This window comes from Perissodus microlepis, chromosome 16 (assembly GCF_051167445.1).
Source record: "Perissodus microlepis isolate ML-2025 ecotype Zambia chromosome 16, ASM5116744v1, whole genome shotgun sequence".
In the NCBI taxonomy this organism is placed as follows: domain Eukaryota; kingdom Metazoa; phylum Chordata; class Actinopteri; order Cichliformes; family Cichlidae; genus Perissodus; species Perissodus microlepis.
Genome location: NC_140476.1, coordinates 5053835 through 5198013, shown reverse-complemented (window position 1 = coordinate 5198013; position 144179 = coordinate 5053835). Strand labels below are relative to the sequence as shown.

At 40.0% G+C, this 144179-nt stretch overlaps 2 protein-coding genes and 1 long non-coding RNA gene across 12 annotated transcripts; 1 reads left to right on the top strand and 2 right to left on the bottom strand.

Moving 5' to 3' along the window:
* Positions 1-10435: 10435 nt before the first annotated feature.
* On the bottom strand, positions 10436-18586 carry lrrc3 (leucine rich repeat containing 3). 2 transcript variants are annotated; one of them, XM_084908623.1, is made up of 2 exons: positions 18015-18586; positions 10436-16735 (listed from the first exon to the last, which is right to left on the bottom strand). In XM_084908623.1, the coding sequence occupies exon 2, from the start codon at positions 16376-16378 to the stop codon at positions 15578-15580; it is 801 nt and encodes a 266-aa protein (XP_084764749.1). In that variant the 5' UTR covers positions 16379-16735; positions 18015-18586; the 3' UTR covers positions 10436-15577. The 2 variants fall into 2 exon arrangements, with proteins under 2 accessions (XP_084764749.1, XP_084764750.1); XM_084908624.1 differs by lacking the exon at positions 18015-18586 and adding an exon at positions 17206-17362.
* A 1692-nt stretch (positions 18587-20278) lies between these two features.
* LOC146370260 (uncharacterized) lies at positions 20279-22434 on the top strand. The gene is made up of 3 exons (XR_014797197.1): positions 20279-21585; positions 21661-21752; positions 21832-22434. It is a non-coding gene; the product is annotated as an uncharacterized LOC146370260 (long non-coding RNA).
* A 36109-nt stretch (positions 22435-58543) lies between these two features.
* Positions 58544-139661, bottom strand: pcbp3 (poly(rC) binding protein 3). 9 transcript variants are annotated; one of them, XM_084908841.1, is made up of 17 exons: positions 139336-139660; positions 108088-108149; positions 107865-107931; positions 106465-106570; positions 105980-106101; positions 82825-82984; positions 79004-79027; positions 78887-78919; positions 78562-78693; positions 77795-77926; positions 75626-75754; positions 74129-74203; positions 70200-70241; positions 69220-69298; positions 67249-67301; positions 65931-66100; positions 58544-62313 (listed from the first exon to the last, which is right to left on the bottom strand). In XM_084908841.1, the coding sequence occupies exons 6-17, from the start codon at positions 82897-82899 to the stop codon at positions 62277-62279; spliced, it is 981 nt and encodes a 326-aa protein (XP_084764967.1). In that variant the 5' UTR covers positions 82900-82984; positions 105980-106101; positions 106465-106570; positions 107865-107931; positions 108088-108149; positions 139336-139660; the 3' UTR covers positions 58544-62276. The 9 variants fall into 9 exon arrangements, with proteins under 9 accessions (XP_084764967.1, XP_084764970.1, XP_084764971.1 ...); XM_084908844.1 differs by having other exon boundaries at positions 78562-78678; XM_084908845.1 differs by having other exon boundaries at positions 69220-69295; positions 78562-78678.
* Positions 139662-144179: the final 4518 nt, after the last annotated feature.

Below are 144179 nucleotides of genomic sequence, written 5' to 3'. Positions count from 1 at the left end.
CAGGAGCAGTAAATGTTTTTAAATGAACTATAAATTGGAAATTAGTTCTTTTCGCTGCCTTAAGACCTGGATTAGATAAAGATGACAGCTAAACCCAAGGGCTTCCCAACAAGGAGGACTGACATCCGTTAACAGTAGTATTGCTCATAAGAAGAGTCTGGGTCTTTAATTAAAATGTTAATGATATTTCAATGAACAGATGGCGTAAAGGGCAAACAGCCAGAGTGAACAAACACAAGGAGGCAAACGATTGGGTCACATTCCAACCAAGTGTGTTGTTCTACATGTTAATCATCAGAAGATTATAAATCATTATGCTGTTCATGGAGGAAACAAAAACTGATTTAGCCAGGAAAACTGTCAGTGAGAGGATTTAAGACCCAGACTGCACGGGAAAAGCTGAATGTCAGTAATAAAATGCAGCCAAGAACTTGATATTTTTGTCCCAGGAATTGAGTGGTTTGGGATGAGGATCAAAACTTCCAAATCTGAGGCCAATGTGCTAATTCAGGTAATGGAGTGTGGGATCAGTAGGTGGATATGCACTGCATCCAAAACAACTAATCCACAAAAACAGGAGCTTTTGCTTAACTCAGACTAAACATGTTTGAGTTCCTTAACTTTAAAGTTGTAAGACCGCAGTACTGGAACTTTATTGGCAGACACTGAGACAGTAAGCAGCTTTGTTTTTTAGAAACAGCCAATGAGCCCCTAGTGTGTTTCAGTTTCCAGGCACCTAAACAACTTGTATTGTTTTCATGAAGATATCAATCATTATGTTCACACTGTAATCTTTTTTTTTCATGAGCTAATGAACATGATGCAGGTGGTTCTGTACATATCAGCAGAGCATCCCAGGCATGCAAGCTGTTGTCTTGATCTCATTATTTACTTGCTCCCTGTAATGTCTTTTTTCATTACTCAATATTAAATATAAACAATAAATAATATTAAATCTTGATCTGTTGTCAGAAGTGACAGCGACCATTGTCTTCACCTTTTCGATGAATGATGAATAAATAACCACACTGAGAAATGCCCTGGCTGCTTCACAGTTCTCCACTTGAACACTGATACCTCATTCCCACCGAGGATAGCTGTGTAATGTTCTGGCTGTGATGTGGCCTCCGAAATTTATCACGCCAACCCAAGTTAATGCTTGTAATTCCAACAGATGCAACACAGCATGTTTCACAAATGTCCCTCAAGCAGCTGTCTGTGTTGCTAAAATATGTGCCATTGATATTTTTGACAAATTTAAAATTAAAAGACTCCAGTATTATTGTAGGGTTCTATCTGTAATATTATAGGGACTTTACCTTTCAATAGGAAACTGTTGTTGTGATTTGGCGCTAGATAAATAAAACTGAATTGAATTGAAACTGTATGAAACTGCATGTAGCAGATGAGATGGCCACACAGGAAAGACACAGTTTTCAAATTAAAAGGCCCTATGTGGATTAATTGCCCTCCTTGTTAAAAGCTTTAAAGCCATTTAAAACCACGTGAAAGGTTAAACAATACCATGTTGGAGGTGCAACATCACAGGCAGGTGTGGTATATTCGCTGGGTTATTGTTTGCTGTTTCTCACCACTTTGAATTTTTCTCTTTGTTTTCTCCTCTCTCCTCCTTCAAGGCCACATGTCATCCTCTCTGAGCATCGTTCTGCTAGAGGTTTTTTCCTGTTAGGGGGACTTTTTTTTTGTCCCACTGTTGCTAAGTGCTTTGTCAAAAGGACAATGCACCCCGAGAGCTGTTGCAGGTACATAAATAAAACTGAACTGAAACTGAATTGAATTATAATGTGAATCAGCGGTGACTTATTATAGCTTTCACACAGAACGAAAAGTAAACTTTGAGGCTATTATACTGACAACAAGGTGGCCTTGCAATCGCTTACATGCTTATATTGACTGCTGTGAATTCCCACCACCTCAGAATTAAAACGAAGGCTAAGTTCCAGGTAATATATTCATTGAACAGTGGTAGATGTGCAGTCATGCTAAAAAGAAAGCTTACGTCTTTCAATTCTGAAGTTGTACATAGCAAGACATAGTCGAAAAATATTTAAACACAACATTAGCCTAACAACAACATTTGACATATTACACCACATAATCATTTAACACAAGCTAAGCCAAAACACAGAAGCAGTGTGTGAAAAACTAAGTACAGCTTATGTTTCAGTAGCTTGTAGAAACACCTTCAGTAGCAATGACTTGAATCAACCATTTGTTTTCTGTGTGACTATTTCAGTCTCTCACATCAATATGAAGGAATTTTGGCCCATGTTTCTTTACAACATTGCCTAATTTTATTAAGGTTTGTGGGAATTTGCACTACTCTGTTAAAGTCCCCCCACATCATTTCGGTCAGATTGAGGTCTGGACTTTGACTGGGCCATGGTGCATTTAAAGAACATAAAAAAATATATCTCCAAGAGATATAAAACTAGAAATTACAAATAAATAATAACTAGCTAAATTTGGTTAAACTTAAGAGATAAAAGGTACTATTACTAACTATATCTATGTACAATAAACAAAGACAGGACAGAGACAATACAAAGTGGATTGTGCAGTAGGTATTGAATACCAGATATACAAATTATACATGTACAATGACAATAGCAGGCTATTCTATTCTGTTCTATTCTATTCTATTCTATTCTATTCTATTCTATTCTAACATTGGTGGATGAAGGATGTTTTCTGCCAGCTGTTTTTGTTCAAAGCTAACCGACCTCATGTTGTATTAATATAATGGCAAAAATAATATTATTAGCCACTCCGCCATTCCCACCGCATTTTTTTATATAATATCGAATATATCGACTATCGACAATAGGCTGAGTTTTAACAAGAACAATTTATTTATTTGCCGATGAGTAAGTTTGCTAATAATGTTGGTTGAAACTAAGAGAAGCAGTCAACGGAAAAAATAATAGGGCTGTTTTGCAGCACCCTCTTGCAGCTGCGAACAAATGTATGGGCTCAAATTGTGGTCATAAAAATTTTGCACTTGTAAATCAGGATTTGTATGTGTAAAAAGAATTTGCGTGTGTGTGAAAAAGATTTGTGTGTGGACTTAGCCAAAAAAATACTGTGAAACTCTGCACTCAAGTTTCAAGTTACAAGTACGAATTTTGACCCTGTTTTTCTTCCTTTCATATGATTGGCCAATGTCATGTCAATCACAAATTTAACTATCCAATCAGAGAACAGATGGGTTTGGCTATTGGAGGGGTGCTTTATTAAACTGCAGGTCCTTGAAGGGTATTCGTTTACTCAAACTCATAACAAAAAGAAAGGCAGTAGGCTATGTTCAGAAAAAACAAAAACATTTTATTTAAGTAAAAAACCCGCAAGGGTGGGGAGGGAAACAAGGAGAAACTGGCTTCTTTTCTCCACTATAACCATGTTTGCAGGCCGTTCCAGTGTTTATTTACACACTCGAAAAGTAAGTTAAAAACAAAATGTCTCTTCCAGCGAACATAAAAAAAATAAATAAATCGCGCAAATCAGTCCGTGCATGACTACATTGTTCCGCCCATCAAAAAGTCACCTGCACAAATATATTGCCTATTGTCAGTTATTGCCTGACGAATGTTGGTTGGAAAAATTTTACATATCGCCCAACCTTATGCCATGACATCACACTTTGGTTTCTAAAGTCCTGTTCTCAAGTCTTGCGATTAGCTTTTCTGCTTTTGCCACCTCAGTCGCAAAAAAACGTAAGGAAGTTAAGATCTGTCTGTGAAACCACACAGTCACTGGCTAACAACTGATGATTGATAGCTCGTTGGTCAGCAAACATAAGGCTTCATCACACAGATAATTCTCTGTTTGAAAGATAGTATACAAAATACCCTTATTTTTTGTTCAGTATGACCCAGTATGAATTCAGCAAGGTCTTTTTGCAACACCTATCGCCATCTAGTGGCCTTCAGATAAAATGCAGGTTTTTAGACACTTGTGCGCTGGCTTAATTTTTCCGACCAAGAAGCTACATCCATGGTTTATACAATGCAGCATATGATACATTAATTTTTTTGCCTCTTCAAAGGCAGAGTAACTAAATATGCGCCTCATATGCATTAAACCTAAAGTAACAAGTCTATCATGAAACAGTAGCGATATCAAGTACTGATACTTGAAAATTGTATCAAAGTATAGTAACAAAGTATTTGTACTTTGTTAATTCCTACCTCTGCATTTGGCTCTAAAATACTAATATACAGTGGGGAGAGAAGACTCATATGTTGCACTGGGTTTTCACCAAATGCCGTGCTCTGCATTATGGCCAAACACGGTCTCGTCTGTCCAAAGCACATTGGCCCAGGAGTCTTGTGGTTAGTTTAAATAACACTGGAAGATTGCACTGGTCACTTTTGGCTCCGTAACTTCCGCACGGACATCTAATTAACTAATTAAGTTTTGACATAAAGATCGCTGCCGCTTTCTCAATGCTCATCCAAAAAAAGCACAACAGTTTAAAAAAAGTCACTCGCTGAAGGTTCAGCAAGCACTAATTAAAATAAATGCTACAGTAAAGTATGTCGCAGAGCTTTAGAGACTGGCCTTTAACAGTGGTACTGCAGGCTCTGTAATGCGTCTTTTATCGATCTCCACTCTTAAACTGCCAGCGGGACAAGTCAAAAGCTTGCCCTACTCACAGCACAAGAGGCCACTCCATGAGAAGCAGCTGTGGAGAAGATTAACAATCAGTTGTTTTTCTTTTTTTCTTTTTGCATTGAACAATCACTACACTGTGCTCTAAACCACAATTCTTGCAAAACAAACTTGTAAGTCAAAATCCTTGACAGCTGATGACTCACTAAAGCAAATTAAATTCCATATTTTATTTTTCTGTTTTTTGTTCCATTTGTGTTCTTCTCTTTGTCCAAACAAGAATAATTCTTGTGAGTCCTTACATAAGCAAGGACTAAAATTAAAGATACTTGACAAAAATGTCATATTTTTTTTATACAGCTCGTTTATATATGGAACTCACTGAGGAAAAAGGGTACAACTATTTACAAAGCTATCTATAAACTACAGAGAAAGCTGCCAGAACAAGAGCAAACTTTTAATAACCCACCTTGGCACGACAAGTACCAAGTACAAATACCACTAATTTTTCCCAAACAACCAGTGTTGCACACAAGATTTCCTTTGGCACCGATGCCTCGGAGGGGGGGGGGGTGCTGAACTGGGAGTGGCCAGGATGGGCAGGATTAAAAGCAGTTTGCTTCCAAAGTTACAGTTGCTAGGCTGAAATGGTTTGGTGCAGAGGAGGGGCAGTGGCTATTGAATATCCTTTCAGTATCCGGGATACTGGATATCCAGGATGCTGGTTACTGAAGCAAGAAGAAAACCACAGAGAAGATTGATAGATGTTTGGTTTAATTATTTATATAGCACATTTAATTACAACAGGAGCATTGACCAAAGTGCTGTACAAGAATACAACATACATAATAAAATAACTGTACAAGAATACAACATACCTAATAAAATAACTTAGAGTATTGATATATATATTGATATATATATTGATATGAATTAACAAATAACTCTCATGCTGTATTAAAAGCCAGTAAATAAAAATGCGTTTTAAGATAAGATTTAAAAAGATTGACAGTGGGAGCCTGTCTGATGTATAGGGGTAAATTATTCCACAGCTTAGGCGCTACGACTGCAAATGCTCGACCGCCTCTATGAACCAGCCTCGACCTTGGTACAGCTAAAAGCAAAAGATCACTTGATCTAAGAGATCTAAAGGGGGTATAAGTCTGCAAGAGGTCAGACAAATACCCGGGAGCCTGTCCATTCAGGGCTTTGTAAGTTAACAATAAAATTTTAAAGTTAATTCTGAAGCGGACAGGGAGCCAATGAAGAGAGGCGAGCACTGGGGAAATGTGTTCACGTCCTTTAGTATGTGTCAGAAGATGAGCTGCAGCATTCTGGACCAACTGCAGCCTTGCCAGGCAGGTCTGGCTAACTCCAGCATATAAGGAGTTACAATAGTCCAGCTGGGATATGATAAAAGCATGAATCGCCCGTTCAAAGTTTTTAAAAGATAAAAATGATCTCACCTTAGATAAAAGCCTCAGTTTGAAGAAGGACCGCTGTACGACTGAATTTGTTTTTCAAAGGTGAAATTGCTGTCAAATATAACCCCCAAATTTTTGGCATGCGATTTGACAAAAGGCTCAAGACTGTGCAGGTTAAAATTAGAGGTGCTGGGATAGCCGCTTGGTCCAAAAATTATCACTTCGGTTTTGTTCTCATTGAAGTTAAGGAAGTTAGAGGCCATCCAAGATTTAACTTCACCGAGACACTGAAGTAAGGGTTCTAGTGAGGCAGGACTGTTTCCCTTCAGTTGAAGATAGATCTGAATATCATTGGCATATGAATGAAAACAAATGTTATATTTTCTAAAAATTAGACCTAGAGGAAGCATATAAATGGCGAACAATATTGGCCCCAGTATAGATCCCTGGGGAACACCACAAGTAAGGGGAGCTGAGGAAGAGATAAAATCGCCAACGCTCACAGAGAAGGTCCTGTCAGACAGGTATGACCTGAACCACTCTAATGGGGTGCCCTTTACGCCACAATGCTCCAACCGTGAGATTAAAATGCTGTGGTCAACAGTATCAAAGGCAGCGGTCAGATCTAAAAGCAGAAGCACAGCTGAGTCACCTGAGTCAGTGGCTAATAAAAGATCATTAAGAACTTTTAAAAGTGCAGTTTCTGTGCTATGAAGAGTTTTAAAACCAGACTGCAACCTCTCAAGAACATTGTGTCTGCTTACAAAAGATTGCAGCTGAACAAACACAATCTTTTCCAAAATTTTTGACAAGAAGGGGAGCTTTGAAATAGGCCTGAAGTTAGTGAGGACAGAGGAGTCAAGATTAGGTTTTTTAAGTACAGGCTGTACAACAGCATGTTTAAAGCAGGCTGGCACAACACCTGAGCTAAGGCTGCTATTAAAAATAGCTAAAATGTCAGAACTGACAACCTTAAAATTCTTTTTTAGAAGATGTGTTGGAATAATGTCATTTGGACACGATGATGTCTTTGCACCACTACATACTTCCTCCACCTGATCAAGATACACAGGCTCAAACTGATCAAAAACAGCAGAGCAGGTGACTATTTTAGAAACGTCATGTGAAGGCAGGGCGATCATAGATCGAAGCTGTTTTATCTTATTGATAAAAAACTGCAAGAACCTTTCACAGGTGTCTGAGGAACTATTAATACAAGAAGCTGGGGAAGTATTCAGGGCAGAGTCAATAATTGAAAAAAGAACCCGAGAATTATTGGAGCTATTCTCAATAACATTAGAAAAAAACCTAGACTTTTCTGCTTTTGCAATGTCCTGATACCTGTACAGACTGTCTCTCAACATGAGAAAGGAAACCTGCAGCCCATCTTTTTTCCACTTACGTTCAGCCTTCCTGCACTCTCGTCTGGCTGAACGAGTGGCCTTATTTATCTATGGGTCTGGTCGTGGTTTCGAGCTTATAGTTTTAAAAGGAGCGACCTCATCAAGGACAGTTTTGCATTTATCATAAAAATTAACTGTCATTTCCTCGGTACCAAAGCCAAGGGGAGATCTTAAAGCTTTTTTAAAAGCAATAGAAAATTGTTCTGTTGTAGATTGGTTAAAGGCACGACAACGACGTGTAGAAATAAGAGGTGTAAAATGGCGGAGAGATAAAAGTATATCAAACACAACAGGACAGTGATCAGAAAAAACAGCATCACATATTTCCATGTTTAGGACCGGTAACCCTAGAGATAGCACAAGATCCAATGTATGACCCTGTTTCTGGGTTGGCCCAGACACAAGTTGAGCAAGACTGAAGGAGTCTATCAAACTTAAAACGTCTCTGGCCAGTGAATTGGAGGGACAACACACATGAATATTAAAATCTCCAACGATTAAGATTCGATCGTAGTTTGGCACAGTTCCAGCTAAGAAGTTTGAAAAGTCTTGGATAAAATCCTTGTGATATTTTGGAGGCCTGTATACAGCTGCAACGAGTGTCGGGCGGGGATGCCCCAATTCAAACGTCAGAAGTTCAAAACTAGAATACGAGTGAGTTAAGAGTTGTTTGCAAGAGAGCTTCTTCCTAAAAACAGCTGCCACTCCACCACCACGCCCAGTCATCCTCGGCACATTAAGATATTCACAGTTCAGTAAAACAGCTGGACTCACCGACTCTCTGCCAAGTTTCCGTTATAAGCATTAGATCCAGTTCCCGATCAGTAAAGAAGTCCTTAAGAATAAACGTTTTGTTTGCTAGCGATCGAGCATTAACAAGACTTAATCTTAGTGGTACCGGTGGCTCAACGGCCGAAGCGGGTGCCCGACCTACCGGCCGTAGGTTCTGAGGGTTTACTCTACCTGAGCGAAGACGGGGGGGACGCTGGCGCGGGGTTATTGTCGTAAGCCCAACAACAGGTGTCAGGCAAGTGTAAGCCACGTCCAGAGAGTGCCAGTAGTTGATGCGGTCGAATCGAGTCGGGATAGGGTGAGGTATTTTTCGAAATCGTGTCCAGGTAGCCTTGATTCTCACCAATAAGCCACTGCGTTTCCCACGGCGTCTACGGCGCCCTCTCAGTTGAGGTAGCGCCGGAACACAACGGAGACAAGCCGGAACTCCTGACAGGAGCGGTGGGGAGAAGGTTCCCTGATATCCACGATTGCAATAAAGAGTTTTTAACTGAGAGGATCTTAAAGCTAGCAGCATTTGGCGATCATATACAAGCAGAGAGTTAGCATGTTTTAAAACAAAGTAAAAATAACACACTAGTACAAGCAGAGTCAGACGGCAGGCCGTACACACTGGCGCCATCTTGAACCTCACTACATCTGGTAGTGAGGGAGTAACATGTCCTCCCTCACTACCAGATGTAGTGAGGGAGGACATGTTACTCCTAAAGGAAGCAGCTGAAAGGAGAGTACGACATCACAAACCATGGGGTGACGTCAGCACCAGAGGTCAGCAGACAACTTCTGCACTTACCTCTGGTGCCAGCACCTGAATGAGACAAAACTCTCATTCCTTATAGTTACAATACCAGCTCAGCACTGATTGGCAAGCTTCCTGAACTAGCCAAGAGGCTGAGGGCGTAGGGCAGGGGTCGGCAACCTGCGGCTCCGGAGCCGCATGCGGCTCTTTAGTCCTTATACTGCGGCTCCGCGTGGTTTGGGAAAATAAATTAGAAGTATTTAGCTGAAGTGTATTTTATTTATGTTAGTTCTTTTTAAAGTTGTAGTTCTAAATTGGAAGATTGTGATATTGAAATATAAAAATACAATTATATTTTATCATTTTTTCATCGCTCAAAATAAGCGTCACACTCGCGGAAGCCGGTGTACCCGCCGAAACGCCGTGCATTTATCGAGACTTTCAACCCCAGGTAGGTCAATTATGGATCTTCGGATCCACATTATGTCAGCAGCTGTTCTCCACCGTGAACTATGTTAAAAACAAACACGGCTCACGCCTCACAGATGACAGCTTACAGTCCTGCGTAAAGATGAAAGTGACTTCGTACAGCCCCGATTTGAAGATGCTGTGCGCAGAGGTTCAGGAGCAGAAGTCCCATTGTAAACATATCACGGCAGACTCGACGATGTTTGTATGAACACGCTTTTCAGCATCTCTTTATTGACCACTTTTCACACACGGTTGCTGTACGCATACAGCCGGCTGTAGCTTTTCAGCTCAAAGCCCGACACATACCAACACAACAGCATAGATAGCACAGACGTGAAGGCGGCGAGGCGTGATTGCGGGTGCCGCTCAGGTGCGTCCGCCTCCCCTGCAGCGGTGCTGCAGACCACGCCTTGCCACACACATTAACCAGGTAAAATACATATTTAGGCAGAATATTGCAAATATCTTTTTTTTTTTTTTTTTTTTTTTTTTTTTAGCAGCATAGTGCTTTTTTCCAATTATTTTTTAAAAGTCAGGTCAAGGCTCCAAAAGCACAAAGGCGATATAAGGGTGGCGGCTCACAACAGTTTTTGTTTGCTACATGGATCATTTTCGTTCAGCTGGGTGTCTTTCCTTTTGTTATATTTCTTTAAGACTTCAAAATGTGTTAATTACATAAATAAAATGTAATTATCTCTGTAGCACTTCATGGATTTCATAAGCAACACACTTTAGTTGTTCACACAAAGCATAAAGGTAAAAAACAATATATACAGTGTTATCTTCATTTTAGATATCAAAAAGTATTTGCGGCTCCCAGTGTTTTTGTTTGCGTGGAAACCGGGTCCAAATGGCTCTTTGGGTGTGAAAGGTTGCTGACCCCTGGCGTAGGGAGAAACTACCTACAGAGCTTATAAAACACCACTGCTGGGGGAGCAGCATGAGGAGCAGCAAAAATCAGCCACTGAAGCGTGTTTGAAAAGAAATGTTTACTTTTGAAATGCTGGTAAGGTGTCCATTAATTTAGAGAAACAAAACAAACACACAGTAATTACTGAAACAAATCTCTATGATTATTGGAGCCCTTTCATTTCCATCACAGAAATACACAGCTCATAGACTTATTCTTCTACTGACGAAGAAAAGAAAACTGACAGGTACAATTTCCTAAAGATACCTCAACACTTTGATTTAACTAGAGACGTATTTTACAAAATAACAACACAGATGGCATGTGCATTCCTTCAGAAAATTGTTCAGAAAAGTTTTATACACATTGGCCAGCACAAACATTGTTATATGACAGGTCAAAACTACACATACAGACACGTTTGTAACAAAGATACTTACAATAGTTTAAAAACTGAATGACAATATGCAAAATTAAACACAAATCTTCACCTGGAGTAGGTTGAGTACTTGTGTTTTTGTGTTTATTTTAACCTGTTTGAACTACTACATGAGTGGGGAGTCACTACATGAGGAAAGTACAGAAGATGTTTTTGTTTCTGCAGTGGTGAGGATGGACAGCGAGAGGGCTTAACGCACAGTGCTATGGTGTAGAAATCCCAGAGAGTAGGTACTTGGACACAATCAACTCCTGACCAACAAAGTAAACCGCCAGAAAAAAAAATTCTGTTGAGTTTGTGTCCAAACACAGGTATGCTACAATCAAAAAAAGATCATGAGCCTAAGGCATGCTAATTAAACCTTTAGCCACACTGGCTTCAAGACTGGTTACCAATCCTCTGGCAACTAGTGGTAGAGTGTTCCCCAACTGGTTGGCAAGTGGTTGCTGGAGTTTGCTGGCTTTCACTAGGTGAAACAGTTTCCTAAGAGGGTGCTGCACCAAAAACTTCCTCCAATCACCTCCTTGTGATTGCTTTGGTCACTCAGATTGCAGAAGTTGTCCGTAGTTTGCGTGAAAGGGACCAACTTGTCTGCAAACACTCTCCAACTACTCACTAAGCTAGAGTTAAACTCAAAGAAGTCTAACACAAAACAGAAAACGTTTGCCTTCAGCCTAAAAGTGTTGTTTTAAGCTGCATCCACACTGGAAGAATTGGAGGCACTGGTTACCTAGGTAATACTATACTGTATTTACTCTCAAATCATATCTTGAACAGCAGCATCCTTAATCTCAGCACCACCGACTTCACATTTCCAGCACTTCTTTTCAGGCATAGCATTTTGAAAAGACTTTCTATGATCTCTAATCGCTATGTTGCTTTGTGTGAGCATGTCTCCTGGGTGCATGATTTACTCCGAGGACAGTCTCCAATACTGGGTTGCAACAGACTTTTCACATTTTCACTAACGCTCAGCGAGTAGTTGGCAAGTGTTTGGAGGCATGTCAACGTCTTCCATGGCAACTGTGTGTGATGATGGCCATCTCCTGCGATTACAGGTTTTTGATGCAGTACTGCATTCCTCTTTACAATCATTCTAACCTAGTAACTGTCAGCAACCTCTCACCAGATTGATTTTTTCCTAGTAGCCAGTGGTGGTCACCACCCAGTTTCAAGGCCTGTATGACTGAGGCGTAAGGTAACTGATAATATGTGATGCTTGACAGTAACAAACAGCAACACCCAACACACATATTCATACAAACCTTGAAGTTAGACAGTAAAATTGCGATTCAAAGCTGTATTCATTTATTTGTATATTAAAGTTACTTTGTGATGGCTTTTTTCTTTTACCTGCACTGATTAACTGCCTGACCTAAGACGTAATTAAGTACTTAGCTCAACTTAGTTTCTGTATGTTGCGCACATATATTATAGCACGCCTGTGTAACATTTGAATACTGAACTGGAAGTGATGCATATTTTTTAGCAAGCAAAAGCCATTTTCAGCATCATTACCACATTTGTGTCAGAGTGTGTTGTCAATCCCCATGAAATATGCTTAACACCTTGTAGCTGTGAATTCCTGCCTTCTATACAGGCCACTGCTACTGTGTCAGGTTATCACAAAATAGTGTAACCTTGAATCGGAAGGTTGTGTAATGCAGGAATGCAGAAGGGCTCCCTCACAGTGACAAACATCTGAAGATTTCTGACTAGACTGGGTGTTTTAGCTCAGTAATTGGGTTTTTATAATCTGGACAGAGAGTCTGGAGATATGGCTGCAGGGTAACGCTACTTGCATTGTTCTCCATTTCAAACCTGACAGGACCAAATCAACCTGCCTGACACAATTCCAGCAGACACATTGTTGAGATTTGCGCACATTGGGCCACCAGTATTGTACAACACAATATGGTATAAACAGTTTTATTAATCCCAATAGAAGCAATTTGTTTGGAGATGTTTCTGGTACAGTAATAAACAGATTAAGTCAAATGTGGAATAAACTCTGCAAAAACCAAAAATAAACACCATGATTAGGCAAAATAAATGAATGAAGACAGTATTTTTAAATCACCAGTAAGGACTAAAGAAATAAAAATAATAATCTACAGACCATTTAATTTCTGAGTTGCAAAGTACGAATGAACAGTAAGTCTTTTTACAAACAGGTAAAACATGTCTAATCGCGTGTTCAGAACATGCCTAATGTTTTGCAGTTTGGGGGATTTATTGGCTGCAGACAGAATATACTCTGGTGATGCTGTTCAGGCTGTTTCTGCCTCTTTACCGTGAGGCTGTGAAGCCAGCAGATAAAAGCAAAACTCATGAGACTCTCAATAAAAGATTGATAAAAGCAACACAAGAGGATGACAAATTGACAGAAAAGGAATTTAGTTTTCAGTGAATTCTCTGATGTCCCCGATCCATGATAAACTTATCCTTCAGACTTAATTTAATAATGGAAATAAGGCATCACCTTATCATTCACACAACTGGGCATGTTGTACTCATTAGCTGTAGCCACTGTGTCTAAACCCAATCATCAGTTATTTAGTTTTAGATGCATTTAAGTGACAGAAGTTCCCATGGCATGATTATTAAGGGACAAGGCAGCAAAGCATTGCTAACAGAATATTTGACCAAATATCTGCCCCATGATCCATCACTGATCTTGATTGCACAAAAGGACAAATTCTTGTAAAGAATCACAAACTGAAGATATTAAATGGGTCTCTGTAAGTTACACCTTTATCTGCATAGTTTCCTGAAGACAATGACATAGTATTTTCAGATGAGAATAATTCCAGATTAAGTATTCAGTTCCACTTTACTGTTCTTATAAAACCCTTCGAAGCAAAACACTAAGTTAGGAAAGGTCGTTTTGCATCAGCATTGCAGTTCATGTCAGTTAATGAAAGAACTGAATTTATTAATCCACATTAATGTACACAAATCTTTAATTATTTTGTGTGTAAATGTGCAACAAAGCCTGGCAGCAGTTTGTAAAATGAATCCGCAGGTAAATTATGAAGACTATGTAAATGAACAGGAACTGAATTATGTCCATTTTGAATGGGTGAAGAACTAGAGTTCTGGGTATATTTGTTATAATTTTTGCACTTCAGAATTTAATTCACTGGCTGAAAAAGATCAACGTTTGGGATAAAATCATGGGTCATATATAGAAGATGGACGTGGCCGCTGTGACATCATCTGATCATCGGTGGACTACAATTTTGAAACCATGGGTTTGACACCTGGGGTGTTATAGCAATAGAGATTAGCTTATCAATAAGAAATTTTCTATGTGTTGCTTTAGTGATCAGTCTGATTACAGCATAGTCTGGGAAATTTAAGAGGTGCACAAATGAAACATACTTCCAATTAAGATCCACTGAAAATTTGTATCCATGTGCACTGCAAAATAAATTGCATTATGTCGCATCATGGACTGCTGAGACCAGGCAGCTAAAATACAAACAGATGCAACATAGAGTGTGCGTAAAGATATTTTTGCATTTTCTGTATGTTGCCTATAATATAAAAAGGTAAGTGTTATCAGCCTGTGAAAATCCAAAAGTCATTGGGATGGGAGAAACTAGGTTCATATTTTGAGATGTATGATGCGCTGTAGTGTGCTAATTTTGTTTTTATTTCACTTCCTTACATAATAAAGAACTTGGATCAGAGCCTTTCACCTTCTTTGACATTAAACCTAGACCAGAAAGGATTAAGCCTTCTACAGAAAAAACATATCAAAGCTGTAAGTGCATGGCAGGCTTTCCTAGTTTAAATACTCTTTAACATGACATGATGCTTCATGAAGTAAAAAAAAATATTATTTCCTGGGCCAACAGTTTGATGTGTAAAGGTTTTTTGTAAGGCAGGGCCGGTGTTCTGGGAATCCATCCTACCTGACAAACCATCCTACCTGTTGTTTCTGCGCATGCGCACAACACAAAATTAAGTGCCAAATCGTCCTACCTTTGTGAATGTGACCTACAAGCATACTTTAACGGGTAAAATGAAGTGGCAAACCGTCCTGGCTTTATGAATATGAGCTACAAGCATACTCTGATGGGCAAAGTTAAGTGGCAAACTGTCATACCTACTTAAATTTGTGCTGGAATTACTCTGTGAGAGTAGAAATGTACATAAACTACTTATGGACGTTTTGCCAAATTAGTATGGTTTGTCAGAACACCGTTATGCGTGTGCAATACATCCTGAATTTTAACATCTTGATCGTGTTCCTATATTAGCAGGAGTCTCAAAAAATAGCCTTCACCTTGACAGAGTGACACAAAGAACATAAATCAGTCGATACAAAGTAACTGGGAGACACTGTAGTCCTCCTTATTCGTCTCAGTCCAAATTCAATCACATGGAGGATCGACACCAGGGAAGGATCATTCATCTCTCCACTCTGGATCTATTACTCCTTGTGTATTTGTGACTTTCAGCAGCATTTTGCTCACTTTGTGCTCTCATTACTGCCTTGTTTGGTTGGGGGCTTTTACGTATATTACATAAAACCAAAGCAAATGTTTGGGAATAATGTAAAATACATAATTTATGGGCAGCTCAGTATTTTCTATTATAGACACCCAATGATTATGATGTGCTTGAAAACATAAGTGATGATGTGTTGCAACAGCTTTTTAGTCATTCTGAACATAACCATTTACTCATACACACACACACACACACACACACACACACACACACACACACACTACACCTCCTGAGTCACCAGGCCTGTTAGAGAACCGTGCTGATGGTGTCAAAGTCCTTGCTGATCTGTGAGCTGCTTGGCAGTGACTTGAGGTACTCCAGGTGCCTCCTGGCATCCTCCTGATTGTGCCTCACGTAATAGATGACGTACGCGATCACCATCGTGAACCACCCGAACATGGTCACAAACATGGCTACATCAGTTGTCTTGTGGTGAAAGTTGCAAAAGTTGATCCCTGAGTCCAGCACCTGGATTAGTGGTTTGCCTGCATATTCCTCCTTCACGGCCGTGTGGCACATCACCTCGTTCACCGTCTCTGGGTCCAGCTGCAGCTCCCTCAGCACCTCCTGCAGCGTGCACTCACAGTGCCACGGGTTGTTCGAGAGGCTGATTTTTGCTCGTAGGCGGGCAAATGCCTCTTTGGGGACACTTTTGATGTGATTGTTTGATAAATCCAGTACAAGGAGGCTGTCAAAAACACCCTGAAATGCTCCAGCGTCCACGGTCTTTATATCATTGTTAGACAGATCCAGCTCCTGAAGGTAGTGTAGTTCCTTGAAGGCATGATGGGGGATGTGGGTGATGTGGTTGGACGCCAAAAGCAGGATAACAGTATCTCTTGGAAGATCCGCAGGGATCTTCTCCAGGTTACGAGACATACACTGGACCACGGTTAAGCCATTCTTCTCCACGCAGTGACAGCTTGTGGGACAAGCTACCACTGGTACACTTGTGAAAAATATTCCAAACAGCAAGCCCCATACGAGGGCAAAGCCGCTGAAGATCAGGGATTTCCTGTGCATATCAGGCCCTGCTAAGTCCTGCATATTCAGCAGTGACCTCCTGCAAGTTCTGTCACGCAAAAGCAAACATAGTGTCACCTGTTTCTCAGCATTTAATGAGGATAATCACAGATTCATTAGCGCTTAAAAAATACCAAAATGATCAGTTTATTCACAGAAGCATCTGGGCTTATCTCCAGATAATCCTTTAAAATTGATTTGAAAGAGTTTTATATAACCTTTTGAAATATATTTCGAAGGTGCTCATCCAAAAATTGAGCTGTTTGCTGAACATATTCCAGCAGAGACCTGTATTTTCAGGTTTTATTGTGAGGATGTTAAAACCTTCAGAGAGCTAGGAGCCAACCAAGCAACGCTGAAATCCTCTCACCATGTTGTGCACTGAAAAAAGCAAAGAAATAACAAGTTATTCTTCATAATAATAAAAAAGAATTACTACTATGTAAAAGGAGCGGTTACGTGTGCACAGAGTTTATACACAAAGAACTAACAGAGCCAGTAATTCCTGCTAAATAAGTTCTTTTCTGAGTGCACAGCCAGCTGCCTTTGTCTTGCCAAAATGAGCGGAGAAAATGATATGCCCACAATGTTTGCTAAAGGTGTAATGCAATTATTAGCAGAAAAAAAAATCCATTTCACTTCAGCAAATCTCATAAAACAGCAGGTACACTCGTGGGTCATCGCCTGTATTTTCTCATTCAATTTATAAAAGTGCAATTTTTTCTTTCTCTGGCATTATCACTTATATTATCTCCTTACATGAAATCACTCGCTGCTCTGAGAGCACCGTGCAGATCGATCTTAATTACATTACATTTAATATCTAAGCAAAGAAAAGCAAACAATATTACCAAAAAAACCAGGAAAAGCATTTTTTCTGCAGAACTCTTGCATCTCAAGGACTGCTGCCACTCATGCACAGCCTCACGGTAGGAATAGCTGTGCGCTCTAAAATTGCTCCCATCTGTCCTGCAGGAGGATCATCACTTTAGGACTGCGCACCCTCTGGTGGGCTGAACTGAGCACACAATGAGCCCCCCCCCCTCGCTGTGTTCGAGGTCATCCGCCCCATGGAGCTGCGGTGTCTTCTTCTCATTTGTCATTTTTTGTGCACCCATCACTTTGGCAGGCGCCTCATAGCTTAAGGCCACACACACCATTTCTTAAAAAGACAAAAAAAAAGGGCCCCTCATATCCTCATCAGCCTGCCGTTAGCAGGAGGTGTGGACAAGATGAGGCGTCTTGTCCACCTAAAGCATTCTGCAGCTGTGTTATGACACCCCTGCATTTGTAAGTAAAATAGTACACCATAGGATTTACACACTGTGCTGTGGTTTTCAATGTATTTTTGCAGGAATGTAATAAAATTATGTAAAAGTATTTAGGTTTATAACAAGGCGTTTCAGCCTGGCACAAGAATAAAGGAATTTAACATTTATGTATCTTTAATAGTTGAGGATATTATTAAGTGCCTACAGCGGCAAGAAAACACAGAAGAGAGATTTAAATTTAATGAGGCTTATGGGAAGGCAGCACGAGAGCGTTTGGTAATATTGCGGATTTTAATCATGATGTGGTTCTGTGGGCAGCAGAAAAGCAAAGACATACAGGCTAATAAGTTCTTTTTTATAGCAGGTTTACTACTTATAAAGGTACTTACCTGGAAATTGGATTCTGGAAGGTTTTTACCCACTTTTTTTCCACCCAGCCTCGGCAGAAAGGCAACCCAACAAAACACTCGCGTGCGGGTCTTTAGAAAGAAAGAAGGTCTTTGAAAACAAACAGAAAAAGCCCATTATTTTTAAAAAGTACTACTTCAGTGTGTCCGTATATGAAGGGGCTGGAAACGCGAGAAAGTTCCTCAGCGGTGCGCGTGGAACTTCCCAAATCTCGAGCCGAATCCAGATGCGGCTGATGTTGGTTCTTCTAATTAAACGCAACGCGACGGCCGCACTTGTTGACTATCACTGCGAAGAAGGAGGAGGTGGTGTCCCAGCGAGGGTCTCGAGGAGCCACACCGCTCCGACTCGTCACGCGCCTCTCCCTCTCTCGCTCTGAATCTCAGTGATCAGCGCGCGCCTGGCGCCAGAAGGAGTCCCGGCTGCGCGTGGATTGGACTGCTGTTCTGTTGGCAGCTCTCCTCGCTCGCTCCCCAGCTCCCCCACCTCCTCCTTGTCTCCCTGCCTGCCTGCACCTCCCCTCAGCTATGCCTCCCCCGTCTCCCCTTTAAGCAAATTAGCCACAAAAAAAAACAGGAACCAGTCCGTCTGAAAATGGCACCATTAGTAACCGTTCTTTGGCGATGCACTATCTGCGTTAACTTAAGCCATCACAATCACTTTAATCACGCTTGTCTTGTTGAAGTCCGTGATTTTTTTTTTCTTAAAGTCATAATTAGTCAAAGACATAAAATTGATCCCGTAACCCCCCGCCCCGCCACCACCTCGAGGCCGATTGCTCATGTCTGACTGAGAGGTGCTGTATTGATTATTTCAAACACCCCAAGGGATTTTAGGCTGCACAGCAGTGGATCAAGATGTCAGCTTTGAGGTCTGCACACTCCGCTGGTAAGTGCTTTATTCAAGCGGCGGAGGCTTATTCCTCATTCACAAACTGCATAGAAAGTACAGTGTGCAGGTTTTATTCTTTTTTTTCATGCATTTAATGCAACCCCACTTTCTGTTTCACTCACGCACCATGCATCTCTGCATCAGCACACAGTAAATATGAACACTTGCCTTATATTAGCTCATAACTATGCGTTTAGTAATGTTTCTATGACCACACAAAGATGGAAAATAAATAATGAAATAAGAATTTTCCACCAGTGCATCTCTTACAGTATGTGGAATGTGTTTCTCTTTTTTCTTATGGTTCACATTTGTTTCATACAGTTATGCTGCATGAGAAAAATGCATAAAGGGGCAACTTCCTAACTATATTAAAGCATAATTTATACAAGACATTTAAACATTTGCTATCGGTTTTATCATGGCTGTTTTCCATATGTGTGACATTCAGCATTTGTTAGTAATTTTATGTGTATAACTAACAAGCATCAATATCAGTCATAAGATCAACTCTCATGTGACCTTAACAGATCGATGAACACAGTGCAGACATAAAAATGAAGGCTTGGGCGTTATGTGTGTGTGTGTGTGTGTGTGTTTTCTCCATAGCACAGCAGTTTTAAATTGTCTTTGACAGCTGCTCGTGAAATGTGCGAATGTTACAATTTAGTGCAGGTTATAAAAAAACAAAGTGCCATGTAAATCTTCCAGATAACCTTGGCAAGAAGGAGAAGAATCTGCAAATATGTGCAGAGAGGGAGCCAAACAAAGCGCTTCAATTCCAATTGTACTCCCCATCATGTAATTCAAATGTAGGTCAGCCTGTCCCAATGTTCCAGGTGTCATTTGAGCTACGAAGAAGTGCAAGTTTTTCATGGAGCCCAGTCCCGTCACAGTCTCAGACCTCATGCTGTGGCAGCTGGTATAATGAACTGTGCTATATGTGGTGCTTATGTACCAAACTAATCCAATCTCACGTGGGACCATATGGATGTTACGGAGAAGTCCAGGATTTCCTTGGAGAATTTCTAAGTTTTCAGTTTACAAGATAATTGCCTCTGTGGTTGTCTCATTAAGACCTCACAGTGAGTTACAAGAGATTCATGCCAATTAACAACACTAAATAGTAACATGTAGAAGCTGCACTAATCCATACTTCTGTATTAGCAATAGGTTATTATGTGCAATGTGAAAACGGTCAACTTAGTAAGAAGCTCACAGAGAATTATCAACAGTTTCTGAAGTTCCTCTCAGCATGTGTAGAGAGCTTTCTGTCTTTTCTCTTTGTGAAGCTTTAGTGGATTATTTTTGCTAAAAAATTTTCTTTTTTTTATTGTGTCTTTGACAGCAGTGACAGCGGGTTCTCTCCGGGTACTCCAACTTTCTCTCACAGTCCAAAAACAAGCTTGTTAGGTTACTTGGTGGTTCTACATTGGCCCTATGTGTGAATGTGAATTTGCTCCAGGCCCAACAAACCCTAAACTGGATAAGTTGATAAGTGGATGGATGATAAAAAGTGATATCATTACGACATTATGCATATGTGCTGAGATTTTGGAGAAATTAACTGGAAAAGTTGCATGTTAGAAGGAAAATCCCTGAATTAGTCAGACATTGGGTATAAAACATTGGGTATTGGGACATTGAGGCTGTGGACAGCTACAGGTACCTTGGTGTTCATCTGAACAACGAACTGGACTGGACTTATAATTCAGACGCCCTCTACAGGAAAGGGCAGAGCAGGCTGTACCTGCTGCGGAGACTCAGGTCGTTTGGAGTGGAGGGCCCACTCCTGAAGACCTTCTATGACTCTGTGGTGGCCTCAGCCATCTTCTATGGTGTGGTCTGCTGGGGCGGCAGCATCTCTGCTGGGGACAGGAAGAGACTGAACAGGCTGATCCGAAGGGCCAGCTCTGTTCTGGGATGCCCTCTGGACCCAGTGTAGGTGGTGAGTGACAGGAGAATGGTGGCTAAGCTGTCATCCCTCTTGGACAACATCTCCCACCCCATGCATGAGACTCTGACAGCACTGAGCAGCTCCTTCAGTGGGAGACTGCGGCACCCACGGTGTGGGATGGAGAGATTTCGCAGGTCTTTCCTCCCCACTGCTGTCAGACTCCACAATAAAGACTTTTGCAGCTGATCAAACACACAAACCCACACATGTGCAATAAGACTGCTATATGTGCAATTCTTGTGCAATTCTTCTTCTGACGAAGTTGTATTTTTGTATTTTCCTACTCAGTTGTATATACTATTTGTATATCTATTTTATTCTATTGTATATATTATTCTATTCTATTTTATTCTATTGTATATAGTATTTTATTTTATTCTATTGTATTTTATTGCATTCCAGTGTTTTCTAATTTCTGCTACATAACTTTGCACTTTTTGCTGTAACAAAACAAATTTCCCACCTGTGGGACTAATAAAGGTCATCTTATCTTATCTTATTGTGACAGGTGAGACCTGAGTCTGGGAACCGCCCCTGGTGGGCGGAGCTGGTCTTTGCTCCTTTCATAAGCTCAGGTGTGGGCAATTAGGTATTCCTCAGCAAACCTGAAGCTGCGAGTGCTTGGTCCAAGTTGGGCAAGTTGGTGTTTTTAATTTCTTTCCATGAAAGCTTGATGCGGGTCCCCCTAAACTTCTGTCAGAACGGTAGGTTACACAACAATGTACCACTTAAGCTCTGGTTGTTGTGGCCGAGGTTTACAGTTATTTGCACCCTTGTAGGTGGGAAACATTGCGTTCCCGTGAGAACAGTGTAGTGGACTTCACCGCCACTGACCCACATTTATTAGGGTGTGACGCGAACTTGTGGACAGGTAACGAAAACAATACAGTTGAGGAATATTCCTGTGTTTTACTGTCCAGCGTAAGTCATCTCCTGCCTTTTATTTACAGAGTACCGAGCTGCTGCTTTGCCAAGTGGATTTCTGGCTGTGGGCAAAGGACCCGACACATCAGTGTGTTTTTAATTTGTTTTATACCGGTGGAATTTGACAGACTGTGACTGCTGCAGCTGTCGATTTTGTTTTTCTTGTTTTATTTTTCTGTATCAGTAGGCACCACAGAGATTGATTCTTTTAGTATTTTAACCCGTCCGTCCGTCCCAGACGGTGAAGGGAAAACAAATCCTTTATGTTCTTTGGTCTCACCGCTTTTGCATGCACAGCGGTGGGCCTGAGTGAAGACGGCACTGAAGATTTGCCTTTTTCTATAGTGTTTTGCCCATTTGGGGTCATGTGTGAGTCGCCGTCCCTTTTTAACCTGTGTGCTATGTCGATTTGTTTTTATTACTGTGAAGCACTTTGGTGTGCCTTCGGGTTTTTAAATGTGCTATATAAATAAAATTGTATTGTAAACTGTTCCCCGCAGAGCTTGTCCTGTCTCACGGGCAATCATACAGTTTTATCGTTTTTAATAAGGTAAAGTTTTTGTTTTTAGGTGCCGCTGTTAAACTGTTACTTTTATTTTGTATTCAAAATTAAACTCTTTTTAACTGACTGTGCACCTACGGCTCTGTCCTATTTTAAATAGGTACCTACCACGGGTCACATTATCTTATCTAAAGTCAGTGTTAACATAGAATCAGTGTAATTGAGCCTGGGTCTGAGTACAGGTAGTGTCGGTTCTAGAGTGTGCTGGTGTCCTAAGCAAAATTTCACAGGGGGCTTCTCCAAAAAGTGCTTTTCATTGGTGTCATCGGTTTGTTTAAACAGATTTATACGGTGGCGTCAGGCGGTGGCCTTTTAGTGGGATTTTGGTTTCTTCTAGTGTCACTGCTGATTTTGATACCTTGGGGAACCCCCACTGGCCGGACGTCCCAAGCAGTTGCCCGGCTTGCCTAGTGGAAAGCAGTGCCTCTGAATACAGCACATAATCTACCACAGAATTCACAGCTAGCAAGTGTCCATGCAGATCCAGCCCTGTCCCCCGAAATGACATTCCTCTACACCTAAACTTTATTTGCAGTGTCTTGGGGGGGGGGAAATGTATTTTCTTGTGTGCGCTTAGCTCTGTTGCACAGAAAGAAGGTTCAGAGTTCAATTCCACCATCAGGCCGGGGTCATTCTGTGGTGGAGTTTGCATGTTGACCCGTGTTTTTGTGGTTTCTCTCCAGGTACTCCGGCTTCCTCCCACAGTCCAAAGACATGCGGTTAGTGGGGACAGGTTAACTGCCCATAGGTGTGAGTGTGAATGGTTGTCTGTCTATGCGTTAGAGCGACAGACGACCTGTCCAGGGTGTACCCTGCCTCTCGCACTAAGACAGCTGCCACTAATCCTGCCTCTCGCAGGGTTATTTTTTTCTGTGAAATATATTTCTAATCAGTAAATCTTTGCTCAAGTAACCACGAAAAAGCAGGACATGCTTTAAGCACATTGATTTTCCATGCAATGGTTTATTTTACGCAAAATATGATCCTTTGCTAAATCTTTTTTTTTTTTTTTTTTTTTAAATCAAAAATAGTTTTAGTGTCTCAACATCACCGATTGTTGACTGAAAACAAAGAGTCTAAAATGAAAGAAAACTCAAGTCTCAAAATAATGGTCCCACACAGGAATCAACCCACAAGACTCCTTTATGGAACTCCAGACTTTGACTTCAGTGTTTGTCTTGCCGGTTGGAAGGTTTGGGTTTTTATTTATTTTTTTTGGATGATGCAAATGTTGATGTGTTAGCTACAGAAAGAAGAAAAATAAAATAAACTGCTCTGCAGCCAACACAACCAATTTAGAAAGCTTTCCTTTAACTTTTGTACATACTTAAGTAAAAGAAGACTGAACACTTTTTCCTTGAAACCTCCAGAAGCTCTCCCCAAGTAGCCAAACTTTCGATTGCACGAGCAACACAAAAGAAAAAGCGCCTCTTAACAGATGCTCTCCAACTCATTGCTAACATTTTATGAGGCCAATTCTGTAAGGTAGGCCAGTATTCAATGTCTCTATTTCAAAATGTTGGACGAGGTAGGAAAAGCAAATAAATAATAATAATAATAATAGATTGAAAGTTGTGGGCTTATCATTACAAGTATCTGCCTGCCTTTACAATAGTTAATTTGTACTGGCCTTCAAATGTTCCTAGCAATCACTGTAAATTCATTCATCTGTGAGAAATCTCTTAATTAGAAAAATTTTACTTTTAATAACCAATTTGATTAATATCCTTGACCTCTGAGCAAGTAACAGAAAAACAGAACCACAAAAAAAAAATCAAGCACCATTAATCAGATACACACAAGACAAAGACTAGTTATGTGCAATACTCCCTAAATCTCTACCAACCTGGTACATGCAAATACTGAATATACATAAATATGCATATATATTTTTTTCTAAGCATATTTGGTTCATGGATCCCTGTAAAGATGCGAGATCTAATAAAAAAAAAAAAAAAAAAAAAAAAAAAAATCTCCTCTTGTAGCCAGATTTGAGATTTCTGTCTTTTTCCCCAATTATCAGACACGGATCATGTAAATGAACCAGCAAGCAATCGCGCAGATTGAGGCTATGGCTGTATCAGCTGACTGAGCTGGTGATAGTTGATAGAAGATGCTATCTCCTTCTTCTCATTCTTTGTATTTTGTAGTGGTGCTCGTGGTGTTAGAATGAGAATGCAAGAATTTAGATAAGGTGTGCATTTTTTAAATTTACCTATCTGCTCTACACAGCCGAGGTAAGTCCTGATTGTCATGCAGTGAGCAAAATGAATTTCCCTGCTTGTATAATGAAGTTTCTCCAGATTCATGTGATGTTCAAGCTATGTTAAATTGGCTCCCTTACAAACGGAAAATGCAGAGCAGGACTTTGAGCACACGTTATATTTTAACAAGTGATGCATCACAACCAAAGGTTCATGAGGTTAAAGGGGCTAAAACCCTTAAAAACTAAGCACTACTTTAACACCCACACACTGGTGGAGAGCTAAATTTGGAGTCCTCATGCTGGGAGGCATGGTGGCTCCACTTACATTCAAAGTTTACTTCCACTGACTGTCACGGAGCATCATCGTTACCTGCCCCCTACTTTATGCACCACATGCAACCGCTAACGATCATCACTGATTTAGTCCCAACAAAGGAACACTCCAGCAGCTTTAAATATGCTAAATTAGAAGAAAAAAGGCAGAACAATACTTAACGTGAATAGAAAAACATGGCTCGGAGACAACACAAGCAGCTGGAGGGGGCATTTTTATCTCTGCAGATCTGCTGAGCTTGACAGTTCTCACACAGACACTTCCACACACAGATTTATGCTTTGTCTGAGTATATAAAAGGTCATAACGGGATCACCGGTAGTTTCGTTCTGCCAAAACACACACTGACTGAGTCAGAAAATAGAGGGACTGTGGCAGGCAGATTAAAAAGAAGCCAAGGTCAGGAATTCGGAGCACAGCTGGAGCAGGAGAAACACCACACATTTGCTGGCAGAGAGGAGCGGGGTTTCAACGTCAGCGACTTGTGCTAACCTTCCTCAATCAATTTAAGAGGCTTGGATGGAGAAACTGAGGGTTTGGAGGGGATGCAAGGAGGCAGCTATTCATTTTGATGAACACCCCCACCATCCCCACCACCCACTCTGCATAGATATATCATCATTATTAAAGCAACAGAAGAAATCCCCCTAACGTCAGGATTGTTTTCCTGCCAAAACATGTTTTGTCCTAAATGCTCAAGTGTGTGAAACTCGTCGGTAGGAATGCTGTAAATAAGATGAGATAAATCCATATTTACCCTATGATTGCCAACCTGGTGTTGCTAATGATCATCATCCATTTAAATTATACCCTGCTTAGAACAAATTTGACTAGTCCTTGCCTGTAATTGCCCCTGGAACAACCAATAACAGGTCCAAACACAAAACACATTTATCCAACTCTGCTAGGAGCGATGGCCTGCTGATCTATGACCAGTTGGTTGTGACACTAAAGATAAAGGTCTGAGGTCTGTTTTGGTATCTGTGTGTGTTAGTACGGCAGCATTTACCTTGCAGGTGTAAACCATGGGTTCAGTTGTCACCAGCGGGCCTTTCCCCTCATCTTCCTGTTCAGCTTTCCCTTAATGAATGCTCCAGCCCTTCGGGATGAACAAATTACCCATGTCACCTTCTTCCAGTCAATTCAGCTTCCTGCCACCTACTTGCCTACCCAAGTGTGTCACCCTGGATTTCTTTTGACAAAGTAAATTCATCTCTTTTGAGGAGGGTCGAGATACTGATGAGTGAAACCTTTAGTTTGAAGCAATTCATCACAATTACATTTATTTGCCGTTGAAGTGTCCAAGGGAGCAGAGCATTAGCAGCTAATAGCATCCACAGAGGAAGAGGTGGGGTGTGACTGTCTGATTAGCTGCTGTAATACATTTACAGCTGTTTGTGTGTGACATGATGACTTGTAATAGCACAGATGGAAGGGAAGAAGTAAATGACCGGGATGATTTATCACCACCCATTTTACCACCTCATTTTTAAAAGATATATAGCATTACATAACCACATGTGATCATCATAGCATGCATGCTACCCTGTGCAACCTCACTTCAATAAATCAGATGGCATTTTATAATTTTATAAGAGTTTGCATGTTCTCCCTGTGTTTGCATGGGTTCCCTCCAGGTACTCCAGCTTCCACTGTCCAAAAAAGACATGCAGTTAGTGGGGATAGGTTAATTGGTTAATCCAAATTGCCCATATGTGTGAATGCGGGAGTGGATGTGAGCGCGAATGGTTGTCTGTCCCTGTGTGCCAGGGTAAACGTAAATTCAGTAAAATCATAATTCACGTCGGCAGTAATGACACCCGGTTACGCCAATCGGAGGTCACTAAAATCAATATTGAATCGATGTGCAACTTTGCTAAAACAATGTCGGACTCTGTAGTTTTCTCTGGTCCCCTCCCCAATCAGACCAGGAGTGACATGTTTAGCCGCATGTTCTCCTTAAATTGCTGGCTGTCTGAGTGGTGTCCCAGAAACGATGTGGGCTTCATAGATAATTGGCAAACCTTCTGGAGGAAACCTGGTCTTGTTAGGAGAGACGGCATCCATCCCACTTTGGATGGAGCAGCTCTCATTTCTAGAAATATGGACAAATTTATTAAACCCCCCAAAATATGACTATCCAGAGTTGGGACCAGGAAGCAGAGTTGCAGTCTTACACGCCTCTCTGCAGCTTCTCTCCTCCTGCTACCCCCCCAAAAACCCATCTCCATAGAGACTGTGTCAGCTTCCAAAAAGACAAAAAACAAACTAAAAACCAGCAACAAACAACTTAAACATAAACAATTACAAAGAAAGAACAGTACAGTATCCACATCTGAACCAAAGAGTAAAACAGTGAAATGTGGATTATTAAATATTAGGTCTCTCTCCTCCAAGTCTCTGTTAGTACATGACTTAATAATTGATCAACAAATTGATTTACTCTGCCTTACAGAAACCTGGTTGCAGCAGGATGATTATGTTAGTTTAAATGAATCAACACCCCCGAGTCATTCTAACTACCAGAAACCTCGAAGCACAGGCCGAGGGGGCGGTGTGGCAGCAATTTTTCACACCAGCCTATTAATTAATGAAAGACCAAGACAGACTTTTAATTCATTTGAAAGCCTGATGCTTAACATTGTCCACCCCAGCTGTGAAACTCAGAAACCAGTCTTACTTGTTATCATCTATCGTCCACCTGGGCCTTACACAGAGTTTCTGTCTGATTTCTCAGACTTTATATCTAATTTAGTTCTGAGCTCAAATAAAATAATTATTGTGGGTGATTTTAACATCCATGTAGATGCTAAAAATGACAGCCTCAACATGGCATTTAGTCTGTTATTAGACTCAATTGGCTTCTCTCAAAATGTAAAAGAACCCACCCACCACTTTAATCACACTCTAGATCTTGTTTTAACATATGGCATAGAAACTGAACATTTAACAGTGTTTCCTGAAAACCCTCTCCTGTCTGATCATTTCCTGATAACATTTACATTTACAATAATTGATTACACAGCGGTGGAGAGTAGATTTTATCACAGTAGATGTCTTTCTGAAAGCGCTGTAACTAAGTTTAAGAATATAATCCACCCACTGTTATCATCTTCAATGCCCTGTACCAACACAGAGCAGAGCAGCTATCTGAACGCTACCCCAACAGAGGTCGATTGTCTTGTTAATAATTTCACCTCCTCACTACGTACGACTCTGGATACTGTAGCTCCAGTGAAAACTAAGGTCTCTAATCAGAAGTACCTGACTCCGTGGTATAATTCTCAAACACGTACCCTAAAGCAGATGACTCGTAATCTGGAGAGGAAATGGCGTGTCACAAATTTAGAGGATCATCATTTAGCCTGGAGAAATAGTTTGCTGCTTTATAAGAAAGCCCTCCGCAAAGCCAGAACATCTTACTATTCATCACTGATTGAAGAAAATAAGAACAACCCCAGGTTTCTCTTCAGCACTGTAGCCAGGCTGACAAACAGTCAGAGCTCTGTTGAGCCAACCATCCCTTTAACGTTAACTAGTAATGACTTCATGAACTTCTTCACAAATAAAATTTTTATCATTAGAGAAAAAATTACCAGTAATCATCCCACAGATGTAATATTATCTACAGCTACTCTTAGTACCATTGATGTTAAGTTAGACTCTTTTTCTCCAATTGATCTTTCTGAGTTAACTTCAATAATTACTTCCTCCAAACCATCAACGTGTCTTTTAGACCCCATTCCTACAAAACTGCTTAAAGAAGTCCTGCCATTAATTAATTCTTCGATCTTAAATATGATCAACCTATCTCTAATAATCGGCTATGTACCACAGGCCTTCAAGCTGGCTGTAGTTAAACCTTTACTCAAAAAGCCATCTCTAGACCCAGCAGTCTTAGCTAATTATAGGCCAATCTCCAACCTTCCTTTCATATCAAAAATCCTTGAAAGAGTAGTTGTCAAACAGCTAACAGATCATCTGCAGAGGAATGGTTTATTTGAAGAGTTTCAGTCAGGTTTTAGAGCTCATCACAGCACAGAAACAGCTTTAGTGAAGGTTACAAATGATCTTCTTATGGCCTCTGACAGTGGACTCATCTCTGTGCTTGTCCTGCTAGACCTCAGTGCAGCGTTCGATACTGTTGACCATAATATCCTATTAGAGCGATTAGAACATGCTGTAGGTATTACAGGTACTGCACTGCAGTGGTTTGTATCATATCTATCTAATAGACTCCAATTTGTGCATGTAAATGGAGAGTCCTCTTCACACACTGAGGTTAATTATGGAGTTCCACAGGGTTCAGTGCTAGGACCAATTCTGTTTACATTATACATGCTTCCCTTAGGCAGCATCATTAGAAGACATAGCATACATTTTCACTGCTATGCAGATGACACCCAGCTCTATCTGTCCATGAAGCCAGATAACACACACCAATTAGTTAAACTGCAGGAATGTCTTAAAGACATAAAGACCTGGATGGCCGCTAACTTTCTGCTTCTTAATTCAGATAAAACTGAGGTTATTGTACTCGGCCCTGAAAATCTTAGAAATATGGTATCTAACCAGATTCTTACTCTGGATGGCATTACCTTGGCCTCCAGTAACGCTGTGAGGAACCTTGGAGTCATTTTTGACCAGGACATGTCCTTCAAAGCACATATTAAACAAATATGTAAGACTGCTTTCTTCCATTTGCGCAACATCTCTAAAATTAGAAATATCCTGTCTCAGAGTGACGCTGAAAAACTAGTTCATGCATTTATTACTTCCAGGCTGGACTACTGTAATTCATTATTATCAGGATGTCCAAAAAACTCACTGAAAAGCCTTCAGCTAATCCAAAATGCTGCAGCAAGAGTACTGACAGGGACTAGAAGGAGAGAGCATATTTCTCCTGTTTTGGCTTCCCTTCATTGGCTTCCTGTTAAGTCCAGAATTGAATTCAAAATCCTGCTCCTCACATACAAGGTCTTAAATAATCAGGCCCCATCTTATCTTAATGACCTTGTAGTACCATATCACCCTATTAGAGCACTTCGCTCTCGCTCTGCAGGCCTACTTGTTGTTCCTAGAGTATTTAAAAGTAGAATGGGAGGCAGAGCCTTCAGTTTTCAGGCCCCTCTTCTGTGGAACCAGCTTCCAGTTTGGATTCGGGAGACAGAAACTATCTCTACTTTTAAGATTAGGCTTAAAACTTTCCTTTTTGCTAAAGCATATAGTTAGGGCTGGACCAGGTGACCCTGAATCCTCCCTTAGTTATGCTGCAATAGACGTAGGCTGCCGGGGGATTCCCATGATGCATTGAGTTTTTCCTTTCCAGTCACCTTTCTCACTCACTATGTATTAATAGACCTCTCTGCATTGAATCATATCTGTTATTAAGCTCTGTCTCTCTTCCACAGCATGTCTTTTATCCTGTCTTCCTTCTCTCACCCCAACCGGTCGCAGCAGATGGCCGCCCCTCCCTGAGCCTGGTTCTGCCGGAGGTTTCTTCCTGTTAAAAGGGAGTTTTTCCTTCCCACTGTCGCCAAAGTGCTTGCTCATAGGGGGTCATATGATTGTTGGGTTTTTCTCTGTATCTATGAAGCGCCTTGAGGCGACTTTTGTTGTGATTTGGCGCTATATAAATAAAATTGAATTGAATTGAATTGAATTGAATTGAATTGAAGTGTGTTAGCCCTGCGACAGACTGGCGACCTGTCCAGGATGTACCCCGCCTCTCGCCCTATGACAGCTGGAATAGGCTCCAGCACCCCCCGCGACCCTGAAAAGGATAAGCAGAAGTGAATGAATGGATGGATGGCATTTTATTGACTTTTGTTGACTTATTTTCATAGTTTTGTCCGTGGTGCAACTTTTTTCAAGTCCAATGAAGGGCTGTTCTCAGATGTTATTGCTACCATGTATATGCCTATAACGTGTCCTCCCCCACATACTGGGAAGTTGTCATCACCTCTTTCAATGGAAGTCATCCAACCTGCTGAACAGACAGTCTTCAAGTTAAAAGAGCAACAAAAGTGAACAATTGAGGTTTAGAGGTGTGGCAGACTCTCAATGATAACATGAGTGTGAGACTTGTCTTTCTTCTGATTGGGTGCCCCTCGTAGACAGAACAGCGGGGGGGGGGATCTGTGCTCATGGTAAAAGTTGTGTGTCTTCGTTCACTCTCATAGATCTCGTAGAGAGTATGGAGAAAGCGCTCTCTGTGTGAGAGCTAGGCTTTTAAGTATAATATGCTCACGCTCACTTTCATTACTTAACTGTGTTTCTTTTATTTAGACAAGCTATTTGGTTCAGTTTACACATCTCAAGGAGGAAAGGCTCAAACATGGAATGGGTTTAAACTGACTCTTTCTGAATGTGAAATCACAATTTGCTCAGATTAAAATAACATTTGATTCAACAGATCAAAGACGTGTTCACATAAGTCTGTCATAAAGACCAACCTTACTGATTTTGATCTCTTTATAATCATTCTATTAAAGATTTCTTCCTTTACACATCTAAGTTTTAATAGTCTGAGTCAAAAGTAAAATCTTTTCACTAGAAAATTCACTGCTCCATTTCTGCAGTGGTTCCCTTTGAAACTGCAGTCAATAAATATTAATTTAATTTAAAAGGCTCATTTTGAATCATACCCTCGTACTTTGATTAACTCAAACAGTTGCAGTCATATATTGACTTCAGGAGAACACGAAAATAGATTTTCTTTCACATAATAAGGACTATGGATTCTGTCCTATGAAGATTTCATTTCAAGTTACATTTAAAAACGATTTTTCTTAATAGTCATACTGACCTCCAGCATGAGCAGGAGCTGTCACAGTGGCTGTGTATGTATAACCTTTTCACTCCTGGTCACTGTCCAGCCCATTTACATTCCCAGGGCACAAGTATGTACAAGGTGTCCGGATTTCACTATAGAGATACAAGTCTAGCCCTGCAGTGAATTAGAGACCTGTCCAGGATATATCCGACTCTCTCCCTGTGACAGCCTGTATTTTAACCAAAACTCAATTCTTGAATAGGTTTTGGTTTCTGAACTTTAACAGTAAGACATTGACTGTGATGTCCTTACTGAGAAAATGAGCAATCTGGCATTTAATCCACTCACCAGATTTTTTGCATATCTGTCACTTAAATATTTTAGATTTAAAAAAAAAAGGAAAAACAAAATTCAATATTGTAAATATCCATTAAGTGGGCAAAAAGCATCCAAATAGACCTGGCCCTGTGTGAAAAAGCAATTGCCCCTAAACCTAATAACCGGTTGTGCCACTGTTGGCAGCAAGAATTGCAATCAAGCATTTGTGATAACTGCGTTTTTCACATTGCTGTGGAGGTATTTTGGTGCATTCTTTGAAGAATTATTTTAATTCAGCCACAAAGGAGGGTTTTTGACAATGAAAGGTCTATTTAAGATCCTTGGGTTATCTTATAAAAGTTATAACATAATCTCAATAGAAAGCCTTTTTAAACAGAAAGGTTTTTGCCTGCTTTTGAACGGCGTCCACAGAGTCACCTAAACATAGCACGAGTTCTAGATTATTCCAAAGCCTCGGTGCCACTGACTGAAAAGCCTCTGTCCTTGTTAGTTTGGTTTTGTATTACTATTTAAAAGGTGATTGTTTGGCCAGAGGACTCTGTGTGTGTATATTTACAATGCTGACGGCGCCTGTCATATCAGCAGTATTTCCTTCGATGACACTCGCCTTCTGTTTAGAGACAGCTGACTCCCACTCTCACATCATCTGTTTCAAATTCCCCAACATCTCCAGTCTACACAAATGTCTTCAGCTACCCCTCATTTCTGCGTATTCTAAGAAAATAGGTGCAAAAGCAAGGTTTGTGCAATTCTAATGGACTTGAAGGTCAATATTTGGCATAACCACCTTTATTCTTCAACAAAGTGAACTCTTTCCCTGAAGTTTTTCTTGTAATTTCTTTAAGTAATAGTTCTCCAGGAATATTTCTCCAGGCTTCTTGAAGGACGTTCAAAGTTCTTCTTTGTAAGATGGCTATTTTTCCCCTTCCTTTCTCTGTCAAGGTGATCCCACACTGCCTTAATACTATTGAGACCCAGTTATGGACAGGCCAACCTATAACTGAATCCATAGGCAGCTGTGCTTTTACAGCAGTGGCAGTGTCTTTTTCATAAATTGCTGTAAAATGAAGCCACAACCAATCAGATGCTTCCCAGATGGTTTTGTACAGTGGATCACATCCTGAACCTACTTTTCTGATCTCATATTTCCATCAATTCTGACAAGGCCTCCAACACCACTGGCTGAAATGTAGCCCAAAACCATGACAGAGCCTCCAACATGTTTTACAGATGGCCATAGTCTCTTGTTGTTGTACTTCTCCCCTTTTATGTACAGTACTGTATACTGTATAGGTCCCATCCTTTCCTAGTATCATAGCCTTGGATTTCCTATCTATTATTTTAGTTTGTGTTTTTCTAGTCTTTGTCTTTTCTTGTCTTTCTCCCTGTGTCATCGATGTGTTAGTTTCTCAAGCTTCCCAGCCATGTCAACTTTGGCATGAGAGTGCCAAACTCAAAAAGAGTGCAAGAGGTGGTAAAAGCAGCCAGAGCCAGCTCAGGCTTAACTAACTGGAGTACCTTACAGTGTGTACAATCAGTGCTCATAATGCCAACTCCTCCTGAACTAATTACATACAATCTGGGGGATTGTTACCAATCAGTGGAGGAAATTTCAACAAGCACTGAGTAGTTTAGCACTATATCACTGCTCAATGTCAAAGGCAAGATTTTTTTTTACCATCTTGTCAAGTCAAGTGACAGACTTCTTGCTCAAGTGCAAGTAGAATGACATTGTAAAGTGGTGGGACTCCAGGGACACCAGGATGCCTTAAACGTTCAGGCGTAGAGATCCAGCCCATCGGACAAAATAAAAAAGCAAATCTGGTTGAGCCTTCCTGCCCTCTCTGTCCTGGGAGGGGCATGGTCAACAAGTTGCCCGAAGGCCCAAGGGGATAGTCACTATCAGTGTAGTGCCATGACCAGGTGCTGAAGGCGGTGGCTGAGAGCACCTCATTAATAACAAGCAGACATCAGCCCGACCACAAAGCATCTTTTGTTCACTGAGGCAGGAGAGCAGCTGAAACAACAGAATAGAGCAGAATAGAGGCCTGCTCTTCAGCTCACATGACTGGCAGCTAATGGTCGATCTCACCAAGCAACTCATCAATCAGATGTTGTCATTCTGTCAGAGGCCTTAAAACAATTTGCCCTGAATTGACTGTACCCTGGCAGGAGGAGGAGACCTTTAAACGGAAGGTGGCCAAGTACCAGGGACGCCTGGAGGATTGCCAGAAAACATTCAATTCAATTCAATTCAGTTTTATTTATGTAGCCAGATTGGCTACTCGCCTTTTTTTTTCTCTCTCTCTCTCTCCTGCACTCGTTCCCTTCGCTGCACAACTAGGTTAATTGGGAACCCACCTGCATATTGATTGCAGGATGGCGTTAGCCCTTATAAAGCTAAGCCGGTGTTTTTGTTGGATCATTCCTCCCGTGCATTCAGCGCAAAGCAGCAGTAAATGCTGGCACACTGCGACGGACTGATCAGCAGGAGCAGATCATATGACAGCTACAGGTATGCTCTCGCTTAACCTTAGATTCCCTCCGAGTACTGGAATTTGTGTTAATATAGTTTTTGCGGCCTGTTGAAGCGCGGCAGTTTGTTTTATTCCGACGTTGCGGAGAGAGGTGCTCGTGTTATCCCCACCAGCTGAGAGTATAGCGCCTCTGGTCCTGGGGTAAGCCATTAAAACTACCTTTATTAGCATTCATAGCTATAAGAGTCTAAGGTTACATTTATCTGTTTTAGGGTTTGACTGCTGTATTCACCTCTCCGTGGCAAATCGCCCAACCCAAATTGGAAGAGTGAAACGCCTTCCCAGCCGCTGTTGTGAGGACTCCTCCTCGGTGGAGCCTGCTGTCTTGTCTTATCTTGTTTTTATTAAGTAGGCTTACCTTTTTCTGGTTCGCCTGGTTTTATTTTATTTTATTCTGGACTGTTGCTCGTACCCACGCTTCTGTGATCGGGCTGAAGCGACCCTCTGCCCGAGTGTCGTGCTGGGACTTTAAATCGCCTTGGTTGCCGGTCTCAGCCGGTGGGGAGCCAGACCGGCTTGCGATTGAGAATAATTACTCCCAGCACGAGTGGTAGTTTGACCCGTGGGGTATAAGCCTTCCTGTGTGTGTGTGTGTGTGTGTGTGAGATTTCTGTTATTAAAGTGTGTTTTAGTTTTTTTATGATCTGTAGCGAGCCTGACGCTCAGTGTCCTTTTATTCTTTTAACATATTTTTTTGTGTTTTATTTCAGTGAACGGAGGACGTGCCAGTGGCCCTGGGACCTCAGGTGGTGGGTCGTTTTCACACTTTCTTTTGTACAGCACCGGGTGGGCTGCAGTGATTCTTTTTGTGTGATTTTCTTTTGGTTCCACGGCTGCTGGTAAGTCCAAGTTCCATGGTTGTTTTATTTTCACTTTAGGACACTGTCAACAATGACGCTACATCTTGGTTTTTAATATTTTATTTTTACTATAAATAAAACTGTTTTAATATTGGAGCCAACCTGCCTCAGTGTGCATCCTTGAATCTGTGCGGCCTCCTTTTATTCCTTTTATCCATTTTTCTTAAATATATTTCCTGGGGGTGAAATTCCCCTAGGTGGCGCTGTCATTTTATTATTTCCTTTTATCTAACCCCGCTGACCACTTGGTCACATACTTGGCGTTGGTCGACAGGATGCACATTTGAGGTAGACGTTTGGTCTTGTAAATTGTTTTATTTTTGCAAAGATCACAGTTCACCTGTTTGAAGGCTCTATTTGTTTTAGAGTGTGATTATAGACAAGACAGCAGTATCCAGGTTTAGGAGGAAGAGTAATAGGATTCTAGCACCTTGCTGATTTAATTTTCCTTTTTTTGGTCAAAATTTATTATGGAGGAAGAATTGCAGCAACTTAGAGACTTGGTAGCACAGTTAAAGGCAGATAATGAGCAATTGCGCCGGGATGGGGGCGCTGTGCTCGAGTCTGGTGGTGGTGCCGCGTCGTCCTCCTTCGCACCAGCTGGTTGCATACCAAATGTTGGTAGCCAGGCTGCCGTTACAGAGCGTTTGGTGGTGGTGCCTAGGGACCGTAAATGTCCCATGTTCAATGGCAGAACGGGCATCAATATAGCTGAATGGGTCGAAGAGGTTCAAGCATGCATGCGTGCCCGGCACCTGTCTGTTGCTGATCAAGCTTTCTTTATTTTTGACCATTTAGAGGGAGAAGCAAGGGAGGAGATCAAATTTCGCCCTAATTTAGAGCGAGGGGATCCTGCTCGGGTGTTGACCATTTTAAAGGAACTGTATGGCAATGCGCAGTCCTATGTCACTCTGCAGCAGGCTTTCTTTTCGAGGAGACAGCGGGAGGGAGAGACTTTGCAGGAGTTTTCCTTAGCGCTAATGGCTCTGATGGAGCAAGTAAAACAAAGTGCACCTGATGGTATGCGTAACGCAGAGGTGTTGCTCCGAGACCAGTTTATAGAACATGTTGTTGACAGTGTTCTCCGCAGAGAGCTTAAACAATACGTTCGCCGTATGCCTACTGCCACCTTGTTAGAGGTGCGCGGGGAAGCAATTAGATGGGAAAGAGAAGGGTTTTCAGGCGGTGTTCACGACCGTGGCTATTCTCACCCATCGGCATATGGTTTCCAGTGTGGAGTGCGCACTAGCCCTAGGTTCGCTCCTGTTGGTACACCCGAGTCCGAGTGGCGTGAGCTAAAGGAACTCCTAAAGCGCCAACAAGAGCAGTTAAATCAGCTCACTGAGACAGTGGTTTCTTTACAGAACCCCCGAAGAAGTGTTCGGCCTTCACGGGCTGGCTCGGTGATTTGTCGCCGGTGTCAGCAGCCAGGACACTTTGCTAGGGAGTGCACTGGGGAGCGGGCTTTACGCCGCACCAGAGCAGGTTCTGATTCAGGCCCTCCCTATACCGCAGTTGGCAATCATCTTCCCGCTACCCAGTCGGAAAACTAAAGCCCTCTGAGCTGCAGAGTCACAGTTCAGGTGGGGAGTTCACTGGCTCACAGAAGGATAGGATTGGCAGGCTAATTTCATCGTGTCCAAAGATGGATGTGCTGATTAGTGGGGTAACTGTCCCTTGTTTGGTGGATACTGGGTCCATGGTTTCCACCATCACAGAAAGTTTCTTTTTGGCACATTTTGCCCCTTGGGGACAAGAACGCCTTCAGTCATGCCATTGGTTACAGCTTCGGGCTGCCAATGGGCTTGCCATCCCTTACATTGGCTATTTGGAGCTCAGTGTACTCCTGTGTGGCAAGGAAATGCCCTCTTGTGGGATCCTTATAGTGAAGGACCCTCCTGGGGCTACGCCCTCTGTCCCTGGCATCTTAGGAATGAATGTAATCCGCCGCTGTTATCAAGAACTGTTTGGGGCTTTCGGTGGCTCCTTGTTTAATTCTCCTTCTGTGTCACAGGCACCGAGACCAGTTTTGGAGGCCTTACATCAGTGTCACCAGTCTGCAGCCCAAGCCCCAGAGGACCCAGTCGGTACCGTTAAGGTACAGGGCCCGCGGGCTGTGCGGATACCTGATGGCGTCATGCAGCTGGTGGCTACCACCTGTTTTCAGCAGTTGTCCGGTCAGGCTGTGCTTTTTGAGCCTTCTGAGTCCGGGTTGCCAGTTGGGTTGCTGGCCTCTCCATGTTTGGTCCAGGTGGATAAGGGCGTTGCCTACATCCCAGTCACCAATGTGGGGACAGCTGAAGCTGTTCTCCACCCGCGGACCCATTTGGGATTGATAAGCAAAGCTACTGTTGTTAGCCTCCCTGCTGGTGTTAGCGAGGAACACTCTTTTCCCGTTGCCGTTTCCTCCCATACAACCAGCAGCCCTGCTCAAGAGATGGTGGATACGATTGACCTGTCTGCTCTCGCTGAGTCAGAGCAACATGAGGTACGGTTACTTTTGCAGAAGTACCGCTCTGTTTTCTCCACTTATGAGGGAGACTTGGGCTGCACAAACCTCATTTCGCACGACATACCGCTGCTCAATGACGCACCTGTCCAGCAGAGGTACAGGCGAATTCCTCCTTCTGATTATGAGGCTGTCAGGGCCCATATCAACCAGCTACTGGAGGCCCAGGTAATTAGGGAGAGTAGCAGTCCTTATGCCTCTCCCATCGTGTTGGTCCGCAAGAAGGATGGAAGCCTCCGTCTGTGCGTTGACTATCGTTTGCTGAATAGCAAAACAAGGAAGGACGCCTTCCCCTTACCTCGCATCGAGGAAAGTCTGGATGCCCTTGCTGGCGCACGCTGGTTTTCTACCATCGACCTGGCCAGCGGGTACAACCAGGTGCCAGTTTCTGAGCAGGATAAGCCCAAGACCGCTTTTTTCACGCCGTTTGGCCTGTTTGAGTGGAATCGTATGCCGTTCGGGCTGTGCAATGCTCCTGGTACCTTCCAGCGCCTAATGCAGAGGATGTTCGGGGATCAGCAGTGCCAGTACTGCTGTACCTAGACGACATCATTGTGTTCTCCTCGTCTGTCTCTCAGCACCTGCAACGGCTAGAGATGGTGATGGCAAGGCTGCAGCAACAGGGGCTCAAGGCTAAGTTAGAAAACTGTGCCTTTTTCCAGCAGAAGGTTAACTACTTGGGCCATGTAATCTCCTGTGAGGGTGTCTCTACCGATCCAGCAAAGGTTGACGCAGTAGCCAAGTGGCAGTGTCCTCGTTCCGTGTCAGAGTTGCGATCCTTTTTGGGTTTCGCCAGCTATTACCGGCGCTTTGTGGAGGGGTTTGCCACGTTGGCGGCTCCCCTGCATCAAGTGGTGGCTAAATCGGCTGGCACCAAGACAAGGAAGGGCTCAGGACAGAGTTTGAGTGCTATTTGGACCCCTCAGTGTGAGGAGAGCTTTGAGGCCCTGAAAGCAAAGCTTGTGTCTGCACCTGTGCTAGCATATGCTGACTTTACGCGCCCATTTATCTTGGAGATTGATGCCAGCCACAGTGGTTTGGGTGCAGTTCTCTCCCAAGATGTAGAAGGTGCTGTTAGGCCAGTGGCTTATGCTAGTCGAGGTCTTCGGCCACATGAGCGCAATATGGACAATTACAGCTCCATGAAGCTGGAGTTTCTTGCGCTCAAGTGGGCCATGGCCGAGAAGTTCCGGGAGTACCTGCTGGGGCAGAAGTGTGTGGTTTACACCGATAACAATCCACTCAGTTACCTCTCTTCAGCTAAGCTGGGTGCCACCGAGCAGAGGTGGGCCTCCCAGCTGGGGCATTCAATTTTGAGATCAAGTATCGCTCAGGCCGCAGTAATAGGAATGCTGATGCTCTCTCTCGACAGTATGAGACGAGCTCCAGCTTGTCCGAGGGTGTGTTGCCTGGGACTCGTGTCCCAACTTCACTTCAGCAGGCTCAGTGTCCAGCCGTTTTGCCCTCCGTTACTCAGTTGGAGATTGGGGCCTTTCCATCTCACTCCCTGGGGGATATTCGTGCTTTGCAGGAGGCTGACCCCCTCCTCAAGGATTTCTTGGTATACTGGAGGAGGCACACCCCGCCCTCTTCGGAGGAAAGGAGTCAGGTCCCCAAACCAGCCATGGTTCTGCTGCGTCAGTGGGATCGTCTGGTGGAGAAGGATGGCATCCTTTATCGCCGTATTTTGCGTCCAGGTGGAGGTGAGGAAGCCCTCCAACTTGTTCTCCCAGAGGCTCTGAAGCCTGAGACCTTGAGGCAGCTGCACCAGGACCATGGGCACCAAGGTATTGAGCGTACCACTGAACTGGTCAGGCAGCGTTGCTATTGGCCCGGGATGTCCTCTGACATCAAGCAATGGGTTCAGCGTTGTTAACGCTGTCAGGTCGCAAAGGACTCAGAGTTGGGGTCTCATAGTTATATGGGTCACCTGTTGACGTCTAGGCCAAATGAAATCCTGGCCATAGACTTCACGGTGTTGGAACCTTCTCGTAGTGGCGTTGAAAACGTCTTGGTTATGACTGACATTTTTAGCAAATACACTGTTGCAGTCCCTAACCGGGACCAGCGGGCCTCTACTGTGGCCCAGGCCCTGTTAACAGAGTGGTTTTTTAAGTTTGGCGTTCCTAGCCGCCTCCACTCTGACCAGGGTAGAAACTTTGAGAGTTTGGTGATGCAACAGCTATGCGAGTTGTATCGGGTAGCCAAGTCCCGTACAACCCCTTACCACCCAGCGGGTAATGGGCAGTGCGAACGGTTTAACCGAACCCTCCATAACCTCCTCCGGACCCTGCCATTATCTCGGAAACGCGACTGGGCTGCATGCTTACCGCATGTGCTCTTTTGCTATAATAGCACGCCGCATCAGGGCACTGGAGAGTCACCGTTTTTCTTGATGTTTGGCAGGGATCCTAGGCTGCCTATTGATTTCCTTCTAGGCCACGTTCAGGACCCAGTGCCTGGAGAGGTACAGGACTGGGTGGCCGAGCACCAAGCCAGGTTAATGGTGGCTTTTGAGGGAACTTGGGCACGGTTGTCGCTGGCCGCTGACCGTCGCAAGGAGCAGCATGACCAGAGAGTCCACCCTGTTCCTTTAAAGGTCGGTCAGCTGGTGTATCTTTGAGATCACAGCGCCCGGGGCCGGCACAAGATCCAGGACCTTTGGAGCTCTGTGGTCTATCAGGTGTTGAGGGCACCCCAAGAGAACGGGGCTGTTTATACCATCGCCCCCGTGGGAGACTTGGAGAAGGTTCGACATGTCCATCGTGACATGTTGAAGGCACAGGTCAGCCTAGGGCCTCCTACACCTGGTCCACAGGTTCCACCCCCACCTGTGCCTGCTGACTCAGAGCAGACCTCTCTGAGTGACGACGAGTTGTGGCTCCTTGTCCCTGAGGTACCCTCACACCCTGTAGCACCTGTGGTGTCACTTCCCGATGCCTCTAGAGTTCCATCGGTGGAGCTCAGGTCTACTCCCAGTGTGATTGTAGCACCCTCGACCTCTGCTCCCCCAGGTTCTTCCTCAGGCTCTGTTGAACAGTCTGAGGTGAGTGGGCCACACTTGCGGAGAACAGCACGTTCAACAGCTGGTCAGCACTCAAATGTTCATCACTTGCCACGTCCTGTTGAATCTGCGCCAGTCGCTAATGCTCAGCTTGCCGTATTCAGGCCATGGTGTTAGGTTCCTTGAGTTATTGTCGGGGCGCCAATACAAAAAGGGGGGGTAGATGTAGCCAGATGGGCTACTCGCCTTTTTTTTTCTCTCTCTCTCTCTCCTGCGCTCGTTCCCTTCGCTGCACAACTAGGTTAATTGGGAACCCACCTGCATATTGATTGCAGGATGGCGTTAGCCCTTATAAAGCTAAGCCGGTGCTTTTGTTGGATCATTCCTCCCGTGCATTCAGCGCAAAGCAGCAGTAAATGCTGGCACACTGCGACGGACTGATCAGCAGGAGCAGATCATATGACAGCTACAGGTATGCTCTCGCTTAACCTTAGATTCCCTCCGAGTACTGGAATTTGTGTTAATATAGTTTTTGCGGCCTGTTGAAGCGCGGCAGTTTGTTTTATTCCGACGTTGCGGAGAGAGGTGCTCGTGTTATCCCCGCCAGCTGAGAGTATAGCGCCTCTGGTCCTGGGGTAAGCCATTAAAACTACCTTTATTAGCATTCATAGCTATAAGAGTCTAAGGTTACATTTATCTGTTTTAGGGTTTGACTGCTGTATTCACCTCTCCGTGGCAAATCGCCCAACCCAAATTGGAAGAGTGAAACGCCTTCCCAGCCGCTGTTGTGAGGACTCCTCCTCGGTGGAGCCTGCTGTCTTGTCTTATCTTGTTTTTATTAAGTAGGCTTACCTTTTTCTGGTTCGCCTGGTTTTATTTTATTTTATTCTGGACTGTTGCTCGTACCCACGCTTCTGTGATCGGGCTGAAGCGACCCTCTGCCCGAGTGTCGTGCTGGGACTTTAAATCGCCTTGGTTGCCGGTCTCAGCCGGTGGGGAGCCAGACCGGCTTGCGATTGAGAATAATTACTCCCAGCACGAGTGGTAGTTTGACCCGTGGGGTATAAGCCTTCCTGTGTGTGTGTGTGTGTGTGTGTGAGATTTCTGTTATTAAAGTGTGTTTTAGTTTTTTTATGATCTGTAGCGAGCCTGACGCTCAGTGTCCTTTTATTCTTTTAACATATTTTTTTGTGTTTTATTTCAGTGAACGGAGGACGTGCCAGTGGCCCTGGGACCTCAGGTGGTGGGTCGTTTTCACACTTTCTTTTGTACAGCACCGGGTGGGCTGCAGTGATTCTTTTTGTGTGATTTTCTTTTGGTTCCACGGCTGCTGGTAAGTCCAAGTTCCATGGTTGTTTTATTTTCACTTTAGGACACTGTCAACAATGACGCTACATCTTGGTTTTTAATATTTTATTTTTACTATAAATAAAACTGTTTTAATATTGGAGCCAACCTGCCTCAGTGTGCATCCTTGAATCTGTGCGGCCTCCTTTTATTCCTTTTATCCATTTTTCTTAAATATATTTCCTGGGGGTGAAATTCCCCTAGGTGGCGCTGTCATTTTATTATTTCCTTTTATCTAACCCCGCCGACCACTTGGTCACATTTATATAAAGCCAAATGTGCTTTATATTGTAAAGTAAGCCCCCTGCAATAATGCAAAGAAAATCCCAACAATCAGACGACCCCCTGTGAGCAAGCACTTGTTGATGGTGGGAAGGGAAAACTCCCTTTTAACAGGAAGAAACCTCCAAGAGAACAAGGCTCAGGGAGGGAGAGCCATCTGACATGAGGTGTTGGGACAAAGACAGGACAAAAGACATGCTGTGGAGTTTGATAATAACTAATGATTGAATGCAGAGTGGTGTACACACAGAGAGTAAAAAGAGGTAAGAAGAAATGCTCAATGCGTAGTTGAGTTGCTCCCAGCAGCCTATTGAGGCAAGAGAGGGTTCAGGGTCACCTGATCCAGCCCTAACTATGAGCTTAGCAGGGTTGGTGAGCAGAATCAATCCTGTTGAGGTAGACTGCAGAAGCTCTGCTGGATACTACAGAGTCCCTATCCTGCTGGGCATGAGGGGCTTCTCAGAAGTATAGCCATCAAGACTGCAACAAAAGCAGCAGCAGAGAGCTTCCCGGTGCTGCTTTGGATCAAGAGAGATGATCTATTGCTAAAAGCTGTTGGGACGCAGATTGACACTTGATCAACCCTCGCTAGGTTGCCTAGGCAAAGGTGTAAGATCCCACTGATTCCACTGAACCTAGGAAACATAGGTAATGATGTGTTTCCATGCATCTGTAGGATATATTTTTCACGTCTTTCCTAAATTCAGATGGGCTAAATAAATTTATATTTAATAAAGTTTAGCCAGCAATTCATCCTTTTCCATTTACGGGATTATGTATAGTCTGCCAAACTTTAGAGGTGATCCAATGGATCCAATCCAATGAACCTGCTAGTTTTCACACATCAGAAATGTTAGAATGGATCCCATTTAGCCTTGCTATGTTTTCTTTTTTTCTTGCGTAGACTATTGTGAAACATTGTCATGAGCCAGGCAGCCTGTTTTCCCCCCTTTGCTCTCTTTTGCTCAAGTAGAGTTGATGGCTGGCCGTTCCTTCCCAGCCCACCTGCTGGTGGATCCTCTGTTTTCCCAGGCTTCAGCAGCCACACCTGTCTCTCATCTCCTCATCTGTGAAGTAGTATTTAAAGACCAGCTTGTGCCTCCAGCCTCTAACAGATTGTTGTTGCTGCTGTGGTTGTAATTGACTCCATGCTGAGTACTAGTTCTTGTTTCATGTCCCGCGTAACCTTGCTCTCTTATCTGTCTCCAGTGAAAGGATGGCTGAAGTTATTCCCAAATCTCTCAATATCCTAACTTAGAAAGCAATTAATACCATTTCCTTAAAAAAATACAGTCAACTTTGGAATAAAAACCGCCATATTATCAGCTTTGCTTCTTGTTTTCACTCCTTGTGTTGTTAAATTCCCAGTTGCTGTATATAAATCTCTTAAAACTGCTGCAAGTCTCTGGCTCCAGCTCTTTGAGTATATTCATGTGGTAATTATGAAATTTATACAGCTTTTCATTGAAGCAAACCCACATAAGCAATGTGCTTTTAGAGATGATGGGCAATTTTAATGATGGTGAATTTCTTTTGTTTTTTGGGGGGGGGGTTGGTTTGTTTTTTCACTAAATGTTTCTGCAGTTTTAACCAAACCATTTTGACCAGAGAAAATGACCTCAGTTTCAACTCTTATTTTTCAGCAGTTTTCAGCTCGAGCGGAGATAAATGCTGTTGAAAATAAGCAGAGGGTCTAATGAAGGACAAACTGTTTACAGCTGTCTACAATTTAAGGAGAGGGTGAGCATTCGTGATGTCATTAAAATAAAAAAATAAGAAAGGGGCATAGTCTTGTTAGAATGCCAGTATGCTGAATTACAAATTTGCTGCTATATTGCAGCACTTTAGCTTCAGTGTGATGCAGACTTGAACTAAGAGAAGGGGTTGGGATGTGATCTGTACCAGGTACCAGTTGGTTGGCAGCAACTGGAACTGGTGTTTAAGTAATTAAAAGCACTGATTCCCTTTACCTGTGCGTGTTTATCATCATTATTATATGAAGGAATATGATGTAATTTGCAAAATGGAGAGTACGAGAAAATCACTGAAGAGTGTGTAATTTGATTGCAGTAATGGTAGCAGCACTGAAGGAAGCTGCAGGAGTTGAATCTGACAATGTTCCCCACAGCAGAGGGCAGTGGGTAAGTACAGAGTCAGGTAACAAGATTTTGCCTTGGCTATGTTCAGATTTGATCAATTGTCACTCAACCTAGTTAATAAAAATGTATTTCTAAAAACATGTTTCATATGAACTAAACATGTAGGCTTGCGTATTCACCACTGCTGTAAAGAAACTATTGTAATTGCACTGTATCCTTAGTGTGATGAGGGAGAAATGTCCAGAGCTTTAAAACACATATGTAAAAGAAAAACAGTGTTTATTCAGCATAAAAGAGAAAAATCAAATGTAACACACCATCAAATTGGCATCATTGGCAGAACTATCTGTGATACTATTGATATGTTTGTATTGGTTGTGTGAATTTCTTTGCATACATAAAAAGTTTCCAGTGATGTGGCTTATTCAAGTAGCAGTGGAAAAAGGGACAAAGTGGCAAAAAATGCTCCTTCTCAAATTGATACTTTTGGGTTTGTTACAAGTGAAGGCATCCTTATAAACTCTGCTGCCAAAATTTGCAATATTTAACCATTGCCCTTAAAAAAAAAAACTAAAAAAAAACCTATCCTATGAACTGTTTGCATTGCCGTGAGGCTAATATCTTGCTTCTGTATCACAAAGTATCTCAAAACTCCATGTCCAGACTCTTTACTGTACCTTTCAAATTAGACTTTTAAATTTTTGTAGTTCTCTGGGTTTGTCCTTCACTGGTGTTACAGCAGATTTTAACTTGAGTGTATTTTCTAAAGAAGCACCAGGATTATTTAGCTTTGCAAAACTTAGAAAACAAACTGGAAACAACTCACACGTTATATAAATGGCAGATGCTTTACATGAGAGCAAATAGCATATTGGTGCAAACTCTGCATGAATCAGTTCCTTACAAGGACTCAGCCTGTTATACACCTGTAACATAACCGCTGGTTACTAGGGAAAAGTATATTTCCAGACTGGTTGGTGGTGATTCCTGGAGGTTGCTGGCTCTTACTGGTGAAATCTGTTGTAAAGAAGAGGCTGTACAAAAGTAATTGTTTTGTTTGTGCAACGCTCACAGAGTCTACAGAGCCGGTACAACAGACACGCAGTTCAGATTTTGCTTTGTGCGCTTTTATTTACAGTGCAGCTTTCCAGTCAGTCTTGACCAGTCCTTGTCACACTTCCACATACATCAGTACTGCGTAGTGCAGCTCCAGTCTCTGTCCGTCCTCTCCCAGTCCCGGCGTCCTACTGAAATAGAAGTATGACTACCAGCAGTGCCAACTAACCCCCCCAACACCACACCCTGAACCCACTGCTCCATCCCTCCCCCTGCAGCTGAGCCTATCCACACACTGCCACAGTTTCCTGTAGTATATTGTTTTGCTAACTAATAGCCGAGCAGTAGCACAAACTGAAAGTGCGACACAAACCAGAAATGGAGAAGCATTGCCTCCAATGTAAGAGCCGTGCTCTTTGAAACACGTTGACTGCAGCACTGATTTACAACTTTTACTCTGAAAGCAAGCTATGACCTGCTGAAGCCATCTCCACTCTTACAGAGTTAGCAGCAGTTCTCTGCGTTAAAATGCTTTGATGTCAGAGGAGAATGGTCAGGGTACTCCAGTCTGGTAGGAAGACAACAGTAACTCTGTAAAAATTCATAACAACCAAGGCATCCAGAAGAGCATCTCTTAATGCACAACACATTGAGCCTTGACACAGACTGTCTACAGCTGCAGAACACCACACTGGCTGTCACTTGTGCAAGAACAGGAAACTGAAGATGCAGCTTACTAGAGAATTTTCACTTGTTTCATTGGCAGATTTTTTTCAAATAAGTGAAAAAATCTGCCAATGAAACACGAGAAAATTCTCTAGTTTTTCTCTAGTTTCAAGATTCACTGTCTCGAAACAAGTTCCTATATCTACTGGAATGTTGCTTTGTAGCTGATTTTGTCTTATTTTAAGTGTAACGAGATCATTTTGACTAGAAATAAGACAAATATACTTGGTAAGATTTTGAGTTTTTGCATACAACCAAGCATCATTTAATTGCCACGGTCTTCCTGTGTGTCGCTGAGTATTTTCACATCTTTGCGGCAGTCCTTTTAATTTCTGATGTTTCTTTCTTGCCCTACTTTGCCCTGTTTTGGACATGAAGTCGTAACAGGTGTGTTTTCAAATTCTGTTCAGAGGAATTTAAACAACTTTTTAAACACGGGAATGTAAGTACATTTTTAAGCATCTCCTGTTACTTTGTTGCAAGTGACAAAAATCTCTAGTTACCTTGGGGTTGTTGTTTTTTTGTTTTGTTTAAAAAATATATTTTTATGTATCTGTCCACAAACTACTGTGGCAGAAGCTGCAGGAATCCAAGCAAATTTTAAAAAAATCCGCAAATAACTGTACCCATCAGAGTCAAATCTTTTGCTTTTGAAGGTACAAAGACTGCTCGTGATTATAGACATTTCTGTTTATTTCTTAGGAAAGTTACAGTTCCATACAGAGATGAAATGATGTGGTCAGATAGCAGTCTCGCTAAAAATATATTAAAAAAAATACATATATAATAAATAATAACTGAGTAACAGACGCTCGGACTGACGCAGGCACCAAGATGCCCGGTCTGTCAGTCGCTCCACTTGCGTGGGATGACAGTGTCGCCATTCAAAGTGGCTCCCACATGGATGTCAAGGTTATTTCAGTGTCTTTGAACATAGAATAGAAGCTTCATGACTGCAAATCACTTGTGCCAAATAAACTATCTCACTGAGACTGAACACTGTGGGTGAGCGTCACTTGTTACCTTTCTGCCACACAGATACCACATGAAAGTCTGGCCTCATTTAACCTTTTACTTTACAAGCCATTATTTGAATTTGTTCAGAATCCTATATCTAATAAATATTTGACATTTTTACTAATTACTTCACAGGATTTTAACACTGCTGTGAGAATATGGTCGTTGTGGTTAAAATAAAGATAATTAGTTTGAGGGCTCAGTGTCGTCACCTTTGCACTGCAGAAAATCTCTTTAAACAGATGTTTGTGACCCTACAGCTAATTTTAAGACCATGAATGATTCATGAGGTAAATTACCTAATTGGTTTCTATTCTCACAGTTTTATGAAACACAAATCCCAAAACTTCTGCAAAGAACTAATCTAAACCCAAGGGTGGATTCATTTATTTCCCAGCATGCCTTGCAATTTGTTCTGAGACTGGGAGAGCCGAGTGTCTTTTAAGAGACAGAAGGAAAATGCCAGAGGAAAAAAAAGAGGATAAAAGAAATTCTCTGTAGAGTCATGTCACAGTTTGTCCCTGATATTTTCTTAATATTAGCTGCTAACTGCTTTCACTCTCTTAATGAACCATGATAGATTTACGGCACCAGAGCTTCCTTCCTTTGTAGTTTGCATTGCAAAAAATATAATAATAACTCACACGCTCAGCATCCTCTGTCAGAAGATGAGCTAATCTCTTCTTATCTCTGGCCTGTTGCTGCATCGGCACCTGGCACTAATAACTGTGCCAGCAGAGTTGCCAGTTTAAGACCCTTAAATATAGCAGGGAGGGACATTGATTCTAGTGTGGTTTTTAATTCTAAACAGATAAAAAAGAAGCCCACACTTGAATGAAAATCAGCACCATGTTCAAATAATCACAGGGAAGTCATATGACGAGTGCAGACGGTGTTTCTTGCTTTAAGAAACATTGAATGAGATGGAAAAAAAAAAATCTTAAAATTCTCCTGTTCTGGTTTTATGGCCCAAACTAAAATTCCTGAGTGCACACAAAAAAAGCCGAGCAATGATGCCACCAATAACAACCAGACTTTCTGATATTTACAGTGGTTATTTATAACTGTCTAGAATATCTCTCAAAAGTCTGTCTGGAAATGCAGTCTACACATTCTGATGCAAAAAACACAAATAAGAGAGAGGGAGAGGAGGTGGAGGTGGTCAACACATACAAGTACCTCGGGCTGTGGGTGGACAACAAACTGGACTGGTCATGCAACACGCAGCACCTGTATAAAAAAGGCCAAAGCCGACTGTACTTCCTCAGGAGGCTGAGGTCTTTCAACATCTGCAGGAAGCTCCTGAGGATGTTTTACCAGTCAGTGGTCGCAGGAGTCCTTTTCTATGGCGTGGTGTGCTGGGGGAGCAGCACAGCAAAGAAGGACTCATCCAGGCTGGAGAAACTAATCAGGAAGGCGGGTTCTGTGGTCGGCATGAAGCTGGACACTCTGGTGACAGTGGCAGAGAAGAGGACCTTAAAGAAACTGATGGACATTATGAACAATGCCGGGCATCCTCTGCACACGGTCGTAAACAATCAGAGGAGCCTATTCAGCGACAGGCTGCTTCTCCCCAAGTCAAAAACCAACAGACTTAAAAACTCCTTTGTCCCACACGCCATCAGACTGTTTAACTCCTCACTGGAGGGGAGAGGGAGGAGAAACAGGGGGACAAGGGAGGGCGGGAACAACTGAGCTGTAGGTGCTTCTCTACACTGTGCAATATTTGCAATATTTGTTTTTTGTTTTTGTTTTGTCTTTTTTCTTATATTTGACTGTGCAATAATCACTGTGCAATATACTCACTCAAATGAGCAATCCTATTTATCCATATTGTATATTCTGTATCTATATATGTGTATATGTGTATATATGGTGTATTTATGCTTATATCCTTACTCTCATTCCCCTTAATGTATCTGTAACATGCAACTTCTTTCGGTGCTTTGCTACTGGAAACTGAATTTCCCGGAGGAACCCACCCGAGGGATTAATAAAGTTTCATCTAATCTAATCTATCTAAAATAAATGGTGCACTGTTTGCCCAAATCCTTATCATGCAAACATGTCAGCAACAAATGGAAGCCATTTAGCAACCTGGCCAGTGCACTGGGACCACTGCTTCCTTCACCCTCCACATCTTCTCAAGCTCTTTGCTCAGTCCATCTGTACTCCTTGAGCTTTTCTTTTTCCTGTGTAGATCTAGTGAAATTTAATCACTTACAATGCTATAAGTGAGTATTTTATCAATTTGCATCAATAGTAAGCTACAATAATGTAAATGGTAAATGGACTGGTTCTTATATAGCGCTTTTTCTACTCTTCTGAGCACTCAAAGCGCTTACACAACTTGTGCATTCACCCATTCACACAAGCACATTTTTCTAGGTGCTTTCTAAGTAACATTCACACACACTCATACTCCGATGGATGCATCGGAGAGCAATTTGGGGTTAGCATCTTGCCCAAGGATACTTGACATGCAGACTAGGGGAAGCCAGGAATCGAACCACCAACCTTCCGATCAGTAGATGACCTGCTCTACCGCCCGAGCTACAGCATGTAAGGAATAGACTCATTCTGACATCTTCAACTTAAAAATTCAACAGTGACCTTGTGGTTAGTACTGTTGCCTCGCGGCAAGAAGCTCTTGTGTTCAGATCCTCCATCTGGAAGGGCCTTCCTGTGTGGAGTTTGCATGTTCTTCTCATGTATGTGTGGGTTCTCTCCGGGTGCTTCAACTTCCCCACACAGGCCAAAGACATGCAGTTAGTGGGATTAGATTTTTTAACCCCACAGTTGGATTTTAAATTGACCGTATGTGCGAACATGAGTATGAATTGTCTGTCTCTCTGTTAACCCTGTGATAGACTGACACCCTGTCCAGGGTGTACCATCCTCTCATCCTGTGGTAGCCACCCCTGCGACTCTGAATTGAATAAGTAGAAGAAAATTGATGGATGTTAAAAATCCATATAAAGCAAGCCAAGAAAAATATTTCAAATCTGTTTTTCACATGTTAATCTATCAGTTGTTTTTTTTATTTTATTCTAAGAAACATAAAAAGTAAAGAGTGAACATTTTGGCTTCAGACTAATTTTCCAGTGCTGTGTCGTCGAGTTGTTAGTCCACAGGATGAACCATCAATATCAACTTTTTTTTAAAAAGTCAGACCCTGGATTGTTGGAAATGCAGGGTCTGAAATGTTAATGAATCTGAAATGTTATTCATCTTGAGATTCATTAACATAACTGCAATAAGTCTGCACTGCGATTTAACTCGATTCCAAACAAACCTTTTCCTTGATGGACTCCTTACTGCTCACGGCTGAGACAGACATGACGCCAGACTTTGATGGTCTTGCAAAGAGAGGTGACCGTCTCTAATGTTCCCATTAGGCTAAATGACACACCATTTCACGACATGTCATTAAAGGATCTCACAGTTATAGTTCATTCTCATAAGCTACTTTCAGTCAACTGGCCACCCATCCAGGGTGTCCTTCATCTCAGCTGGTATACGACCGAGCCCCCAACAATTTAAATGGAAAAACGTGTTTGCTTAAAAATAGTACGTTTTAACCTAATATCCTGTCCGTGAGGCAGGTCTTTACAGCAGTCAAGTATGTATCTGCTCATAATTGGAATCATCTGTGAATGTGAATATTTCCTGCATTCACTGATGCAGGCGTGTTTTATGTCAGAATACACCAGAATGACCCAAGAAAGTCCAAGAGTTGTTGTGTTTTTGTTTTTGTTTTTAAATCAAGGGTCCAGGCTTTTTGTATTACAGTCTCGTCCACCAAACTTGAACATACTTTTTGCACTACATGTGGCGTTCTCTGGTTCAGTTGTTCAGTGTGTGGCTGTTGAGTTATGGATTGTGAGTCCTGGTGGTGGTGAACTTTTGCCCAGCATGTTCTTTGTCCATCCTGCGCACTGATCAGCTGAACATAGTTTCCTGTTATTTCAGTGCTGAGCTGTCACACGGACTCATAATAGGGGTAAGAATAATGAGGGTATGAGTTAGTCTTGCCTATGGTTACTGCTATAACACTAATAGTCTGCATTCATTATAAAACAGGAAACATTGAAGTATCTAAACCTTGTGTTTTCTTTGAAAATATTGCAAACAGCACTTGTGAAATGTTGCATCTAAAAAATGTTCTTTTTCTGAAATATGAGCTCATTTCAAATTTTAGGAATCAAAACTTTTTAGAAATGCGTTGCTGGCACTAAAGAGTTTTTTGTTGACTGGCATATAAAACATTCTCTATCAAAGCAACATAAAAAAGAATATTAAAAAAATGAAGTTAGAAGTATTTATCTGTAGCCACTCATCAGTGATTAAATGAGTTGGCCTTAAATAATATGCGGCACAGAGCCAAGGGTTTCCATTCCAGCTAAACAGTGCACCATCTGATATTACTAAGCTGCAAAACTTCAACCAGAGACTGTTTTATCACACACCGAGTGCCAGATGGATGGGCCTGACCAAAGCAAGGAAGGTTTTGGCGCAAGCTGTTAATTATAGAATACATTAAAGTTTCAAGTAATTTTCCCTAAATACTTTCTAATACCCCCGATGTTGTCCTTTATTTGCATTTTTAGAAGTGTCCAATAAATTTGGGGTTTTACTGCAGCACACTTCTTTTACCATCACAGTGCCAAAAGAAGAAAATCAAAACAGCCAGCCTTATTTATTTTTAGTTCCTTTAGACATATTTTCCAGTTTTCTGTTTTCTGTATGGGAATGAAATGCTGAATAGAACTGGGAAATGAGTCTGGTGCGTGTCTCTTTAACGTCAATGAAGCATCTGACAGTTCCCTAAGCCCATAACAGGCCAATGTCCAGTCAGACATTAGCAACCGTAACTAGGCGAGAGACCTGTTAGCACATGGGAGAAGTTTGCCTCCAGGATTTTCTGCCAGGCAGGCTTTATAAGACGGCTGACATTGTTAAAAGAGCACAGTTAAACCCAAACTATGATCTGATACAGTCATATTTGTATATGTATGATTGTACAATCACTACAGCCACCTGTGCCAGAATCCACCTGTCAGAAAAAGCAACAGTGTCCTGAATCATCAAGTTATTAAAAAAATACCACCCATGTAGCTGTCATGGAAGGGGTAATTAGCTCTATCTGAACCAGATTGCAAACATGTTTAGTTCTTCTAAGCATTTTAATATAGGAGTCTGAGAAGTAGTGTGTTAAACCTGTCTTCTAGCTTAAGACCACCAGATGGCGATATCTGTGGTTGCAGAAGGCATCTGAAGTGTTTTAGAAACGAGTTTTCTGACATGATGTCTGTAAACACTTTCCTCCTGATTTCTTTGGCTCAGCCTCTCATTTCAGGTGATACTAAATAAATATTTCGGCCAATTTTGTAAAGCTCGGTTTCAAAGTGGATTATTAGTCATATACAGACTGGCTATTTCTTTGATTCCATAGTTGAACCTTCCTGGTGATGCAGCTCTTTACTTCAATGGAGTCAAGTGAAAATATTAATCTTGATGCTTCACAACAGTTTGGAAACCAATGGTGATGTCACAGTAGCTACAGTCACATTTTATAGTCTATGGCATTAACAAGCCCCCAACCCAACACACACACACACACACACACACACACACACACACACACACACACACCAAAAAAAAAAGAATATTGCCTCAATCAAACCTTCAGGAAAATTCTCTGCATTACAGGACTGCATTTCTTTTAAGCTATATAAAATCACCTTGAAGTAGTAAAAAATGAATTTTTGTAAACTGCACTAAATAGATATGATGTCTCTCATGAAACCTGACCTCTACTGGCTGAGCATGTAGACAGTAAAAATAATGGATGATGCTACCAGAAACGAATGTTTACCTCTGAAACTGCATGTTCATAAAAGCTGACCAGGGCTATTTTCTGAACCTTAGAATAACCAAAATTTATCAAAAATGACTTAATGTATTTATTTTTAGATATCACCTAAGCTTCACTGCTCTGCAAACGTAGTGGAGTTTTAGATCACACGTTAATGTAAAAAGATTATCTTTATAAAACAAACCATAAGGAAAATTCATCATTTATTCATCATCAAACACAGTATTTGAGTACGTTGAAAACTTTATGGGGGGGGGTTAAGTAAAAGAAGTGTTTTGTGGTTATGATGTCAATCTGGAATTTAACAATTATATATACAACTTTTGAAAACCAAACTTCAACGTTGATTATTTTATCAATAATATTTCTTTAGGAACAAAATAAAAATTGTCCATTCATCTACTTGCCAACTGTGTGGAAAGACCATGCATGACTTTGTGTATTATAGACCTGCCATGTCATATCTTACCTGTCTTGAGAGACGTTTGCACAGAAGTTTGTGTCTTGGTTCTTTGAGTGGAAATGACAATGGTGTCATGATGAAGCTATTGAACCAGGCAAAATCACAATTTGTAGCTTGCTCTTTACTTGGCAAGGTTGTCAATTGTTTAGTGTGGGGATTATCTCTCCTTATTTAGACTTAGTGAATGTGCTACTAAATGCAATAAGGGACTTTGGGAGTGTAATCAAGAGCTGCTTGAAACCGGGCATATTTAACACCCATGAAAGATTGGGACGACTGATGGTGGAGCTGTATACAAGGTGACCTCTTGTCGCCCCAGAAGAGGGACACTGTTAATTTGCAACATGCCTGTGGACAAAGGCGTCCCCTTTGGCTCAGTGTCTTGCACTCACACTCCAGCTGAATGTCAGACCTACATCCAATTAACAGCAGTGACTCTTTTAGAAGGAGCTAACACAGTGAGAGACGATAAGAGGGCTTTTTTCTTGCTCACATTTTGCTCTCGGGCTAAATTCTTACCATCTACGACAGCCCGGCTGGTCTTGTCACCTTATGAATCTGCATGTCTGTGTCAACAAGGCAAAATGGGCCATGCCAAAAAGGGAGTTTGGCGCATGTTCATACACCTGCCTGTGGACACAGGTTGTCAATGCTGTAATCGTGTAAATTATAGTTGGGAAAAATTATATGTGTGTAGATGGGATTATAATGGAGGTCATGTTCACAGATGGGTGGGGGGCCAGTGGCCCCATGGCTCCTTGCAATTTATGCACTTGTACAAACATTATGTTTTTCCTTATGATCCGTCACATACACTCATGTGGAAAACTGAATATATATAATCCCTTCTAAGTAAACACTGCTTTCAATAGAATGAAGAGGGTAAGTAGAAGCTAGGTGCTGCTAATCAGATGCACTTTATTAATTGGTCATCAGCAGGTGAGACCAACTACATGCAAGTAGAAGTTTTATCAGTTTGATATCCCTCCACAATAGGAACTCGTACTTTAAGTAATGTGTACTTGTGTACTTTTCAAATGTTGGATGCTGATATTAAACACGATTAAAGTTTCTCAATTTACCCTCAGCATATATGCAATTAATGACTGTGAACCAATAGCTCCGTTTTCTCCCATCTGCCCATCTGTGTGATTTCTACGAGAGTGGATATCCCTAATATGGTCATCACAGGCACACAGATCTGGCTGGGAGAATTGAAGCCCCTCCCACCTGCTGTTCAAACCTTCTGTTTCTGATGGGCAAAGAAAGATGTTGGCTTAAAGGAAGGTTGGAAAGAGCTAAAACGGTTTGTTTCAGACAGATTCAACTGAGGGGCTGCACCATCCCCAGCATAATATTAACCTACTTAAAAAGAGTTCAACAACAAAAATATGGAGCTGGAAATGAATACAATAGGTGACCTATTTTTTTATCATTATTTTTTAAGCCTCAATCATGGATGTGACCATAGAACTGGCACTGAGACTGGTCCCATCACAACATATTTTCTTATGGGTGCAGTCTAGAACTATTAATACAGGGAGTGCAGAATTATTAGGCAAATGAGTATTTTGTCCACATCATCCTCTTCATGCATGTTGTCTTACTCCAAGCTGTATAGGCTCGAAAGCCTACTACCAATTAAGCATATTAGGTGATGTGCATCGCTGTAATGAGAAGGGGTGTGGTCTAATGACATCAACACCCTATATCAGGTGTGCATAATTATTAGGCAACGTCCTTTCCTTTGGCAAAATGGGTCAAAAGAAGGACTTGACAGGCTCAGAAAAGTCAAAAATAGTGAGATATCTTGCAGAGGGATGCAGCAGTCTCAAAATTGCAAAGCTTCTGAAGGGTGATCATCGAACAATCAAGCGTTTCATTCAAAATAGTCAACAGGGTCGCAAGAAGCGTGTGGAAAAACCAAGGCGCAAAATAACTGCCCATGAACTGAGAAAAGTCAAGCGTGCAGCTGCCAAGATGCCACTTGCCACCAGTTTGGCCATATTTCAGAGCTGCAACATCACTGGAGTGCCCAAAAGCACAAGGTGTGCAATACTCAGAGACACGGCCAAGGTAAGAAAGGCTGAAAGACGACCACCACTGAACAAGACACACAAGCTGAAACGTCAAGACTGGGCCAAGAAATATCTCAAGACTGATTTTTCTAAGGTTTTATGGACTGATGAAATGAGAGTGAGTCTTGATGGGCCAGATGGATGGGCCCGTGGCTGGATTGGTAAAGGGCAGAGAGCTCCAGTCCGACTCAGACACCAGCAAGGTGGAGGTGGAGTACTGGTTTGGGCTGGTATCATCAAAGATGAGCTTGTGGGGCCTTTTCGGGTTGAGGATGGAGTCAAGCTCAACTCCCAGTCCTACTGCCAGTTTCTGGAAGACACCTTCTTCAAGCAGTGGTACAGGAAGAAGTCTGCATCCTTCAAGAAAAACATGATTTTCATGCAGGACAATGCTCCATCACACGCGTCCAAGTACTCCACAGCGTGGCTGGCAAGAAAGGGTATAAAAGAAGAAAAACTAATGACATGGCCTCCTTGTTCACCTGATCTGAACCCCATTGAGAACCTGTGGTCCATCATCAAATGTGAGATTTACAAGGAGGGAAAACAGTACACCTCTCTGAACAGTGTCTGGGAGGCTGTGGTTGCTGCTGCACGCAATGTTGATGGTGAACAGATCAAAACACTGACAGAATCCATGGATGGCAGGCTTTTGAGTGTCCTTGCAAAGAAAGGTGGCTATATTGGTCGCTGATTTGTTTTTGTTTTGTTTTTGAATGTCAGAAATGTATATTTGTGAATGTGGAGATGTTATATTGGTTTCACTGGTGAAAATAAATAATTGAATATATGAATATATTTGTTTTTTGTTAAGTTGCCTAATAATTATGCACAGTAATAGTCACCTGCACACACAGATATCCCCCTAAAATAGCTAAAACTAAAAACAAACTAAAAACTACTTCCAAAAACATTCAGCTTTGATATTAATGAGTTTTTTGGGTTCATTGAGAACATGGTTGTTGTTCAATAATAAAATTATTCCTCAAAAATACAACTTGCCTAATAATTCTGCACTCCCTGTAATTGTTTCGTTGATGCTGTTTTTGGATGGGAAAATAATTAACACTGCTACCTGTTACGGTCTGAAAAGGTCTGCATGTAAAAAGAACATGTTTTTATTTATTTTTTTAATGCACAGAGTTGAAGCAGCACTTCACTGACAGCTTGAAGAGAACATCATTAACTGCACAGTTTTTTTTTCTTGGATATTTCTAATGATTGCATCACATTGCAAGGCATTCCTGGTATTTTGTCCACCCTCTTTACATCCCTATCTGTTGTTATACATTCAGACATTATAAAAACAGCAGATCTATATATGCTGTTAGCCAGAACACAGTGGCCGATTTACTTTGCACACAACAAAAATCTCGAAAGGCCTGACAGTACAGTGCCTTATGTGATAACAAGAAAATTATTTCTCCAGTTAGTTTGAAACCAGGATTCATTGTGAGAATGAATGGAAATTTTTGACACAGTGGGAGACCGCTGCCCTTAGGTACACGAGTCAGTCACACGGATGTCTGGAACCGTCTTAATCATCAAACAGCTTGGCTGCAGTTTGCAGATTTCCTATTGTGACTGGCTCCACTTTGAGGTCTTTAACTTGTACATTAGTATTAACTAACTGACCTCATGCAGGGTTATCTCCGCTTTATTAATTAAGTAGCTGTACAGAGTATTCAAATCTACTCAGTTTGGGATAATTACAGGTATACTGCCCATGTTATGTCCTAAAAAGAGAGGAGGCTGGATTCTGAATGGATCTCAAATCACTGTATTCCATAAGTGTAGCTTGAATGGAAAAACTTTAATGATAACCAAAATGCCCTTTTCATCCACGCCCGTGTTGCTCTCCTGTTTATTTCAGTTCTATTCATGTAGTGCCATTTACAACAAAATCATCAGCTCAAGGCAAACTTTCTGTTTCAAAAAACATAAAGTTTCCGTTATTGGTTTCTGTATTGAAAACAAGTAGCTCTTACATTATTTAATGGTTTCTTTGGTGTAGTATGAAAGTCCATAGCTAACGTATTTGTCAGTGAAAAAGCTGTCAAACTGACATTTATCTCAACCTTTGGCTCAGGTATAATTAACAGTTGGGATGTGATCCATTCTTTCATTGTCCAGTGCAAAATCTATGCCCTCCTTGTATGCAGATTTTCATTTTGCAAAACCACCCAGTGGGCTTAGTTTGCTGGGTATGTTAGATATCCATGCCCCGTGGTATTATACTTACTACAGATGCCAATATTTTTTTTTCAGGGCAGGAAAAAGGTTGCATCATATTTTACTTGCACTGATGCTTTTGCATTAGCTTCCCATACACAGTCATCTTCCTGTCTTAGATGCTTTGCCTCCATACACATGACTTCATTTAACAACCTTCACCTCAGTCTCTCGAGGCTGCTTATTTAATCGTTCTGAAATCGCTCCAGTTATTTTAAGAGCTTTGAGTTCAGAGGGCCAACCATTGAACTGTATGAGATCAGTCTATGTTTTTTTCTGACTAATTTTAGTGGCCGGGTTAATGATCACTCATGTTATTACTGATGTGTGAAAACATTTAACTGCAATGGAGTTCTGCCTGTGTGTATCCATATCTATGTGAGTGATGGATGTTTGACTGAAATGGACTTTCTGAAATACAAATTAGACGGACGTCAAGGGAAAAAAACACAAACTTTATTATCATCTTTTTACAAAACATTTCAGATTCAACCCCAACAAATAATAGATCCAATACTGACCTTCATGGTGCAAATGATCAACTTTAAACATGATCTGACACATTTCCTCAAACAGCACCAAACAACGTACATCATATATTACCTCAGTGCTAACCTTTAACTTTTTGCTGCTCTAGCACAGGAAAAAAAAAAGTGTTGACTCGGTTTATCAACGAAAGCAACAAAACAATAGGTGGACGACATACAGAGCATTTTAGGGTGAAGAGAACATGAATGATGCCATGAGCATAAATGAGAAAAGTATGGCAATCAAAAAGGCAACTGAGTTGTTTGCAAAGTTGGTCTCGCTGTAAGGGGCTGCATCTTGGTTGACCTCTGTGCACACAACCAGCAGATACCCTGAACCTACAAGCACAACCATTATTGTGCAATTAACATGAAAAAATAAACACATTAATGGCTAGAATATAGAGAAGTGAAATAGGTGGTTAGCCTCTGTGTGCCACATAAACTGTTCACATGAGCTTCTTTTGTTTTGTTGAACATTTGAGGCAGATGGTTGCCATGTAATATTTTAGACATTGTGTGGTCTGTAACATCTGCTGGATTGGTCTTTTTAGTGCTAGTGCAAAATATTTCTGCAAGTCTTTTTTGACAACAGGCAGCTATATACCTGATATCAAAATCTCATAGTAATGTGAACCATTTTTACCCACTCTGCTCAAGTAATTACAGTTAGATCAGTTTTACATGAACACAATGTTTAAAACGCATCAGCCTTCAATCAGTGAGTGCTCCATTTGTTCATCTGAATGCAGCCAGATGAGTGATAATGTTCAATGTAGAGAGATACATTCACAATGCAAGTGTATAAAGATGTGAAATGTAACAAAACAATATCACTGACTCTATACTCAAAAGTAATAACCCATATATAATCCATTCTATCCAAATACTCAGGACCTGGGCCAAATTTGTAATGGCCCGACCAATAGTTCATATAAGATTTATGCATACATGTATAAACACTTTGTAAGTAAATTGTGTAATAGTCAGAATTTTTGAAACAGTGGGATTGAGAAAAAAATGTAATAGTTGCACGTCCTATCTTTTTCAGCATTTCTTGCCTATATCTACCTCAGCTATAAAAAAAAGGTAAAAATATCCCCCCAAAACAATCTTCAGTCACATGACACATGAAGGTATCCCCTAGTTTTGATCTTATAGCCTACACAAGCTGAAACAAGCGCTGCACTTGCTAAATAAATTTGTTTCTTGCAGAAAATACAGGAACATTTAGGCTTACATTTTTTATTTACCATAATGAAAAATAATTTCAGCATGTAATATTGTATGTATCTGGTGTAATAATATGGTAATTATTTAATACATCATCTGAAACCGACTTCATTTGAGGGTGACCTTCTTAACCTGGTAACGTTCGAAAACGTTTGCTAAATAATTGTTTACATCATTTAGCTTTGATGCACCTGATTGAAAATATACCCGTGTAATTACTATATCCCAGTGTGACATGTAAATATTAGTTAAAAACACATATATGAAGTACATTCAGCTTCAGATTGAGCAACAGGGCCAAAAGTTGTGTGTCCATTTAGAGATAATGGTACATGTTCACAGGATCTTTCATTTCAGAAGAATCCAAGGTCTGGTAGCATCAACGGGAATATTGATGCTACCAGACCTTGAATTCTCAAACCTTTTGGGGCCAGGACCTCTTCATCATCCTAACAACAATTAAGCATATCTCTATTACCACCAGGGATCATGTATGCAGCTGAAAGTATTTCTATTCTGAAAAATATTTTAGCCTGATGTGCTGTGATGTCATACCAGTCAAAAGATATTGTAGGTGGGAGTAATGGAAACACTGTAGACATTTTGTTGGAGTAATTGGACCCAATGTGTAAGGATGTACTTATACATATAACGGCACAGTGGCGTGACTCATCAGCCCTGGAAACTCGTGCCAGAATTCATAATCATTGTCAAATAATGATTGCTGATGACTGCCCCTCCATAAGTTTGGATCTGAGGTTTCCTCCTTTCAAAAAGGGAGTTTTTCCTCCCCACCAGCGCTAAGTGCTTGCTTATAGCAATTTTTCAGATTGTTGTGGCTATTTTCTACTATCCTGTGTTTACCTTTCAACAGAAAGAACTGGTGTGAAACTAAATATATGATACCATTACTTGGCTTATTTCTTGGGTCCCACTGTTTCAATAATGTTGGTCAAATTAAGCAAGCTGGCATATGGGTCATAATTAAAATCCAGTAGGAGATTGTCAGATGTTCATATGAACACTGATACTACCTAGTGGCAAGTTCTGAGTGCAGCTGCTTACTTCCAGAAACGCCCCTGTGAACACATACCATAAAATCAGTACAGTCACCCACAGTACTCTCTGTAATAGATGGCAGCTGCAGAGAGTTATACATACGTGTATGTAAGCACGGCTATCAACTGAATCATGTGTAATTGCTTAAATTTAAAAATATGCTTTCAGTGTTTTCGATATCCCAACGTTTCATGCATGCTTACCAGTAATACTCTACACTTTCTGTTTCTAAAATGGCTTGCTTCCTACCACTTTGTAACAAGTGTCTTCAAGGACACTACCCATGAGCTTTTCAGCTCTTGTGATTTACAATGAAATCTTTACATGAGCTACATGTGAGCGCAAATATACACTAGACAATTCTGAAATCGCTCCATATGGCCCATGCTGCTTGTACACAGTAGCTATGACATGACGACATGAATAATGTAAATATGGTGGTGGAGTATAGGTGAATAAAAAGGGCTTTATTCATCGCATGCATTCGAATTTCACTCTTTGCTCCAGTCATTTCCTTGATATATTTTCATTTTTCTATCCCAGCTTTCTGTCAGGTCTAATGAGAAACTCAGAAAGGCTCATATTTATGCATTAGCACGGTTTCCTTTTCTTTTTTTTTCTTTTTTTGTTTTTGTTCTGGCTCACACCCTCGGTCATTTCAGACTGGAGTCAGAGTGATACACCCATCCCTTTCACTCTTCCATTTCCGTTTGGTTCCACCTGTTTGATTTTAAAATGAATGTGAAATGTAGTCTGGTTTGTGCGTCATGCAGATCATTCTATAGTGTACATACAATGCTAGGACGAACAGGCAAATGTCTACAGGCACAAAGTAGAGCACTAATTTCATCAATCATGAAATCAGTGTGAAATGATTTGGAATAAAGTAAATGATATAGCTGCTGACCTTTTGTGTTGATTAATGTATTGTCCCAGCTAGCAGTCTAAAAAATGGGTCAGTGTAAAAGGATGTGGGGCTGGAGGAGGGACAACCTCAGTGTAAATTGTTAAACCAATACTTAGGTTTACTTTGTGTTTACTTTCAGGTGCCTGCATTACAAAAGAACGAGTATGGTGATGTCTTATAAAACGCGAGGTACGACACAGTGATGTAGTGCATGAGATGGCATGGAAGATGCTAGAGTGGAGTAAAACCTTTCAAAAACGTCAAACGAGGTGTGAGGAGTCCTAGCAACAGTGCAGATACACATGTTTACACTATATACTATAAATAATCAAAGTTAAAGTCACTTAAAAAATACCAAACACAGAGAAACCAATAAATTAGGTACAATGCCATTCATTCGCTCAAGGGTCATGTGATGCACTGAGGAAAGATGGGTTGAAACTAGAGTGTGCCCATTCCAGTGACTTCAGACGTCAGCCTAAAACAGTACAGGGAAGAAGGGGAAGAAGGGGGAGGAGGGGGGAGGGGGGCGGGGGTAGACAGAAAATAAAACAACTGTGAAAGAAGAACTTTCGCTTGGCAGTGAAAGTTATGCTGCAATGGTTGCCTTTGTGCTTGAATTTTCTTGCTTGGTGCATTTTCTTCACAGAGACTTGACACCATATTCTCATTGCACCCATTCACATGAAACAGATGTGGATACATAACCATGCAGTACTAAAGCCTCTCATGAAGCCATGCAGTGGACTAAAAAAAAAAAAAAAACACACAAAAAAACATAAAAACATTAAAAGAAAAACGGTGTTATGAAATAGTGAGTTGCATTACAGAGGCATCACATCACTCTTCTTATTAACAGCATTGCTCAGTAGCAATCACATTTCCTGCCTTTTTTTTCTTTATTTTTTTATTTTCCCTTTTTTTTTTTTAATATTATTTTTACTCCTTGTAGACAATGACACAAGAGGACTTTATATGCAAATTCATATAACGATACCAAAAAGAAACACGATATTCTTGAAATGAGGCATGCTAAATAAATAGTTGAAGAAGCTGTTTGCTTGTTTTTTGGGGACAATATGCTTATTCGCTGCATTGCAGGAAGTAAAATGAGAAGATCAATGGTATTCTGATGTGGGTTCTTTAAATGTGAAGCTGGAGGAAGGGAGGACAGGTGAACACAAGTTACCTGGCTCTGCTGGAAGCTAACATAATCTACCTATTTAGACATGTAAAATAAAGCTTCTTTGTAATTATCAAACTGTGCATTACTCTCATCTTTGGTCTGAAGAGAAGAGGGGATTTGATTTCCCTGTAACCAATCACCAGAGACCAAAGTATCCATCTGAATCAAATGTTGCTTTAAGCTCGATACCAAGCTTCGACCTCCAGAGTTTCAATATGAAGTCAACTTTGAAGTGACAAAAAATGATGAAAAAAACAACCTCAGGCTCGCTCTAAAAGCTGGATTTCTAACTCCAAAACTCAGTTTCCATAGACTCAGATGTTGAAATGCTCAAATCTAGAGCATGTAAACATTTTTACAGCTTGGCACAAAATAATTTTCTCCCTCCTGAACCCCTGTATAGGAGGGTTATATACTCAATTTAAACTGCATTTGGCCATAATTCATGCACTGTAGTGGCACAACTGTTCTGACCAAGGTACAAAGTAACAGTGCTCAACTCCAAATGTTTGAAGACATATAAAGTATCCAGTCTCAGCCTTTAAATAACTGTCCACTGTAGTGACCACTATGCGTGAAAGTGTTTTCTTGTATTTGTGTCAGTGTTGATGGTATACTTGCACATAAACCACTACATTGGACACTGATGTGTGACTCCATACCCTGCCACCCACTCCAAAGGTGATGTTGTCCACCTAAGTGGACATGTAAAAAAAATCTTTGAAAAGTACATGTTATTGGTACCACTGGTATTACATATTATATATTCTGTATTTATATATGTGTATATGTGTATATATGGTATATTTATGCTTATATCCTTACTCTCATTCCCCTTTATTGTATCTGTAACATGCAACTTCTGTCGGTGCTGTGCTACTGGAAACTGAATTTCCCAGAAGAACCCACCCGAGGGATTAATAAAGTTTCATCTCATCTCATCTCATCTAATCTAAAAAAAAGAAATTTAAAAATCTTTTTTCATGCCTAAAGATGAATAAAAATACTTAAGAAAAAAATCCTGATTAAGGTTGTCATAATTCATGCGTGAAAAGGTTAAAGAAATTTAAAAAGAGAAGAGAGAGAAAGTAAAAGTATTCTCTCATTAATATATATTTATTTCACAACATTGTCAGTGTAATTTAGGATAAAAAACTGTGACAATATATAAGCCAGGCGAGGTCCAAATGCCGATGGAACTGACTGATCTGATAAGATGGATGGAGGTGGTACAAGTGGTGGTTCAAGTCGCCGAAATGGACCTCTCATCCATGTTGGTTTTTGGTTCCTTTTGAAGGATTTTTAATGCAGATACCTCACGTGTGTTTAGACATGTTTGATTGTACTAACAGACCATCGAAAAAAGTTGACTCCAAATATTAGTTTGTGAAATTCAACAAAAGAAATCTTTGTTTGTTGCTTAGCACTAATTAGCACTAGTATCTGTGTTTCTGGGTTGTACCTGTAAAGTCTAGGGAGAAATCCATGACAACAGCTTGCCATTAATAGCCTTGATTAGCTAATGAGTCAGGCTTTTAGATGTTTTTCTGGGTGGATTTGTTTCCTTTAAGTAACAGCTGCTTCCCATTTAAGACACAGAAATTGTTATTAATTTTCTTGTCAACATTTCTGCAAAAAACAGTGAATAAGCATATTTTCCAAAGTAAAAACTATTTTTTTAATCTATACACTGGCTACATCGATTGTTAAACAGACCCCGGTGTCAATACAGGCCTCTTACAGGCTAGAGCTGAAGTTATATGCACAACTAGCAAAGCAAAAGTCCCACAGGATAACACATAGAGGTTTATCATGAAGTTGTGGTTTTGACGTTAGCTTCTGAAAACAGAACCAGATTTGTGGCGACTTCAGGATGTTGTCATGGATGAAGGGTCATTCCACATGGCGGCCACGTCCCTGAACCTGCCATTGGAATTGCGGGAAAGCAGTAGCCATTAGTTTCTTTGTGGGCTGTTCTCTAAAATCCCCTTTAGAACTCAAAAACAAAAAATCGCTTTGTGTTGAGCATGTGGGTTCCCCTGCACTAATGCTGATAACATATGACTTTGAGGTGCAGGTAGCCTGTGGACATCAGTGCTGTTCTGTTTTCTCAGAGCTGCGGATTTTACATTTATTTTCACTGGTGATAATGAATTAGAGGTTTCGCTGGATAGAGGAGAAACAGAGGTAGTGGAGCATGCCAAGAAAACTGTTTCACACTCTCTACTGGTATGTATACTATCTTACTACACAGCCCCTCCTCTTTAGTCCTGCATGGGATTTAGATGTAACTGTCTTGGAGTCATTTTCTTTTTATTTAATTACACTGACAGCTTATGTGCAAAAACAGTCTTACAGCAGTTTTATCTCTAAATTAAGCTCGCAGAGATTGTATACCTTCTTGTGTCGGCCAACTTTGTGAACTGAAGTAAGCATTGAACATTTGATGATTCATTTATTGATCATCCAATTTACTAATCTGCAGATTCTGTTCAAAGGCACAGCTTACTCATTCCAGTAGTTGGCCTTGCTCCCATCAGCCACTTACTTGCAAAGAGTGTTCTCCCAGAAACTTACTGCATTTTAATGTCTACACTTGGTTGGATGTAAAGAACAAAAGTCAAAAGGAACAACCAAAGGGAAATAGGGGGGGGGACCCAGCATGGCTCACATTATTCATGGGCTTATCTGTTGCTTGTGTAAATCTGACAGATTTTTTTTTTTTTTGCATTTTCTGGAGACTCATCAAAGTCTCAGTGTCAAAAGTAAACTTGTCAGCGATCTCCTTTTATTCCAAAAAGCCCAATCAGAGAGCGAAGCTTTCTTGGATCTTCACTATGAGCATGCTCATTCAGATGTTACTTTTATCTTTAATGTTGTGCTTGAGCCCAGCAGAGTTGAAAGGTTACCTGGCATTGATGAGATACTGGGCCAGGCTGATGTTAGCGGGGGTCCCTGTGATGGTAATCTGACGCTCTGATGAGCCCTCCATGGCATTTGCAATTTTGATCTGCGCCCCAGACATCTGTCGAATCTCATTTATTTTGGTGCCCTGGCGTCCAATAATGCACCCTATTAACTGTGGGGAAAAAGCAAAAGTCTTTGAATCTGAAGCAAGGCAATCATTGTGCTGTCTTACAATATTTATACAAAATGCCAACTAGATTTAATTAAAAATGGAAGTGTAATGGTTTATGAAATGGAATGAGTTTAATTTCAGAAAGGTTGATTAATGATGGCATGGTCAGTAGCATGTGGGGTCATTCTGTTGGGCCAACAGTAAGAAGTAAGGTTTGCAGGATCACTGCTGGTAATGGCAATCATTTCTTCTTTATAACACTTACAGTTTTAAAAAGATGGCATCTCAGTGCAATCATTATTTCTATATATTTACAAATAGACAGTAATCCTTTCTATTAAATTTACATAAAATAGATAAATTTATCTCTTATAAAAAAAACCCTACATAATAAAATTAAATATATATATTATTATTAAAAAAAGTTTCAATAGGACTGCATAGGATAGTACGGCTTAGGTTTGAAAAGTTACATCTGAACAAACCACAAGACTTCTGGAACAGTTTCATTAGGACAGATGAGACCAAATTGGAGATTTTTGCAATTTCATCTGGCGAAAACAGCATACCAACACAAACGCCTCATACCAAGTGATCTCAGGAGCTTGGAAAGAAGGCAAAAGGACCTTTTTAAGTTTGTTAAACTTTCAAACTTTTCAACAACCTTAAAGAAATGCAGTTGTCTTCTTGTCAAGCTCCTAAGACTACCATAACCTGGATGAGTTCCACGGTAGTAGAGCGGTAATGATTTGGGCTTATTTTGCAGCCACAGGACCTGCGCAACTTCAAGTCATTAATTCGACCGTTAATTTGGCCAAAACTGACTCTTTCAGTAGGACAATGATCCCAAACACATTATCACATCTAAGAGAGAATGGCTGAAAAATAAAGGATTCAAGGTGTTTAAATGACCCAGTCAAAAGTGCAGACCTGAGTGAAATGCTGTGGGACCTTAAGAGAGCTGTGCATAAACAAATGCCTGCACACGTCAATGACTTTTACAAATGTTGTAAAAAGCCTTATGTCGTTAAGAAAATAATTACTTTAAGTTGGTTCTACAAGCTACAAAATCGTGGAGTTTGCTTAGTTTTCCACATGACTGTATTCTTGAAATTGATGTCTCGTGAAACCTTTCCAGCATTACTTACATCATTAGGAATGGTGAGTTCATGGGTGCTGGCTGGTGGACTGGCATCCAAACCTGCACCGCGGACATTATAAGAAAAGACATTGCAATTTCAATACTTTAGCAGAGTTCATCTCTAAAAGGAACTTTTTCTTTTTTTTTTTAATCAAAGGTAGCACATCCACCTAGCAGCAGGTCAGCTGAGTTAAAATAAACTACCCTGTTTTTTCTGGCTTCATATTAATCAAGGCACTATGAGTAATGCCTAGTAAAGTGCAGCCACTAGAATTTTTTTTAGCTGCTGTTGATTATTTAATTTATATTTATTAAGTGAAAGAAATTAAAAACATATTTCCCAAATTACACAGCAAAATCTTAAATTAAATTTCCTGCTTGGAGAGAAAAGGAAACAAATTCAGAAGGGGGATCATGAACTTTGTTTAATCAGTTACTCATTCCATGTACAGCTATGCAGACAGGCACAGTAAGGGTTAAAAAAAGAAAAAGAGAGAGAACGCTGTGTGGCTGCTCAGGTAACAAAATTAAAAGATATACAGCCATATACTGCCATGAAATAAAATCTAACAACCACCATGGGATAGATGACCCTACGTAAAACACACGAGGAATCAATAGAAGTGTGAATCGATTGCACCTATAAGTCAAACTCCAGAAAACATCAACAGCATATAATGGAAATCAGGTTATAGCTGCTTATTTACTAATGCTGTTCCGGTATATCAGCTGTGTAATTGGTTTCTTACATCTACACCCTCAGCGTGATTTCCCCCTGCCTTATCTCAGCGCCATGTAAGAGTCATTGTTTTGTTATTTACAGTCTGACTAGCTTGACTCCTTTGCTCTCTGTTTCACCCATTAGGTTTATTTCACTTTTTGAGATCAGAGGAGCGACCGATGAGGGGAGGCAACGTTATTTGAGTTGTCAAAAAATCCAGAACTTGATATGTGGATATAAATGGAATAAAAGTAGCATGGTGGCTTAAGTGTGATTAATCATAACTCCAAACCTTTGTGAAACCCTTCACCGTAACTTGACATGCATCTAACAAGAAATGCAACGTTGACTCAACACAATGAATGTGATTAGCCCATTCAGTACTGTTGTTTCACGGTACTGTCCACGTCTTCTTTCGCCGCTAGGTCAAAGAGAGAAACTCCACCACCAACTAGTGTTTTGGTGTTGAAACTGCAACAAACCAGCACATGGCCTTTTTGCGTGGCGTCTGCATGTTCTCCCTGTGCTTTGGGTCAACAGGCCTCATAAAATATCCTGATATTCTGTCTCAAAAGTTACACTCAATTTCAAGAGTTTTGCCGTCCTGTTTATTTATTTTCCCAACAAGTTAGAATTTGAAAAAATAAAATAAAATATGGAAGAAAAGAAAAGCCAAACCAATAAGCTACAACCTTGCTAGACTGAAATATGCATTCCACAGAGGTGAACTACAGATGTTTCTTATCCACCCGGACTACTCCTTGAATCCTTGAAAGTTTGCATTTCTGCATTCATTATAGCTAAGGCTTCTGGATAAAAACGTACTCACGAGACCTTCATTTGATCAACTGCACAGATGCAGAGGTTGCGATGCACATAGGCTAATATAAACACCAAGAGCTATAAAAGAGCTAGAGGTACAATTATTATTGTAGAATCTGGCCTGTGGCATTAGAGTTTCCCTCCTTAAAGGAAAGTCAACAGCATAAACAATTTGCCCTGTTTCCAAGAGATAATGCAGTTTGGAATACATCATTTTAAAGTGAAGCCCGAAGGCATTTTTTTCCTCTCAGTGGCAAAATATCAGACATATCCAAGAAAAAAAAACATACATGGACAAATCAAAGAACGATAGAAACTACGGGGGCCAAGACATGCTGTGCCAAAATAGAGATAAGGTGCAAGGTAGGGAAAGAGAAAAATGTTTCTCTGGATGCAAAGAGAAGGAAGTATCTATCGGGCCTCGTGGGTACGTACCAGGGAAAGCAGGGGTGGTCTGTCCGAGAGGGGTAAAGGGGGTTTGCTGCATAGCCAACTGGTGGAGCTTGGTCAACTGCTGAAGGGTTAGGAGGGAAAGTAGAACTAAGAGGTTACTGTTACACAGGTCACACCAAGAAATGAAGCCAACCAAAACTAGAGTGAAGAAACGGTGAGGAAAAGGAGGCCATGGCACGGGGTGGTGGAGGATAAAAAGTAAGAGAAAAAGAGATACAGAGAGAGGATGATTGTCTGTCGTGGAGATGGAATCTATTAGATAATTTGATATTTTCCTTTCTGTTCTACCTGTTTCTTTATCATTTTAACATAGTGATTTTGAAAATGTGGACCCACTGGTGAGCACATTAACATTAACTGCAGGAAATAATTTTTATTGCCCTCTTAATTACCACACGTCTTTCTAAATGGCAGTTTTGACTCACACTCAGAGAACTCATATGACTGCAAGAGCACCTGCTCTCCCAGCCAGTATGGTCACAGGATGTCCATCCGCTGCTGTATATCATTTCCATCAGGAATAAGGGAAGGCCGATACTTTAAAGGCTTCCTCTCCTTTTATGAGGAGTTTTAATGAGGGAGGAAGAGGGTGTCATGCCCGTACTTGAGTGATTGTACCGTCAACCACCACCTCCACTGGCATCAATCATTGCCCAACTTTGAATTAGTGGATCTGACACAAGGTAGCTCTTGAGATGCTCTTACGACAAGGACAGATGAAGGCAGATTATTAATGGAGACTATATGGTCCACTGGAATTAAAGAGCTGTCTACATCAAAACTGCCATTACTGTCTTTGCCTTGATCGTTAACACCAGGAGCCACTGGCTTGTTATCGACCAGATCTTTCTGGTAGTTCAGCCACAATATCTCATAAGAGCTGATGTTTGCATCTAATCAAATGTCGAAACAACGCAGGTTTGTTTCAAAATTAAATTTTTAAAAAGAGACTAAGAACTTACATCTGGGTGTGGTATGGCGTACTGTCCCTGAATTGTGTAGGCCTGGAAAGGTAAAACATAGAAGAAAAATCAGACTTCAGTATCAGAGGGGGAAAAAATCAAATAAAGAACAAATCAGTTTGTACACTTTCAAACACTTTCAAAAAGCCTTTCAGTCACTTACAAACACTCATCTTGGGCATGAACGTCATCATCATTTTGGGCTTTAATCAATTCTTTGAAGTGTTCTTTTTTCCGGAGTGGAATGATTGTGCCGCATACATCTTTAATTACTTTAAAAATACAAGAATTGCGTGCACAAGCTTGAATTTATTGTCGATTTTCCTTCGATCACACAGGGTCAAAAGTTTATGTACAAGCTTTAATTTATACCTACACTCACTTAAATCTTTTGATAAGTGGTGCTAAAGGTTCTACAATGCCTTTTAACTTGTTAATGAGTTGCTGCCTACAACTCATAGTTTCTTTTTGCCAGAATAAAAATGATTTGATTGACAGGTGAAGGTCTTTTAAAGCCATTCCTTAAAGACCTACAGATTCCAAGATCAAGGATGTTCCAAGTTGACCAAGCAACAATCCCCTGCTCAAAAATCAACACATTTAAGCTCAATTGAACCCATATGGGCAAGTCAAATGCCATCTGGAGAAAAGTTTTATGTTTGGAGGAGTAAAGGTGAGGCTTTCAAACCTATGATGGGATCATGCTCTGGAACAGTGTTTCTACTTTTGGTAGTGGTGCATTCCACAAAGTGGATGAAACAATAAAGGAGGACTACCTTCACCTTAAACGTTACCTCAGTTTAACATTATGTCAGAAACTTGCTCATGGCTTCCAAAAGTGTCTAGCTGATGTGCAACTTCCACTAATATTTAACCAAATATTAGTTAGTGGTGTAGTTATATATTTGACCCAGTGTAAATATTTTTGACCCTGTTTCAAACTTACATTCAATTAAAACGTCATTAAAGATATATACTGTACAATCATTCCACACTGGATGAAAAACAGTTAAAAAAAAAATCATTAAAAACACAAAATAACCTTGACCTTCATGCCCAGGATGAATATATGTAAACTTCTGACCACAACTGAATATTGCTTTTCCTTATTATCTGTCTATGTACTATATATAATGTATATATTACATATAATACCGATTATGAATTTTGGTATGTGTTTCTGGTAGTAATGACATTAAAGTGATGATTCACTTAATCTTATGCATCATTAGCAATGACATTAACTAACATTAATTGATGATCCACTTAAGTGTTAGCATATTCAAAGCAGTATCAGAAAAGGCTTATTATATGTAGATGAAGTGCAATGACATCCAAGTCTTGGAAGTCCAAAAATACAATAAAATATATCCGATGACTGGCAGAAAATGTTTCATAATGTCCATAAAGCACATTTGCTGATGGCTGCCAATGCAACTTGGTGCTGCTTTATGACTCCTTATTTTTGGTTCTCCTGTTTCATCTTTAATTCATGGATTCAACTGTATAAACAAAATAGCTGCCTCAGTCTCAGGTGAGTAATCATTCAAATCCCAGTCTAGACTGTGTATGTATATACTAATGTTAAACATAGCATATTAGTCAACTGAATTACCTTATTTTGGACAGATGTTTTTGCATTTCTGTCTGTGCATGTTTTTTTGTTTTGTTTTTTTCTAAATCAGACTCGTGTAAGTTGTTTTCTAAAGGCTTCAGATGTGGGGTTTTTTTCCATTTAACACCCAGTGATGATGATTATTCCCAGACAAAAGGAAAATTGGAGTCATTACAAGTTCTTATGTGCTCTGTTCCTCCAGCGTATCTCTTGTTTGCTAAGTTTTCAAATCCATTCAACAGCTTTTAGTCCAAATCTGCAATTAACTTATGGATATGGCTGGACAGACATTAGTATGCACCCAGCATTCTTGTTGACATTAATGCCATTGTTACTGATTCACACATTATGGTGCCGCTACCGTCCCTGCTTCCCTCTTTCACTATCCGGTGCACTCAAACAACAATGACTGTCCAGCCAAAATGCACTCACCAGCCACTTTTTTTAGGTACACCTGTTAGGTACACCAGCTGCTTGTTAATACATATATTAAATCGGAAAATTCACATGGCAACAACTCAATGCACTTAGGCATGTAGACATGGTCAAGACCAGTGAATCTGAATGTGGAATGGTTGTTGGTGCCAGGCAGGCTGGTCTGAGTATTTCAGAAACTGCTGATTGGCTAGGGCTTTCCCACAGAACTATCTCTAAGGGTTTCCGGAGTCCAAAAAAGAGAAAGTATCCAGAGAGCAGCAGTTAGATGAGTGAAAATGGAGGAGAAAAGACTGGCCAGATTACTTCAAAGTTAACAGTAAAGTCACAGTAGCTTAAATAACTACTTGTAACAACCAAGGTATGGAGAGGATCATCTCTGAATACATAGCATGAACCTTAAAGCAGATGGGTTACAGCAGCAGGCAGCGTGCCATTCCTGTCAACTAAAAAACAGGAAGCCGAGGCTACAATTCACATAGATTTATCAAAACTGAACAACATAAGATTGGGAAAACATTGCTGGGCTCAACAAGTCCAGATTTCTGCTTTGACTTTCAGTTGGTGGGGTCAGAATTTCAGATTAGCAAAATGGAAACATGGTTCCATCCTGCACTGTATCAACACTTCTTTTGCTGTTCGTGGTATAATGGTGCGGAGGACATTTCTGGCACACTTTAGGCCCCTTAGTAGCCAGTAAGGCTGGTTTTAATTCTTATTTTTTATGTCTATTTAAGCGTTATATGACAGCATGTTTGCACTAAGTACCGCAGCAATTTCCTAATGTTGTAAACCTGCTCAACATTTGGCAATAAAACCCTTTCTGATTCTGATTCTAAACACCCCAGCCTGCTTTCAGCAGGATACCACACCACGTGATAAAACTCAAGCCAACTCAAAATGTTTTTTGAATATGTCAGTGAATTGGCTACGCAATTGACATCCACAGTCCCGATCCAATTGAGCACATGTGGGGTGTGATGGAACAGGAGGTTCACATCATGGATGTGTTGGAGAAGAATCTGCAATAACTGATGCTATCGTGTCAATGTGGACCAAAATCTCTGAGGAATGTCTCCAGTAACCTTGTTGAATTCAAGACATTAAATAAGGCAGTTCTGACACCAACAAGTGGTCCAACTGGGTACCAGCTAGGTGCACCTAATCAAACTAATAAAATTGAGCATTTATCATTTGCACAAATGCAAGATCATTTAAATATGTCAGTCAAATATAAGCCACATTCATTTCATGGTAACAGTGCTAGTTCTGACTGAGAGGTTCCTACTGCTACAAAAGCCAAGCAACCAGATAGAAATTACTACAGGAATAAAACTCCTATTTTTACTGAAGCCACTCCCCCAATATAAAACAACTAATGCTGGAATTTTTGTGACAATCATCCTTGTCAGAACCAATTTCTCTCTTTTCTATGCAAAAGGAACAATTATTAGGTAGTTTAACACAGTAGTAGTTGATCAATATAAAAGTACTTAATTGTGTCTTATGACAGAGTAGGTTTAATTACATTTAAGAAGTGCTCTCTCATCTACTGCTTTCCATTTATTCCAGCCTAAAACGTGAAAATTGAACGATTTGTACATCAGTCATTCACCCCAACCACATCCTTACAAGTTTCTAAATGTCATTTAAAAAATACGATACAACAAGCTAATATGCTGCACCTAAATCTGCTAAATAATATAGTTTAGTCTTATATAAAATTTATTTTTAGGAGACAGAGTTGCAGAAATTGCAAGTGTGCGAATAAAAGTTAACAGAAGCTTGCACTAAAGAGGCAGTGATGCTGATGCTGCAGCAAAAGCCTCAAGTTGGCTGTAGGCACAAACTAACAAGCTAAATCTAGTTCAGCACTTACCTGGCCACCAGAAAAAATGACAGGGGTGGAGGTGGGCTTTGGGCGGTAAGGGATAGTGGCACCTTTTGGTGGGGACTAGGAAAAAGGAAAGTCAGAGTTAGTCTAAAGCAGGATAATTGCAAATGTAAGCGCGTCAAACTCACATCTGCACAAGAATTGTTTTACTTTTTTTTTACTCAACAATGAACGGAAACTAGTTTAAAGATGAGCAAATTATAAAGCTAAAGATGCCAATTAGCTGAGCAGGATGCTTGCCACAATTTGTCTGAAGGTAACAGAGCATGCTAAGTGAAAATATTAAAATCAGTTCATTATTGTACCAAGGAAATTTTCCCAAAACCTAGTCCCACATATAGCAAGTAAACTCCATTATTTTAGCAAAAGTGGCTACAAGGTGATGCTAGTTTCTGTTTTGTTACCTCTTGTTAGCTTTTGTTCCCTGTCTTTAGAGTTGTTATGCTAAGCTACACTAGCTAAATGGTGGTTGTAGCTTCTTATTTAATGTGTATATTTAGTGGTACTGATGTGCTCTTTTTTTTCTTTTTTTTTTTGTTAATAAAACCTAGAAAAGAAAAAACAGAGAGTGAACAGTTCTGTAAAATACTGTAATATTTTTTTGACTTGGTGTATCACTGTGTGCACTGTAATGCATATGAAGCGGGATTGCATCCACCCACTTATCAATTCACATATATAATCATATTTTCCAAAGTGCTTTACTGCAGAAAAGCAGAGGAATTATTCTGAGGCAATAAAGTGTCTTGCTGAGAGAAACGTTATAGTTTTCACAAAGAAAATGTCTTTAGTCTTCATGCACTGCTGTGTAAATGCATCACCTTATTTTTTCTGAGCCATGAGGAATGAGAAGGAAGGGGATTTCCAGTTTGCGAACTTACTATAATGACACCAAGTTATTGATTCATGCCATGCATCAGCAACAAGACTATTCAAGACGGGGGAAAGGGCTTAATCAAATTTCCACTGTAGTTGCTGTGCTGCAGCAGCAGGAGTATCCACTTCAGATACAATATCCAGACAAAGTAATAGTGTTACTGTTTCCCTGACAGTTCAGTTGGATACTAATGCACAAAAATGATCGATAATTACAGATTTCTCCCTCTAAATTGCATCAGAATGATTTAAATTGCAGTCTGTTTTGCTATGCTGCAAACAATTTCTCACTTTCAGCATAATAGAAAATGTATGCATGTAGACCCTTCTCGGCACCTTAATAGCACGAGCCGGTTGCCTGTCAAGTTGACATTTATGGACAACAATTGCTAGGTGGTTCTGACCATTCAAAAATCAATTTCTTAGAAAATGTGCTTTACAAGCACAAGCACTAAATATAAATTCTTAAAGAGGCACGCTATAGGCCTAGCCAGAAGTGCAATGCAACGCACACTCTGTCTGTTCAATACATTTCTCTGAGACTGTATAGTAAGTCATATTGGCACTTAAACTAGAGTCGTTTTGCTAAATCTGTACATACTTTACCTCCAGCATAACCACACAGATCTGTCTGACACACTGGATGATGGCTTCTGGGGTCCCAGAGATTGTCACTGCACGTTCTGTGGAGTTGGGCAGCATGTCGCCTGCTACCTGGACCTGGGCCCCTGTGGACTGGAGCAGAGGAAGGGACTCTGAGGGGCTTGATGATGTTGACAGAAATTCATTTGTAACACATTCAGGCTGTGCTTTGCATTTCTCTCAAGAGTACAGGCACTTACTTTGGCAGGGAAATTAAAATTGAAAGGTACTTCAAGTACTCAATGTGCAGGCTGTATGATAGACTCCGTTTCAGTCTCTATAAGAGCACCATGGCAATTTGGATGTTTAGCTTTTCCTTTACTATCGCCTTCAATTGCCACATATCCACCTGGGGTCAAAACATGTTGCCTTCATGGCTGTATTTTGTCTCCACGTCTTCTTTTTTTCAGCTTCCATCAAAAAGGCAATAATGATGCATCCTCCCACACTTCACCCACTCACTCATTCAGCTACTGTGTAGTGTCTGCTACGTCACTGGGGAACAAGCATAGACTACCGCTGACGCATTTCGGAGACTTTTTGGATGCACTGCTCCACCATTAGTGTCCACCAGCTATTCATAATTATCTCTAATTGCACCACTTTTAAAACCACTGCCAAAAAAGTTGCTATTTTTGGATAATTGGATGTTAAAATTTACATCTCTCTCCACAAATTATTTCTAACACAAATCTGTACAGAGATAACTTGTAGTAGCTTTGTAATGTAGCTTTGATATGCTATTAAATGCTAGTGTTCATGATACTGACTGTGAATTAATGACACTTGTGCAAAACTGTAAAATACATAAAATGGTTCAAACTTTTATAATAGCTTTTTTTTTGTCATATATAAACTAATCTGAGTATCCATCACTGGATCAAAGAGTAGGATCAAAGTTTCCTGTGGGTCAAAAGCTCATACTTCACAGTTTTTCAGTGTTTTCCATTCTTTGATATGTAAGACATCTCAGCGAGCAGAAGTCCCTAAAATAGCCTGGCTGTGAGCACAGAAGCCCCGCCCACCTGATTTTTAAGCATTCTGTTTGTGAGGGGAAGCCAATCAGAAGAAATTTGGCTTAAAAGCAGAGGTGGCTTAAAGGGAGAGGCGCTAAAACAGTGCTTTTTCAGGCAGTGGATAAACTGAGGCGTGGCACTACGGCAGTTGACTGTAATTAAAATCCTGCAGCTCAGACAGAGCAGACGAGCCACAGCACAATTAAGACGTCTGAGTTTAAAATCACATTAGTTTTGTATCTAAAGACTCGTGACAGTTTTTGTAATGCAATAGAGAATCCATTAAACACACAGTTAAAAGTTGGACCTGCACAAAACGTCTGGCTTGTACATAGGGAACTGTATAGCACAACTTAAATGAGTTAACAGCAAATGTCATTTGCTTCCCTGTACTGACACCTGGCATTTTTAAAGGTTTGTTGATATTTTATTCATTATTTACTTATTTTTTAGACAAACTAGCAGTGTGGCTCTAGCGATAGCAGTGGTATTTGGTCGGTCCAACACTTTGATCCAGACTGAAGTAAATAAATGTTCCTGCCACCCAGAATACAAAATGCACTGACTTTGCCTCAAGCACCAGCAACAGGGGGTGGGCAATTTTCTGGTTTAGTGACATGTCTTAACAAATTTTTATAGCGATACTGTGCAGATGGTGCTATGATGGCCTTGTGAAGGTATATACCGCAAGATGGCATCATCCAAACTTTGAGTCCTGCTCAGCTGCCTGTCATACTGTATCTCCTCTTCTGAGGCTTTCTAGCATTAAGGCCTGAAATGTTGTCCTGTTTTTTAAAAGAACAGCTGAACTCGCTAAATGTCCTGTAGCTGCAGGGTCATAACTGCTGCTGAACGTTCCAGATATTTCATTAATAATTTATTAAGTAACACATAATCAAATAAAAACAAGCCTACAGTTAATTATTTAGGAAAAATGACACAGTTTAGTTAAACTATTCATTAATTTTCAAATATCTAATATTTATTTACTCATGAAGAATGTAAGCTCGTAAAATAAAACTATTTGTCTGTAAATGTTCTGTTTGTCTTTAAAAAAAAAACAGGATAAACATTATTAACATAATTAGTAGGTCGTTCAGAAAAATGTTTCACACACCTCTCTCATTTCTTTGATCTTGGAGCCTCCTTTCCCTATGAGGGAGCCACACTGACTGGCTGGCACAACAAGTCTTAAGGTGACAGGAGGCTTGCTGGTTGCTGGACTGTTGCTCATGGAATTGATTATGTCCTGGAAAACAACAACAAAAGTAGCAAGTATTTTATCTTGTAAGGGTAATGTTTTCTTGATGTGACACCGAGACGTTCGTGATGTTAACAGTCTTGGTAATGAATGTCCAAATAAATTTCCAGACTTCAAAGGTGGTGCAAAATGACCTGCAAAAACACACTTGTTTTAAATTTTCCTTGAGTATTTTCATCTCCTCCGCTCGCTGAATGCGCCCTCCTGTAAACACCCAGCCTATTGGCACGGCACATTTTACACAGATCACCGAGAACTCAGCAGTCAGTCTCCTCTTACAAGTTCCAGTCACAGTACTTACACAGCACCAGCAAGAGGAGACACATCAAAGACAACATCAGCAGAAAGATAGCTGAAAATTCACCTCATACTGTTCAGTGATACAGGTTCCCTTTGCAGGTGTACTGTATATATGTATGTATATGAGTCTGGCTTGGTTTTATCTAAATACAAACACTGAGATTGTGTTTGCAGACAGATCTTTATCTCAAAGCGAGAAATCCACGCTTGCAGGAAAACTGTGTGTACATAAAGAAAGCTGAATGTCTGGAACTACCACAGGAGCAAAAGGTGAATTGAAATACAAAATGAGTATGTTTTGATTGTGTGCAGACTGATCATACCTCCTCAAATTTGTAGGCGATCATAGCAAAAGCCTTGAAGATGGTGTCCGTTGGTCCGGTGATGGTAACAATCCTCTCTGGACAGTTGCCCTCAGAAATATTGATTCGCGCTCCACTCTGGAAGACCAGCAACTACTTTTCATTTTCAGTGGCGGTGATAAGAAACCTTAATTATTCAAACAGATCCTGAGCAAATTTGAATCATGCATTACAAAGTTAACTTCGCCTGGTATTTCATTGTGATCTTTAGTGACTTGCTGGGGGGGTGCGATGGGCGGGAGGGTAATAAATATTTTTGCTAATTTTTTTCTATATTCAAACTCACCTCTTCTCGCATCTTTTTTACTGTTTCTCCTTTCTGAAAAAAAGTACATTTGTACATCAAAGTAAATCAGAATCTTTCCATAATCATGAAAATGAGTAATCTGATGAAAATACATACCTTTCCAATTATACTTCCAACCTCCTGTAACATGAAAACACAACAAGAAAAAGTGAAGAAAATAAACATATTTATTTGTTTGAATGTGTACTTTTCAATTGTTTGCTTCTGTTTTTACTGAACAGGATGTAAAAACTGTGCCAAGACATGAAGACAGGCATGTTCAGGGTCAGACTTTCCATGCTTGTTGAATCACTCTTTATGGGTCTGGTGTGGCGCAGCTGGTAAAGGGCACAGAAGCAGCGCTGGCTGCAAGCATCAACACTCCCCGACCTCTCCTCAGAATGTGTGAGGGTTACGTCTACTGTGACGTTAAAGCTGCAGGCAGTTGCAGTTCACAGTGCCAGGTTCTACCCTATAAGAATCATTTATATTTATCAAGTGCTACATTAAATTACACTCCAAAACTAACTTTCTAACAATATACTCATAAACAAAACAAGTTTCAGTTGTAATGGTCAGTGCCAGCTCTAAACCAAATGAACCAATGAGCTGCTGTCGGTGCTTGTAGGGCCGTTGCATTGACTCATTGTCCCAGAAGTGCAGTAGATTACCCATCCAGCCCTGTTTCATTAACTATATTGTTTTTCTTAGCTTAAAGTAAATCAAATTACAATTGCATTCATTCATGTGGTTGTAATGAAGTGGAACTTTTCCTACATTTAATACAAGTATAACCTGCAGGGGAAAAAAGGTTTAAACCATATTTTCAGGCTAAGTCACCAGCTCATCATCAAAGCCTTTTTTTAATCATATTTGAGGGGTGATTCTTTATCCGTCTTCCTATATTGTCCCACTAACAACTGAAATACATTTGATGTCTCTTCCAATTCTTTTAGATGTGTGTTTGGTCACGTTATCTCGTAATAACTGCCTGGAATTGCAAACATGGCTGAGGTGCAAGCTTCTTGAATGACTTATACTCATATAAACTTCTTCTCAGAGGGAGAAAGGAGAATGGCACCTGTGCCACTCCACTCCAGCTTCAGGGACACAGAGATGAGCCTACCAAAAACTCTTTTCTGGGCATCACAAAAGGGGGAAAAAGTCATTTGAAAGTGTAACAGGATGCTGGAGGGTTGCCTGCCCTCAATAGATAATGATGAAAATGCTCCAATACCCAATGTAACCCAATGGTTTCTCAATTTGAGGGCTTCACTGCTGTGGAGAAAGGACGTGGGTAATCCTGCCAAAATCCTCCCTTGTGGCTGCTGTGGTTATGTCCCTGCCAGGATGTGGGGTTATTCAAACAGTCACAGGGTCACTGGCTTTTAAAGCGATTACATGAGCAGTCATGCAGGCTGACCTGCACGGCCATTCACAGGCTGCTTGGCACACCAGGCAAGGAGAAGATGTGAGCTTCATTCTTTGTCCTGCAGAATCTACCAGCATTATCAGCTACGCATGTGTGCTGCGGGTTTTCTAGCTGCCTAGCTTGAAGCAAACTTGTAACTGAGCTGCTGTTATGTAACGTTCATACAGTTCTAGACAAGAAGAAATCTGCTTTTTTACAAACTCTACACTGACCAGAAAGTAATGGTCGTTGCATACAGATATTATTTACAAAGTAAAGCACAAGAGGTGGGGGATGGAAAGCAAGAGCCATGATAATACAGCATTCTTTATAAAACCAGGTGAACACAAACTAATTCTGATGGCCACTTAAAGAGTAGAAAGGAGTGAGGATGGTACACGTGTCTAAAAAAATAAGAACTGCTAAAAAGTTGGTGCCCATTAATACATTATACACCATGCCCTGGGAAATCTGAAAATACTAAGGGCGAACACGAACACGCTGAGCTGAGTCAGCAGCAGAGAAACACAAAGCAGGAGATTTTCAGTCTTAAAGGCCTGAAGTCTCCAAAGGCCTTTGAACCTCAGTGAGGCTTGCTTACATAACCCCACGGTAAAGAAAGGTAAAAGTAGAGCGAAGCTGGACTTTGGTGTGGGAAGGCAAAATACATCTGCTGCCATTAGCTTATTTTGTTGATCTTACATAATATGAGTTAATGCTGTGTACAGTAAGTGGAAACAGCATATGCTGCTGTTGTACTTTCAGTGAAGCTGATCTAGACTGTTGTCAAAGCAAAGCTATTGTTGGCTCTAACGGTTTCCATAATGGGACAAATTGCAGATTTTATTGGCACTTCCTAAGCATCTTTCAAACTCAATGCCCACCAGTCATTTTTCAAGCACTTTGGGCCTTTATTAGACAAGTAGATGGATGAACGGAACTGAAGGAGGAAGGAGACTGGTAATTACAAACAACAAAGATGGCTATCTGGACTTGAATGTTGATGCTACTCAATACCTCAACCCCTAGGCCTCCAGGATGCTAATATACAATAGTTCTCTACTTTTTAACATTTAAAGTACTTTTTTTGTTTACCATTTGGTGGCTTTCGGTAGTTCACGTTAGCAGGATTTTTTTTAGCCCCTGTTGGTTAGTAGGCGGAGTTTAGTAGGAGTAGGAGTTAGTAGGAGTTTTTTAAACCCACGTCTACATGTTAGCAGTATCAACAGTATATGGAACCACTTGTCTGTGGGCTACAATTGTTTATTTTTGTGCTGTTGTTGGTACTTTATGGAGAATATTAGTCACAAAGAACTAATAGTAAATGTCAAGGCACTGGGTCTGGTGACCCAGTGTTTGTGTTTTTTGGGTTAAGTTATACTCTTTGAATGATGGTTTTCTGTTTTGTATTATATTTACAGTTCCTGGTTTCTAGGTTTCTGTTCTGTTCTGTTCTCTGTGTGTTATATGCTTAGTCTTAGTTTTCTGTCTTTATGTCTTCCCTGTGTCCCACGTCTTGTTACTTTTGTCTCTGTGCTTCATGTTCCCGCTGTTCCAGAGTCTGTCATGTTTCTATGTCTCAGTTTCAAGTCTGTATCTCTGTGTCATGCTTCCTGTTTTACTTTGACAGTCTGTGTCCTTTGCCAAGGTACTCTGCTTTGCTTCATTCGTCTTGTTATGTCTCATTTGTCCCAGATGTGTTCCCACCTGTTCACCATCCTCTCGTTGTCTTGACTGTGTATTTAAGCCCTGTGTTCCATTTGCGCTTTGTTGTGTTGTGCCCTCACCGTGCTGTGTTTCTGCCTTTGTGTTCCTGAAGAAACTCTAGTTCTCAGTCTGTGGTTTGTTTCTTATTTTCTAGTGTCCAGTTTAGTTTTCTTGTTTGAGGATTTGGTTTGTTTGTTGTGAAATTTATTTTTGTGGAAAGTTTTCTCATTCCATGTATGAGTCCTGCGTTTGGGTCCTACATCCTGCCTGCCGCCTGCCACAGCACACACCTTGACAGTAAAGTGGAACTAAGTGTGGTAAACAATTAAAAATATTTTGTAATTTCTCTCTTTTTCATCAACTATTCTGAATATTGTGACATATAGATGTTTTGGTATACGTCTACAGATGTCTCCACAAACCAACTTACTTAATTTAATTATTTAAAAATCTAAGGCACCACTATGATGCAAGTCCTATGAATTACAGCAGGTTGTGACATATAATGAAATTTTTTAATTTACAGATGTCCTGCTACTAGGACGGTTAGATCTAAGGTCAGAGTTGAGGTTAAAAGGACAAACAGAGAAACGATTTGAAAGTTAATTTAATTGCACAATTTGTACAATTCCAATTTATCTGAATACAACTTCATTAAAATCAGATGAAAGGTTTAGGAAGAGAGGCCATGTAAAAACTGGCACCTGATTCATCACTGAAAGGATCTTGAAATGAAGAAATAAATCCCTCTGCATGTCTCTCACTTTTCAGCCTTCCTAACAGTCAATATAGCACTCACTCAATCACTGTGCTCACTTACTTTTCCATGCATGAGGAGGCGGATGGTCAGGGTGACATTGAGGCCACCCTCTGACTGGACTTTTGTGGGCTCCATGCTGGGGGAGGAAAAACTGGTGGTCCAGCAGTAGGATGTCCTCAGAAGGAGAAGGAGTGCGGTGGTATTCCAGCCAGCCAGTCACCTACAAAACACAACATCACACATAAGCGAACACAGTCGGTGTGTTCACAACCAGCAGATGATATCAACGTCCAACGTCCAAGAAGGCAGATGCGGATGCGGTAACTGAATCATATTTCTGCTGTATGACACACAAAATAGTTTCTAAAGCCATTAATCTACAGACTGCTTTGACACAACATAAAGCTTTCAGCGATTTTAACTAATGTTCAGTGGTTCATTAGTTTGTGACACTGCACACTCCTCGTATCTACAGCACCAAATAACACACTTGTTTTCTGGGGTATATTAACCACAAATGCCTAAATTAAAAATAAGTGATGACTTTAGGCTAAAAATCCAAAGTGCAGAGCCCATTCGACTACAGCGTGGCTAAGCAACACATTTATGAGCTGCCTGCTCAATATTTGTTTCATGAATGACACGTAATTGTGTTGAGAAGATCAAGCGATAACCGAATGTAATCACATTCAGCTCCCCCCTGGGTATTTTTTTTTCTCCGTCTATTTGCTCTGTTAAAAATTCAAACGCAAAAACAAAGCAATCACTTGTTTTGTTTTTAATTGCAGGCCAGATCAGAAGAGAGAGAGAAAATTCTTCTGAGCTCTTATTCACTAACTATTTAGGAATATACTGGAAATACCAGACTGACCAATACAGGAATAAAATAATTTGCAACATTTCTGATGGAGGACCGTGCCATTGAGATGAAACTAGGTGAATAAATGAATACATGGACTACAGGAATGCCTTATCTGTATATATGTAATGTTCCCTTGAAGGTGCAGCACGATGACTTGCAGAATCCTCCAAGTCTTCACTGCTAAAAAGCTTTTTCCTCTGACTCAGACATTAAAGTCTTCCTCCTGTGCCCTTATTACAGTTAGTCAAATTACTTTGCTCTCCTCTGCCTTTGCTGTTAAGGCAAAGGCAAACAGACCAGTCTGTATGCTTGGATGGCTGTGCCAAAAAGTCATAGCTGCTTTTTGTGTTTTAAAAAGTTATAAGAAATGACTTGGTGTTCTGGTTAAGTCTATGTAAAGTCTATAACAAAGAAATCTTTAATGAGTAAAGGAAAAGTTTCTGTACTGTTGCCAAGTTTAGAATGACCTTTATTACACGAATGTCAATATATCATGTGTGATGTGATGCAGAGCCTGAATCCAGTCTGTTTCACATTTCCTACTGTCCCGTGGTTAGTGTGGTGCTCTGTAACCCTTTGGCTATTGTCATTTCACTCAGACAATACCATCCAAATGTCAATATTAAGTCTTCTGTAGATACAGTTTGCAATCTGATGTAATCACCCTGTTGAGTTACTGCTGTTATCATTACCTGCAAGTTTGAGGTTTAAATTTTTATCAAGCAGCCCCAGGGGATTCTTCCCCAATCTCTATTTTCTGCTGCTTGTGGAGACTCATTTGGCTACAGCTTCTAATTTCCAGCCAGACACAACCTTAGGCTACTGTTTACTTTTTGTGCTCATATAAGAAAATGGAACAATATTATCCTATGAAAACAAAGACGAAGAGGAGATATATAAAAATTAGCACAGCAGCCCTCCCCACCCATTTTGGTTAGTGAGGTTGGTTTGAGTATTGTGAGAAAAGGAATATAAATCATGCTAACTGCACTGAAGCGAGGGCAAAACCCACAGATACTGATATCCACACTGGATATATGTAAGTGACATTTTAGAGGTCAACTTAAATATATCTGCCGGGGACAACTTTAAATGCAGATTCCTGTCTATCACTCTGCATCACCAGGAAGGCATAAGATTGATTCTAAATTCATTCTGCAGCATGAAAGTAACCCCACACATACAGTCAGCCACAAAGAGCGGTTTGTCTGGTCACCAGGAAGCCCCACATCTGCGGGTCAGACTAGCCACCTAGGCTTAAATTGAGCTTTATTTGGTTCAAAGGTAAAAGTTTAGTTGATTACAAGAAGAAGCAGTAAGACTGTGGACCTTGAAGTGATCACATCCACGAACCAAAAATATGTCTAGCTTAGAACCCACTGAAGATTGAAGATCCCTAAACTTTACTGCTTTTAAACAAAGGGCTGAGGGATGATTGGTAGGCACAGACATGAGACAGGAATATAATTTGATTGATATAAACATGGTCCAGAGTTACCTCATCATTTTAGACCTCATATGTAAGCAAAAACATTTTAAATGGAATTTAATTATTTAACAGGGATCCAATAAAGATAAGTCCCTAACAGTCCAAAAACATGCTCATTAGAGTGTGTTAGCCCGATGACTGACTGGTGATGTGGGTGCACCCTGCCTTTCCTTGCACAGTGGCAGCTGGGATAAGCTTCAGGCCACCCCAGGTCAGATCATCAGTTAAGAATGGATATTTCATTATATCCAAAAAATAGCACTGATGACCATCTGGTACACTGAAAACAAAGTTCATATTTTAATAAATAAAAATACTCTTTATGGTTAATCAATTAAAATATTATTTTAATGCAAAATTTGTTTTGATGCAACACACTTACACCAGTCAGTTATTTTTGTTTTTTGTTATACATCTTTGGAAATAAAGATTGCTTTGTTGTAGCCTACCAATATTTGTGCCTACTTGTGCTACAGAAAAGTGGGATTTATCATTAATTTTTGCATAACTATGGAATGCAGGTGTAAGTGTGGCACATCTACAGATACTCCTGTGATATGCAATGAATTAAACTGCTGTGGCTAAAAGTGGTCTAATTTTAGATTAATATATATTCAGAAAAAAATAGGAGTTCAGCACAGCACAAGATTAATGAGATGTAATAGAAGTGGAGGCACAAGAACCTGAGGGGAAAAAGGTGGCAGGTTCTGCAAGATAGGTGGAAGAAACTACCTGCCAAGCACCTTGGGAACCTCTGAGCACCAATTAACAAGGAATAATTTGCACTTTTAGAAAGGGAAAGGATAACTTTACCAAATTTAGAGATTATATATCAGATTCATAAGAAAAAAGTTGAAATAATGGGGTCTTTCTCTTAATGTTTATTAGCCAGCATGGCCCTCGGGGAAAAGAGTTGCCCACAGGTGTGCTGAGGTTGTGCTGGAGCTGTAGCAGCTTTGCAAGACCAAGGAAGGTGTTCAAAAAGGTTTGCATGGAGACAGCCAGGTTGTAAGATTCAGTCCTTTAATAATAAACTTCTAAATGTACGTGAAGCCATTGTGAAGCTGTAGTAAACCCCGACAAAGTCAACTAAAGGCAACAACTTCAACATCACACTGACTCACACTACTATCAAGTGTGCTGCTAATGCTGTCAGCTAGCTAACCACGCTAACGGCACAGAGTGAAGGCCGAGACGAGCCCAGACAGATCCAACAGGAAAATGAACCAATATGGGCTTCAAGTAATTCTCCCGGACAAAGAGAATGACCTTCATCTGAATGCCGTGAGTAAAACAATCCACCTCTGCTGTTTTCAGTTTGGTAATTACATTCTCCGTGTTATATACAACCTCGTGTGTGTTGACTGTTTGCCGCTAAAGTTTTACTTGTAAACACAGCAAAGCACTATTTAAATTGTGTTTTCTCTTATAGTTTACAATCATTCCTCTATAAAAGCAAACCCCCCTACCTGCCTTTATGTATACATTGTACATTTCTTGTCTTTGTGCGGGTTATTTCTTTCATTTTAAAGGTGTAAATGTCTTTCTTGCATAGGTAGAAAGGACTTTATACATTTACAAATATGGTTTGGTTTTGAGATGTTGTATAATGTATTATACAACCACAAATGTCTACAAAGTTATTTTACTAGGTATTTTGTATTCTTGTACAGCACTTTGGTCAACGTACTGTTGTAATTAAATGTGCTATATAAATAAATAAACTAGAACTATAAACTATAGATATATAGCGTTTTCGGGTTTTTCTGTTGACAAATGTAAGTCCGTTTGTTGGCACTTCCTTGTAAACATAACTTTTAAGTGTTTCAGTAGTTGTAGTTTTAGTTGTGCGTTAAATTTTATTCTGAATTTATCAGACATTTTTGATCACATTCACGGTGTTTGTGGTACCCTTCCTCTCCTTGCATGGGTGATGTTATGATTTGTTTTGGGTTCTTTAAAACCTCCAGTCACACATCTTAAAATAAAAATCAAAGTAGATGAGATCACTTCTTGTACAGGACAGGTAACAGATGTTTCAGTTAAAATGTTCTGGTAAGTTCATAATCTTACAGCATTTTGAAACTAGAATTTGTTTATTATGAATATTTCACAAAGTTGTGAAATAAGTGGTAAGAGCCAGGCCCAGCCATTGCACTAGCATGGTTAGTTTTTCTGTCCTACAGCCTTGCCTCTTGTCCTAACAGGGACCTTGTCTGAGAGAGGTAACCCTGCATTTCCCCCCTGGGTTGTTACTGCTTGGTACTGAGATGCCTCATCTATCCTAAGCGACGTCACAGAGTATTAGTCATTAGTATTATACCTCTTTCAAGGCTTCTTGAGGCCCACCTAATGTAAAATGCAGGTGCAGTTTCTGATGCCTTATAAATGGGCAGTTACGTGAACACCTGCTCAGAACCTTGTAGGCTTGTCTGTTAGTTTTCTTGCAATACAGTCCCATTGCAGGATTTTGGGTTACCCTGCTTCCGTGCAGTCAGAGGAACCTTCAGCAAACATGTGTTTATCAGTAGGGTGTCCAGGTCCGTCTCCTAATACTGCATTTCTTGCTTTGCCCTTCCCTGACTCAAGTAACTACTAATGTGGGTCTTGCCTGGGGTTTCACAGCCAGAGAGCTACACAAGGGGCTACCTGCTAGTAGCATGTGCCTCTATATGCGTGTGGCTGGTACAGTAATTTGAAATGGTACACATGGTATTACTCATTAAAAACGACTTAATGTTTTTGGATTTTTTAAAAACAGAAGTTGCAAATTCTTTTAAAGCTCTGTTTTGCTGTTTGCCAGAGTGATGTGTCCCTGCTGACGATAATAAAATGTAGCAATACAAATAAATTTGCTTAACAGGTGTGCTGACTACTGAGAGGATTCATATCCATGAGCACAAACACTTAGACTTTATCATGACTGTTTCACATGTTGCTATGAGAAACGGGGTCAACTGCAGAGTGATATTTTGTGGTGTTAGAACAAACGAGTCAGACAAAACTGCCAACATGGTGCGTTGGGCTTTGTGCTTTTTGCACCTCGTAGTGATGCTGTTTTTTGTTTTTTTTTTCCTATCCAGTTAGCAACACCTAGAGAGCTGTGAACAAAAAAACATACCGTGTTGACGTGTAAATAAAGGTACAAAAAAGAAAAATGCTCACAAATGTGTTCATCTTGCTCTGGGTCTAATGATCACGGTGCCTTTGTCGAGAGGTGTCAGACAGCGTGTGGCAGCAAAGGTGTTAACAAGCGTCATGTGTCACATAATTGTCCACATGTGAATCGGACCCCATAGTAAACTGTTCACATATCAGTGTTGTTGTTTTTAAAACATCAGTTTCTCCTGCTTCCTCTGCGCCTGCTGTCTTCTTCTTTCTAAACTGCTATAGCACAGTTTGTTCGAGGGATGTTCTTGGGGATTGGCTTACCTGTCAATTTAAATTTTGACTAAACCAGCCTCTCAGTTAGCACTATAGAAACTTTTTCTTTTAACTTCTTTGAGCATCTCTACTAAATGTAATTTCATTCTGTCGCCTGACTTCTATTCATGGCTGTCACTGTGTGCATATGTGTGAAGGGGAAAGTGGTGGAACAGAGCATGTGGCGCAGTTGCAGAAGGGAAGGCATTATTAACTGAGTTAATAACACCCCAGTTTCAAGTTTTCCAGCAAGGGTTAATTAGTCTAAAATCTAAAAGATGGACTGGTGGTGAACAACCTCAAACATCTGTACATCCGATGACAGGGAAGCTAGTCCTGGCTAGAGCAAAAACAGCTCTGCTGCTCATTTACAGCACAGCCACGCAGCAAACACAGATGAACACAAGCTTTAACCCCCGTGGCATTTCTGCTGCAGAGATGGAGTAACACTTGAAGAAAAAAACTAGCTGCTGTTGAAATGAAACTCCACAAAAAATAACGCAGTAACATCTCTCACCCAAAGCAGTAAGCTGTAGGGCAAGCACTGCATTATCAAAACAGACAGAGTATTTGGCAGCTATGGGAAACTGTTCATTCAGCGCAGTCTCATAACAAAGAATGAAGTAATGTACAGCCTGACTGATTTACTGGCAGGTCAGTGTTATTGGCTGCTATTACCTATTTGGCAATCTATCAGTATCAGCATTTATAAACGATAATGATTAATGAAAATGAAGGAAAGAAAAGCAGAGATGAGCGAAACACCATACATATGTTGGGTTTTGACATTGCGTAGTTTGTCCACTAGGAGGCTGCACACATGTTAGGAACAGTATAAACAGAAAACACGCGATCTGAACAGAATCAAGCAGAATGTAAACTTAGGATGGGTGAAAATGGGGGGAAAGATCTTATCATGCCAATTTTCTGTATTTATTTCTGTCAAACCTAAAGACTCCTTTTTACGGTTTATTATAAGGTTAATTCTAGTTTGAACCTAAACCATGAACTTTTCCCAAACTTAAGCCAGTAGTTTACCTGCTGCTCTTTGTATGGCTTTTTGACAGACTGTTTTTTGTGTAGCCATTTCCCTTATTGCCGAGTTTAAAAACTAGCGGTTTGGATTTTCATGAAGAAGACGCCATCATGGCTCATTGAGTGACCCACTGACTAGCCAATTGGTAGCATGCAATCTGTTGATGCCACATTTTCAGATTGCCTCAGATTCACTTGTAATCCCGGCCAAGTAGGTACTAAAAAAAGTATCTGGCACCATGTACTACTACCTAATAGAAAACCCTATAAGCTGAGCAGTGCCAAACCCGAGTAGGTACCAGTGGAAGAGGGCAAAGAGAGACAATGACAGAACAGAAACTAGAGAGTGACGAGACCAAATTTAGTAACTTACTAAACAAATTTGAAGTGTAAAAATATGTGACTGGGGTCTGTAGTGCGAGACTCTGATTCAAGAATCAGTACATAGGAGGGATGAAGACTAATGTTCAGGGAGTAAGTGTAACTGTTGTATCTTAGCTAGCATTAAAAAAAGAGTTAATAATTTTATGAGGCCAGTAGACTTCCTTCATAAAATAGTCACAAAAATCCACTGTAAACACCTTGAATGTTTTTGTATACATTATTCAACTCAATCCAGTGTAATGCTTTTGAGCATTAAGGGACCATTCTACTCCTGTTTGGTGTAATAACTCCTCCCTCCCAAACACTGCTCAGATGTCAGGAAGGAAAGGGTTCCTGACAATTTCCCTGACTTCCTGAAACTATGACATGCTCTGACATTGGCATTACTGAATTCAAGTCATGATTTCCTAAGTGTACAGAAGAGACAGCTTGAACTCTTCTGTAAGCAAGTAATATGCAGTCTGCAATGCTAGGATTATGTTTCTGCAGAGCGTCTGCAAATATGTGCATTTTTATTTTAAAACAATATCACTTCTCCCTGAGCTATGATGGCACATGTTTCACTTTTCAGTTGGGGGGAAGGTGAAATCCTGCTCTTGTCCTTACAGCTCAGAGGCAGCTAGTGTAGGAACAGTTGTAATCAAGATATCTGAGAGAAAACCAAAGTGATGTGTAGGTTCTAATAGATTTTTGTCATTGCATTCTGATGTTTCGTGTTATCATAGTATTAATATTGTTTTTGGATAAGTGGGCTCTCTTAGAGTGAGTTTATAATACCCCATTCTTCTGTCAGGAGTATATATGATACAAATAAATTTGCTGTCATTGGAAAAAAATAAAATAGACCACACACCCAAAACGGCAAATTGTGTACTCTTAATATTTACCATGGGCCTATGGAACAGTGTTTAACAGTGTTTTTTATGCTTTTTATTTAGACGTTGACATTATTTTCAAACAAAATCAACTTATGACTCATTTGATTAGTCACTATTAAGACTGGCCTGCACAGAGCTGCAAAAACACTTACAGTTTGACAGCTAGTTTTAGCTTTCGTGTCTGAAAAGAGAAGCCAGTATGGAAGTGCCTTAAGCCAGCATTTATTTGATTGGCTATGATGGGGAAACGTCCGTGCTCCTATAGAGGCCTCTGGGAAAACAGACCTAGCCCTAGCTCAGTAAATGGTTTCCTCATGAGTTTATGGCCTAGGTCTTTCATTTTTTTGTTCATACTTTCATGCATGTAAAATCCCTCTACACAGCTCTCACTTGGTCACTTTATTTAGCTTATTCTGGTCCATCTCTGCTCTCTTTTCTTCAACTTCTGTCTCTTGTTATTGTGAAAGGTAGTCACAGGTTCTGTACAGTTTTAACAGACTGTCATGCTACATGGATAGCTAGCTTTACTCAGCATAATGTCTGTTAAAGAAAGCCAGTTGAGGTTGTCTTTTACACGTTTTGCATAATATATTTAGAACTAAAAGTAAGAAGGCTATATGTTTTAAAGTGGTTTTTGTTTATTTTGCTCCATAGTGTCCACAGTTTGTAACTTTGCTCACTTACAAAGAAATGCACATTCTTTAGTTTTTATCCAAGATACATGGTTCCATCTATACATTATACAGCCCCTAACATCCTCTCTGACAGTTGCACCAATCTCGCTCCAAGAGCTTGCAGACATTTATGAATCTTTAAATTGATGCTATGATTGTTATTCATTATATTAAGGCAACGATTGCAACTGCCTCGCTCATAAATTCAAAAACTCAGGTGAAAAAGTAGTAAAAAATGCACAGGAGGAATCAGGTGAAACAGGACAACCACAATAGCTGCGGGCTGCGTTCATTTCTCTGGAGGTGCACGTCAGGTTAGTCGTAGATTTCCCGCTGAAACACACTCAGGCACGAGCGAGCAAACTTAGAAATTCAGCAGGGGATCAAATGATTACTACCTCCACTGTATAGAAAATTATCAGAAGGCTGTCACCTGCTGACAAACAAACATCTCAAACATAACAAGTGCTTTTTTTTTTTTTTTTTTTTTTTTTTTTTTAAAATACGTACCAAACATGCTTTCAGTACACACACCTATTAGACCGCTTGGGTCACCTGGTAATTCTACATGTTCTAGGGCAGGGATAGGCAACTCCAGGCCTCAAGTGCCGGTGTCCTGCAGGTTTTAGACATCACCTTGTGTCAACACACCTGAATCAAATCATTAGTTCATTCCCAGGCCTCTGGAGAACTTCAAGACATGTTGAGGAGGTAATTTGGCCATTTGAGTCGGCTGTGTTGGATCAAGGACACATCTAAAACCTGCAGGACACTGGCACTCGAGGCCTGGAGTTGCCTACCCCTGTTCTAGGGTTTTTCAAAGTGAGGTGACATAGCATTTATCATCAGTGCACCAATCACAGTCTTTTTAAAAAGCAAAGTAAAGACCTTGTGTTAATTTTTAAGGACGACAAGAACACACCTTGAACCACCTCTTTATGAAATGATGCTTTACGAATAAAATTAGATTAGATGTAACACAAAGGAACAATCAACCCATCATCCAGTTAACGCAAGCGCACCATTTTCAATGACGCTAACAGGCAGGCTTTTGGAGCTGCTTTCATAATATGAATCATAGTTCAGTTAAAGACAAATGACGTCCAAATCAAAAATGATAACCTGTCAAATGAAAAACCACAAAGTAAATTATGAGTTGTGAGACCTTAAATGGGCATAAACCTTTAACATATTGTTTTGTTTTTGTGTTTTGTTCAGTTTATTGCTCTTTTTATAGTTTTAACTTCAAAGTAACTGCACAGCTAAAAGCCTCTTTTCAGATGACACTAAGTTATTAATCCACAACTACTGTAATTAACAAAATACAAGCTTGAATGCTGCAGATTTTTAAAGTGGAAGCTTTTTGAAAGTAAATGAAGGAATGCGTAGAGAACGTCATGGGGGGGAAAAAAAAATTACTCAAGATTTTCAAGAACAACATGACGGATGGAAAAATGATAGAGCTTGACAGAAAAACTCTAAAGGCCTAATTTATTTATTTACATGTGCACACAGACACTTGCATGCAGAAATATATGATACTGTAGAATTGTACTAATTAAAATGTTTCGTAATCTCAGATACTTTAAAGTTAGATTAGTCATAATATAACTTTTTGTGGTGTTTAAATGGTGTTTCTTAGAATTTGCACTCTATAAGCTTGATTAAATCCATATAGCAAATTGGTTTTGTATTCAGTGTATATTTATAATAAAGCCCTGATCATTTTTGTCCTGTTTTAACAATCATGGAGCATGTTCAACCGAAAACAGAGACTGAACTGTAAGCTATATAAAAAGGTTAAAAAACTATTTTGGTAAAGGCTATTGATGGTATTATATAACCATAAATAGTCCTATAAATAAATATGCTGCTCAATTCCTTGATATTTCCAGTTACTTTAAATTAAATTTGTATCTTTATTTTCCAGTGTCGAACATCCAACACAAATCATCATGATTTCTAAATGATAGTGGTCTTTGGTGATAAACGAGTGTGAGTTGAATGCCATCTGATCTTTGTTGATGTCTGTTTATTGTGTCTACAAGGACAGACGGAATTAGGAACAAAAATAACTCAGGACTATAACAGGAAAAGTTACAGTAAAATGTTTAACCAAATTGGTGAGATACACTTTTTTGTATTAAAATAAATGTGATGCCTGTTTTATAAGCATTTACTAAAACGAAAGCAGAAGTTTCTGATTATCCAGTTTCATAAAAATACTCTCTATAAATCACATGCAGTAATCTTATAATCACATTCACCCAAGCAGTTTTGTCAGTAACTGTACTAAAAGGCTCTTTGAAAAGCGACCCTTAGTATTTTAGAAATCACTTGGTGTTTTTGCCTCCTGTAGTTCAAACATAAAGGGTGTGATGTGTTTAAAAACAAATATATATATATATATATATATATATATATATCAGTGGAACAATTTTGTGCATTTTGCTTACCGGGGGACATCATTTGCAAGAATAACCTCAAAGAACAATTGTCATCATTTTGTTTGGATTAATTATCAACTGCTAGCTTCTGTGGCGTATTAGCACCTTCGCTCCACAGCAGAGCCCTTTCTAAAAAATCAAAATGGTCTCTTAGAAAACAACAGCCTTGATGCATTTAGGGTATTGAGTTATATTAGAGCAGAAAGAGAATAATATATTTGCATTTACATATGCCGAGGAGCATTTTGTTGCTGCACCTCTGTCTGTAAGCAACCATCCAGCCAGTCCCCCCCATTTGCCCCCAAAAGCTGGCTGTAGCCTGTCATCTCCAATCAGTCGGCCTGGTTAAGATCTCAGCTTAAATTAGACTCACAGGCCGGCGGCCGCTTGCATTGTTCCTCTGCCTCTTAGGATTAGCTTGGATGGCTAACATGTGTCGTCGTTGTGATTAGCTGTCAGTTTTCCCAAGAATATATAAAGAAATTATTTATTTTGTACACGGTGTCAGTAATCGTTAATGGAGAGCATGTGTCTCTTACAGGGTCGTTGGTTGATTAAGTAGACACTGCTACCAGTAAAACCATGTCTCCCCTGCTTATGTAAAAATTATAGTATTCAGGTTTTCCGGTTCACCATGAACTGAAATTATATTTGTAACCAACAGTGCAAGATTGGCACAGTCACCTTGAAAGACATTCTGCACCAAGAAGTCACATTTAAGCATTCAACATGAAAAGCTGCCATCTAAGAGTTGAGTTTAGCCTTAATCATGACCCCAAATTTCTACTAACTATAGGATAAATTAACATGATAAAACATCTCAACTCATCAATTTAAAGCAATTCAGAGTCTGATCTTATTGTGTTTCTCCAGAAAAGCCATCCTAAATAAGACGTTTACTTTTAGGAAATCTTCACCTTTGGCCACAAAAATTTAATCAAAACACATGGGACATCATCTTTAAATAGAATAATAAATTTACCTGATCGCAGTTCCAAAGAGATGACCCCCGCCTCAGCTGTTAACAAAAGATGAATCAATCGGAATCGAAATAATATATCTTCCTACCACCAAGACGAGACAAAAAGCTGCCAAGCCATTGGCCAAGACGTTGGGTCATGTGGGCGAATCAAAAATGGTGAGGTCACATTTGTAGTGTAACCCGAAAATACTCCCCGATTCAGATGAGTTTCGCAGCAGACCTGTCCATTTCGTCATGGACAAGCGTCCTCTTTTATATGGACAGAAGACACGAGTGGCCCAGATTAGGGTCCCCCTCAGGGTCTGGGGGGAGGTTGGAGGTGGCAAACAATTGCAGTGGGCGCCAGGATATTCTCAGTGACATGTTGGTAAATCCATCGAACATGGATGCTAAATCTTTCTGTCAGCCTATTGCTAAAATCAACTTCTGTACCACATCTCGGATTTTGTGAATTTACCTTTTAATAATGACATAATTGGGGGGAAAAAAAAACGAATAAAAACATTGCGATTGACCTTTAATCTGCATTTAACCAAGTATTTGGTTTGCCTGCATTGTGGGTTGACTTGCACATATTGTTAAACCACACACTAAAGCTGCATTTGCTGTTTGATAAAGTAATTCCCTGCTGCACACACTGTCACTGTATTGCTACAAGCAAAAGAAGGAGCATTAAGAGAGTCTGAAATTGAATGGTTCCAGTTCACTACCCATTTTAGTAGGACTCTGTTGAACTCATAGAATATGTTTTGATTGACCGAGCATTTGCCAATTACTATTCTGGACACTTGCAAACTTTCCTCTTATCTTATTGTTTTCCCATGTTTGTTTTTTATTAATTTCTCCCCATTCTGATAATGCTGTTGTCGTTGTCTGTAAATCATAGATACGTCTGGTGCTGTAAGCATCCCGAGGGGGACCCTGCATGCAAAATAGACAGTGTTCTGTGTAATTTATCCACTATGGTAGAACCATGAGCAAAAAAGTACATTTGGTCTTTCTACTATCTTGTTCATTAACCAGCATCCTCCACGTCCCCATTTTGCCTTTTGGGTTTTTTTTTTTTTTTTTACTACCTCTAAATGGGTCTTGACACTTGTATGCAGAGGCACCACAAAGCAATTGAATACAGTCAAGACAATGAAGCTCTCCTGACCTTGTTTATATATAATGAGTTTTATACATTTTTTTTCTTTCTCTTATTTTAAAAACTTTGTTAAAAGAAATGTCAGATAAGTCTTTCAAGTCAAGTGCAGCAAGGCTACATGGAAGGAGACACTCGCAGCTGGCGATATATGACTTCAGTGTAAACAAATGACCTCACTGGAACACTTGTTAGTTGCACTTTATATGACAGGAAGAGCAGTTTTATAATAAGCAGTATTAAAAGAAAGCCTTGAGCATCTGGTTAACAGGCCAAACCCAAAATACAACATTTCTGGTAGAAAATATTTTTCAGTTTCAATTGTATTATGTTGTGCAGACTCCTGAGGAGTTACAAAGTTATGTTATTTTAGTTACTGCTAAAGTAAATGCATTTTTGTTTGAAAACGCATCTTTTTCTCTCCGTTTTGGCCTTCATCCACACTGAGACGCGTTTTTGGTCAAGGAAAACTGAGTTTTTTGAAAACGCTCTCCAAAGTGGATAAATTTGAAAATGCCGTTTTTGCGTCGCAGTGAGAACTGCAAAAATGGAGGCTTTCAAAAACTATGATGCATTTTAGTCATGTGATGCAGTCATGTGACTAATTCAACTAAGATGGAGGACAGAATTGTACAGCAGTTCTTTTGTTTGCTCTCAATTTTGACAGCCTTATTAAAGATTAATGTCAGTTTGTACATGCTCCAGATAAAACTTTTCCTCAACATTTTGCCACAACGTTTCAAGAGCCGGAAAGTAAATAAACGGCAGACGGAAATGACACAGGTCGAATCGTCTTACGTTTCACGCATTCGTAGTACAGGAACGTGGCGTTTTCCGTGTGGATGAAAACGATAGTGTGGACGCGGAGCGTTTTTAGAAGAAAACACCATCTTTAAATTTATCCGGATTAGTGTAGACGTAGCCTTATTTTACAAACCCACTTTTCTACCCTAGGCTACTTTTGTGCTTACATTTGACTATTGAATATTTGTTATATCACTGTGTCACTACTATTCCACTATAATGTTACCGCTGGGGGCAGTTGATTCACATCTTGCATTAGGTAGTCTGTATATTGCTCATTAAAAAAGTTAGCACAGCAGGAATGAAAAGCGCATTATGGGTAGTTTATGGTGAAGCTTGCAGCTCTGCACACACACAGAACAGACTGTGAAGAGTCGGCAACACAGCAAAGACAGTGATCCCATGTGGAGAGAAAGGAAATGTTTTTAATCCTCAGCCATAAAAGCCAGATGGGGTATTGTTGTCACCCTGAAGTAGGGATGGGTACTGGTATCCGGTGCCATGATGGCACCGGTTCTGACATAAACGGTAGTAACCAGACCGAAAAGCAGCGCACATTTCGGTGCTTTATTTCGGTGCTTTTTTTTTCCTGAGCTGTGATACACTTTAGATTCTAGCCAATCATTTTACGTTTCCGAGGATAGTAGGCGGGTTCTTTTAGAGCAGAGCTACAGATTAAAAATGCCCAAGGAGGACCGGTCAAAGTCTGGCTGTACTTCACAGCAAAATATGCAAACTCAGCAGCCTGCAACAAGTGCTTTAAGCTGATACTGTGCAAAGGAGGTAACACCTCAAATCTGATGAAACACCTGGCGACGCATAGCGTTTTTTTTAAAAAGCCGAGAAATGCGCCGTATTTGATAGCTTGCTGCGAGACCTCACACCGGGCACATCTACTGCGGGTGGGTTGCCAGTTATTGGACCCGGAGCAACATCCCCCAAAAACCCGAAGAGGAGAGTCCTGGCCCCTAGCCCTGCCAGTGTAGCAGAAATGATGACGGATGATGATGCAGCAGCAGCCGTTCTTCTCTGTGTGAGTAGCTTAATGTTGTTCGTGTGTAATTTACGTTGAGTAGGCTAACTACGTTATTACATTAATGCATGTAAGGTGAACTAGCAAACATCATCATAGCTACATGCGGCTGTCTTCTTGTTTGATGGCAGATGCTCCCTTCACCCTGGCCAAAAAGGCTAAAATGACCAAAGAAAAAGTGGAAAACAGTTAAACATGAGAGGTTTTTGGACAAAGTTTGTGTTTTTTTCCATTGATTAAGCACTGCTTCCAGCCAAGAGTGATACCATATATGCCCTATAGCTGCAGAAAAGGCTAACATTGTTATCTTTTTACAAAAAAACAGCTGAACATGAGGTTTTTGGACAAAGTTTGTGTTCTCCATTCTTTAAGCACCGGTTTGAGCACCGGCACCGTTTCAAAAGTACCGGTTTGGCACCGGTATCGGATAAAACCTAAACGATACCCATCCCTACCCTGAAGGGTGGGCGGCATAGACACCAAAGTTTGTAACTCAAGAATGAGGTAACATAGGATTTAGAAAATTCGTATCATTACTGCATCTACTAAAATATCTTTAGTTTGAATCCCAGTGACCAGAAGGTCAGTGGTCACGTTTTCTGAAAATCTTGTGAACGTGGTAACTCTAGAAGGACTTAACCGGGTACTTCCAAATTAATCTGCTAGGAGTCTGAGAGGTACCTGTAGCACTGGAGGGTGCCAGTATTTTTTTTTTTAGAGTTGACAAAACTCGTGATTGTTACTGTAACTGCTTTCAAAACCTGATACCTGCAGCATTCAGAGGTGTGTCTAAAGCAGGGCATGAGGTGCAAGTCATTGTTTCGCAGTTTTGCTCTGGGGGAGGGGCTATAGGACACTTTTGTCAGTCTTAAACCATTTTTTCCCCTAATGATGCTTTAGGTAAAAAAAAAAAAAAAAGTTATATTAACATATTTTGAACCAATACACCATCCCTCATAGCAACCTGCTTCTAACATGGTGTAAGTTGCATGGTCCCCACCCCAAGGACCTCCCAGGTTCAAGCTATTATCTTTCCTAATATGGTGACAGTATCAAACTGAACCTTGACCTTTTCTGAAGAGAATGAAAAGGTCAAATGAGGTAATAGTCACTGTGAGATATATATTGTTTTTCACATGTTCACACAAAACATCCATCTTCACTAGGAACTCTTGTGAAAGCCTGTCAGAAAGGTAGAGTAACAGAAGAGAAGCCACAGTGAGGTCATCTTAATCTTGAGTATATCATTTCCTCTTGCACATTAGATTATTCTTGCTTAACTGCAGGTTAAGCAAAGAACAAGTCCAAGCAAAAAACACTTTCTCCAAATGTTTATCCACCACAGTATTTATTACCAGAGAAAAAATAATTAAACTCTATTAAAAATTAAACAATTTCATTTATTAAATGTAAAATGGGTTTACAATTAAGTAAACTCAACAGGTGGGATATATTTTCAGTAGATAACAAATGACTTGGCATGGTCTGTAATTTCGTTTCCAGTAAAACATTTTTCTTCATGACCGTGAGATGAATTGCAGAAATCAAGCGGTTTAGTTTACAAATTAAAACACGATGATGGATAACACCAGTTCCCGAGGTCAAACTAAAATGACTTCCCACAGAGTTTTTCAGTAAAAATGCCCACAGCATTGTTTGAACACTCACATCCTGCCTACACAAACCAGATATCCATTAAATATTACATCAGGATATATCGAATACTGTATAACAGTTGGGGATGAAAACCTGCTTGGTGGCACTTTTAAACAAGAATAAACAAGAATAAGATGAAACTCTTCGTAATTACCTTGTTTGTTTTTTTTGCTGATTTTTATTTATTTTTTGTTCATTAAAGTACCACAGTCTGATCTTATCTTAATCTAAATCACAAGCACAAACAAGCATAATCAAAATTTATCAAGACATAAGCGAGCAAGCACATATTGCCGGTGCTGGTGGGAGAGAACCTCTTGGATTTATTAACAGCAGCGACTTTGACTATTTCAGTAGCTGCAGATCTGACCTAAACAACATCCAGGATACATTTTGAACTGACTGTTCTTTCTCCCAGAACAGCTTCATCAGATTTATATTCTTAAGTTTAGGTCACTCATCACCTCTCACTTTCTAGCTAACAGTTTATCACCAGTGGAGATTCCAGGCTCCATCATTGAGCGTAATCCTTTTCTCCCACTCGTAGCTGTTTCAGCCTCTTATCTCAGAGTCTCGTTGCTAATAATAATTTAGCCTGTCATTGCTACAAACTGGCAAATCCCACCGTCTGTGGTCACCACATCAGTGCTGGTCTCGTCCCATCTGTCTTGCCTTTTTACATACATAGTGTTTCTCCAAAACAAAAAAGTTTGATCAGCCAAAAAAACCAAACCTCAAAAGCAGTGATTAAAAATTGTTTTACATAATTATTATTAGTGTTATAATTTATCTGTTGTTCTTTTTATTTTGGGAGAGGAGTGGCTTCCTTTGTGGTATTCTGCAACTGTCTGGCCAGTTTAACATATAACCATAATCATGTCTCCTGATGTTCCTTAGGTATGGGTGGATTTCTATTCGGCACTGGAGTCACCTTGCCTGGCCTCAGTGCTCCATTTCTAGACTCTTTAAGTTTTTAATGTGAAAACTTAAAAAATCTAATGTGCAGCAGCACATTCAGCAGCTCTTTCAATAGTCACATGGTTTGATCCACAGATCTTAATGTAATATGTCTAAGTTTGTTGCTATGATCAGTGGAAGTAAGCTAACATAGACGTTCTTGTGCCACGGCGTTCTCGGATATATCACTTAAATAATATTTATCCCTCAAATCTCATACTGCAAGCTGCAGTGTGAGCTTTGCAGCTTGGGTTACTTTAGTATGAAATAAACAAGCGGTGACTCGATTCGTTTGGCTTCACTTCCGCTCAAATCAATCAATGACAACAAATGACAAGTTCCCTAAAGCTATGGCTGAACTTCCTAAGCTCTCCATTCAGAAAGAAATTCTGTGTCCTTCATCCTTCAGCAATTCAAAGGTTACTGATGGCATCTGCTTTTTTGTGTGTGTGTGTGTGTGTGTGTTTGTTATTTTCTTCAGTGTACTAATGACACATTCCTTAACTGATGGCATGTTTGTTTATTGCTCATGGGAATACACTAATGAGCTTTAACTAGCGTTTATTGCTTCTCTCAGGAACGGTATTGATCACTTTCACTGGTTCATAACGGCACATGTTTAGTTTTTTAGTGGGTTTGCATTTTTGCTGTTGCACTTATTAAAAGTCATGCAGTGTTTTTTAATAAGCACTGCATGACTGAAAGCTGCTGTCTAAATAGCTTTCACTTTTATGCTGTCAGGCCATCAGAAGCAGAGGCCTTCTTGTGATACAAAAAAATGTTGCTTTTGGTGTGTGTACAGAGCTTCCCCTGCCTCTTTTCAATATGCATTTTAAAGATATGTTGGCAGCTGCTGCTTGCAGGCAGTGAGTAAATGTTTGAAAAAGACTAACTTTGATAAACATGTCACATTTGGTTTCCCAGTCTGACTACTCTCTGCTGCCTTATATCAAAGGAACTGGCCACAATGACGAAGAAAATGAGAAATATAGTTTTCTCTGGATGCAGTACAGGGTGGCAGTGATTGATGCATATTTAAATATTTGTTTTTATTTCATTACGTTGCTCAGGCATATGCACCCTGGCATCAGAATTTGATCTGGGGAACTGCGTGATAATGGGTGGTCATCAAGAGGATGGCATCCTTTCATTAAAACACATTTTGATGTTCACTCAGATGTGGCCATGGCATGCAGCTGTGAAGCTGTAAATATTCAGGAAAAAGGTGAATGGAAACCGCCTGCACGTGAGCTTTTTGTTTAATTAAAACAGGCCATGACGTAGAGTCTGCAGATATACTCTCTGATATGAAGTCCAAATGAGATGTTTCTGGCTTTAGAGACACAAGTGATTATAAATGCTTGATAAGAAATAGCTATGCTGGTTAGACAACACTCTAAAATCTCAGCCCCTGTCCCGATGCTTCTGCTTGTTATTTAAATTGGCAAAGAATTAAGAGCAGCACACAAATACACAGTATGACTGATGTTCATCACAACACCCATATCCATTGTTTTCCACATAGGCCCACACTGGCAGCGTTTTGATGCACGTCAGCTGTCATGAAAAAGCTGCATTTTTTTTTTCCTGCTCCCAAATTGTCATATCTTGCACTTTTAAATACTTTTGTGTTTGACACACCCAGTCTGAGCTGTGTGCGTCATTTACTGACGCACAAGCTTATTATGTGGGCTGAACTTTAGTCTAATTGGAGTCAAAAGCAGTCTGTAAGCACAAGTAAACAAATCAGTTTATGAACATATTAAATTTAAAATGAAGAGATATTCATTAAAAAGGATGCTAAATCATAAAGTATCACAACCACATCAGTAATATTTGTTCTGTTAACAGATCCCTAGAGAACTACTCTTTCGAAATTTAAATAAATACCCTTTTAATCTGTGAACTAGGCTTATTTCTGACTGAAACTATCGCCCTGTGTTGATCTCTTCAGTAGGAATTTGACTGAATTAAAAGGCTCAGAGTGGGTATGGTTTATCAGCACGTTTCTCCTCTTTTGAACTGAAGACATGCAAAACCTTAGTAGTCCTGTGAAAAAATGTTTTCACACCTATAGTTCCTTTACTCTGGTCAAAATCAGTTGATGAGTTTACAAACTTGTAGGTTTGCCTTCACATAGGAAAAAAAAATCCAAGTGAACTCCAAGAAAACCAGAATGCATCATTACAAACTGTGTGAGAATGTTCAGTCTGCTCATTGGGCAGATGTGTGTGGGGCGGGAGCAACAAAAGTAAGTACAGAAGAAGGTGCTGCGTTCTGGATTATTTGTGAACACAGAGAATTTACATTCATTTCACATAGTTGCTGGCCTGTACTCACTTGTGCAGATCTATAGTACGTTCCTGCATTGAGAATATAAAGCATACGTGGCTACATAATGTTTTTTTTTTTTTTTGTTCTTTTTAGCTCAAACTGATAACATACGCCTGGTAGTTGGTTCGAATCACGCTCACACCATAAACAAAGCGTTTTGGCTGCACCGAGGGGAGAAAAGAAACCAGAGTTTAATTTAAACAGACTAAAGACAGCTATGAAACCCCATCATTTAGTAGTTTGTAGAACCAACTTTGACTTGCTCTTGCTTTGCTTATTTGTTCGTTAATGCACGGCTCAGTCAAGGTCCAGCTACAGCATCTTTATCAGGCTGAGGACTGACTGGGTCGTTTTTGTTTTAGCCATTCTGTGGTACACCAGACAACTCCACCTTGCTCTCGTTTGTCCAAAGGATATTGTTCCAGACATCTTGCAGTTTGTTCAGATGCAACCATGCAGCGATGGTGCCATGTTCTTTTTAGCAGGAAGAGGCTTCCTCTCCTCCACAAGCAATTTAAAAATGAGAATTGTTTTAGAATACAAAAAATTAAGTCAGATTAAATAACACAGAAGAGGTCATTAAGTACAAAGCTAAATAGCATACAATAAAAACTAAAAAGTTCAATGTAATAGAATAAGGTTGCTTCATAAAGTAAAATATTATAGTAAATTAAAAAATATATATATACTAAAGGTAATTCAAATCTCTGATATACTGTTTTCAGTTAAATGTAGTGTAACTGAGTAATTAATTCTGTTTTTGTTTACACTTTAAAGAACGTCCCAGCATTTTTAGAAATGGTGTGTATAACTCGCTGCAAGCCTTAGTGTTTCAGTTTGATGTGCTGCACTTATTGGAATGAATTCTTTCTATCGCTGTTAGTCATGAGATAGCCTTTTTGTTACTCAGCATACCATCAGTTCCAACAGTGATCCTACTGTGCTCCGTATAGTGCTCTTTTTTTGAGACAAGCCTCTAATTATCCTCATTATTGACAAATATTGCAGCAATTATTGAAAGAACAGAACGTAACATGCACATAAAGCCAGTTTTAGTTAGTTTGTTAATGCTTGATCATTAGAGCCACAAAATAACATAAGGTACTGTCTGCATTAGGCAAAGTAGTTGCATTCACAAAAGCTAAACAGCATCTAATGTACTTTATGTTTTTCAATTTTTCCACACAGGATTTTTTTAGTTATGATTCTTACATTGATTACTGTATGAATAGTTTAGCCGGTTCAGTTTAGTTTGTGAAAGAGAAATTGTCTGAACTATATGTATGTGTATTAATACCCTAACGTGTCTTTGTGTATTTATGAATTATGCTATGGTTAGAAATAGCAGTTTTCTTCCCCTACAGAGTTATGAAAAGAATGCCGGTATCTCCTGACTTAGTCCTATCAGTACAGAGCAGTTCTCTGTAGAGGGAGCCGGCTTAGATATTTTTTCTTGAAGCTTTGCTGCCAGTATTAAAGTGTCAAAACACACATACATGTGTATGCAGTGACATGTACAAAAATCTCAAAGGACTTGAATGCAGGCAGGCAGACGGTCAGACAAATATAAAATATATCAGTGAAGGAAAAACCTGAAAGGAATTGCACACATTTATTCCTTTTCCTCCTTGTTGCTTTCAAAACAGCTGAAGGTGGCCATTATCAGTCACAGCAACTATAATATGTGGCCATTACGGTCTGCAGCATTTAGTTGCTGCCTCAGTATTGTTTACATTTGCCACACAATAGCTTTGTATTTTTATATTGACTGTATGTATTGGAAAAGCAGCTGAGAAGGAACAATGAGGGAAATGTTTCAATAACATAACATTCAATAACTCTACCACATGGGTGTTTGAACTGTAAATTTACTTCAGTTATATAGGATTACGTGTAGAAATGCATTGAATAGCTTTAGGAAATAAGCAATCGCCGGAAGCACATCAGGGTAGTTTGTAAGATGAAGTCAAATGCAGGAAGACCAATATCAGCTAATTGGGAATAAGAGGTATTCTGCATCTGTACCATCAAAGTAAATGAATTTGTAGTTATTGTTGATGGGGCTTTGATCCCTGCAGATTTAATTAACTCTACATTGGAGTCATGGTCAGTTTAGGCTAATGTTAGCAGCAGAGACAGTACAAAAGATGCACAAAGTCACCTTGGCTTCACCCACTGGTTTATGAAGTTTTGTCTTTGAAGCCTTGATATGACTGTTTTAAACTGAATGTGATGAGCAAGGGGTGTAACTCCCAGTGCAACTGCAGGCTCAAGTCATTAGCCAGTAAGCATACCCCTGATGATCGTCCTTCCTGTTAGAATGACCAAATATCACAAAAATAGGCTTCATGTTTTATTCAGTGTGGCATGAAATGACTGAGTGAACCTATAACCTCATCAGGAAAGTGTCTGATGAGGTTATGACTGAGGTCCCGTTTGCAGTAGACTTTGATAGAAGTAGGAATCTTTTTTGCATCCGCAGGTAGCGCCCCTCGTGGCCAGTAAAAAGAACGCAGGTTTAAGGCAGTTTGATGTTGACTTCACTTCTCAAAGTGTGTCCATCTTTTATTCCGTCTGTGGATAGCAGTGGCACAACAACACCCTTCCTTCCTAGCAGGTTAGGATCTACACATTTGTGCATTGTTCTGGTTGAGAGCCAATTTACTTTTATACGGTCTATACACAAACAGATTGAAGTACTGCAGAGCTGCCCTGCGCCACACAGCTTTTTTTCTTCTCGTCCCATTATGTAGAGAGAGAGGAAACCAACAGTGAACTGGCAATTAAAATGTGTATATTATGAATTATTACTTAAACTGGAGAGTATGTCTGGTTCTAGTTGGTTAGGGTTATGTTTTAATTGTTTAGTTGACCAGTGCTTTTGCTTATTGCTCTTGATTTCAAATAAACAAAATCATGTCATTGGAAGATGAGACTATTTAAAAATCATTGACACCATCGGCGTCCTCTTCATCATCAGCCTTCCTTCATCAACTGTTGTCCTTTCCAAAACTTCAAAGCAAGGACACCTGCTTACTAAAATGTTTCAGTAATGAAATGGAGTAAATCCCATCAGTTTAACCTTGAATGATCAAATGAGTGGTGTTACTCACCAGAGTTGCCCTGCGTGGTGTGTTCGCAGTGCATATAGGACACCAGAGCAATGTGGTCTCACACAGACACGGATCAGTTCATCAGCCTTTGGATTTCCCTTCAGGTTGATAACCAGTCCATGCTAAAACACAATAAAATTAATAAAAAAAGCTTTATCAGCTTTTCTTTGTAGCTGTGCTTTAAACAGTTTGAATACATTTTAATGCACGAGACATAGCAGCACTAATCTGCTCTTTTCACATATTTTTATAATTACGTACTTTAAATTAGCTCACTTCAAATTGCGTTTGTTATTGCATTGCAGTATAGATTATCAATAAATGAGCAGATTTTCTTGATAAAACCTGTGCTTCTGCACTGGATCAATTCCTTTTGAAGCAAACTAAGCCTCTCCCACCACAGACTTTCAATCAGAATAGACAAGCCCATCAGTCAAGTTACTCACAGTGTGTGCAAGAAATAACAATGAGAAGGTGTGTCTGACCAAAGAGGGATCCCAAAAGTCTCCAAGGCTTTTTCTTCCAGGTCATGTGACCTGTGGCTATCAGCCTTTCAGCAGAATGAGGTGACTGGACGTCTGGCTGATGGACCTAAACGGATCATATGAGAGCGTGGCCATGTTTAAATTATTGCATGTTGGCTGAATTATGAGGCTTTTACTAGTTTAAGATTTTATAAACTTGTCGGAACATGCAAATTAGATATAGACACATAAATATAGATCCTTTATTTAACAGTTTTCCTGCAGCTACTGTTCACACTGATTTTGTAGGGTAATTTTTGTGGTGCTTAATTTTGATCATATAGTTGTTAGTAGTCTCTTCCTTTAAGAATAGAAGTCTGCTAATAATTGGCCTGTAAGGGGCAATTGATGAATATAGCCACAAGGTGGTGCCTTGTTCCTCTGCTGCACACTCACCCATCTGCAAATATCAGATGCAAATATCAGCAATCAATGGTTGTCTGATGGTCTTACTTACTAAGTTTATCATCTGTAATCTGCAAAAAAGATATTGTTTATTAGGTCTACAATAATCCAATGGGATAAGTTTCCCCTTCCTCCTTCCTGCTTTTTAAAAATCATTAGTTGTATTAATAACTGATGATTTTATGTCAGTGCCTATCAATTTGTAATCAGCAGTGGGGATTTTCATTTGAAAATGTATATTTGCCCAGCTGTGCTACTATCATATTTTTTTATTGTGCTGTCACTGTCACAAATATAACTTCTGCTAACTCTGTGAGATCGATCCTCTTTCTAACACCAGTCAACACATCTCGGAGAGAATAGAAGCTCTCCAGCCTGGAAATAAAAGTTGTCAAACACTTTCAAATGCATACCTACACTTTTCTCGTACTGAGGCGTAATCATCTTTGACAATGTGTTGCTTATGGCTGCATGGCTGGATGTGTGAAAGACACGTTTGAGTTCTCATAGTAACCATTTGAACTGAAAAACCTTTAAAGGTTAAGTTTGTGCTGCTTCCCATGGCCTCTGTAAATCTGTGGCTAAGGCTAATGTGACCTCCATAACCAGGGTCCTTGCTCAGGAAGGTCCTTTCAGCCATGTAAGCATGATTGGTGCCCACATAATTAAAGACATTTCTATGTGTTACTTTACAGTTAGTTCAATAAGAAAACATTTATTTTATGCTCGAGTAAATTAAGTTTCAAAATTGAGCTTGTGGAGGAAGGCCGAAAACTCTTTGTGGACGTTTTTTTTTCCTCCAAAGCAAAGGTTACTCCTTTGGTTTTCCAAAAATGCAAGTCAGGTGCAAAGAGGAGAAAAGTGATTCATTAGGAGGGGATTGTGATTGAGGCCGTGGAAAGGATGTGAATTTGCTCTGTGTGTTTAGATAAATCAAATTTGGTACAAGCACTTACTTTACTGCGCCTGGTCAGCAGAAGCTTATTTAGATCAAATTAAGTGTGGCAGCTGGGTTAAGTGGATCTGTGGAAGAAAGAAAAATACTGCTGTAAGGGTGATGTGTAATATCTAAAAGCACACCGTTCACTCCATGATGATTTCTATGTTATCAAACTGCATGAACTGCAAGCTTTAAAGGGTTTCAACTTTAAAAATGAAAATGTGCTTAATGTTTCTTACATTGTGCGGTTGAGATGTTCACAGACAGCACTCCGAGAGAGGAGAGGACCCGAGTGGAATCCCTGAGGGGGAAAAAAGGATTCATTTATTAATTGCAGTATCAGTGTGTCTTGGGTTTTGTACGATAACAGCTCCCTGTGTCACCATCTGCCCACATCCCACTTAGCAGAGTGGGCACATGGGCTCGTTCAGGCGCAGCCACACCCAGCTGAACGACACACACACACACACACACACACACACACACACACACACACACACACACAGGGCAAAGGAGCTCCTGCATTGATGGCCAAGCCTCTTCTCTTTAGAAGGGAGTCACCGCCCTCTGCTGGTGCTCCATGTGCCATACACCACCCATTTTAAAGATATTTAGAACAATAGAAAAGGAGCCATAAAGAGGACAATTCGATAATTGTTTCCATAATTGATTGTTATATAATGCATATTACACACACACATTGTACAGTCCAAAATGCACATTTGTAACCTGTGCTTAGATTAAAAAAATTAGTTAAATGTTAAATTAATTAAATTTGATAATTAATTAAATTTTATTAATCTAAAAGGCTCTAGCTAAAAAGAAGGCAAGGGCACGCACTGAGGTGGACAAGGTGAATGCACAGAACACCTGCCATGCTCGACACACATTTCCACACTGGTTAAGAAAACTCAGAAATCTTCTTGAGGAATGTCAAGACGACTAATCCCGTGTCAGGGAGCTATAGAAAGCGTGCTAACTGGAAAAATCACAAATTGGTATGGGAATATGCGCCGCCCAGTATGGGAAGGCTTTGCGTCAGGTGGTTAAAACCATCCAGTACATCACCAGCACCCATTTGCTAAGCTTTTACATGATTTGATTCACATGAAATTCCAAACGTCCAGACTATGTTTGTTTAAGTTAAAAAACATATTTCAAAGTAATCTGGTCAGTTTTAAATGTGACTCATGCACATTTAGAATAGAATAGAATAATCCTTTAATTGTCCCACAAGGAGAAATTTGGTTGTAACAGCAGCCAGAAAGACACATATACAAACAAACAGTACACAGGACACAGAACAGAAACATACACAATTTGTCTTACATATTTACATATGGACAATGGTTACTATAAACAGAGTACTGTACAGTTATTAAATTAAATAAAAATAACTACAGATAAGAGGCAAACCAGGTTGTAGGTTTGAATATTTGAATATTTATATTCTTGGACTTTGGTCTGTGACTCATGCAAAGCTACTGTAGTATCTGGTGATTTGCGATCTTCATTTGCCTTATAATGATGCTAGAGATACACCAATCCAGCCATTTCCATTTCTGAGCTGATACAGACACATGGGTTAAGGGATCTGCCGACGCAGAGTACTGATCCTGTACCAGTGCTAAATTAATAAGCTGTAATGTACACTGCGAGGACGAGACTCTCATATACTATCACATCCAGTTTTTTGAATCAGGATCTGACAGAAATCTGATCCAAATATTGGACTGGTACATCTCTACTTGATGCAGCCCCTCATTTTATTGACTGTCTGAAATGTCCCCCTATAAGTCCACCCTAAGCTTTAAGTCGATGTTCCTCTTGTTGGTTGTCTCTCATTTAAAAAAAAAAAAAAAAAAAGAGAAATAAAAGATTGTAAATGCAAGTGGGTTAAACGTCAGTGCTGACACCCATAGCCGTATGGCTGACATGGCTATATTAGGGATATCGCCTCAACATGACATCACACAGATCCAAGGCTGGAAAGAAGCTGTTTGAAATGCAGCGTTTATAGCAGTCTCTGATATAAACCACAGAAGAACCTGAACTGTATTATAGATTATCCCACAGAGGTGCAGGTGAAAATGCAAATATCTTAAACAGTCATTCAGATTGAACCCCTGAACAACAGAGCAGGTAATGTCAATTTGCTTAATACTGTAAGAATAACATGCCATAGGAGACAATGTTAGGCACCCAGATTAAGTATTATGGTAACATATGCAAGTCCATTAGAATTTTAATAGTTTTTAATAGCTATATTCAATGTATGCTACGCTTGCATGTATATGTGAGCAGAAGATAGAAAGGGTGCAAAAGAGAGTACAAAATCTTACAATATACAACGAATACACACTCACACACACTCACGTACACACACCCACTAATCTCATCCTCAGAAGCGGGAAGGCGATCTGATCTTCCATTAGCTTTAGCTCTGCACTTAGGGGTGGGTGAGGGGTGCTGAGGTCCCCAGAGGTGAAACTCTATTAGCACGCAGCATGAAAGTCAATGAAAAGGACCCCAGTGTGCTCCAGTCCCCCGAGAATATTAATGTTTAATGATATCTAAAAAGGCTAATTCCCCCACCTCTTGCTTCTGCTCTTATCCTCTCATTAAATATCCTCACAATATCATCACCTCCTCAGATTAGAGCACTGACCCTGTCTACTGAAGGACTCACCCTTCACTGATGGTAAATGCATCCTTCTCTCATACACACACATGACATGAATGAAATTAATGTGCCGTTTAAGATGTGTTTAAGGGGAGACCATATGAAATATGGAGGTGTTAAAAAAGTGACTCATATGCAGGAAAAGCAGTGAGTGTTTAAATCAAAAGAGTAGGAAGGAAACTACATCTTGTGTCTCAGCGCTATCTGTGACGTGTGTTATGTAAAACCAGCAAACTTAGGCTTTTTGCATAATTTGTTAATTGTTTGTTTAATAACATCCCCATTAGCTGTGTCTTAAAGCAAAGTTGTTGTTCCTGTGGTACATGTGTATAAATACTATTACTAAATACTGAGCTCACTTGAATAGCTGAGCTCAGAGAGCTGTTAAACAAGGTGACCCAACGTAGTCAGCGAACGAGTGAATTGTTTCAGACTATTTTGGGTTACAACTTTGAGATTAGGCCAGGTTATATGAAGTATTTGTAACAAGAAAGTTGTGAATAAAGAGTGTAAAATTCACAGTGGATCTCTGTTCAGTCCCCTGATGTTTCATCTGGTCTTCTAGGAATAAATGAAAGAAGAAAGAAAGTACTTACTAATTTTGTGATTCAATTAAAAGCTAATTTACTTTTAGACTAATTGTTTAGTTTAAAAGTAAGGTCACTCAGACCATGGCTACTGTTAACACTGAGGCAGCAGCATCTGTCTATGTTTGTAGGTTAACAGCCACTTAGCTGTAGTGAATGTGTTTGTAGTGAATGGTCTTGTTGAATGCTTATATGTCAGTTCATTCGGACACAGCCTGAATGTTGATTTTCATTTCCTGGAGCCAGCTGGTTTTACTTTAAACTTTTCTCAGCTAATACATATATAGGGTAAGGTAAGGGGAGCTATTGGATTGTGACAGATAGCTACTGAACCAGTGTGTTGTTGTAGTAGTAGTAGTAGTAATAATAATAATACTTATTACTTGTGGAATAAACCAGTAAGTATTTCTAATGCCATAACATTATATTTTAGCAGCATTATCCTTTGTAATCAATAACTAAACAATTACTTGAATGCTGGCAATCACATATTACCTGATAATGCTGTGCCAGGCCTATAATACAGCTGTTTACACTTCTGATAATCTGTCAGGCACTACGGCAGTCAGTCCAGTTGTCAGTAAGTGATGCTCAAAAGCTGCATTGAGATTAAAAGGGTTGTGGTGGCTTTTGAAAACCTTGCCAGTATTTGGCCTTAAACAATTCCTCACTTGGCTAGTTGCCATGTCTGCTGCATTTTTTTTTTTTTTTTAAATGGACCACGAGTATAAAACGTTCTTCTAAAGTCATGTGCTGTACAGTATGAATGTGAACAGTGTGCAGTAAGTAGAACTTAAAAAAACTAAAGTTCACATTAAAGCACCAGCATGTCAAACCAAAACTTGGCCAAACATTAGCCCTGCCGGGGTACATTAACTGGCCTTGATCCAGACCACTGGTGTTGAGCCCCGCCACTTTAATGAGAATTTTAAGCTATGCCAAATAGCTTAACCCTCCAAAACTGACATCTGTAAATTTTGAGCTAGCTAGACTACAGCTATGTCTGATTTCGTTCAGCCTTATGATTCTCTTTGCTTGATTGTAACACTTTGAAGAACAGATCACTGATCACTTGATTGTAGTTAAAAGACCATTTTTAGCCCTGAAAGATGCCCTGGTTAGCATTTGCACCTGGACATGTTGTCACACTTAACAAGTGGATAGATGCTTTTAACATATGTCATCCAGCTGAATGTCAACAAATGAAATGAAAACATTACATCAGTGTTGTAATGATTATATCGCCTTTTAAGTAATGTTTGGGGGCATAAAAATTATGCTAAAGAAAAAAATATAAATTTCAATGATGACAAATAATATTTTAACTGAGGAAAATTCCATGTGACTCTGTGAATGCTGAAAAATGAGCATATTACCATAAGCTTGTTTAAATTGCTACGGCACCACAACAAATCAAGGCATTTAAAAACACAGATGGCTCTCTTGCACACATGCGCACACAGCAGATCAACCCCAAATGCACCAGCGAGCAGGAACTCACACCAATACGTTCCCAAGGATACACACAAATGCACAGTGCAAGCAGGCAAAAAGTCAGAGGAAATGCTTATGCCTACAAACACACTCAGGAGAGGCTGCACAGCACTTAAGTGGTCACTTTTACACACAAAGGCCAATCACAGGAGCTTAGCTGGCCCCATCAAGCTTTTTAGTAAATGCTGCCGCACTGAAATTGCTTGTTTAGTTAACCCTGTATGCTACGGAGAGAAATGAAGCTCCATCACTCCGGTCTGAATCGTGGCAAATGCCTAGCTTTGAAGTCATTGTGTGTGAGATGACTAGGCCTTGTCATTTGTGAGGAGGGATTAGTCATGCTATTTTTATTGGAGAGTGTGCATCAGCTTTCTTGAGTGCTGCGTTTTAAGGATTTTTGCTTCTGAGGTGTTTTCGCCCGTCACTGACACTCTGTGAGCAACACACACAGAAACATTTTTACATTGTCGTGAATTTCCATTATGACTTCACAGAGAATTAAAGTTTGCTGAACTTTGATGTGCACTTGCTGCGTCACTGGCCTACATAATATCACTTTTATAACTAAATCTTTAGTTATAAAAGTGATATTATCCATACCTCACATGTTGTATATTATTTATTAAAGCCAATTATATGCTGTGGATGAAATCTATCACTTTGCAGCTGCACTAAATTCTGATATAGCTGACTTATAAAAATAGCTTTGTTCACATTGCCAAGTCTAAAGTTCTTTATAAACAAAAGCTATAAATTATGAACTATATAAGCTATATATACCTTATAGTATTTAGCAGGATTTTAGAGCATAGAGGTGCTATGCTCTAACATTCAGACACACTTTTTTCTTTTACTTGAACACTTAGACTTGCTCAAGTAGAATAGTCAATTTACAGATTAAGCCAGCTGTGCAGTCTCTCTCTCTCTCTCTCATATATTGCTATTATAGACAACAGTAATCTGGTGCTTCACATCATTGCCAGTTGACTGACCCACACCAAGTGGGAATGTTAGGAAGTCAGAGATGACATGAAGACTGAAAAGCAGGTTAGAAACTCTACATGTTAACTCGCAATCACTTTCAAGCTGCTGTTTTTCTTCACACAGCAGCTACTAAGAAAAGGTATTAATACTACTACTACTACTACTTAATAATAATAATGATAATGATAATAATAATAATAATAATGAAAAGAACTATAAGCCAAATAGCTGCCAGCACAAAACTGCAACAGTATCCAACTGATACAAATGACAGCCAGTTTGGGGCCTTTGTGAAAGAGAGGGAAAGCTTTCTTGGTAAGAAATCGGCTTATGTGCCCAAGCAGGAGGAATACTTTAGTTTCTCCTGAGGTTTGAGAAGCTGTAGATTAGGATGATGCAAAGGCAAGCCCAGCTGCCACTAATGACATAAGATATATGGTTCTAACATTATTTCCATGTAAAATGAGCACTCAGATGTTAGAGGTTATGGTCTTAACTTCAGTTTCAAATGTGGACATAAAGTGAAATACCAGAGATATCAATGTAAGTAGACCTGACTTGAGCTAGCAAAATAAATGGGTACAGTGAAGGAGCCGAGGCTAGATGGCCAGTTAATTGACCACTAATGGCTTCGTAATCACAAATGGATGGAAAATATGAATAAATAATGCTAATAGGGGTTTGCCGTTAGCATACCTAGATGCCCAATCAAAATAAGGCCTGTAAATGGGAAGCACTGGAGACATTGGACTAAAACATTTAATTTATTGGGACAATTTATAAATTTCAATTTTTGTCCAAAAGTAACATTTAAGCAAAGCACTTTTTAAAGTCCTCAGTCCGAGAGTATCGATCCTCGAATATTGCTAGTTATCATGAATAAGACTCTTATCTGTGTTCTTGGATTTCTACTTGACTGCGCAGAGCTTCCACATCCCATTGATGGATTTGTTAGTGTGACCTCCATTTAAACGGAGACATCGTTTTCATTTTGTTATAAATATCCATTCTCTCACACTGCCACGGTGTGATTATGAGCCTGTGCTGCACCTGCACGTGGGCAAGGCCGTGTTTTTGTCTTGTGGATGATACGCCTGCATGAGTTGTAGGGAAGGGGCAAAAAGCAATTGGTGAGACTTCGAGTGGAGATGGAATTGCCAGTTGTATATCTTAAAGCTGGACATATTTATGTCCGGAGAGGCTCGCCTTTCTGCCTGCTCATCACACAAACTGTCTGGTAGTCAACCGTGTGGTGTGTGGGGTTTCTGCTGGTTTCATGTGCAGTGTTGATAAGACGAGACCCACTGCATGCGCATACTGTTTACTGTATGCGATTACACATTTATTTCCATTTGCATAATGTTTATGTTTGATGTAAATAAATTACAAATCCCCTAAATTCTAATGTAAGGTGGGAGAAGTTATTTCCCATCATTTATTTACTAAATATTAAGTTTACATGTGTTTTACTGTGATGATAGAAGTATTGCCAGAATTGGTGAACATGAACTATAACCTTTTATTTTGTGATTTAAAAATAGATTGTATAAACTATGCATCTAACTACAGGGAGTGCAGAATTATTAGGCAAATGAGTATTTTGTCCACATCATCCTCTTCATGCATGTTGTCTTACTCCAAGCTGTATAGGCTTGAAAGCCTACTACCAATTAAGCATATTAGGTGATGTGCATCTCTGTAATGAGAAGGGGTGTGGTCTAATGACATCAACACCCTATATCAGGTGTGCATAATTATTAGGCAACGTCCTTTCCTTTGGCAAAATGGGTCAAAAGAAGGACTTGACAGGCTCAGAAAAGTCAAAAATAGTGAGATATCTTGCAGAGGGATGCAGCAGTCTCAAAATTGCAAAGCTTCTGAAGCGTGATCATCGAACAATCAAGCGTTTCATTCAAAATAGTCAACAGGGTCGCAAGAAGCGTGTGGAAAAACCAAGGCGCAAAATAACTGCCCATGAACTGAGAAAAGTCAAGCGTGCAGCTGCCAAGATGCCACTTGCCACCAGTTTGGCCATATTTCAGAGCTGCAACATCACTGGAGTGCCCAAAAGCACAAGGTGTGCAATACTCAGAGACATGGCCAAGGTAAGAAAGGCTGAAAGACGACCACCACTGAACAAGACACACAAGCTGAAACGTCAAGACTGGGCCAAGAAATATCTCAAGACTGATTTTTCTAAGGTTTTATGGACTGATGAAATGAGAGTGAGTCTTGATGGGCCAGATGGATGGGCCCGTGGCTGGATTGGTAAAGGGCAGAGAGCTCCAGTCCGACTCAGACGCCAGCAAGGTGGAGGTGGAGTACTGGTTTGGGCTGGTATCATCAAAGATGAGCTTGTGGGGCCTTTTCGGGTTGAGGATGGAGTCAAGCTCAACTCCCAGTCCTACTGCCAGTTTCTGGAAGACACCTTCTTCAAGCAGTGGTACAGGAAGAAGTCTGCATCCTTCAAGAAAAACATGATTTTCATGCAGGACAATGCTCCATCACACGCGTCCAAGTACTCCACAGCGTGGCTGGCAAGAAAGGGTATAAAAGAAGAAAAACTAATGACATGGCCACCTTGTTCACCTGATCTGAACCCCATTGAGAACCTGTGGTCCATCATCAAATGTGAGATTTACAAGGAGGGAAAACAGTACACCTCTCTGAACAGTGTCTGGGAGGCTGTGGTTGCTGCTGCACGCAATGTTGATGGTGAACAGATCAAAACACTGACAGAATCCATGGATGGCAGGCTTTTGAGTGTCCTTGCAAAGAAAGGTGGCTATATTGGTCACTGATTTGTTTTTGTTTTGTTTTTGAATGTCAGAAATGTATATTTGTGAATGTGGAGATGTTATATTGGTTTCATAGGTAAAAATAAATGATTGAAATGGGTATATATTTGTTTTTTGTTAAGTTGCCTAATAATTATGCACAGTAATAGTCACCTGCACACACAGATATCCCCCTAAAATAGCTAAAACTAAAAACAAACTAAAAACTACTTCCAAAAACATTCAGCTTTGATATTAATGAGTTTTTTGGGTTCATTGAGAACATGGTTGTTGTTCAATAATAAAATTATTCCTCAAAAATACAACTTGCCTAATAATTCTGCACTCCCTGTATAGATGGTGTAAAAGATGGAAGTAGCCACTGTGAAGTCCTGTTTTGAGACCTTGAGGTGATAAGTTTGATGATTTCTTGGTGTTTTAAATTAGATGTGACAAGACTCAGCAAGACTCATGTCTGAGAGTCAAACTGTTAGAAGTGATTAGCAAAGGAGCATTCTCTGATTAATCCTCCTTACTGACACTTAAAGTTTACAAAATTATGTTTTATTCATTGTGATGTAAAATGAGAGTGTGGCTATAAAATCATCAGGAATGTGATCACTGAAGCCAGGACAGAGGACTGTGTTCCATTAAACTTCAACAGGACTGGAAGTCTTTTAACAACCGCAGGCATCGCCCCCTGGTGGCTATTAAAAATAATAAGTAATAAAGGTTTAAACCCCAAAGCATTTGCTTTACTTTTCCAACTTTAGAAGCTATGTCCATCTTTTGTACTGTCTGTGATTCTAACAAACACATTGAACAATGGTTACTGAGCTCATTTAGGCCAATTCCATTTTTAGATTAGAGAGAAAACGGTGCACAAAACCAGTATAAACATTCTACTTGCTATCTCAACTGGTTATTCAGTTAAATGGAGAATGGTCCCACTGAAATCCCGCTAATCAGTGTAAAATAAGTGCAAATTAGGAAAACAACAACCGCTGGACAACAAGAATTGAAAGCAATCTAAGAAAGACAAACAAAATAAAGAATAGTGGACTTAGTCGAAACAGGCTATTATCAATATGAGGCAAAAATATTAACCTGGAGAAAGAGCAAACATGATAAATTCTGTCTTTGAAAAGATACAACACATGAAAACTTGCTACACAATTTTCAGAATTAGCATTTTTACATGTTAATACAGTTGCATCGTGCGTATGAAAATTTCAGTAAGGATGTTTTTTTGTTCTAAAGTATTTAAAAAAAGGTTTAATTGTGTGAGAGCGTATCAGACCGTGAGGCCAACACACGAAACTGCACCTCACTTTAAAAAAAACCTGTCTTTATTAACTTCTTTTCATCTTTCCACAAAACGACAGTATTCACTGACATACGACTTGAATTAAAATCATATTTTTAACAAAAGGATACAAAAAGGGAAGTTTGTGACAAAACCATATCGGTCCTAGAAAAGCACAGCTCCTTCTAACTATTCTATTACAATAGTGGCTTTGCTACAATAACCCAAATCCTTCAGTCACCCAGGTACGGTGTAACCCAGCAGTTCCACCTCTGTTGAAAAATGGCCAGTTTCAGTTGCAGACTTTTCGTCATTCGCTCCATTGTGTTAGACCTTTTTCAGTCTCTGTACCCACTGAGTTATGGATGGTGGTTCTGTTTTTTTCTAGTGTACAGTTATCATTTTCTTAGCAATCAGTAAAAGTATCAGTAGACTGTGCCTTTGGTCTGAGCTGTATGTCTCTGTTGGTGTAGCGCCCAAAAAAAGATCAGTGGCTCTAATGGAGAATTCACTGGTAAGATTTGATCAGTTTCTTCTTTGACCTGTATCCAAAATCCTTGGATTACTGGGCAGTCCCAAAGATATGTGAGTGCTCCTGTTTTTCCACATTTTCTCCAACATAGATCCCTGTTGGGTTCTTTCACATATGAAGAGATTGTGAGAGATTTTTAGTTTCCAGTCAAATTCTTTCCATAGTTAGCTTTCAATTCCTTTATGGCAAACTGTACACGACTCCTCCCGCACTTTATCAGCAGTTATAATATTTACTTTAAATTCCTATTTTTTTCCTTAATATTTGCAATGTTCTGCATGTTTTCATTTGTAAGCCTTTTATATATAAATGAGAACTATTTTTTTAATTGGGTATTTTTCCACTATATTAATAAAGTAATCTTCTATACTGTTTATAATTTTATAAGCCTCACTTTTTAATATGTCTCACATCCTGTCCTATTATATATTATATTTTCACCAAATTTGTTTTATTCCATAAATTTGCTGCAGTTCTTTCTGATTACTGTGTGTGCAGCAAAACAGAATCGTGATATATATAAAAGGGGAAGCCTGACCCTGAGATGTGAAAATGTGACTTGAGCGTCCACTTAATGAAGTCAAACTGCATAAAGGACAAATGCAGAGAGCAAACTGAGGCCTGTCAGGATAATTTTATGGGCTGTTACGTTACTGTCTGATGAATTACGTTTCACAGCGGTTATTAGAATCAGTTCATCCTGTGTGACATCTGCATGAATGAGCACTGAGACATGGAGCTGGGAACACTAATGGCACATTTCTAAAAATGTTTTTGTTTGTTTTCTTCTGACACTTGTCACTTTTGAAGACTAAGTTAAAAGGCATTTAACCACATATTTGTGCAGTGTGAAAGGTTTTTATCATGTGGAACAAATCACTGATTGTTTCATTTCAGATTTAAGCTTAGGACTGATGTGATGGAAGTATCTCCCTACAAAATGAAGGGGTCTCTTATCTGCAATGCATTTGGTGTACAATGTCTGCCATAAGCTGCTTTATTGTCTGCATGCAGATTAGTTATACACAGCTCCACCCACCTCTACAGGTAAATTCACAACCTGTGTGAGTGAATTTTGAGCACGCTGATAAGTGTGCTCAAAATTCCGCAGTCCTAATGAACTCTGCTTTGGTGAACTTGAAGAAGTTCTTCTCTTTCTACAGGTTTTCGTTAGAGTGGCCAAAATAAAAAGAGTTTCCAGATAACTTTGGCAGACAGTTATATACGCGTGTATATAACTGCCCATGTGAAAAATGCTGCCATTTTTGTGTCAAAACAAGTAAACAGTCTATGTTCTGAACAGCCATGTTTTAATCTGACAATATGCAGAAATTGAAAAGTTAATGTTTTCAAACCTTAAGTCCTGTTTTAAAAGTGAGTGTAGTGCCTCCAGCCAGCAGTTGGTGGTCACCCACAGATTGTTTCTTTTTTTTGCAAGCTGCATAGAGGAATTTGGTCTTATCTGCTGCGACACACAACTTGTTCAATAAATAAGTCTTGCCATCAATTAGTTCCTTGATCAGCAGTGAGTCAGGACCTGCTAGGTCAGTTTTATGAGTATTCCTTTGATTTACAGCCACGTCTGTTTTCTGCCTGACGGGATAGGTACCCTGCAAGCATCAGATCAAGTACCCTTGATCAGATTCTGCCACTGGTGTTTATTAATCTCTTGCCATCTGTTTCTGAATGCTGATATTAGAACAGATAATTGTTGCTCATCCATCCAAGAAACTTTCATTTGAAAGTATATGGCTCAAGCAAGATAGCTTTACTCATTTCCACTGAAGACTTAAACCCAATTTAATGTAAATCTTTTAAAGACATTATCAATATTTTTCTTCCTTTTTATCACTCTAATTATAGTTTAGCTTATTCCTCTGTGCTTTAGGAGTAATGTATTTCCCTGAGTAGAGGATATGAGCCTTATTAATCCTGCACACATCTTCAGGAGGAAAGAAGCTAACCACCTCTTTGCCCCACTTATGTCCAGCTCAAGTATTCATATCTTTCTTTTAAATATTTCTAATGAAAGAGAAATTAAAGTCTATAATTAGCCCTTTTAAGCTGTACAATGTATTCCACTCATCCTGGCGTTTGACGTATCAAAGAAAAAAAGTTAGGTCTTATGGCTCTATTATGTTGGGGGGTGTCTGAACAAGGTTTGGTCCAGTGGTTCCCCTTTAGGTCCAGCATAGTCGTGACATGTTGGGGGTGTCTGTTGTGACCAGGGGGCAGTATCAGAATAAAATTGAGTAAATGAAAAATATGCACTGTTCTTCTTTGCTTCTAAAAGCAAGTCTCTCCACTCTGTAACTATCTTGAAACACACCAATTTTTCTCTTTTTCTCCTTTAATTTACCCCCTGCTATGGAAAAGACAAAAGGCAACTTATTTATTATTTATTTCTTCACCTTTACTACAGTTAAGACTGATTGACATGGTAGCTCTTCACCATGAGCGTAGACAGAGATTTTGCCAAAACAAACCACAGAGACACCAGAAAAAATGAGACATTTAAAATACCTCCATCCAGGTAAACATGGATATATTTAAAGAAACTAACAAAGGCTAAGCTTAACCAGCTACAAGCCACCAGCCCCAGCATGAGTGTTGGTATGAACACGGGTTCAAAGCAGTTTCAAGGAAAATTATGGAATTGATTAAAACAGAGAAAAGAGTTGACATCCAGTTATCTTTAAAAATTATATGCACATTATTTTGAGTTGTTTAAGTGAGAGAAGCTGTTGCAACTTAGTGTAGTTTGGGGGATTTGTAATGTTTAATAGTTTGTTTTATTATGGAGATTAAAATTAGAATTTCGTTTTTACATGCCATCAATTATAGTTCACAGAAAGAACTGTTGTCTCTTATCGTCCTGTTCATGCCAACTTTATAACCAGTGAGCTTTCCCCTAGATTGTGCAGTCTCCCCTGGACAAAAAGCTGTTGCCTTTTTGGAGCACTGCCCACAAGTGCATCTCCATAGCCTTTAGACTCCCTAAAGTCTCACAGTACCTCTCTCTGCATAGTCAAAGACCTACAGAAACAAATACAAATGAGGGGCCACGTCTCACATTAGTCATGGAGAGTCTGTAGTTTATCAGAGTGACCTTTATCCTTTGATAAAATGGTCTCTTCCAGCATGAGCCACCATCCTTAGGGCACTGAAAATGTATCCAGAACTCAACTCAACCGAACACCTGCGAGAGATTTTGGACTCCTGCGGGAATAACTTTTGGAAGAACTGTGTCCATCCCTTCAGCATAGTTCCAAAGATGAGGCTTTTTGAAGCTGGTGTGGTGGCACTTGGTGTCACAACACCTTCCTAAGATGTGTTATACAGATTTTCCTTTAATTTGTCACCTGTTTGTACACAAAGACGTAGTCAGCCTAATATGTTTCATGCATCATGAGACACACCCCCTTTTGTGCGTGGAAATTGTGCAGCTGTTTTTTCCCTTACTAGTACAATTTTTTGGAGCAGATGAAAACTGCCAGCGTTAATAAATCTGATAAATTACCAGTTGCAAACTGTTGACCAGTCACTTTCTCTGACAGAGTGTATTACCTGAGTTTCTCCTTTCCATAAAGATGGATTGCATATGGTGCTTGATTGCTCCCTACGGTGGTAAATTACAGATTTAATAATGCTGAACTAACTGAGCATTCTCAAGTGAATTTTCTCAGTTAGGAGCCAGTTACTCAGTTTCTCAGCTGTTCAGTTTCTCCTTTGCTCAAACACAAGCAAAGATATAAGCAGATGTACACAAAGGAGCTATTATTTTTGGAATAGAATTACTATCATTACTATAATTGCTTCCTTGAATAATAAATAGAGCCTGACTGACATGTTGTTGTGCTGAATACAGTATGATGTTTACCCCTATGGGTAATGATCAAAGGAATGCCTTATTATGATCCCTCTTCATGAGATGCATACAGTATCATCCTAGCATTGAAAAAAAAAAATCTCTAACATGTTATTTTCAGCCTTATTTTACTTAGGTTTTTTTTTTTTTTTATTTCTACAAGGCCCGGTAGTCCATGTAGGCTCAAAGCCACAAGGACATTCAGTTTCTAACCTATATCAGACCTTCGATTTTTGAAAATGTAAAACATTCATACCAGTATTGATCACATATTTTACTAATTGCATATCAAATTGCACAAGGTGTGCAGGATTGCTGTGACCAACCATTGCCCTGACTCAAAAGGTTAGCATCATAAGTCATCATCGTACAGTCCAACAATCCATATAACAAAAGATTCCATAGTTAAAAGGTAAAACAGTATGTAAATCATATAGGCAGATAAAAATGTGTTTACATATTTTATCCAAAGTATATCAAAAAAATGTCTTAATAAGCTGCACTACCTTATTTGAGGTGCCCCTGTATATTTAGCAATTATTATAGGGGATGAAAGTACTCTTGGTAACCCATAAATAAAGACTCAGTGAAGTAAAATTGACTTTTGACCCCCTGTGGTGTTCTGACCCTGCAGCTGAGAACCCTGTTGCTAAATGGTCGCTAGAATCAGATACAAGTCTGTTTGATCCAACCACATTAATGAGGTCACTGGATAACAAGACCTTTTGATGGCACTTGGAACTCTGAGGAAAACACAAATTAATGGAGCCAGACATCAAATGTAAAAATAATCCAGTCTTATTTCTGTTTGTTGTACCAATGAGCTGATGTTACAAGTTTGGATGTGCAGATTTGCAGTGATTAAAATACTGTAGTCGTCCTATTTGTGGTCTAGGGAGATTTCAATATGTGACTGCCCCTGTGCTTATACACATCTCAATATCCTTTGCAGCCTAGTGTAGACCAATTCTGTACTGCTGAAAGAGGCAGTCATGTGTGTGCTAATAATGTGTGTTTATATCTGGAATAAAAACAATTGTATTCATATTGTACCAATGAGAACTAAGTTTTAGAATCCTTTGATACAAATGCTAAATGCTAAGTTCAATCAAATGCACATTAGGGATAAAAACAAATCTAAAGTTGTGTAAGGCCATACGTCTTACAAAACCTAATACAAAAAAGCAACAATATTGTCAACTTAATAAATGACAAGCAAATTTTTTTTAAAAACAACAAACACACATACATAATTGTAATAATTTGAGAAAATGTTGCACAGGGATATAAAATTGTCTTAAAATTACAGTTTTTAAAAAAAAAAAAAAAAAAGTGAGCCAGACAGGTCATTTGAAAACCGAGGGATCCTGATGTCAAACCATAGCTACCTTAGATTTAAGCCCACACTTTGAAACAGACAGGAGTGCCTTGGAGGATTTAAAGCTTCAAATGTTTCACATAGGGTCCACATTTCTACCATGTCATTTAGGACAAGCGCCAGAAGAGCTTTAAACTGATCAGTAAAGCCAATAACACACCTCGATGCTGCATTTTGAACTAGCATTTCATTTATTCCAGAAAGTTAGAAATGGCACATCAGTTCAATTCTGGTCATTAATCTTATTAAAGCGAAGGACTGGACAACTTTTCTAAGGTCAGGTTCAAAGTTTAGTGCTAGATCTAATTCTGTCAGTGTGTATAAATAAAACAAGACAATTTTGAATTTCAAGGTATTAGGTTAAAGAAAATTTTGTTATATCCAACTGTCAGCATCATTAAGACAAGCAGTAAAGCCTTTAGGGTTGTGTATATGTCCTCTTTATATTATGGGTGTGCTATCTGTGCAAGCAAGGCAGGCACTGCTTGCCCAGTAAAGTCTAAACATACACATCAATCACAACATATCAAACACATCAATCTCTCTCCTTGCATTTCCAAATGATGGTATCTCCATTAAAGGAACTCATATTGTTTGTTTGCATCAGTCTTGTAAATTAGTGACATGTGACTGTATTTGGCTATTGATTCTAGAAGGTTGAGCACCAGTCGCTGAATCTATAATTGATGCAATTTTCATGTACATGGCCCCTCCTGTGTCCCACTCACAAGCATTTTTTTTTTTAGCTGTGCAACATGATTAAACCTGTGAAAAGCCTTCAGAAAGAGAGAGAAAATTCAGGTCATGAATGACAGCACGAAGGAGTATAGAAAGGTGCAAGATGCAGGAGACTGCACAAAAAAGACAAGCAGCACTAAATCATGAAATGGTGTGTTTGGCTCATTGGTGTGTTAAACAGGCACTGACTGTGCTTGTCTTTCCGTTTGTGTGTCAGGGGAATATCCTGTGTTGTTAAGCAGCATTTGACATCCTCACACCTTCATCACAGAGCCTTCCCTTAATATCGAGATGGCACCAAAGCTCTTTGATGTCCCAGTATATAACCACTTAATCCCAAAGAGGGAGGGAGGAAATTTATGTTTCTGAACTTGTACACACAAAAACAAGTCGTTTTATAGTGGTAGCTTGGGATTTCACACTGATAATTTAAAAAAGTTTACAGAGAAATTACAGAGCGTGTGCTTGTCATTGCATGGGGTATCAATGACGTCACACAGCTCCGTTTTACAGGACGACAAAAGCAAATTAGCCAGTGGATCAAGTTTTGTTAAATCTGGGCGCACGGAGATCACACCCTGCTGTTTAAATAATCTGCTTCCGCTTTGGATTTCCCTGCAGGGAAGAAGACTGTAGCTCCACTAATATCAAGCTGTGCAAAATTTAAAAAGAACATCAAGAGGATGTTCTTATAGTTTTTGTGCCAGGTTTGGCGTCACAATGTCAACCAACAGAGAGGTAAATGTAGTAGAAGAGCTGTGTCTGTTAGTTAAAGAGAAGCTGACTGAAGCGTTAAGACAATGAACGACAAGTCTCCCTTATTGCTGCTGTTATTATGTGCCGTGCTGAAACAGATGCCGTGTGTCTCAAAGAGCATTGTGAAATGTCATGTCTCTTCTGTCATGAGGTGACATAGCAAACGGGAGATTAGAGGATGAGTTAGTGAGCATAGAAGAAAGCAAAGAGAACAAGGCAGGAGAGGGAGTGCTGGTTCAGTGTATGAGTAGTTGCAGTTTCAGTATTCCATTGAATGAATAATAGAGGAAGAAGGGAGGGTTAAGAGCATTTCCTCTTAATGTGGAAAGAAGGGAAAGCATCTACACTAAGGCATGCATGTTTGTTAGGTTTTGCAGGAGTTACTGCACACTTAAAGCATTATTTCAGAGCAACAAAGCATTCAAATGTCAACCCTGATTGTACATGATCGAATTCTTAAATGTGTCTCCTGGGGGATGTCTGGAATTTTTACTGATTAATGAATTAGGTTGTACACGTAGAGAGGTGGAAAATCGCGGCCTTGGCTAATAAGATTTGAAGCTTTCCTCTTTCAGACCTACCCCTATTTCATCATTCCTCCTCTTCCCATCAAACCCACTAGCTAAGATGCTGAGTATACGCCAGCGGCAGCAACCCGGAGAACAGTTTTTCAAGCTCCTGAAGCGGTCTTGCTTCCTTTTTTTTCTTTCTTTCTTTTTCCCCCCTCTGCTTAAGCTCACTTGGCTGAGTTCTCGCTGACTTAGCAGCTTCTTCTGCGGATGCTTCTGGAGCTGCACACAGAAGTGTGTATGTGTGTTTTTTTATATATATATATTTATATCTATACATACGTATGTATTAAAAAAGAATAAATAAAGACAGCATTGGGAAAAAGTGTGTCAGGGAAACGGAAAACACTGCTATACCATTATTTTCCCCTTGCAGGTCAAGGATAAGAGACAAACATGAAACACCATGCTCAATCATCTTTATGTTAGTGTTGTTTCTGAGTCCTGGGTCTCTGAATTATACTTGTATTACTTTTCTATGTGGTTTTAATTTTATCAGTAATACTCTTACTCTAGTTGATTTTACTAGATTTTGACAGTTGTCCTATTTTTAATCTTATTTTAAATGTTGTTGATAGCACACCTACAATACACTTTGTAATGGCTGTTGAAAGTAGTATGCAAATAGGATGCCACACACACTCACACACCATTTTATTAACTATTAGTTCAATAGAAATGCTTGTTGATGCAAATATCTAAATAGCCAACCACATGGCAGCAACTCAGTGCATTAGGCATGCAGACATGGTGAAGATGACCTGCTGAAGGTTCAAACTGAACATCAGAATGGGGAAGAGAGGTGATTTGTGTGACACTGGTTGTCGGTACCAGGCAGGCTGGTCTGAATATTTCTAACACTGCTGATCTAATGAGATATCCCCACATAATCTCCAGAGAAGACTTTGTAAAATAAAACACCTTGTTGAGGTCAGAGGAGAATGGCCACACTGCTTTCATCTGATAGTATTCTAACAGTAAGTGAAATAACTGTTGTTACAATTAGAGCAGGGCAATATGACCAAAAATATTTATCACGATATACATTTGAAAATTTGCGATAATGATATAACTGACGGTATAATTGACACTAGACAAAATACTTTACAACTCCACAACTTTGATGGGGTTTTTTCCACTAATAATGTATTTTCACTTAAACAAGCAGCTGTTTTTTATGTGCATTAAAGTTATATAAAAATGTAACAGTGCAAATTCCTTGCTGACAGTTTAACCAAAAGGCATTTCCAGTGGAAATTGGCCGACATATCCTCAGCATAACCATGTATAATATCCACAAAACTTAAAAAGAGGTTATACACACACAATACGGTAATATTATGTTGAAGCACAGTACGTATTACTCCGCGAGGCTCCTGCCCACGATAGCCGTAATGCTCCGACAATCCATCAAGCGGTGAGGCTTCGTAGCTTAGCAAAGTCGTACTAAAACATTTGACAGATTTTCGAGCGCCCTGTACCACATAAAATCGTTTCGAGGTCAGTAAACACAACCAGAATTCATACGTAAGGCACACGGGATTATAAGGGGCACTGTTGATTTTCAGAAAAATCAAAGGATTGATTTTAAGTGTGCCGTATTTTCCAAACAAGACGGTAATAACGACGGCCTGCTAGCATGCGCTACCAAAAATAGTGCTTTGTTGTGTATCTGACGGACAAAAGCCAAACCAGTGCCACACCACTGAATTTGCAGCATTTTTACAAACCAGTTCTGGTTCATCCATTTCATTCAACGATCCGCTTTCGCTCCTCTCATTCTGCGTCGCCGCCATGTGCGTATGTAAACAAAGCGCGTTTTACCCATATTCTATCGCGATATTTCATTTTCCTATCGTTGCCCAAAATTACACGGGTATTACCGTGAACGGTATGATATAGCCCAGCCCTAGTTACAACCAAGGTATGCAGAAGTGCATCTCTGAATCCACAACAGGTCAAACCTTTAGCCCTTTTCCATTAGTACCTACACGTCTCATCTCGACTCATCTCACAAGTGTTTATGTGGTGGTACCTGGCACCAGATAGATAGATAGATATAGATATATAGATATATATATATATATATATATATATATATATATTTATTTTAGTACCTACTCTGCTGGAGCTCCAAGCAATCTGACTCAGTCTGAATATATGATGTCAACAGACTACATGCCGCTGATTGGCCAGTCAGTGTCGTCACTCAATGAGAGCGACTCTTTGACAAAAAGCATTGATTTATCCTGCCTTGTATTAATAGTTCAGGCTGCTGCTGGTGGTGTAATGGTGTGTGGGATATTTTCTTGGCACCCTTTTGAGCCCCTTGGAACCAACTGAGTTTAAGAATTATTTTAGCACCATAGACTACCTGAGTTTGTTGCTGACGATGCCTGTCCCTTTATTGGTGCATCCAGGGATTCAGTGGTGAGGTAAACAAATAAATAAAACAAAGACATCTATTAAACATATTTGAGTTAAATAATAAGGATGTAGCATATTTTTGTAGGAAACAAGTCTCCGTTATCGGTCATATATTTAGTGTTACATACAGTGAGCTTGGACTATGCACTCAGGCTTCAGACTCCTAAACTCTAAATGGTCGGTGTCCAAGGATTTTCTTCTTTCTTTTTCTTGTATGTGTAAGATTTCAAACAGGGAGGATATTTAGTGTGATTTAAACTGTTGTTTATGATCCTGTGTATACTACATCATTACCTGAGAGTGACTTGTTAATAAGACCCCTGCTGTTTATAATTAAGTTTTAAGCAATTAGCTTTTTTTTTTTCTCATTAATTATTTTTTTTCAATGCTTTGCCACCTCAGGTTAATGATTCAATGTTAACAGTATGTCGAACACAACACTGTCGAATCCCCCCTTCAGCTCCCTGACCACTTACTCTGAGGGGTGGAGCTTCAGCTGGGTGCAGACAAAGTGCATGCTACAAGATTTCCGTCCACTGAAGCGAGAATTTGCAGAATCAGGGAGTCCAATATTTAGACAGTCTTACCAACTTCCAACAAGTTTGCTTGGAGAAATGCTTCCTTGCTTTAAAAAGCTCTGGTAATTCCAGTCTACAGTGTAGCAGTCAAGTGCATTCTCAGCCTTCACAACAAATAAATAAGACCGGAAAAGTTGTCTGTCTGAGCCAAGGACGCCAATCTGAATGACAGTCTCCTCTGCGGCAGTCTCCCTTAAAGTGTTATGCTCAAACAAGTACCCAGTTGAGCCCATTTAGTTCATATTTGCCTCTTTAGAAACAGGCAAAAACATCTGCCCGCCACTGTCACTATGGGGGAAAATATGAATTGCTTATTTGCTGTGAGAGGGGCTTGAAATGAAAATAGCCACTCAGTCAATGTCTCTCTTATTTTTGTCCTTCAAACTCGCACGGTGAGAAAATCTAGTGTAACCACTGAACAAATCATGCTGCAGTTTATTTTGTACTCCATCCTAGTTTTGGTTTTAGCTTCCAACAGTTATGAAAACAAGATATGCAAAGATTTCATGTCTTGTCTTGTGCTATAAAACAAATGCATCCCATTTTTATACAGTGATGTGCCTTTGCCCCTTGCATAAAACCCAGAGTCACCCAGCACCTAGGCCAGCTGGAGCTGAGATGACTGAAAGACTGTATCTGTAGGGAAGTGTGTGGAAGAATCATTAATGGTTGCCTGCTGCTACTTTTGTCTCTGGATTGCAGAGGGTCACACTAGGAATATACCCAGCATGTGCCTTTGACGTTGCCTTTGCGTTACAATTAGTTCCATCTTTCAAGTCACACCAAGAGTGTGTTAGAAGTGGAGCGTTAATTCTCCACTTGGTCTTTTATTTTGAAATTGGTCTTGATTCTCTGTGCTGTTCTCGTGTCTGACTTCCTGCCTCTTCATCTGCTCTGGGCAGCTTCTGTAAAATAATAAAAACACCCCAAACTATTTTGATCAGCTTGAGAGGATATGTCAGCTCTCCATTATTCCTGAGTGGTGGAGACTGAGCAGTTAGAAGTTGATTTCTATTTCCTATCATTGTCCTCTACCACCTGGGTTTCTCTTTCACCCCCACCCCCCATCTGCCATCCTGAGGTGGGAGAGGTGTCAAAAATACTCCATCCCTTTTTTCTGATTTATTTATTTTTCTTTCATTAGAATTTTATTTAAAGTTCAGGAAAATATCCTATAAGTTGAGAAACAACAACATAATGAAATTTGTTTAATAATAATCAAGATTACAAATACAAAAAAAAAAAATCAAAGATTATTAATGAGCAGCTCTGCTACCCAGGATTTATGCACAGCTCTTGAAGTTGTTTTTTTACACCTGTACATGTCCACGACATCGGCTGAATCACTGGCTTCCACAGTGTCTGTTCAGGCCTCGGCCTCCAGCTGGGGCCAATCTGTTGGTCAGGTGTGGCTCAGCAGTAGCAGCCATGGCCTTGCCAGCAAGCTGAGAGTGCACACAGCACAAATACAGAAAGGAACACTGCTTACACTGCAGTGCAACACACAGGATAAAATCCACACTGTATTCTGGTGGCAATTCATTGTCTTCAAATGTTTTTTTTTTTTTATCTTGAAGGGCATTTAAATAGAAACAGGAACATTATTCTCTGAGTTGACAGAAATCAGAGTGTTTCCCATCACTGTAACTGAACTGGGGCAGTGATGTGGAAAGTACAATTCATCTACAAAAACAAAACAGAAATGATCAAAGACGTACATTAGACGACTGATCTTTTTTTGTTTAACTGATGTCTTAACCTCACAAGGTTGCCATAGACAAGCTCTGATAATGTGTTAAACCCCACAGGAGAAACACTCGAGCCTGGCTCCTGTTAGCCAGTTCCACATAAAAAGTAGTGAGCGGACCCAACATTGGCTGGATTATGTCTAAATAAAGCCTTGCACTGTATGAATCACTGTGTCACTGATCCCCTCTGCTTCCCAGACAACAGGTTTGCCTTCTGCAAGCTGTCACTGGCTTTCCACTCTTTCAACTGAAGAATAAAAGAGAGGAGAAACCGAGACTGTGTGAGGGAGAGAGGGGAGTTGACGTTCATCAGTCGAGTGCCGTGGCTTAGCCTAAGAGGCTTGAATAATCAGTATGTTAAGCTGTCAGGGTGTGCGCTCGCACCTACCACACGCTTACTAACTCCTGGGTGCTTTTTAATCAAGCAAAAATGCTGAGAGGCAGTGGCGAGTGCCAGGAGCCCAGGCTAAGAGATGAGCTTTAGAATATCTGTTACACTTTCTCCTGACATTACCAGACGTGCATTTTCACTGTAAGCTGCAGACACGTCTGTTTTTCTCTTTCCTTTTTTCTTTAAAGAGGACACAGTCATTTTCTCCAGTCCTTTACTCCATGTGAGTCATCATATTCAGTGTAGCTGCCTTATAGCGCCATTCATGTGTGCGTTCTACAAATGGCTTTCACATTTACTGTGAATGAAGGCAATCTGTGTAGTTTTTAGTCTATTGTTCTCATTTTTTCATGACCTACTGCACTACAGGAGACCCTGGTGCAGAGCGCAGTTACAGCATTGCTCAACTGTGACAGTCTAATTTAGATTATGAACCCAGACGTTATCTACTGCCTTGGCTTGGACAAAATCAAAGGGCAACTGTGGAAAAACTAAAATACACCCTTACTGCCACAGGAAACAAGGGGGGTGGGTAGAATGTAGGTGCTGCTTGGGCTTGATTAATTGATCATCAACACGTGTGAGCACCTTCATAAAAGCTCAAGTTTTGGCAATTGTGTGTTAACAAAATGGCAAGGTCTTAAAGGTAGAGGTCTTAAAGAAGTAATTGTTGCTTCCAGAACAGTTTTAAAGCCATTTCCAAACAATTTGAGGTCTGTCCTTCTACAGTGAGAAAGGTTATTCACAAGTTGAAAACATTAAAGATGGCAATTTCAAATGCTCAGGGAAATTTTAAAAAAGGCTGAGGGCTACATCTCCGAGTCTATGGGCCTCAGCTAGCGTGTTAAATGTTAAACTTAATGACTGTACAATTAGAAACAGACTGAACAAGTATGCCTTGTTTGGAAGGAAGCCTCTCGTCTCTACAAAAGAATATGGCAGCACTGCTTAGGTTTTAGCAGCTGCATCTAAACGATCACAGGACTTTTGGATCAGTATCCTTTGGACAGACAAGAACAAAGTAGAGATGTTTGGCTATAATGCACAGAGGTACATTTGGAGAAAGCCAAACATAGCATATCAGCTCACAGACCCATCAATAACATATTCTGTTAAATCTGTTCCTCTTGGGCGGAAACGCATAACAAATCTAAGGTATGTATACGTTTTCTGCCCACAACATGCTACCTAAGCATTAAAGAAAATTCCTAACATGTCTACTTGGATTGGAAACCACCTTTCCTCTCAAAGGGCCAATACAAACACAGACTTGTGTTGTGTAATTCAGGAAGTTCAGACACATAATTTCAGCTTTTAGTTGACGTTAGCTTCGATGTCTGAATGCTTTGTTTCTGCGGTTCACTGACAGTCCAGTGTGCAGCAACTAATTTAGAACTGAACGCTGTATAAGAGCTCTTGAGCTGTGTGACAAACTGTTATTGCATAGCACAAACCATGAAGAATAATAGATTTCTGAGTGCAGGGGTGCTGTTAGTGCAAGACCATTTATAAGATCAAGACTTTAGCTGTGCAGAGCAGTGACTAAAATACAACTATGTTGGCCACTGTTTCATGATCAGTTTCTTGCCTTTTGGAAAAGTATCTTTAAAAACGCTAAATTATATACAACATATTTTTATGTTGCAGGGATAAAAAAAAAAAAAATGTATATAATATATATATGATGTGTGTGTGTGCATAATACTGATTATGTTGTTTCTTATAGCAAACAACAGAATGTTTAGTCTCTTGCTTGCTTCTGGCACATTTCAGACTTGGATGAAGCAAGAAATGGCAGACTGCGTAGGAAGAGTTTTGACTATTTTCTTTGTCAAAAGTGGATAAAATCTGACTGATTTGAAAAGCTGTAAGACTGTTAACTGTTAAATGGGTTTTGAAAAATTTCGGATCTTAGAGTCTGCACACTAATTTATTATAGAGTTGGGTAAAAAGACTGCAATTCTAGCTTAATTAAATTCACACACAATGACCTAGGTGCATACCATATAGCAGTGAGGTGACTTTTGAGGTCAAATGGCAAAAATAAAATTAATAGCACCGGTTTTGGGCTGTTGTCATGAGGCGGATGATTCTCTGGAGGGTGGGGCAGGAGTGGTTGGAAATTCTGAGTCAGTGGGTGGGTGTGTGGATTTAAAAAAGTCCTCTGAATAATTGATTGTTACATGTGAGAGACACCAATAAGGTATGCACAGTGTTCCTCTGTCACAATCTGGGTCACAGTATGTGACTGCATCAGCAGGTATAAACTGTCGATGTTGAAATGGTGAGAGCAGCTGATATTGGTATGACATGGATGGAATTACAGGAAAATTGGACTCAATTTCTTCGTTAGCACTACTCAAACTCTATCAATCTTATATTCCATTGTGCTTGTTTCTTCCAGGTCACTTTTTTAAATTTCCTGTGAGAAATCTTAATATCAGTGTTCCCATGAGCAATTGGAATATTTAATTCATTTGAAGCTGTCACAGATTTGTTGTTGTTTTAACTGAGACAACAATAAATCTGCATAGAAGTGCTTGTTCTTTTAAATAGAAAAGTAATGAGTAACTGCACTCGTATTCAAAGCATAAAATGGACCTTTCAACACATGTCAGACACAGTAATAAATGAACACAGTGGAGCTCTAATCTAATTAAGAAAAAACCTAAAAACAGAGGAGCACAATGCTAATTCTGACACAACCCTCCACTCTGGGTTTGTGCATAGCTCTTTAATCACTACAGTTCGCTTTACTCCAAGCCAACAATAATATTTTCTTGTCACTTCACCACTGCCCGTATTAGCGAGTATAAAAATAGTACACGGGGCAGAGGGGCTGCCTATTTATGACCATACTTCACCACCCATAGCGATGCAAGGAAAGCAGCGGGGAAGGCTAAAGCTCTGTTCCTGCCTCACCTTTTGCTTCTTAACCCTCAGCAGCCTCTTCCATTTCACCCCCTCCCTACTCTCCATCCTCCCTGATTGATCTCAAAAACCTTCGCTAGCTTAAATTACATCAGCCAGTGGCTTTTGCGCGGAGACAGAACGGCCCTCGGGTTTCACAGATCATAATTCTCTCCAATAGCTTCAACTTTTAAGAGATGCCATGTTCAATTTCAGCAGTGCCTCACACCCATCCATTGCTTTGAATTATGACACCTGATAGATTGTTTAAGTTTATGGCCCAGCTCAGTGACAGAGAAATGCTTACAAATCAACCGGTCTAAAGGCAGGAGTGAAATGTAAAAAAACAGACGGTGGCCTCAGGAGTGCCCACTGGTTTGTTTGCACAGTTTCCTATGCAAGTGTTTTATCAACTACCCAGGGTATAATTTATCTAAATGCCCATTGGTTGCTGTACCGCTTGATGCTCTCAACCACTCGAGCTAGAATGGAAACAAATATATATACTTTCATGTTTTGGTATGGCTATACTTAATAGCATCTGACCAACTGCTAATTTGAATTAACTGCAAGGGTCTTTTTAATGTGGTTGAAGTTTTACTAATTTTTAGTTGTCTGATGTCTGAAAGCACTGTAATGTATCTTAAAAAAACATGGCATGCCTAAGCACAGCTGCCTCAGTCGCTGTTTTTTGCTCCCAACATCATCAACAATGATGAATGGTAGCTTAGAAATGTATTCCACTAATCACTGATATCAACAAAGAACTGATTTCAGTATTTTGCTAACGGTAACGTTGGCAAGGAGGCAAGCTAGCTAAGGTTAGCCATCTAGCAGCTTCACTAAGTATCACAGTTTTTGCAACACCCTATAATTATGGCGTGTACACCCCAAATTAAAGGTGTATTGGTTAATAATACAGTATGGAAAATGGTTTTAAAATTTTCTGTCCTGCTCATGTGAGTGGCATTGATGCACAGTGGCTTTAAATGTTTGTGACACCAAGGCCATTAGTTGTTCATTACAAAATGTTGTTTTTTTCCCTGTAAGCATGCAACACAGGTGACTAGATGATTGGTTTGGTTTGTCTAATAGTGTGACTGTAGTAGTGAAGCACATTTTAATTTCATTTTCATTACTGTTGCTCAAACCAAATGAACCTCGTCTGCTGTACTTGGAGTCAGTTGGTTTGTATAATACATGGAAAACTAACCTTTTTTCAAATGAAATTTTGGGTTCCTCCAATTATGAAAACAAGATAATTGAAATAGCTGCAACAAATTGTTTCATGATAATATCCTTGTGTGTTCTATAAAACCGACACCCCCATTCCTTTTACAACAGTACCCATTCCTAAAAGTCCAAAATCACTCCCACCAGCCTGCGTCAGGCTCAGTTCAGTCTGCACTGATTGATTCACTGTTGAGTCACAGTTGCAGGAAATCATGGTTCCAGGAAATCCATTGTTAAAAGAATATATACAGTAAATGCAGCGTGTTCTTAAAGTTAATGAGCACTCCTGTTAAATATCATGATCATTTTTGCCGTAGATGAGCAGCTTTAGGCTTTTTTTATTGTAGGTCATCTGATTTGGTATATGTACCAGTTTGACAGTTGATTTAGGAGAACTAAACCACTTTGGCTTCAGTCCAAACGTACACACCAGGTTTGTGTTGGCAAGAGAAAAATTTAAAGACACACTTGTATTTATATGTATGCCAAATATCATGTGCAGAGTATGGACATGGCGTTATACCTGCAGCTATTTTATATTTTTATTTTATTTCATTTTATTTTTCTGTGTCATCGCTCCACAAACACCTGGGTTCCCTCCACTGCTAGAAGAAATTCTAAGATTTTCTAGGAATTTTCTGGATTATTTGTTTTTTAAAGGATTTTTTCCCAGTTTTTTTAATTTACCTACACATTAAATTTATTATTTACGGAACGCTTCATTAAAAAACCAAACGAACAAACAAGAACCCTGATGATTTTTCTGTTTTTGTGTACACAAAACACACATGTGTACACATTTTAATCCTTAAGGCTGTCATTTTATGGTGTTAAATCACATCCACAAAAAGGGAGGGTTCAGGGTTTGAGAGGTGGGGTTGAAATGCCACTTGAAAAGCAAAGATGAAGTAAAAATGACTTTCCATGTTGTTCATATGCTGTAATCAATCTTTATTATGGAAATATATACACTAGTCCTCAGTTAGTTTATCATTTATTAGCTCAAAGGGAAGAACTCCACAGTGTAAAGACAGGAATTCTTTGTCAGGCCTTTTGTTCGTGTCCGTTTGCTCTCCTTTACTGCATGAGAGCATCCAGTGAGTGTCACAGGTCTTTTTCACACTGAGCCAGTCCCCACACAGGCAGCTCCCACCACACTGTGCACTGGGCCAGGCCAGTGGGAGATCCGGAATGGCTCAAAAGGGCCAAGCCACAAAGGGCCAGCTGCTTGCATTGCATTGGCTTTACATAGGAGGAAGTACTGGATACATGTGATGCATCTTTTTCCAGTGCAGTTATTAGATTTGGAAAATTAGGGGAAATGAACAAGCTCTATTAACACATTTTGCACCCCTTTAATAGATCTCTGCTCAGCTTTAATCAGTCTTTATTTTGTAAAAACAATTCCTGCCTGTTCACATTTCATTTGCTGCTCTTTCAGCACTTCATTTGTGTGTTTTGCGCAAATCAAACCTCCACAAACACCTAGTGCCCTAAACTGACAGCTGTGGCATTCTGTGAAGTGAAGGTGTAAAACTGCCGTGACACGGTGAGCAACACTCGTTGTCTGCATTAAATACACGCAGCTCAGCTTAAGCATAAAGTGGTGGCTTATAAAGCCACGCAAGTGCGCAAGCAGGTGTGTGCAAACACATCACAGGGGTTCATAAATATCTCATTCTTCAAGGGATGTTGCATATGCATTCTTATGAGAGCTTACGGTGCAAGAGCGCAGTAAGTGCATTAAATATAGCTGCACGGGAGCTCCTGGGCTCATGAGAGAGTTGCGTCCATAAGAAGGAAAACAAGGCCACTTTTATTTCATGTACCTATAGTCCTTTTAGGTTTGCTTTGAGTTGTATGTTTTTTACTTACAGTAGAATTACTGTCTGAATTCATGAATATAAGTTGTGATTCACTAAATGCAGCTGACTATTTGATGAAAACGGTGCATTCACAATGATGGCGTTTACTGGTCAGACCTACATGTTTTATTCCAACTTTTGCCATTTTGTTTAATTTCCGTTTAGGCCGTCGTCATTTTTTCAGATGCTCCCTTGAGCAGTCACCACAGCCTCCCTGTCACCCTGTCCCTTGCATCCTCTTGTGTCTTTCATTTAATTGTCTGTCAATGATTTGGAAAACAATAAATCACTTTTTTTTTGCTGCTATACTCTTTTGCTGGTTTTGCACCCCTTTCCTTTACAGAGGTCTGTTTTTTAAGCCTCTCTAAATCCCCAAACTCACTTAGAATTGTCTTTATCTTGATATAAAAGAGAAGCTTTCGTCAATGGGATTCATCTAACAGACGTCAGGTAGCGTCTGTAGGTGACCCCGTGGAAGTATTAACGTCTGCACCTGCAAGGGTCTGCCATCAACTCCACTTTATGGTGCTCAACTGAGATATTGGTTGATTGTCAGCGTGGCCTTTTGGTATGGTGCAGGTATCCTCAGGCGCATGAATCTGCTGCTACCTGAGCCCATAATTGCCTCTGTCATTGCCACCTGGAGATGTCCCACAGTAGAGGATGCGGGGCAGCAGTTTGCCCTAGCGATGTCAAAAGCACCCGCTAGCCTGGTCCCAACTCGGTACTGGATGACCATGTTCCCACCCCCACCATAGCATTTTTTTGCCCCCATAATGTCTTTAGGAATGTCCCCATATAAAAGGCACATTTTAAGTTTAATAAATGGATGTTTATCAAGTTAAGGACTAATTGAGTTAATCAAGATTACACTTATTGATTAGAGCTTTCACCATAGTAGCTCTACAACATTATTAAGCCTAAGATTTCATTACTGAATAAAAATTAATTGTTTGGATTAATGAAAGACAGAAGAGAGTCAGCATCTTGGCCACAGCCAGCTGAGCTTCTGCTGTGCACTGGTGCAAACAAACACCAGCACGTTCCTTCATTCTTAATTTACACTTCCTAATAAACTAACAGCCTGACACTTGAAGAAATGAGTATAAGCATGCAGTCGGCAGCATCATAAATCCTCTCTACACTGACATATTTGTAGTCAAAAACACCGTAAAGATGCCAAATCAAAGTACTGCTCACAGTTACAGATTTCTGTGTTTTCTTTCTGTTCTTGTTTGTCACTAACGATGCTGCTCTCCCCTGAGGCGGCCCTATTGGGACAACTGACGTTCCCAGAAGGCTTTGTCACAGATGCTCTTTTTGTCTAAATTAGAAAATGATTATCACAGAGAGAAAGGTCAAACTGTCTGCAAGACACAATGAGTTCTTTTTAAGTTAAAAGTCACAGGCAGGCTTAGTATGATTGCATTATGGAAATATAATGTGAATATACATGCAAATGATGGTGTTTTTAACTTCTCACATAGGAAAATGTGAACATCTAAATAAACTAAGCAAAGGTGAAAGTGGTGTGTAAGAAACGGGCATTTTTAATTGCCGTGTTGCATTTAGCAGAGAGATTGATAATAAAAATCGCTTCAGCTCTTCACACCTGTAACTCTGCATATAAGAGGAGGTTTTTCGGTGGAGTGAAAACACAAGTTAAATTAGTATTATGCATTCTACCTGCGCCTCAAAAACCACCCTCAAAACCCCACATGGGAAGCAGCAGCTGATGTTGTTGTAAGGTCCAATTTTCAGAAATGATTGAGTGGCTTTAAAATCTCTTGGCTGGCAGTATTGATGTCTAAAGCACTTTAGCTGTATCTCTGTCTCAGTCACAAATACACACACACACAGACATATACACACTCCACTTCCCCTTCCTGGTGAAGTACAGGATGTGCGGCTCAAGAACTAAGCAGTTTTTTCTCCTCCTCTGCTGTTGCCAGGAATGCTTTATGGGCCATGTTAATATTGGACTTCTCTGGGTGGAAAGATTGCTTGATTCAATCAAGCAAGTCGCTGCCTGGTAAAGTCATTACACTTTGTGCAATGTCATGTGTTCTGGAGCCAGCGGACGGACCCGTGTTCTGCTAGGAAGTGGCCTAGCGAAAGCATGTGTGCCTTGCACGTCAGCAGCTATAAATAGCCATCACCAACTAACATAAACACTTTTCAGAAATCAATTAGAGATGCCTTTTCTGCTACCAAAATACAGCATGCTGTCCTTGTCAATTTGTGCTCCGGGGCAGACTTCAAAATAAAAGAAAAAAAGAAAAGACTTCTCAGTGAATTTGCACGTGGTTAAAGCTGGAGGGTATGAGATTGCAAAAGACAAAAGGGGAGGAGATGCAGCGATTGCAGGGTAGAGAAGGAGGAGGAAGTTGATATCAAAGCAGAATATCGGTGCAAGAACAAAAATATGGTGACCTCACTGATAGCATCTCCATGTCACTTTTCTAAGGGGAAAGAAGTGCTGCAGGGAAAACTTGTAATATGCATATAGATAAGGCAAAGAAGACAGAAACAGGTGAGAAGAGAACAGAAAAGAGTGGCAGTTTTAGAGGTGCTTTAGGTGAGTGAAGAAGAAAAAGAAGAAGAGGAGAGAGCAGCAAGTACTTTTTCCAGCTCAGTGCAGACTGAGAAAAGCAGACTCTTACCTGCTCAGAGGTTGTGGCTGGTGGGACGGAGAAGTGAGGAGAGTCAAAGGGTCCCGGGGTGGTCTGGGTGGTAGGGGGTCTCGGTCCGGCTCGAAGCGGGGCTGGAGGGTGGTCCAGGAGAGGGGAGGAAGGATGGAGTGACAGGGAGCAGGGAGACGGGGAGGCTAAAGGGGGGAGAATAAACGCCGCTTGCCTCTCCCTCCCTTTCTCTCTCTCTCTTTATCTCTTTTCTCCTTCCAACATACACACACACACACAAACACACACGCGCTCGGAGGCAGACTCCAAAAGCCCGAGTCACTCAGATAATAGACAGAGAAAGAGTCTTTACATTTACAAGCTCTGCCACAGGGGGAGGATGGGGTGAGCTCCCCTCCCACTCTCCTCCAGGCAGCCAATGGCAGGTGGCAGAGAGGTGTCCAGCCAGCCAATGAAAGCAGAGGCAGCCGGTGCCTTACCCCAGCCAATAAGTGCAATAGCTCATATCCAGTTGGAATAATTACAATATGGAAGGAGTCATGAAAGGCTTCCCTTCTGAAGGACAGAACAGGCGTCACACTCCTGCCACAGAGTGTGATTTAGGGCTGCCACAGACATTAGAGTGATTAGATTCTGGGCCAATCATCCCAGCACCATACCACTGCTGCTTGACAGTAAAAAATAAAGAGGTTCTAGTTCACTGGAGTTTGAGAATTAGTCATTCTCACACACACAAAAAAGCATAAGCACTCATGTGTTTATATTCACAGGCTGTCACATGCAAACCTTATGAATTGTCATGTGTCACGCTCTGTACCTTTAACGCTGAACATCTACAGGCTCGTCAACTATGAGCGGAGAATAAGAACCGAGTGTGAAATTTCATCAGGCACCTTTGCTCTCACGCTCACTGAGGACCATACCTCACTTCCACAAGTCTTATTTTATTTCCTCCCTCTCAATCGATGGCTCCAGCAGGCACCGAGCATAATAAATGATCAATGGTGAGCGGTCAGGTTGAGGAATGAGAGGCACATCACCAATTCAGGAAACAAAGGAAACACCAGTTATACTATTACATCAAAAAACCCAGAAAAGTGGTTGTTCTTTTAGTCAGCACATTTTGATGACTTGCTGAAAAGTAGATTTTTTTTTTTTTTTTAAGAATTCTCAAGGGCCGCCAGCTGTGGAGGATGCAGGGTTTGAAACGGCACTATGAAACCCAGCACTTTCCTCACTTGGTTCACAATTAACAATACCCTGATATCCTTTTGAAAAAAGAACATTCCTCAAGGAAAATGATACTCCCATTTTCTTAACTGCTGTTCTGAGTTCTGCTACAGTCTATCTCAGCATTCATTGGATAAGAAGTGAGTATAGAGTGGCGAGACCGGCAGTTGATCAGACAGACGCCTTAAATCACACTCGCACCATGTAAACGTTTCCAGTTACCAAACGTGTGCATGCCAGTCATGACGAACAGCCCACGACTTTCTAGCACAAAGGAAAAGAACATAGGGATGATATGTGAAATAGAAACATGAATAGTGATAAATAAACCCATAAATACCATAAATGATCTGCATAGCTACTGGGTCTGAAAGGTGAACCTGCATTCTTTCTCCTGGCCAGCAGGAGGCAAATTCTTCGGTTGCCAAAATACTTAAACTGGCCTCAATCACAATCTCCCGTTTTGAATAAGTGTTTCTTTAGTAAATTTTAGATCCACAGGCTGATATTATATTAGATGTTTGAATATTTATCTGTATCAGCTTTTCGAAGAGTTGGTAAATGCAAAATGTAAAGGTAAAGAAGAGATGGGAGAAACACCCTTCAGCCATGAAGTGTTGACATTGTGTAGTAGCCACAAACGCAACAACTAGTTGCTCAGAGTGGAGTCAGGTGGAGCGTAAGCATATAAATAATTAACTGCACATAAAAAATGTTAGGAAAAATGCTGAAATATCGGAAATTTAGATTTTTAAATCACCAAATATCGTTATAGGTCTAAAAGTCCTATATTGGTTGGGCTCGAGTAATTTCTGCTGAAAATTAGTCAGAAAATAAGAGTATCTATGATATTCTCATTGGCTGTCTTGTCTTTCATCATATTTGATTCCAAAACAACACGATGAGCACAAATGCTTTAGGTTTATAAAGTGTCCTCATAAACCAGTGGCTGAGAGCATGGTGGATAAACCAGTTTTCATACATATATATGGAATTACTGATTATTTTCATCACACTAAACTGAAATTGCAGAACTCAACTCAGAGAACCTCTTTATGAGACTTGCACAACAATGAGATGGTAATTTGGACCATTCCTTCATTCTCTTCATCAGTATTTTTGGGATGTCTTGATTCAGTGGTTCTTTTTAGGTCATACCACAAGATCTCAGGCAAAATCCTTCTGGAAGAAAGTTGTGCTGGAGCTGTATGATTCAACTTTCCTTTAATATGGAGAAATTTGGTGATACTGCTGAAGATTTGACTGCTCGTCCTGTAAAATTCCTTCAGCCGCATTTTAAGTGAGATTCCAGTCTATCTCATAAACACTCTTATCTTCTTTTGGTGTTGTTCCTGGTGGAAATTATTTGCATACTGTTTAAAGATCCACATCAGAGTCGCCTTTAGTAGAAAAAAAATCATCTTCACATTTTTTGTTATTTATAGGTCAAAGCTGCCCAGTCCCCGAGGCAGTGAAGCAGCCGCAAACCAGAAGTTGATTTCCGTTTGTTCTCCTGAAAAGCTGGCTTTGGTTCACGCTTTATTTACAGTTACCAACCGTTGCTGTCTTTGTATCTCCTTTCCAAAGCACATTAATGCCTGGGGCACGGTTTACCCTAGGTTTCCATGCGTAGAATTAATCAGTGATCTTATATGTTGCAATGTGTATGTATTTTTAGATGGTACCCTGACCTTGTGCATGCATATTCCCCTCCGGGAGAAGGTAAATTACGAATACATTTACAAAACACACTCTCAGGCCAATTAGCATAATTGTTCAAAAACAGTGGCGACCAGATAAAGTTGATAAATTAGACGTGCTTTGGGCCAGTTTATCCACCATGTTCTCAATATTGGAGCGGCTAAGTGTTTGACGGGTTCTGTGATCAAAGTGCCATGAAAGAAAGTGCAGTCAGATATGGCAAAGAACAAGTTGCATTTTTCTATTGTGTAGTATTCTTTTATATTATTGCTACTATTTTAAATAATTGTAATTTAAACACACATGACGTGTTTTGTGCCTTTTGCAATTTTGCAAAAAGATAATAATTCCGTAGGAGAAGAAAAGTCAAGAAACGTTGCACCTTTTTTCCATTGGAAAATTTCATCCTGTAAGCTGTCGTGCTTGGAAGATGGAAGCTCGCTGAAAGAACAATGAACAAAGCATGATTATTAAAGGCACACTGATTGTTAGAAATAATACCACCTGAGTTTGCCTTACTCCAGGATTAAGCAGCTGGTGAGCGCAGTGAGTGCACTGATCTTTCACGAAAGTGCCAGCAACTTGTTCGTGTTTGGAAAAGGCCAATAAGATTCAGACAAGGCATCTCAGTGCACACAAGTCTTTTCATGCTCTGGGTTTTTGGTACCTTTATTTAATTTTCTTCAGCTCTGTGAGCATGACTGAAGCTGTTCACCAATCACCAGACGCCAATCTGCTTCCTGTGCAACGATCCACCCCTGTGGAGAACCACCATGGTGCTCAGTTTCACCTTCAGGGATGGTTCCTGTGAGGAGTAGCTCAATAATTACTCAAGCATTGTTTTTAATTGATTCTTACGTGGCTGAATTTTCTTTTCCGCCTCTGTTTTAGTCGTTTCTTTTTGTGTTCCATTTCTTATATAAAAGTTATATGTTTTGATCCTTTTTTTAATGTCTGAAATGTAACTCACTTAAATGCCTGGGCTTTGTCTTTGTGGTTTTTCCAAATGTTAAAATGCGTCATGTAAAAAAAAGTGTTATTTGGTTAATCATGACCTTCACCTGACTGTTCTTTCATTTATTTTTTAAACACATGATTTGATAAATCAAGTATTTTTCTTTTTTAGTATTTTGAGATCAACACTTTTGCATTTGTAGCAAATGGCGTGCTCCAAGGCTGATTTTGTCTTTTTTCTCCTGAGGATGGGGGTCATCATGGACCAATATGAGTTTTACACCACTTGTAGATAAATTTGGAAATCTATTTAAATCCCTTGGCAAGCTCTTGGATACGCTCAACCTTTTTTCTGAAGGCCTTACAGAGCTCTTTAGCTATTAGCATGATGATGCCACACACTAAAGGAAAGAGAAGAGTTCTCATTGATGGTCTTAGACTGCAGGTTGTAGGTCATTTCTTTGCTCTGTAGGATCAGTCTTTGGTTATACAAACCAGTTCTCCAGTTGCTGCAGGTTCTGGTTACACTTACCTATGCAGTGCATCTCCAGAGAAGGAGAAGTACTACTATTACCAACTTCAGTCCAACCCAGTGGATTTAGAGTCTGTCTGTCTGACTGTGGTGTGAGTAACTGGTGAGACTGCTGCATGATATTTTGGATCACTGCATTACCAACCTAGCCAGAGAGCCACAGATGGTTAAGGGAGAACCAGCTGCTTCTTATTTTTGCAGTCAGGCTGAACGTCTTAGGTACTAGTTACCTGGTCCTTGTTCAGCTCTGCAGCCTCAGTGGGACACTGGAGTTGGATTATGTCCACAGGACGGGAAGCACACTGGAGAGACAGCTGAATGGTTTAGAGGATCTCCACAGAATTAATCTAGTCAGATGGTAGGGAAACCTGGGGAGGGAAGGGTTGGAGCTGGTGGTCAGCAGTGACTGAACTTTCAAAAATAAGAGCATGACTCCACACCATTTCTG

Coding starts and splice junctions, on each gene's coding strand:
- pcbp3 (XM_084908837.1), bottom strand. CDS start 82,899: ATGGAGCCCACAAAAGTCCAGTCAGAGGGTGGCCTCAATGTCACCCTG. Junction 70,242..74,128: donor TCATTTTTTCTGGTGGCCAG/GTAAGTGCTGAA, acceptor TTACCTTTCCAG/GCCTACACAATTCAGGGACA. Junction 64,945..65,930: donor CAGTATCTCATCAATGCCAG/GTAACCTTTCAA, acceptor TTCCAATGGCAG/GTTCAGGGACGTGGCCGCCA.
- lrrc3 (XM_084908623.1), bottom strand. CDS start 16,378: ATGCAGGACTTAGCAGGGCCTGATATGCACAGGAAATCCCTGATCTTC.